This window comes from Takifugu flavidus, chromosome 2 (genome assembly GCF_003711565.1).
Source record: "Takifugu flavidus isolate HTHZ2018 chromosome 2, ASM371156v2, whole genome shotgun sequence".
NCBI classification, from domain to species: domain Eukaryota; kingdom Metazoa; phylum Chordata; class Actinopteri; order Tetraodontiformes; family Tetraodontidae; genus Takifugu; species Takifugu flavidus.
In genome coordinates, this window is record NC_079521.1 from 11632913 (window position 1) to 11749027 (window position 116115).

Sequence of the window (116115 nt, forward strand, 5' to 3'; positions counted from 1 at the left end):
TAATGGGACATCTTGAATCAGAAACATGAAAGCTATGATTCTTTATAGAATTCAGGGCTTTACACGCCGTCCTCTGCATGTGTTTCTTACTTTTTCACGTTACCTGATGAAAGATCCCGTCAGTCCTGAGGAAACCGCTGACCTGGACCTGAGGGTGGATGCCCTGGATGATCTTTTAGAGACGATGCATCCGATGCAAAGTGTGTATGTCCCAGGAGTGTGTGTCTCTGCGGGTGACGAGGTTAGAGACTATTAGATGTTTTTGGAGATGGTTGAACTCTGCGAAAAAAGCCGGAGGATATCGTCTGAAGCCTTTACTGCTGAGACAAACACATCCACTTTCGTAGAATAGAGAAGACACCGAGCCTGCAGGCGGCTGGCCAATAGTACGCAGCCAATCACACCTTGTTTTGGCTCTTCAACTGATTTGATAGATCTGGGCCCTAAGGAAATCTAAATCGAGGCTTTCCACACTACAATTATAGGGTTATAGGTCGCATCTGCTCTTTCCATGAGGCAAATTACAGGCCACAGCTAACAAAAACCATCATGATGGCTTCACAGATCCAGTCAGAAGAGCACAGGCAACCCTGAGGTCTATTTCTGCACTGCTGGTACTGGTTCCTCCGCTACCATCAGCATTATCTGCTGGCATTTTCATATGAGGGTGGTTTTGAGGTAACAGTCCTTTCATAGTTTTTTGTTTGTGGCTAAATAAAAAGGCAGCATGTTGATACGTTCAGCTCAAAACGAAGCCCTCCACGGGCCTGTTAACGCTGCCGTATGATGGCGAGTCCAGTGTTTGCTGTTGTTCTCTACAACCCCTGCTGCAGCAAGCGCCGTGCTCAAACCGCTCAGGAAGAAAACCGTATTTAAATGGTAACGCTTAAGTAACTTCTGCTTGTGGATCGGCAGCTTCTCCACCCCCACCTTCTCTGCTTGAATGAAGCCTGGCGATGCAGATTCCTACGCTGAAAGGCCTGTCAGGGCTTGAAGAGGACTGTTTAATTTATGTAAAGGAGTGTGGGCGCTCAGTCCAATCTTCAGCGGGGATGTTGAGAATTCGAAGGCCGAGGAAAAATAACATCCAAGTGAAAAGAAGGGAGGGGGGGACACACACACGAGAGCAGCAGCTGGCAACGAAGCGTTCGTGGCTGATTTACATGTTTCACAGCAAGACAGGCTGCAAGATTAGTCTGAGATGCAACAATTAAAAGAAAGAAAAAGAAAAGAAGTGTTTTTTATGGACCCCGCTGACGCAGACCCAAGGAAAGATTCATCCTCGTAAAACCATCGCCATATCGGCTCAGCTGAATCAGCAAAGAAAATCAGTCTCTCGTCTCTGTGCCTCCTGTAGTCTGATTAACCTCCCATTATGTCGCAGGGAAACTGGAGGAAGACTTTCAGGTGAAAACGACACCATTTAGGTGAATTTTCCATTAATGCTCGGATAGATTTAATACTCTGTTACCCCTGCGCTCTTATTAAATCAGGTCGGTCTGAGATAATGGATCTTTAAAATTCTACAAGCATCTCCGATAATCTCTTTCTGCTCTCCTCCCTTTCCTCCCGCTGGACTCGGCTGCCTCACACCGTATTTACTGCAGGATGATTCAACTTTGGGGAGCGAGAGAAAGAGCGTGTGAAAGAGGTTTCCAATAAATAACGTGTCTGTAATATTAACGAAGAGCCCGGGACCGCTGGATGAGGAGCCCCTCCGGCTGGAAAGTGCTGATTGTTTCAAAAAGAGAGCAGAGATATGGGAAACTAGAGTGATTCCTGTTCACAGGAAGTCAACGCGCTCCTGTTTCCTTTCTGGGTGAGAAGTTATCAAACACCAATCATCCACTCCGAAAAGCGACCAACGTGTAGCTACCGTATTGCATTTAATGTGGGTGTTGATTGATGAGGATGGCACAATAGAAGGCTGGCATCATCCAGGAAGCACGCTGGTTTAGCAATGCAAAGCTTGATTTCAATCCCAGCGCAGGTTTAGTCCTTTTCTGCCTCGTGTGCGGTCCGGTCGTGCGTATAGCTGTGCGTTCGATGATTGCACTGCATAGCTGCGCGGCTGGAAATAATAAGGAACAAAGATCATTTCACAAACGCGTGTCTCGAGGGCTCCATTTCCCCACACAGCTTTGCGTTAGTCTTTTTTTCAGCACGCAGGAAATCGGGAGCTTATTTGTTGTCCGAATTAGTAGCTTCCAAAAGACTTTCTTCTGAGCCGCCGCTAAATGAGGACTAGGACTGGCTGCCAGCTACGATTGGGCAGACCGAAGATAAAACAGTCTCCAGGCGGGAACGTTTTGCAGAGACCTCCTGTAACATAATAATAATGTGAAATTGAACTAGATTTGCTCAGCCAAGGTCACCCCTGAGTCACACGGCAAGGAACTTTAGTTTATCTTCAAAATGCCTAAGAGCTGTATTTTTTGATGCTCGCATAAATACGTGTGCCCTGCCCACAATGGTCTTATCACAGATTTAACATCTGCCTTCAACGCTGGATTTCTCTGCCTGTCATTCCCAACCTCATGCCTTCGAGTTAAAAGGCTCAATCACGGGAGAGATGGGCCTCCGAGCGAATGTTGTGTGCAGCAGTGTGTGATATAAACACCCACTTTCTGCCCGGCAGCATAATTTTCCTTTCAAAAAACAGAAAAGCACTCAACTCTTGTTGTCAGTGTTGCCAGATGAGGCCTCCGCATATGAGAACTGGCAGATATGATCATGACACCTTGGCAGCCTGGTGAGCTCAGATGGTCCGTGATGGCTGCCCTGGAGTTGATAATGACTTTCTGAACTTTCTGTCTGAGACGCTTTGAAGCCAAAACCACAAATAGTTTCTCTTGGTTTGCAGGGATCAGGTTTATCTGCGTGGGAGTCTGATGTCAAGTTAGTTTGGTGCAACATCTGTGAAATTTACAGTGACTTCAGGCAGATCTGACAAGGTAACTCAGACACTCCGCTTCCATGATGCACACTGTTTCTGTGCCGCACTCTGTCAAAGGAAGGACGTTATCTCCTAGCACAGATTAGCAGAAGAGAAGTGAAGTCTTTTTTTCTTTAAAAAAGTTCTATCATTCCATTAATTCAGCTGTTAAAGCTACTTTTGAGTCACAATGACCTTCATAGAAGGATGTTTTAAAATATATCCCTCTTTGGGAAATATACAGAATCATACTTGCTGTTTAGAAAATCATTAGAAAATAACTTGTTACCAAGAGAGAATGTTTTTTTTTCCCCATCTAACAAAGCATCGTTCTAGCAGTCATGAAAAATATCAAGAGACATCAGATGACGAGAGCCACTGTGCCTTTGGTGAATACCTCATTTGCAGTATCGCTCCAGTAGCAACAGAAAGCAGTGGCTCCAAGCCACAGAGCCACAGAGGAGCCTCCATAAACTGTGTTTGCTGGACAGTAATCTAGTTGGGATCTGTGATTGGATCCCCTCTACCTGTGTACACAAGGGCAACACCGTTGCGTGGGTCTGTGTTCTTCTATTCCTGTACGTTTGGTGTTGCAAGTATCAGTGTTACACTGTAGACCTCTGCAAAGCCAATATTAGCGCAGAAGTTCACAGGCTTTAGTTGACTGCATTGTTTCCTGGTGAGTGTTTAAGGCTGTTATGAGCCAGAGTTCCTGTTCTGCTCCTGGATACAGATGTATTGTAGTGTGCCAGTTTACTCTCCTATCTCGTAAATGAATGGATTGTGCTCTCGTTGTTTACAGGAAACTCATTTTCTGAACCTCAGCGCCATCAAGCAAATTCAAATTCATTTCCATATCTTACTTTTATACTTGAAGAACCGTAATAACCACTGTCTCACTAAACATTCACTCAAAGATTGGTTGTCGCTGTCAAGCACGAGAAAAGGTACCGGCACCGCAAAGATCTCAAACGCATTTATAAAATAAAGAGGAGCTGGCAGATGTTGCGGCCAGACAACTGGCCAATGAGTTTCTGCTTTATGTGCATTTATTGACCTATTTTCTAAAGTGGTTTTCAGGGATGATGCACATATTTTGCATATTTCACCACTGTGGAGTTCATAACTCCAATGTTCAATGCGGTACCAGATGGCAATGCTGAATTAGCATTTTTACTATCATTGTTAAAATATTAGTATTAAAGACATTTTTCTGAAATTATAAATGTTTGCTCTCTCTCATAGTTTCTGACCTATATTACAGTTATCGGTGCAAACACCCCATTATAAATTATATATTTTTTGGCATAGCCTGTGAATGCAAAGCGATGTCTCAAGATTTCTGTGATAAACAATAAAAATGCAATCTCTTTTTTTCTGTTTCTGTGATACCTCCAAGGGTTTGAGGTCTTTTTCAAGGGGTCTTTTTTTCAAGTAATCCTTTTGTTTGTAATTAAAATGTCTTCAAACCGGGTAAAACAATGATTAAAGTGTAATTTAGCACATATTTGGGTACTAAACCAGAGCCCTCTTGTCCTTGGAAAGAACTGAAAAGTTCACTATGTCGTGGTCCTAATGTGTCGATTTTACAACGGCGGTAAAACAGCATTAATATTTCACCATTAAAGATGTAACCTGGACCTACAGGAGGACGTTTCACTTTATAGGCTGTGAGCGTTCTGACTCTTTTCATGCATCAGGATGCGGCAAATGCTTCTGACCCCCCTGTTTTGGCTTCCTGGGGACTGTACCAGGGCTGAGCCAACGTCATGAAAGCAAAAGGTCCAGATTAGCTCTGACACATTGATGGGTCTCAGGTGAAAGGCAACAATCTCGTGCTTGTGTTCCAGAATCTTTGCCACCTGCACGCGCTGTCTGTCCGGATCCCGTCAATCCCTCAACGCTTTCATCGCGTCGCTCTGCTGCATCCTTTTATGCCGTTTCCGTGCCTTTTTCATCTGAGAGCTGCTGCCCGTGTTCTGATCCGCTGCCCAGTGATGCCCGGCTGGTTTTCCAGCCCTGTCAAACATGATTTGTTTTTGAGGCTTTAAAAAAAAGTGAAACTGAAATTTAGTGACTTTATTTGACCGGTTCAGCCTGGGCGCCCGCGCCTGCCTCTTCGATATTCTGACGCCGCCGGGGCAGCTTGGACCGACGCTCGGGCCATAATTGATCCCGCCGTATAGGACTGGTGTCCAACCCAGATGTGCTGACGTCAGCCATGTCAACACCTGTTATATTCCTGTTTTCCCACTGCAGAGATACGCTACGGTGAGGCGGTCGTGAGACGGTCGCGATTTCCCTCCTTTATTCAGGCGTGATTGCAGCAGCTTCTGCACCTGATTTTCACACCTTCCTGAAAATAGTAATGAAATGCAAATGAGCCGGCGCCGTAGAGCCACGTGGGGAAACAACACAAATCTATATCATGGCGGATAGATGTGGAGCACGTTTGTAAGTAAAATAAATGCAGATTTTATTGTCCCTTCCTCATTTTCAGGACACTCGGGGACCCAGAGATTGCATATGCATGCGCACATTATGTGCTATAGGAATATTCCTATTGTGGTAATAATATCTGATTTCAGGAGGGGGAATCATAAAGCACGCCCTGCAAGTTTGTATTAGTGAGCTTCTGCAGTGCAACAAGGCTGTTTTAAAACTAACTAGAACACTAGAGCCCAGACGTCCACCAAGCAGGTCATTTGTTGGTGATCATTGGAAGATTATCCTTTATCGACATCTTTTCAAAACTTTTTGTTATCCTGTTAACCCACAAAGTCCGGCTGACATGCAACCTCCTCAGCGGAGGTGATAAATTACTGATTAAACATAAAATGCCCCCCCCCCCCCCCTTTTTTTTATAACAGCAAATCATAAAAGAGCAGGGAACATTTTTCAAAATCCTTTCAAGGCAAAACATTAGAGAACGTGAAATAAGAGCTGTTTGGCAGTAGGTTAAAATCAGAGGAAGAATCAATACATTGATCTTCAAAGATTAAAGAAATACAGCGCCGTCTATAATGGATATAACATTGCCAGGATCACCTCTGCTTGCTTTGAAGGCCTGCGGGGAGGGGAGGTTGTCTCCGTGATATGTGGGGATCAGGGGTGAGTTTATTCTCGGTCTGCACCGCTACAACCTCTGTGTTTTCAAACGAGAGCCTCGTACTGCCCGCGGTGCTGAAGGAGTCTGAATAAAACCACAGTGCAGCACTAATCTGGCTATTCAGGCTGCACCTGCAAGAGAATGACATCCCTGGATTATCAGGGATTATCGGACAATTAACGACATCATCTCCGACTATCGATGTGAAATAATGCCTTCGAACAGGAACGTGTGGATATTAACTTCTTAAAATGATGTAAATGTAAAAAATAAAAAAAAAGATCTGCTCCACTTTAGAATCCATATTTATTAGTTTAAGATCCTTTGATCGTGATGATGATCCTGTAGTGTTCCTGCCCTACATCCTGTAATTATCTTCAGAATATTTATATCCACCCCCTGGTGGTAGGCTGCAGTATGGTCAGGCAACATCCAAACAAACATTATTTATTTATCTAAAAAAACATTTCTGAATAAACAAACCCTACGCACGTCCCAGCTAAATCACACTAAAGGCCACATCCACGATACCGTTTCCATCATCCATCTTTACTCTCTGACAGTCATATCCATATCCTCCCCTCGTCTCTGTGGAAATTCGTAATTCTACACCCCATAAATTCTCAATTTAGCTGTAAAGTCAAATAGGGGCTGTAATTTCATATTAGCATCCTCTGTCGACAGAGTCGCTTCCCCCGACGGGTCAGGAGCATTTTTGTGAAGGCTTAGCCTGGTTTCACTTCCAGACATCCGCACCAGACAGGCCAATTTAGACGAGCGTTCGCTCGGCCTGTTTGTCAAGGCTCATAGCCACAATCTTTTTTCGATCCAGGGAACAAATTCTCTTGGCAACAATTCAACAGATACCACGGACCTAGGTAGAGGTGTGTTAAATCCCATTTTGACAGGATATTTACAGGGCATAAATGCAAAGTAGGTCCATTTCAGTCACACTGTAAAACTTTGAAACTCGTATCATCATTAAAGCAATCAAAAACACATTTCTCTCTCCATTTTTTCCTTTTCAAAACCCCTGCAGAGAACGTGGCTGTAGTTGAGTCCTTGATTCATTCTGCATTAGTCAGGACAGACAAACGTGATGCACTGGTTGCTATGGAAATAAAGACATTCTTACAAAACACAGCACATTTCTGCTTCTCCAGCTTGATCGGATGCACTATTTGAGTGAATCCATTATATAGATGGAGAGAACCATCTAGGAGAACTGAGTGTGTGGTCAAAATCCCCAAGTTGTTTATGTGTTACATGAAAAGGAACGAAAAAGCCCCCCACCCATAAAAACACACACTTATCATTCATGTTCAAGGAGTTTCAGAGAGTAAATATTATTCAGTTAAACAGTGTGAATGGATGCCAAAGATTTAGGCTCTTTTTGCTTTGCTGGAAGACAAAAGAGAAAGAATAAAAACAGTCCATGTCGAGGATGTTTTGACATTTGCGGAGCCGACCCTGAATCCTGTCTGGATGCTGGCTCGATGCATTTTGTTTGTTTTCTGGATTGTTGGGGTTCTTTTCTCCTGAGGCTGGATTTGTGTCAGGAAGACAAACCAGAGTCAGGTTCTGCTCGGAGTCACGCTCAGGGCGGTCAGACAGGTGAGGCTGCACACAGAACCACCCCAGATGCTGCAGTGGATTTTGACATTAATTATGAGACGCCCCGCAGGATTGATGGCAAAAAAACAAACAGGTCAATCAAAAGTTCCTGGAGATGGAGCTGGTCCAGCGTGTCCAGCAGGGTGTGATGCACAAACAGCTCCGCCGAGGAGCAGCTGGGTGCTGATGAAGATGAATAACTGGGCATCTGCAGCTGACTGCGCAGCATAGGGTTCCCGAGCGGAGGCGGCACATCTGGACTGTTCCATTACGTCTCTCATGGCGGGGGGGTGGGGTCTGACTGATTAACTGGTTAACACAGTTATTGATATTGATTGGATTTCAATATCAGTGTAAATTTGAGGAATCGTTAATTCCATTTACAGTTGAATTGTGTTGGGAAATATTACGCAAAATATTACTTGCTCATTATTATTTAACGGATTTACTTATTACTAATTACCACATGCGAGTCATTTCCTCACTGCCTTGTTAAATTGAAAACATTATTAAGTCTGACTGATGATTCCGAAACTGAGGCGAGTTTATAATTAGCAGAGCTCGTTTCAGTGGTTTCGCGGCGTACCTGTGGGACACCCGAACAATTCCTCTGATGCTTGTGCCCACTCGCCCAAAATGCCTCCATCCCCCCCACATTTTGTCAGAATTTGTCCTTTGCTAGGCCAGGGGGCAGCATGAAGCTGACCCTCGCACGGCTGATTTGCCGACCTCAGCGAGATGAGGTCCACTGACAGTGAAAGTGATGCATGGGCGCAAACGGTGCATTTGCCCTCGGTGTCACCTGCACATCAGCCACCGCAGTTATTTTTGGCAGCAACAGTGAGTTGCAGCAAATCTGGGAGCACGGAGGTTGCCACTGACAATGTGGAAATACCAAGAACAGTGATGTCTTTCTGCAACTCATTATGCTTCTTTTTAATGTAGCGTAGAATGGAAGGGACAAATGTTGATAGAAATGCTCAATTTGGAACTTAAACACCTGGAGGTGTCTCCACACTCTTTGGGAGGATGGCTGCGGCGCGTCCTCAGACCGGTTCCTGCTCCAGTTGGGAGTCGCAGTGGTGGGTGAGCTGGACTGGTGATGTGAACAAAGCGTTCATTCCTCTGGTGAAAAGCGTCGGCAGAAGGACCGGAGAGGCTGACAGCGAGTCTTACATCGTCCCCGGATTCAGTAATGGGAAACTGTCACCAAATGACAGTCGGTGGAGAGTTGCTACTTTTATTGAGCTCAGCTCTGTATCATAAAGGTTCTTCTTGTGATTACAGACAGTTATTGCCACAGTTATTGATTGAGCATTATCTATTGTTGATGTCTCCTGTTTGACTGATATTCTACCTGCTGCGTGCGAGACAACTAGTGCCTTTCTGGTTTTTAGATTTGGAAATGCATTCATGCGACACCTGCAAACCGCCCAAATTAGCACCGAGCAGCTTTTTCTAGCGAGGCAGACATTTGCCCCCAGAAGTGAGGCAGCGTTTGACTTTCCCCAGGTTGACAGAATTAATTAATGTCGCTTCAGTTGTTCCACCTTGATTCCAAACACATCTTCGTTCATCCATCTTCCAGCTGAACATCACGTCCAGCCAGCTTTTAATTTAGTTCAGCTGAGAGGCATGTAATTAATTTGCCATAAGCAGTAATGAGTTTCATTGTAATGTAGCATGTAATCGCCACATGTCTATAGAAACATTACTCCAGAGTTTCTAGACATACCTGAACTCATAGATATCAGATCAGCAGTCTCCACTTTGAAGTCCCTCAAAAGCATTCTTTTCCACATCTTTCTTGATCTGAGAATAACGTGATATGGGAAGGGAGAAAGGGAGGAAACAAGGTGTGATGGCTGTGATGACAGAGTGGAAGCGGAGGAGGGAGACTCGTCTTCTGCACTGCAGGCCCAAGATAACCCTGAGTGTCCTCTGTGCAGCGGGCTGTGGCAGATTTTAATCAGCTTCTGGTGTCAGTATCATCCTGTGGACGTGCGCCGTGGAGGCTGTGGGACCAGGATGCGGCACCAGTGTTACAGTGGCTCCTTTTAATGGTAAAACAATATTGGAGATTAATTATCAATATATGGACCTGCAGGGCGATGCGGGGGCTCAACTCGAGCGCTGCGGTCTGGTTTTGGAACCTGCAACTGTTGCCGCAGTCGTTTGTTGCTGCCACGGCTGGTTTGGGGCAGTTTTGGCTGGGAGGGAATTTTCCTTCCAGTCTCCAAATGATGAATAGAGGCTGCCCGTTTCCGATGTTTCTGAAATGAGAGTATCCACAGGAACACAAAGCATCTTGGATTGTGCATGTTTCACCACAGCTGGGAGCTCTCCTGGTCCTGTTTTCCTTTCAGGGCTTCCTCCTGCGGGCAGTGGGTGACTGCCTTTCTTCTTTCACAGCCTTTTCTAAATATTCTGATTCTTTGTTGTTGTGTTTTTCACCTGAAGGTTTTATTGACTCAATTTGCTTTGACCTTAGACCACATCGACACTGAAGCGGATGTGAAATCTGCAGCCGTGTTCCTGATCCGAGGTGCATCCGTTATGTCTCCGCCTGTCTCTTCTCTTCGATTGTCTGAATTGCGGCAGCGGTGCAGCAAAAGTTGCACAGCAAGGCGAGGAGCGGGATTTTAAAGCTATGCTGGGATTATTCCTGGGAAAGATCTTTGGTTTTTTTTACAAACATACATCCTATCTGCCAGGTAACGACTGATCGTGATGGACGATTCTAAGGGCTGTCATGACCCCCGCAGGTTTTCTTTGTTGTCAGACGCAGGAGGCCCATGATAGGCTCTCACAGGGCAAATTGGTCTGTGACGAAAGGCCACATAAAGTGCCCCAACCCTGACACAATGCCCCGGGGAAGGGCTCAGAGCCTTTGCGTTTGGGATCTGGCCGAGCTCAATTCATTAGAAACACTTATTATTTAATTATTAATGATAAAGTAACGATGAGGTGAGAGCAGCCGATCCTTGCTGTCAACATTAGATCCAATTAAATTTAGAGCTGATTAAAACAAGCGAAGCCTCCACAAGGGTGTTGAGATTTACCTTTTTACATTCCCATTACCTTCAGTGGCCCACTTGGAGACAGTTCGATGTTGTGTACTTTATGATCAACGGAGTTGTGCACCATCAAGTCTCCGCCAACCACGCTGCTCTCCCTACATGCTGTTTTTGCAGCTGCTCTGCAGACACTTTTTTCCCATTTCATCTCCGTTGCCTTTGTTATAACAATGCCTGCCTTCAAACAGGCTGAATATTTTTATACTAACAAACAAAAAACGTGTCATCTCCCTGAAGTTTTCCACCGGCGGCAGCTTGGCTGGACTGATTATGGGAACTACGAGGACGACAGACGCCTCGCCTGAAGCCGGCTATTGTTATAAATTGTCCCTGCAAAGCACAATGTATTCATTTGATGGTCGATTCCGGTGGCTGATTACGTTGGTGTGAATGCAGACACACCGGATGATAATGCTGGTAATGAACAGGGAGTATGCTGGGACGTGCACATTCAGTGCAGCCCACCAGCATATGGCGTGAGATTTCCGCTGACCTTGATTTGAGGCTGCCTGCCTCCCATGCATAATTAGTACCTGTTAATTTCCGAACCCCTGCTCTCTCATCTGAAGTCAAATGCCAAGAGAGAAGTGCCAAATGCTTAACCAGCCCTCCCCATGCTTCAGCAGACTGATGAGCAGTGGGGCGGTATAGTAAACGGCAAGTATTGCTGACCTGCTAGCAGGCTGGCAGCTGTCCCGCTGACTCACTTAGCTGATCAATAGCTAATTCCTTTAAATAATCAAGAGGCCTCAGCAAAAGGAATGTGGTGGGAGGTGTGATAATTGATTATTCTTGCTCTACACTTTCCCCGATGAGTTCACTCTACGCAATACTCGGTCCACATTTTTCACCGAGCTGCTCACAAGATGCTGAGCTATGCTCCTTCCATGCATCACATTTGGTTAGGGACAAAATGAGGTTATAATTCTCCGTTGCTAAAACATTAAGTGTGCAGGAAATCTTGGGGGAATACAGCCCAGGCTGACACTCACTGCACAGAGAACTGCATCCCTCTATTTTCTCCAACGATTCAATTGTTCATTATTATTACGCATTACGGCAGATGACTAAGAGGTCGCCTGTTCCAAAACCGGTCTCTGGTGTATGAGGGTAAACACAGATGGCTAAAGCCTCAACATAAACGATTTGCACTGTTGTGAGGTGTGATTTGCTCACTTTGGCAATTAACCATGGGCGTGTCTGGGGTGGGACCGACAGTAAAGCTGTCAGACCGGGATAAAAGTGAGACAAACACTAGTCTCGTGTATATTCGACAGAAGATTCAAGTCTAACAAGATTAAAGATTTAGTTATTCTGCCTGGAAACTGCCTGGAAATTACAATATTTTTCAAGGATGCTTTTAGTCTGAGGCAAGAAACAAAAACAAAAAAAGGCCGAGCTTTAAAACCACTGACAAAAGACTAAAACATGGCTACTGTCAAAGACATTTTTGGTTTATTTTGCAGAGAAAACAATTTTGCTTCAAGGTAAAAAGACTGAAAAAAAAGAGCAGATGCTCAGATGATAAAAACAGGCCTCAGCTGTGCCGGTTGAGCGGGAAGATGAAGAGGTACCAGAGGCGTGTTTTTTGCTTGCCTTGCAGTTCTTGCAGTGTGTGTGTGTGTGTGTGTGTGTGTGTGCGTGCGTGCGTGCGTGCGTGCGTGCGTGCGTGCGTGCGTGCGTGCGTGCGTGCGTGTGTGTGTGCAGGAATAAAGTGGAAAAGGCAGAAAAGTAACATTTTACCTTTGAGGAGACCCTTTGACTGACACAAACCATCTCTTGTTTTATTTCATCTTCTGCAGCTTCTATATCCTCTGAGGCCCACAAACATCATCAGGAGATCAAGATGGAGGAAAAAAGAATCAAAGTTTGAACAAGAGCGAGAGCAGTAGCTGAATTCAGGCTAGCTGCTGGCTGCTTTGGACACATTTGCTCTGTTTGAATTCATTTTCATTGACTCGGTGATGACAGGAATGAGGGTCAATTAACACAGATTACAATATTATTCTGCCTCCTTTCAAATCCTATTTTTTGAACCATGAGACCTGCAAAGGCACTGTGGTGGTACCAGGATCGGTCTCCTAGCACGGGCAATCAAAGGCTTTCTAAAATACGTTGCTTTTATCGTTGCTTGCAGCAACTGTCGCCACAGGTGAATGACTCTTTCAGAGGGTTAAAGGACAAACTCAGAGGGACGGTTCCACTGAATTTTACACTCAACCCTCTGATGAGGGATTACTACCAACACCCATAACAGCCAAGGGCTACTTTCTTAGGCCACAGTGGGTTTCATGTTGGGAGGTCCGATTACAGTTTTACAGGCTTGAATCTGTCACTGCTCTTCTGCTCTCGTGCTGAGGTGGAAAATTCCGCTCACTCTGCCACACCCTTCCTTCTCACTCATCTGATCAGCCTTCATCATTTTCACCTGTTGCTCCCTCTTAGGCCTGTTTAAGCCATTGCTGTACAGTTATGCCTTGCCAGACTTTGATGGATCAGATTTACTGTTTTTGACCCTGCCTGCCTTGGACTCCTCTTCTCTGTTGATGCCCTGGTAAACCTGACAACCCCCTGTCCCCGTTCAAGAGGTTTTGCCTTGTGTCTGTTTGGACTTTGCCCTCTTGTGGTCTTGTGGTGTTTTTTGCAAGCCAAAGAGGTTTGTGATTCCTTTCGTGCTGTTACCTGCAGGTTTTTAATAAAGCCGTTTATTAAAACTGTCAGGATCTGCTGTGTTTCAAGTGGATCCTACCACACCTGTGTCCGAATCTGAATCATGAGATCAAAACAGGCCAAAGGTTTCAAGAGCTCGCCTGAGACGGAGCAAGAACAGAAGCGTGTGTAGTGTTTTTAACATACATAGGTTCATGTTCAGGGAAATGACTGCTTAGCCGCCTCTGATCTGGATCTCCTCTCTGTTCAGGTCTTTTCCACTTTATAGCAGAGTCCAGGATCCTTGATCTGCCTTGGGTGACGATGCACCAACTAAGTAAGGGATGTGACACTGCGGCAGCACCCCACCGTAAAACGGCGTTGCTTACAACAAATAAAGAAATGTGTCTACACACAACAAAGAAGAGTGTGACATGGAAGGAGTTCTGATACATGCTGAAATGATTCCTAAACTAGGCACTAAATCACCCTTTACAATCGATGCTGTGGGTGTGAGGCTTCCTCCACTTGTACCATATGCTACACAAACAAAGGAAACCCAAAAGTGGGAGGATGCGGACTGGAACTCTTCACAACTGTTGACAGTGGAAACACTGATAAACTTGTGCCATAACTGTAACAAATCACACCGCCAGGTGGTTACGTGGCTTCCCTGGTGAAACCCTGCTTAGCTCTACCCCTGGCAGAACAAAAGGCCAGCTGGACGAACTGGTGCAGCTCATCTGTTAGCTGAGGGAGGCTTAGCTCGACGGGCAAGCTGGCCTATCCGATCTGCGGATGCGCTACATTTCTCTTATATTTTGTAGACCTGGATGCAGAGTTATTTACAGTCTGCTGTGTGTGGTAGAAACTGTGGGAACCTAGCCAACGATGGCAAAGTATTGTGGGAACGACGCGGAGGTCGCTCTTGATTTAGCTGTGTCTGCTACCTCGCTGGCTAACTTGTTTATTGATTGTTATGGCGTACCTTAAAGGCCAACTGGTGCAAACAACAAAGCAAGACAATCCAATTTGCCATCTAGTGTGACTCCAAACATAATCCTAGCGAAAACTGCTTTACAAACAGAAAGTTGTGTAAGTTCTTCACACCAACTTAGCGAGAAGTGGCATCCAATTTAATTAGGAGTACTCTTGCTGCATTGTTGCTTGACAGCTAATAAACCAGGGCTATTTTATTAAAGTTGTGCTCTTGGTCGTGTGGTTGATCACAAGGGGAATCGGGAGTTGCAGCTGTAAATGTGCCCTCCAAACTCCAGCTCTCCTCCCACTTTGAATCCACTGGATTCTGGATGTCCAAAAGAATATGGTCACACAAGTGGTCCGGACCACATCGGAACATGTTTTTCTATCAACCTAGACCACAATTTTTTAATTAACTTTAGTTAACTATTTTCTAGCAGGATGAAGATAACAGATGTAATCACAACAAAGTAGACACACAAATATTGATAAATCTTAAGAAAGGTTTCCAGTATATTCCTGATTTACCAGCTTCTACTGGTAAATTGACATTCCCAAGACTCCATCCACAGAACACATCAGTCCTCGGCAGCTCCACAGCCCCCCTGTTAAACATCATATTGATTTTAATATTCTGCCTCTCACCTTTAAGGCTCTTCATAAGCTCTTCATAAGCTTGTGCTTCTATACCTTTCAAATGCTGCAGATCATGCTCTTTTCCTCAGCTGCCACCCCTAAACCATTTCCTGCTCCTGAGCCCTCAGTCTTTGTTGCCCGCTTTATTAAATCTGCCATGACAGCTCTGATCCCCTTTAAACACCTTTCAACAAAATGTTGAAAAAGAAAATGAGAGAGAACTATCACCAGTAGATCATGCATAATATCATAATTTATATGAATTTTCTCGAGGTTTTGTCCCCATAACTGTCATGAAAAACCCAGAATTCTCCATATTGGTGAGTCTTACTGGGGTTTCCTTTAATCAAGCAGCTTTACTGCTGAGCTGGAACGCCTCCAACAGGTTTGCCCTCGTTTAAATACTCAGAGCTGTTACCACCAACTGCTTAACATTTCGCCCGTGAAGACTTTTTCCTTTAAAAACACATTCAAACTAATCTCTAATTAATCCCCTTGCTTTTCTTAATGAGTCTTCCGTTTCCCGACTTTGCTGCCTTCTTTAACATCCCTATTTGTGGTTTTTGCGGGGGGGGAATAATTGAAGGAATTTGAAGGCGTGATAAATAAATGTTGCCACCAAATCGAATTTCCTGAAAAAGCACATCTGGAACTGGTGGAGTCATGAGCAACCACCCAATCTGCACCCTAACCCGTTTCTGTTCTTCCCGCCGCTCCATTAGCACAAATGATTTCCTCCTGAGTGTTCTTGGCAGGTGGCGCGCAGTAAAACCAAGACTGTCGTTGAAGAAAATCCAAGCGGTAACGACGGGAATATGGCAGATTTGGACCCTCGGTACAAACAAACTGTCAACAAAACAGATGACGCAGCTCGAGCTGTTGGATGGACTACAATATTCTTGCATTTATGTGATGGAAGAGGGAGTTTTAGTCGTAGCTGCATTCGTTAGCCGCTTTAGCGTAAGGTTAAAGGAAGCGGCCACACGGGGGCGCTCCGCTGGGGCTCATTTCTAATCATTGTGTCACTTTGGAATTGGAAGCAGGTCCAAAGAGATACTGATTCTGATTTGCTGATATATGATGACTAGAAGAACTGGAGCAGCTGCCTGGTGAACATTGTGTTTCGTTATCCTTCCAAACTCCACATGAGTCCTGTCACTGGTTTTTAATCTAAAAGAAATGTTTCATAACTCTGGGCAGGTTGTCCTTTTGCCTCTTCCGCCACCTGACCTTTCCCACCGCCTTCCCCTGATCAGCTCAGTCGCTCCCGTCCACCAGAGCCCACTCTGGGTGATCACTTTAATTGAGCACATTCTTCTCCTGTCTATGTGAGGGCGCCTGAGCTTTTAAATCTTTCCCAGACAGTTTTTGGTTCAATCTGCCAGTTTGCTCCAGAATTTATTCCCAGAAACAGCAAATCTCTCATCTACCAAGCATATTTTGTTATGTGAATACACAAATACTGAAAAACATAAAAAAAAACAGGCACATTGTTAAGTTTTAGACACGCACGAATCTGTTTGTTCTAGCTTATAACTTCTATTTCAGATTGTTGAAAGCAATTTTCACCTTCTATATCCAACGAAAAGTGTTTTTCCATCGATTATATATGGCCGCCTCTCTGCGTACGAATGGATTTGGCGCGTGAATTGCAGACTTTTTCCATCTCTGTGGATAATTAATGTGGCCTGTTTACGTTCAAGCAGGAAAAAAAGAGAGAGGAGAAAATAGCTGTCTGATGACGCAGGTCTCAACAGCAAAATACACGTTTATACTCTTGTTTGACCAAAAAGCTGACGGAGAATCACTCTTGTCTCTTCAGATCTATTTTTTAACTGTAGTTGGCCATTTTAGAATACATTTGAAAATCTTTGCGATTTAATCTTTTTTTATATCATCTTCTCTTCATGGTTCCTCTGGGAAATTGGAATTATTGCTTCTTAACCATTTTTCTGGGGGTTGCACATTTGCCTCACCGCATAAAGGGACGTGACCTTGACCAGCCCAGGGTGTGTTCCTGCCTGTCACCCAGTGGCTGCTGGGAGACACTCCAGCATTTCCTAACTGGAGCCAAGCACCATTTCATCTTAGAAGGATGGTTGGAGTTAACCCATCATCAACAGACCGTCATGAAAATATCACGAGGCAGAAACATGGTTTTCGTGGCCCCAGTGTCGTCAGGAGGCCCGCTGGAGTCCCGTGGCTGCACTGGCTGATTGATTTCCCCCCACCAACATCTATTTACAGCTTCATCCCGCTCGGCCTCGGAATGATCGGGAATTGCATCTTGGTGGTCCAATCATAATCCCACCATCACAGACTCTGAGGCACATTCTCGGGAAAGGTTTAAGGCTGTCAAAATGTCAGCGTGATTGAAGGCTCAATTTGAGCACTTTATAGCCACTCACCAGGAGCCCGCTGCTCTGCAGACTTTGCCTAAGGATATTACCCATAGTTCATAACACTGGCAAGTTGGATATAGAAGGAGAAAAAATGGTCAAATACATCAGAAAGTGCCTTACATTAGGAAAATGTGCATAATAGAAGTAAAAACATATGAAATCAGAAGGACGGCCAACTTTCGCAGTTGTTTTTCCTAAAATAAGCTTTTATTTCCTTTATTGCAAGACTTATGCAGTTAAAAGATGATAATTTGAGCTTTTATTTCATTACGATAAGATGGAACATAAACATTGATGTGTCCTGGTGGGCTGTTCCATTGGGGGAGAATACTTCCAGGGTCCCTGCACACATCAGCATAGTGAGATAGAGCTCATCTACTGCACGCTGGGTTGGCACAGCGCCCCCTACCAGACAGCAGTGAATTGAAACAGAAAGTCATACTTTATGGAATGAAAACCAATAAGTTTCATGTCACCACGGCCGTCATTTTGCCTTTTTTCAGGTCTTTTTGTATCCCCCACCCCCTAGCTCTCGTCTCACACTTTGGTTGCACTAAAGTCATGCGAGGAATAAAGATGAGCTCAAACACAAAACCCAGAACAACACACAAGTCTTGCTTTTCTTAAAGAAGGGACTCTTTGTTCCCGCCTATCGACAGGTTTTTCAGTTCAGTTCACAGAGGTACTAGAGGTGACCCCATTCCCATCACTCGTTTTAGACATTCCTGCTTAAAGGCAGCTGAAACTGAGCCCAGTGTCCGGGTTCCGCTAAGCTGCTAACAGCCCTGAGCACCTTGTCTAACACCAGCCTCAGCCAGCCTTTCACCTCACAACTGAGGGGAGGAAAAAAAACCTATCCCATTATGTGAAACATGGTGCAACGTCTCCTGAAAGCCAGTGGAACTAATGCAATGATGTTCAAGCAGACCTCTTATCATCTGTGCGCCTCACTGATAAGTCTTTAAAATAAGGTTCTACATCTTTTTACTAAAGGAGAAGTGAACTTGTCACTGTGTCATAATGCAAGAGTTAGCTGGTCTCTCTCTCCCTCTCTCTCTCTCTCTCTCTCTCTCTCTCTCTCTCTTTTTCCTTTTCTCTCTCTCTCTGACTCTTGGCTCACTTCCTGTCAAAGTCTGGACTAAGTCTGAATAATGCAACGTTACATCCATTTATAGCTGGATATAAAGGCTTTAAAACAAACTCCAGCTCTTACAAGTGGACTTTTCTGAGATGCACAATCTTTTTGACATCAAAGAATATTTCGGTTGTTCTGGTATTAACTTTCACTTCTGCTTTTGTCCCCTTTTAGCAAAGCGTGGGGTCAGATTGAAGTCACAGACAGTGGAAAAACAACAAGTTTTGTTTGTCTAAATTAATGTGTCAGTATGTGATGGATTAAAGCTGGTTGGGTCCAGGGCTGCAGTGACCATTGAACTGAGTTTTCTTTTGAATCAGCACACTTTTGACCTCCCGAAGAGTTTGGGTCGACTGTGGCTACAAGGTTCCCTCCTGCTACATGGATATTTCTGATAAATAAAAAAAGCCTTTTAATGAATCAAAACGAGGGGTTTTATTCTTCATTACTGGAATTGCTTTAGGGGAAAAAGACAATTAAGAGACAATTAATAATCCGAGCATGTTAGCCTGACAGATGATTCTGGCTACTGTAACACTGTGTTTATAGCACCAGGGAAGTTTTCTGTTTAGTTTCAAAAGAACTCTCCCTTCAAAAGCTTGTATGTCAGTGATTTACATAAAAAAAGTAAAAACTCCTGACAACTAAACCAGGCCGTGGAACAAAGCGGCGTCATGTTGTTTTGGGTTACACGGATCAGTGTCTTTAAATTATTCCAAAAATGCTGACATTTCCAGTGAACATTCAGCAGTTCTTCTAAAATGTTAGCTCAATTAGTGCACAGGCCCTGAACGCGACAGGCGGCGTGACGCTGCGTTAGATCTCTGTGTTACCTCTCGTGTTTGCTAGCAAACACACATGGAGCTCAGGAAAAGCTCTCATTCACCTTTGACCCCAAGTGACAGAATGACAACATGAACAATACTAATGATTAGAACAATAATAGATTAGATTCCATTCATTCATCACGGTCCCACTGCTTGTTTTATCTCGTGTGACCTTTGACCCCCTTAACCTTGTGTTTATTTGCTTATCAACACTCTCATTCATTCTTTTCAACCAGATTGAGTTGTGATCTCACTGTTTTCATTTTCAGGGTTTGCGAAGTTGTTTTAACCTTGTGTGTGTTCCCGTCACCCCCCCGACTCTCCCCTTTGCACTCTCTGCCCCCAGGATAATGTGCTGCACCTGTGGAAATTCACATGGCACTGATGGGGGGGTTGGTGGCGTAAAGTGCCAGTGAAAGTCAGACTGTCCTGTGGCTGCACCGGCGCCCCGCAGCGCGAGACATCAACACGCTCCGAACCCCGGAGTTCCGCTGGATGTCTCGCTGTTGCCACCGTTGAGAATGAAAGCCTGCCAGGTTTACTCGTGACTCATCCGGATTCCTCGCCCATCTATGCAAACCCTCCTCCCCTGTCTCATTGGTAAATTTGGAGCCCTTTGCTACTTATTTATCTTTTCCGGGAAGGGTGTCATCAGAGGAATGCTCCGACCTTTCGGATCCACTGGGGCAACCCGACTGCGGCAGCAGCCACTGTAGCCAGGGTCCCTGGCAGACTGTAGCCTTTCACACACACACACACTCACACACAGTAACGTATAAGCTGTATCACGGCAGTGACAGAGACAGAATGTTAACCTGCTGTTTGCCCTCATTTCTCACCCTGTCTGTCAAATCTTATTGAGCAGGCTTTTAAATACACCCCGGGAATCTCTTTAATGTCACAACAGTGTGAGCTGCAGGTGTACATTTAACATGCAAAACAATGCTTTCAGCCCCCATATGACACACACAAATACACACCCACACACACAAGCAGCTAAGCAAATTTAGCACACTTCTGGGAATATTATAACAACTCCATCAATTCCTTGTGGGTTTAGCCTAAATTAGCTTTACCTAACTAAGTCTCACTCTGTTATTCTGCACTGGTGCGAAGTTGGCACCGTGAGTTAATTGGGTTTTTTTTGTTTTGTTTTGTTTTTCTCCACAAACTTTGAACCTTTAGCTGAGTCACCGACAACCTTTGTTCAATCAGAAGTTCTGGGTCTGTTGAAAACAGCAATATTTCGTTGGACCAGGTCACATGTTTTTACATGTTGCTGCATGATCTGGCACCATATTTTCCTAACTTTCATGAGTAATGTGCTGCCTTTTGTCTGCTTTTTGGGAGTTTGCTTCCATGATGAGGTTAATCTTCCTCAGGATAATCCAGAACAAGGCTCTAGCTGTAGGCCGCTGACATGCGCCCCTGTTACCTCTGCCAAGAGGTTTGAATATTTATTTCAACAATGCATTAAAATTTGATTATCAGATTGGAATCTGTGCCTGTTTCAACTTAGTAAAAGCAGATTTTGTCAAACTGCTGTTTTCAAAAAGTACTGTATTAATAAAGCTGATGTAGATTATGTTGACTTACAGCCAAAACACAGTGAAGCAGTTTTTATTCATTCAATATTTTCTTTATTCAATAGAAGTCATTTGTTGCTTTTATTTTTAGCTGCAGTAATGGACAGAACCAAGTGTGTATATTAATATCAGCCTTTTTACTTTCAACAACTAGATTTTTGGAGCCCAACCTCATTTTACTGTGGATATACATTCTGTTACCATGGTAATCACTGAAATTAGTCGAACCTCTACACAAACAGGAGCTAGCAAACGCCTGAATGTCCTGGAATTTCTTCTGGATGGTCTCCTGCTGATGGTCTGGACGTCGCTGGCTTTACTTTGCAAAGGAAAACGAGCCTAAATGTTTGAACTGTCCCTGTAACTCTGGCCCGTATCGTCACTCTTTCATCCCATCTGTTTTAAGCGATAATTCAGTTCTGTGTGAATAATAGCTGCAAGCTCGCTGCTCGTCTCTGCCGAGCTCAACCCGATCGTGATGATCTTCAAACCCAGAGTGGAGCAGAAGGAGGCCGTAATGTGAATTACAGACGGGACCTCAGGGCCCACTGATCATTGTGGTCCAGACGGCTCCTGCTGATGGATCGTTCCCCATCGGTCTTCATCCTCTTCTCTTTATAATCTTCCACCTCTTCCTCACCACAACTGCTGCAGCTCTCAGCGGGAGCGTCGTTTTTGCCGTTACAGGCAACCGCATTCGTACCGCTTCAGGAAGGCGCCGGTGTTCGCTCTGTTCTGCCTTCCAGCAACATTTGTCTCTGCACGTTAATCAGGCGAGTTTGGCAACAGAGGTTGAGAGAGGAGCCGCCGCGTGTCGCTGCTCCCAAACGACCCACCGAGCAATTCATCAAACCCCGGAATATCAGGTCTATCGCGGCGCACGTCATTGATTTATTATACATATTTCTGCACATATCACCATGACTGAGAATAAAGATCAAACAAATATGTGAGGGAGAGTTATTACCCGTCAGTCTATCCAGGAGATTTAAGTCAATTTGAATTCTCCACACTTTTTAAAGCAGGAAATAGAAAATGTTTCCCCCCCACCACACATGTCAAAGTGAGATAACACACTTTCTGGACATATTTGTGGAGACAGAATTTAAACTTCAAGTCTGCCTGGGTCATTCCCCATGGCAGTGTCTGACTGACAACCGAGGGATCAGTGTTGCGAGGAGAAGCGCTGTCATCTTCCATCCTCCAAGTTGGCGCCGTGGCAGATCTTTTTTTTTAAGTCGCGCTCTGGGCCGGGGCGCTGACACGCCGGCAGAAAGGCAGGAAATCTGCCCAATGGTTGTAATTGCGTAATGCCGTTGTTGCTCGGCAACTGTGAAGTTTTAAAAAAAATCGGCTGATATCTCGGAACATTTTATAGCCAGCGTTTGATTACACCAGGCGGCGTGTTTGCGTGTACCGATAAATCTCACCACCGTCGCCGCGACAGCAAACGTCCTTGTCCGACATTGCCTGAAGAAACGAATGTCTGTCTCCGCTCTGGCAGGTGGAGATCTGCCCCCTTTCCCCAATCGACTCAATTCACAGATCAAACGATCGACCGCCAAGCTAGCTAGCGGCAAACTAGTAGCAGGTTAATCTGAGAAGGGGACACCTCAGTTCCCTTTCACCTGAGAACTTACTCCGTCGTTTGACATCCTGATGTTTGGAGAATGTTTGAGTCCAGCTGAGGTGTTGGCATGCAGGAGTCCTTCAAAGTGTGCGCAGTTTACACTTCTGCACTACATTTATGTGCCCAAACTTACCTACCAACTCATATATGTCACTTTGAATAAATATACACAGGAAGGAAGGAAGGAAGGAAGGAAGGAAGAAACATCTAAGCCCTTTATTCACTCAGGTTATTCACTATATACAGTGTGTGTTAGGGAAAATTATAATATTTTCTGTTGTCTTATCAAATCAATCACTGTGAAAAATCGCTCTTTTGCATCCATGGAAATTTAGGCCGGGATCTTGCGGAGGATCCAGAGGCAGAATGAAGAAGGGGCCCATTAAAATGCTCGGGAAGTTTGAAGAACGTGCTCAGGGTCCTCACCTGTGATCTGGCCCTGTGTTAGCTGCACAGCAGGAGCCACAGCTTGGCCACAAGCGGAACCACAGCTGATGAGATTAGATTCAGGTTTGTAGGTCAGAAGAACCTGTCTGAAATTCAATTCAGGTCAGAAGAAACACATCGCAACAAAATAATCCACATTACCTTCAAGGGGCTTTCAAATGAATATTTTCGCAAGGAAACAAAAATCAATTTCCTTGAACCTCACCTGGTGATTTCTCTCCTTTGAGGCTGAAAAATGCGGAATTAGTTATGTAAATTTAAGCTTTCCAGCTGGAAGCCTGAGAGTTCCTTTCACTCGGCCTCAGACGCGGTCATGTGACATTCATCAAGCTCGCTGGGGCACAGTGGAACGATGCTGACACGGATGACATCCAGCCGCGTCTTGCAGATGCTTCGGCAGCGAGCGTGCGTGTCGTCACCCTGCTGAGAGTTGTGCTGAGTCTTGGTTTCAAGGTTTTCCACGTCCTTCAGCAAACCTCGCTAAAATGAGCCATTACATCTGTCTCCAATTGGGCCGTGACTCGCCCCCGTGTTTACACATTTTCCTTCACCTCCTCCGTGCTTCTTCTTACCTCCTCTGCTGGCTTATTCGAGAAAAAAGACATTCGGGATAACGTGGGATCTTCGCTTGCGAGGAATCACATCTCAGATTACATGTGAGGTAAATTGGCTGTCAGGTGGACAAATCTATGTGTCAATACTTCGCTGCAACATGTGTTTTTCTTTGCCCCTGATAATGCAAATGTCATTCTTTTACCCCAAGGAAATCCAGCTGTAATCACGCCATCTGCATCAGTTGTGTGTACACACCTCCGAGCTGCTCCGTGTTTGACCCTTTACACTTCGAGCTTTTTTTTACGTGTGACAATGTACAACGCAATCCCTTGTTTTTGCAGACTACAACAGGCTAGAAATGACATACGCCCCCTGGACTCTGAGATGAAATAGGAAATTGGTTTTAGGGCTGATCATTTCTGATTCTTTTATTCTTCCACAGACAAATGCAAGAAGCCAGAATCGATTATGGAACTCCGCACATGTGGGCATTAACACAAAATGAATCACTGAGTGCATTTATACAGCACTTTTGCACTTTTTAAAATCTCTCTCTCTCTCTCTGTATGTGTGTGTGTGTGTGTGTGTGTGCGTGTGTGTGTGTGTGTGTGTGTGTGTGTGTGTGTGTGTGTGTGTGTGTGTGTGTGTGTGTGTGTGTGTGTGTGTGTAAATATATATACTACTGACAGAGACCAACATATAAACACTAATCAACTGGGTCTCCTGGTGAACTAAGCATTGTGACGCTGAAGAACCAACATCAGTAGCAATCTGACACATCGACTTTCTCATTACAGGAGTAGCTGCTGGACGACTGCTGACTGGGCCACAGTGAAAATGAAACTTAGTGTTCTAAAGGGGGTAAGGCTCCAGCGGTGGGCCGCGGCAAGGGTGGGGTGATGCTGAGCTTTTGTGTCAAAGAGTGATTTGTGGTTTTATAAAGCGTAATGAGTTTGTATTGGCTCGTCGCTCGTGACAGAAAACAAAGTGCCGCTTTCATCCTTTGCTTTGTGCCTTCGAGGTAGCTGCCGAGCACACGCGCCTCACTCACGGCCACTCCAACAAGTCTTTCGTCCTCCAGATGCATTTTCGGAATTGAGGCATCCGTCAACGTGACGCGCTGGGATCGATTTCTGGGTCACAGGAAGGAGAACGGGGGAAATGAGGAGACAGAAAATAGTGAAATAAGTAGAGTCTCTTGTCTCGCCCATCTGTCCTCCCTCGCAGATTGTCACTCAATCTGATAGATTCTACATCAGTAAAGGCCACCGAAGGACTAGTCAAATGTCCAGAGCCTTCAGAACTCTCCACAGGACAGAGTCCTTCACATGGAGGACTGTCGCCGGTTTATTCTTAGGACATCTGCAATACCCATAACACCGTGCTCCTCTTGTTCCAACAGGGGGACAGTCATGAGGGAATTAATTGGCAATTTGACAGGGTTTCTTTAGTCTAGCAGATATCAGAACTTAAATGAGAATAATATCTGTTTAAACAGAATGAGTAAATTAATATCGTGGCTCCGTTTCAGTTTTCGCCACATTGCCTATATTTGCATCATGTTTGGGGTGAACTTCTACACAGGAGGTAATGAACATTAAAAAAAAGGGAAAGATCCATTAGCTTTTTGTACCATCTTCATGGAATCCTTTATGACGACATCAGTAATTCCCCTTGTTTGTCACTTCTAAACCTTTAGGACCCACTACGCTGCTCTCTGGCAACACGGCTTTTTACTGAAAGACTCTTTGACTCTTGTTTTGGGGTTTCTGAACCCCCCCCCACACACACCACACACAACACACTCACACACACACACATGCACACACACCAACCCCCGTGAATTCTGCAGGAGAAATCATACCGTTCAAAGCCCTGTTGACGGTCCAACTGTTGTCAGGGGTCATCTGTTAACAGGCTGAGGCTGCAGTTATAACAAAAGGACAATTAAGTAGGTTAAAGCCATTTCCACAGCCTCATCTGACAGAGAATGAGTTCAACTGTAGGTAAAACTTGGCTGCTGACACAGCCTCCATGCAGCAGCCATTCAATTTTCTTTGAATTAATTTCCCACAGAAGACTAAATTAACCTGCTGGTAACCCCCCCGCTATAATATGGAATATATGAATTCAGGTAATTGATTTTGGCAGCACACCAAACAGCCACATCCTGAACAGGAAGTCATCAAATGCATGGAAACATTTGCGAGAGGTTTGTTTATTGAAAGGCGATGGCTCTCGGTACGTTTACTGCGCATGGACGCAGTGACCTCTTCACTCCTATAACACTTCGGCACCTTCCTCCTCTCCCTCACCCTTTTTTATGAAAATGATGAAACGGAAACGATGGCCTGCCCCGTCTGCTGCCACAGCGCATAAACATTTTATTTTGTGCCTGTTTGGGCACATATGAATCACAATGAAGGTGCATATAAGCGTCACTGCAGCCAGAAATCAAAGAGGCCTTTTCTATCTGTACATTTAAAAGTGTTTTATGTCGCAGAGAAAGTAGAAACATTTTAGAAATCTACAAAATATTGCAGTGGTCGTAGAGGAAAAAGAGATTAGCTTGTCCTTGTCCATTCAGTCAGATCAAACATTAAAGAATCACCATCAAAAAGAAGTTAAGGTTTGTGTAAATCTTTAAATAACTCTAAAAAGCAATCAGGGCGTTTTGTTGATGTGCTGCCGCCCAAACCAAACACGCATTTGCCTTTCTGAACATTAAATCCTGTGAACACATCAGCAGCCGCCCGCCTCCACCCCCCCTCCCCAGAGTAAAACCTCTTTGGCTGTGTCATCCGCTTCTCCTCCTCATCTGAGCTGATCCTACGTGAGTGCGCTCTGTGGTTTCTATTAAAAACTGTAGCAAACATCCGTTCTAGAAACAGGCGTCACAATCCTGCAGAACCCTCATTAGGAAAGTTGAATCGTTTGATTCCCTTTGGCAACATACACAAAGTTAATTTTGGCTGCTCGCCGTGGATTTTACACGCCCCCCCTCAGCGATTGCACTATAGAGGATTTTCACCTACCTCTTGTTTTGGGCAGCCATATTGGAGGCACTCGGATGTAAACACTGCGATGGATCAATGTCCAAAACCACAGAAAAGCTCTTTAAATTGTGTTATGGATGCAAAGGTATACGGGGAAGGAGTTGGTTCGCAAGAAAGGGCCTGAAATTCTGAAAAGTTACAGTTTGTTTGTGGTACAGATCCATGTGAGTTGGCTCCCTCGTCTCGGATCCTTCCATCCCAATATTGCCAACTACCTGGTGTTGCTGCCAAGCCCACACACCACTGAAGACCTTAAATCTTACACAAGATTGGAGGCCTATAAATGATGTGTAGATGGGTAAAGCAGATTTTGCAAATGGCAAAGTAAGTCGTGCTGTAACCTCTTTAATCAACCTAATCTTAACTGTAAGATATCATCACAACACCCAAGGTGTAGCGAAGAGCCACTGCTGTTGATGTTTCACTTACCTGACAAGAAAAGGGCTGAACAAATTCGGATGTCCACATTTTTGTCTCGTAGCTCCTGCTCTACCTTTGTTAACCACAAGCGCTTCTCTTCCTCTGAAAGCGTTTGGCATCATTCTCCGGGATTTGTAAAAAATTGGCAGTGTGTGAGACTGTTTTTCAGGCTCTGACCGATCAGTGCAGCCAAAAAGACGGCAATAATTCATCATTTTTCATGGAAACCTTTGGGTTTCTCCATCAGCGTGTGCTTTGTTTACCTCACCGAGAATCTCCAATATGGTGACTGCCAGATTGGTGAGGAGATGATAACGCGCCACAAAAACCCACTATTTGAATGAAATAAACAGATTTTCCACTGTAAAACACATTTGCATCAACCCATTTGTACCTTCAGCCCACAACTGTCACCGCAAGGAGGTTCTATTTACAAAGAGCAGCACTTTATCTACGGTTTGATCGATGAAAATTATTAACAGGAGGGTCTGGCACGGCTGTCAGTAGCGCCCTGGGATGTTGGACATCTGGATGTCGTCCCCCTGGAGTCCTCGATTGTAATAGGCCACCTGACCAAAATCCATAGGTCCGCTGTTGTCCAATCGCAGAACTAAGGAAAACGGGGGGAAAAAATGTGTAAACATTCTTCAGCATCTCTGCAACAATGAACAACTTTTTAAACGCTTGTGAGGGTTTGCAGAAACGCGATGAAAATTCTTTATTCATCGACACAAATGAAACTAAATTCAACCAACCTTCAGTAGCGGTTACTGTCTTCACATTACTCCCAGTTATAATTGACATCAAAGCAGCATTTCTACTGTTTTTAATCATCATTTTAACAATTATCCCTCTTACTAAAGACAGACAGGCAGGCAGGCAGGCAGGCAGACAGACAGACAGACAGACAGGCAGACAGACAGACAGACAGGCAGGCAGACAGCAGGCAGCAGGCAGGCAGGCAGACAGACAGACAGACAGGCAGGCAGGCAGGCAGGCAGGCAGGCAGGCAGACAGGCAGACAGGCAGGCAGGCAGGCAGACAGGCAGGCAGGCAGGCAGGCAGGCAGACAGACAGGCAGACAGGCAGACAGGCAGGCAGGCAGGCAGACAGGCAGGCAGGCAGGCAGGCAGGCAGACAGACAGGCAGGCGGGCAGACAGGCAGGCAGGCAGGCAGGCAGACAGACAGGCAGACAGGCAGGCAGGCAGGCAGGCAGGCAGACAGACAGGCAGGCGGGCAGGCAGCAGGCAGCAGGCAGGCAGGCAGACAGACAGACAGACAGGCAGGCAGGCAGGCAGACAGACAGACAGGCAGGCGGGCAGACAGGCAGACAGGCAGGCAGGCAGGCAGAGAGAGAGGCAGACAGGCAGCAGGCAGGCAGGCAGGCAGGCAGAGGAGGCAGGCAGACAGAACAGACAGACAGACAGACAGACAGAGATCACATGCCTGGATCTGTGGGGACCTCCACCAGTTTCCTGTGGGAGAACCCTTTCCTCCGCTTGTTCCTCAGGATGACGTAGACCACCAGTCCGAAACAGCCCACGGCGATGGCCGTTACCAGTATGGCCGACCATTGTGTGTGTCTTTTGTTCCTTTGGACATCAGAGTCCAGACCTAGAAGTGATGCAAGGGGCCACACATAGAGAGGAAAAATATTTAAAAACAGCTGCTTTCACTGGCGGTTAGATCTGAACATATTTAGGGATTTGCGTTTCCAATGGCAACAATGAGGATATACAGCGCATCTCAATTAGTGTCATTTGCACTGCGGTGAATAATCCTGGAATACATTTAAATATTTTGAGGCCACTAACCGGGTGAGGGGACCTCATGAGCCAGGGAACATTACTTCTTCACACTTCCATCAGGCAGCTAATTGGGAATGCTGGTGCGAAGCGGAGTCCACGTGTTTTAAAACAGGGGCCATCCTCGGTATAACATCCACCAGACAATGAAGGGTAATTAAAGCTAAAGAGCTTCTTTCCTCTCTTCTAATTTGCCCATTTGTGCTTGAGACGTTGGTACGGGAAACAACAGGCAGCCGCAGAGCATTTTCCAATATCCTCCGGCAAAATAATACTACATTTGTTTTTTTATCAGGACAAACATAAATAATTCAACGGGCGTGTTATCTACAAATGGCTCAATTTACCCACTTCCTGGGATCAATTTACCCCTTACCTGAGGCGAGTTGATCCAAAACACTCTTCAGTTCTCACATCAAATTCCGATTTTTCTTTTGTTCTTTTTTTGGGGGGAGGGGGTACTTTTTCTTTGAAACTGTATCATCCAGTATGAGTGAAAGTTTTCCCAAGCTCCCCCAGTCGTGAACTTGTCCTCTGCTCATCTGTGCATGAGTATGCATGGTTGGAGCTAACATATGGCGATGGTGCCACACCTGTGCACGGGGCTTATTTTACACAATGTTGAGGTGCAAACCAAGAACCAGATGGAAGATGTGGTTTAGATAGCCGGCAGCAAGATGAGGCCTGATCTTATTTGTGTGAAAAGAAGCACTGTGTGGTTACAGGTGTCATATTAGAAGGCTTCGTCTTAGCACTTTATTTGTGAAGGCTAAAGAGATTACACCGGAGCGATTGTCCAGAATCTACCAGAGCTTGGAGCAAGTCATGTTTGATAATGCCGGCCTGCAGCCTGACCAAATTAAGTTCCAGGAACAACCCAGTAGCCTCCAGCTAGATTTATCCCACACGATCCCACATGAAGTGATCCATAAGGGTCCATGGGGTGACATAAATAGCATCATCAAACATGTCTAACCCTGTGCAGACGCTGAGAGTAGACTTCTGAATATTTTCAGGCACGGAGATGCAGCACCTTATACATAATCTTCTTCATTAAAGGTTTCCATTGTCTTGGTGTTCATGATTTTCTCCTTTAACTTTACACAGATTGCATTCTTGCAATCTATTAGAATTCATTATAGTTGGCTTTTTCTTCTGCTGTTTTTCTTTCTTTTTCTTTGTATATCAAATAAAGCTCACTTTACTGTAAAATGAGAATGAAAATTTGTATTTTCCAATTTCTTGGCATGCTGACATGACATGGACATTGCGAGCACATTAGCATGTTGACATTTGCCATGCCTAAAGGCATTCTAATACAGATATTCCCAAATCAACATTATATTCTTTTTACATTTTAAAACTAGTTTCCATGGTAACTACGGCATTTCACTGAAACTGATGCCCTTTGTGTCATCACTCACATAATGATGAACTCAAATGAAGTCAGTTAGCATCTAATTTCCTCAAGCAGATTCTTTCCTTTTTCAAATACTTATTTCTTCTTTTTGCTGGTAGTGGTCCTCAGGGCTCTGAGTCCATTCCCTTTCAATTTGCTTCCTTCAGGTTATATAAGACCGAATCTAACAGCTGGAAATTGAGCGCAGTTAGCATTAATGGTTGGTTAGCAGTGAAGTTTGGCTGTTAAATGCTGGGTGATAATATACAGCAGGACACAGTTATTCTTTTTCTGTTTTTACAAATGTTTTTTTCCTTCATGATTTCATTAAACTCTGACTTCAGTAATTGATTAGGCCTCTACAAGGGATCCTGGGGTCTGCTACAGATGCACTCACGTGACCCCATTTCTGTCGGTATCACTGACCTGCTCTGTCTTTAACCTCCTTCAGTCCACACAACAATCCACTTGGATCTTCTGTTCAGGCACTGCTGGATTTCCCTCTGACTCAATTAAAAACTAAAAGAACGTGGAATGATGCCGTCTGCTCTCTGCCTTCAAGTCCTTTTCCTCCATTCTAACCTTGTCTAGAACTTTAGGACTTTGCTCTGTAAGGCATTAAATAAGCTTCACTTATTTATCCACCTGTTCCAAGAGGTTTTAAGACTGAATATTTGTATTTACTGATGTCAGAAAAGGCTTCCGAGGTTTGTGTTTTCAGCTCAACTGCACTTTGCATGTTTGGGGTCCACGCTGGGCTTGTCAGTGTGAACCGTTGTTGTTTTTGTGTTACCCTCAGTTTCTCACAGTGTATTTTCATATCCTCTCAGTGTCACAGCCTCCCGCCATATCTGCTCCGGCGATCCGTTTAATTTCAAACCAACCGGGCAAAACCTGCATAAAGGCCCGCCTGCATCTTGGGGGGAAGGGGCAGGAGCACCGTGTTTTAATATACGCAGCAGGAATTTAGGTATCGTGTTTCAGTTAGTTTGTGGGTTGTGTCCTGAACTTAAAACTGGAGTCGTCTGAAGTCCTGGTACCAGTGCTTAAAACTGCAGTGATCTGGATCAATGACACTGCACACGCGCACGCACACACACACACACACACACACAAAATACTGCTTTGAGATCAGCATTCAGACCTTTGACTTTGGCTTCAGCCATGTTGCATGTGATGCCACAAACTCTGCACGCTACATTTTCAGCGGTCCACAGAAATGATCTTTCAGTTCTGGATGATGTTCCTTATGAGTCTTGAGACCATATACACACATGGACACGTGTGTCCTTTAAAATCATTTACAAAAATCGACGTGTCATAGCAAAGGACCCCAACACACGTGTCAGTGAAGTAATATTGTTTTTCATTCTTCCAAAATATCTAAAATTCAATCCTATACTTGTCATTTCAGTGCAAGTTTGGCAGGTTTGTAGTTCATTGTAGGGGGGAGAAAGCTTTCTTTATATCAATACTGGCCATCACCAAAAACTTGTCTCACGACCCAGAAAAGTTCCAAGTATCATTGACCCGAGTTCCTCTCTGAGGATTCCTTTTAGACAAAGTCTCATTGTCCCGCTGAAAGGATGTGAAACGCACCCTTTTACTTGTGCTGGCAACATTGAGAGCACCTGAAACTCAATCCAACCTTTTCCTTTGAAAGAACAAGCATTTGTCCTCTCGGGGTGGGAAATAGATGCAGGCAAATGTGGGACAGGGGCAGTGTGAATGGACTGAGGAATGATCATGAACGCTTTAGCGCGTCTTTTCTCAGGATTTTCTTATATTGAATCACAAATGGTTTTGGGGGGTGGGTGGTATCTGTTCTAAGGTGATATCAAATAGCTGACAGGTGAAAAGGAGACCTACCTCTTTCTGAGCTACTTCCTGTTCCTGTCTTGTTGGCCACCTCAGGTGTGTCTTGGACAGGAGAAATGGTCGTTTTGAGGCTCATTTCTGAGCTCATAGATGGCTGGAAGCTTGTTGCAGGCACAGACGTGGTGCTTGTCTGGCTGACCTTGGTTGTTCTTGTGTCAGTCGGTTCTGTCAGGTTAATCAAGCGTGTGTCCTCTGTTGGTGTTGTTGCAGTTTCCTGAGTGGCGTTGCCCTCTGGAGCCAAGGTTGTCAGAGAATTGTTTTGATTGATGTCTGACAGGCGGGTCGAGTTCTCGGCAGTCGGAAACATGGTAGAGTTTGAGAGAAGAGAAGTGGCCGTGGAGTTCTTAGTTTCTTTCTCAACGTCTGTAACGTTTGTGGAATCCAGAGTGGTTGCAGAAACATTGACATCTAGAAACGGATCTTGTGTGGCCAGATTTGGATCTCCAGGAAGCTCAGGGGTGGTGACCACATTCAGATCCTCCTGTTCTTCATCAGCATCTTTAATCCTCTCTTCTTCATTTAGTATGGGCATGGAGCCAGACGTGATGCCGCCACTGTAATCATGACTGGAGTCAAGAGTCGGGTCAAATCCCTGATCCGGTTCCGTCCCCGCTGATGGAATCCCCACGGCTTGATGTCCTGTCCTGTTTCTGACCAGGTCACGGAGCCAACTTTTATCAATCGTCCGTCCCGGAGAGTCGGTGGATTGCTGGAGTGATACTGACTGGAAGGCGTGGGCCAACAAAAGGAGACCAGCCGTGACCTTGAAAAACAGTTCCATCGAAGAGGCTCGGATCTAAAACATGGAAAATGTGGGGAAAGAGCTGTTAAAGCCAGTTTTCATGGTTCAGAATTCCCTAAGATCGCTTAATTAATAGTTCAGTCTAGATCAAGCTACAGCACAACAGAACTCTGAATTTTGTGCATTTGAAATAGACTGAGTACAGTAATTAGAACAAAATCAACAGTTGGTAACACCGCTGCCTCCACCACTCATTAGTTCAAGCTCTGGGGCCCATCAGTGGGCTGTGAAGTGTTATTATTGTTAATTGCTTTCCTCGCAGTTGTCTAATGGTGACATTATAGCACAGTTATGCTTGCAAGTTATTAAATGTCTAAATTAATGTGAGGTTGTTGACATAATTTGTTAAATAGTTTAACTTTACGAGCCCCAAAAATCAATTGGTAGTATCAGTCAGTCTCAAACGCCCGACCGGCCTCTCCACTTTAATCGTGCTTTTAGGCAGCTTGGCAGCAAAGTTTTGGTTTTCGTCTGCACGGAACGTAGCTGTGCTCACCATCGAGAATCCAGGACAATAAATAAGTAAAGAAATAAAGCGAGCGAAAATTTCAACTGTTGTGTTCCGCATTAAATTCAAACTGACCACCCAAAACGACCTCGAGTGAAAATAAAAAATGCCCAACATCATTAATGCGACACTGCTGGCTTCAAGCCGGTCGTTAAATTTCAATGTGGTCAGACATGGCTGTGCACTTCTGAGCTGCTAGTTCTCCCCTCGGCTGCATGGCTGCAGTCCTCTGCTTCTTCCCTTCAGGGAGCAGGCTGACAGACTGACAAGGCGAAAGCATCCGCATGAGGAGTTTAAACACGTAAATCGGGAGTTTGGGCATTTCTGTCACAGCAAATTAGCATACGCTAATACGCCATATGCTACCTTAAAAATCAACTGTCTTATCACTGAAAGGAGCGTCCATCTCTTTAAATCAATCCCAGTTTTTATCTTTTTTTAAATGGCAAGTGTGATTTATTCTGCAGGGACCATAAATCGTCCCAACAAAGTGAGCGGAGTGACCGTCCGTCACAGTGGAGCATGCAAAGCAGATTTATTTTCTTTCAGAGATTTAAATTTGCAGCTCTGCGCGGCTTTGTTTTTTTCTTCTTTGGGAACAATGGTGCTGGGATTTGTTCCCATTTGCACCAGGAAAGATGAACAAAGTTTTCTGGTGTCTGTACAGGATATTCTGAAGTATTATAACTGTTTTTATTATGCACCCTCTGACGGTTCCTCCAACCCCATTACAGATGTCTTTTCCTCATATTATTGCAAATTCCACTTGTGCTGCTTGTTCTATATTAAGAATTATTGGCTCATCAGTCAGTCGGGATATTTGTTGTCGGACACATTCTGAAGTGATTCATATTAAACAGGTATAACAGGCTGGTTTCAATGGGCAAGCCTCAAAAATATGTCAGGTGACAAACAGTTTGTTTGTTCTGTGCGACTTAGGAATTCCCCTGTGAAAACAGCAATATCTCTGGTCTTTTCACCTTATTCTCATGTGTTGATGGTGGAATTGCAATTGCTGTTGCTGTAACTTTGTCACTGGTGTCAAAAAAACAGAGGTCATGAAACAGGTGAGAATCGCAGCCGCCAAAGATGTCATCTGATCTGGCAATCACGCAGTTTGAGTTATCACTTCCTGTTCATACATCTGACACCATCATCGCTCTCATCATTTACACCGGAATCAGCACAAAGAGGTATATGTAAACAAAAACCTTCCCATTTTAACAGAAATTGTCCCAGAGTCAACAAATTATAATGCATCCATAGAGGAGGTACATAATAACAAATGTATTTCACATAAAATCAACTCCATTCATCTTAAAAGTCTAAAAAGTTGCTGAAGACAGCTAGCAAGCGAGTCATTTTCCCGGTGGTTCTTACCGTGTCTGTGCTCGGTATCTGATGAGAACCTCTGAGAAAAAATTTAAAAAAGAATCTCTGAGGTGAGCTGTAAACACCAGAGAGTGAAGTGATCAGAGGTGCTCAAGGAGTCGGGAGTCAGGAGTCGAGGGAGGAGGGCCCGATGGAGCGTCATTCAAGGAACAACCTGCTCAACCTGCTCCTGCACCTGCTGGCTATGAAACACGCCCTGATCCACATGCACCCTGTGAGAGACAGGGACAGGGCAGGGGTCCAGCACAGGGGCCCTGGGATCAACCCGCTTCATGTTTCTGTGTAAATAAAAGGATCCATTTTGGTTGCCAGGTGAGACCTGTGAATTCCCCCAAGTGGGCGGGCACTTACTGAAGGCTGCTGTAGTCATAGCAACGGGAAGGAGGCTGGCCAGCTCGGATTTCATGCGCCTTTGTCTCCAGTGTGACGTCCACATTTGACAACCCGGTGTTGCTGCGTGTCAAACAGGAATGGATTTCTGTTGAAATGTGAAAATGAAAGCAGCTAAATTCACACGAGCGGCAGCAGAAGAGACGACCTCAGCTCTTGGGTTTTGAAGGAGTCCTTGGACCCGCTTCGGAGAGTCGGATCGGCCGAAGCAACCGATCGTCTTGGTTCTCTTTTGTTGACCGGCAGTGAGAGGAGCAGACTCCAGGGAGAGAAAAAACGGCAAATCAGGTTGAAATTGTTTGATTAGTGAAGTTACACTTCAGCAAGTTACAATTCTCAATCCAGAAATGAAGGTTTACCACTGAGGGGAAGCTCAAAATAACCTTCAGGAGTCTGATTGAATCCCATTGATTTGGCTGCTCTACTGTTCAATTCAATTTAACTTTATTTATACAGCATCTGCAGCACAAACAAACAATCATGAGCAAAAGAAGTGGAACAACAGGCAAACATTGACAGAGGCAAGAGGTCTGAAATACAGTGAAACTCATTTAAGATAAATTATTAACATTCATTGCATTTTCTGACCGAGACCTGAATGAAAATAGCACAGAAAAGAATAACGATGCCTGAATGCAGAGACACTGTATGTGTGATACTCTTTTAAAGTGTAAACACAGCAATTATTAGAACTTGAATGGCGTGCAAATACATATACATCCATTTTAAAAATATGCATATCCCATTATAGCTTTCTTCTCCCGCCCCCCCCACCCCCCCCCCCCCCCCCCCCCCCCCACCTTCCAAGTTGCCCAGCAACCCTTTCTGCACAGAGCCTAACAGGAACAACAAAAATGGTGGCATACAATGTACAGAACAATGACAGAGCAATGCACAAACATGGTTTGAATGAAAGAATCTCTGGGATCATTATTGCATATTATCTGCTAACAAAGGGGCTCCAGAACCAATTGAAAGGAACATACATTTGGGGGTTCATTACAATTACATGAGATTTATAATTGAATAAAACATCATCTACAGAAACAATGTAAACACATGCATGGTTGCATAGATTTCAGTGGAACAACTTCACATCATATGGGAGGATAAATAATAGGACCAGAAAGGAGTAAAGGGAAACCAATTTAGCGATATTAAAACCATTGATCTGTGGAGTAGAAGGTGACAATAATATGAACTGTTATCAGCTGTAATCCATCACATTAGTAGTGCAAAGGCTGTCTTTGTTTCTTCAAACGTCACAGCTAATTTCTAAATAAATCCACATGTGTGGCTGTCGAAGAGGGGGATTTTGATTAGATTCACACACCAGACCTCTAATTATGATGATGGTTTTAAGATAGCAGATATTACAGCCCAATTATACAAGTCTCACTTTGAGTATTGAATCTATGAATTCCTGATGAAAGCAGAACTTTTCTGTTTATCAGTCAGAACCCAACATAAATTTGGTTAAAATTAGGTTTATTTGGTTGTTTACAGCAGATTATCAGGTTCAAGCTCAGCCACATCTACAGGTTACAATAATGACTTTGATCCATCATTTAAGTATGTTTATGACCTAGATACTGTCCCTCAAACATACGATATATATATAATACGTGTTCAACTTTGACTCAAATCAATAAAAAAGATATTTTTTATAATCTCAATTTCTAAGTTAGAACTTTAAAAATCAAATAAACAAGCAAACAAAAGCACAAAAACACATCCAGAAGTGGTGCTCAACTGTCTTCTGCCAAATACAACAAAAATACGGGATTTTATTGAAATATAAAATGAATTCAAACATGAATAGGCTCCATTCTGCACCTGTGCATTTAAATCTGGCCCAAATTTAACAGTTCTCCATTTGAAGAAGCGATCTCTTGACTTCCAGTGTAGAGATTCAGTTTCAAAACGGTTCAAAGCATCTGGAACAGTGTTTCAAGGCCAGTCTACTCACCTGTACATCATACCTGTGTGAAGATGATGACAGACGTTTTAGGTGGGCACAATCCTCTTAAACTGTTTATACAGTGCATTTCATAACCAAAACCAAAACTGAAGAGTGAATTCTGAGATTCTTAAAGTCTGTATTTTGTTTTCAGACCGACGTTAATTTTCAGATAGTGGCCAAAATGCTTTTGTTTAGCAGTCAAGCCCATACATTTCTGCTGAGAACCCAGAGATTTGTAATTTACGAGCAATCTGTCCTCAGCAGAGCACAAAGGGAGAGCCGGGATGTGAGCACAGACGGGTCCTTTCAGACGTTCGCTGGGGCTACTTTGCTTTTACAACGGGGATAATTTGGGAAATGGCTGCAGAAATAGTTCCGTAACAGCCCAAATGTCACAGTGGAGCGCTCTTTCAGGCGTAATTGTATCTTAGGTTCGTTTAGCCTGATTACACGAAGACAGACATCGGGTCACGGCGGGAATGTTTGTCTGCTCCTGCTGGAAACATCAAACAGGCTGATGCAGACACAGCGTTTCCAATTTCCATTTCAATTTCACAGTGATAATTCAGAATTAAAAATCTCACAATGGTCTACTTCCTTCCTCCATATAAGTTCTTCCAAATACTGAATAAACACCAGATTTGAAGAGCCTTTTGTCTGGGTTAAAGATTGGCGGTGGAGTGTTTTTGCAAATCTTCTGAGGGCAATAATGACAAACGCGAGGCTACTTCTGCACTCCATCATGAACAAGTCGCATCCTTTTGGGGTTGTCGGGGGCTTTTAAAGGTCTACGGTGCCAGGGGCAGGCGCGGTCTTGCACAGGATCAGCCTCCAGGCCATCTGTATTTCATCGCCTGCTAGCGGGCTTTGAACAGCAGCTACCCTGAATCTCTTTCAGAGGACGCCTGATAAAAGAACACCAGTTGGACTGGAGCGGTGTCCTACCTGTTTCCATGATCAGGGAGCTGGAAGTGGCTCTTCTTTTGTTTGGGGCTTGTGTTGTATTGCGTTGTGAGTGAATGCTGGATGGGTCTGGGTCAGAGCCCCGGACTCTCTGTCCCCTCAGTCGTTCTTGAATGGCGTTTGTGGTAAAAAATGATACATTATCATGCTGGTTTGGCCAGATTTCTATGGGCGGCGTGCAACTGCTTTTTGCAACACTCCTGTACAGAAGGCAAAAAAGCTGTTGAAACAGATGAACCCAACCCAATCTGGCTCTAGCTTCGAAAATTCAATATAATCGTGTTTGTAGAAAAAAAACAAAGAAATTAATTTATGTCACCACTATAGTGTCACCGTTTGTCACTCACTTACAAGAAATGTAACAAAGATGTTCTGGTTTATGTAATTTTGATGTGTCACAATGACAGAACCCCCCTGGAAACATGATGGATTCTCACAGGGTGCCTGACCCTTACCGCATCCACGTGCACATCAACCATTTCCACAAACCGCCTCCATTGATGCCATATTTCAAACGCAGTGACAGAGGACTATCGCGCATGTTTTCCGTCCTTTGTTCTGGGTATAAATCTTGTGTCTGCAGGCAGCTGCGCGGACCTGATGGCATGAGAATAATCTGGTTTATTAATGGAGGCTTAGAGCCCCGGTTACACGGTGTCAAAGGTGCGTGTAAACAGCTTAATGTGGGCAACAGCAAGGTTGTTTTCGACACAGGGACAAAGGACAAGTTGGTATGAACGCTGGTTAAACAAGCTAATAACACAACCCATCCGCTGGTGTAAACACCTCGCTTTAATTGTGTTTGGACTGTTTTGTTATTGCTTGTCTGTGTTTGCTTATCTGAATTAGATCCCCGTCAAAGCTCGATGACGAATCCGGCGCCATCTCCGGTCAGATGAGGAGCATTCGCTCCCATTTTCTTCCCTCTTATCTCAGTTTGCCCACACCAACCCTTTATGCACAAAGGTAAAATAGGCATTTTAAAAACCTAAAATATTGCATTGACATCAGTATTCAGACGCTTTACTCTGTGCTTATTTAAAGCAGCTTTGGCAGCAGTTACAGCCTCCAATCATCTCGATTATGTGGGATTCGGGGATGTGCTGCCGGAATTCTCTGTTGATCTTCTCGGGCTCTGTTGGGTTAGATGGGAACCGTTGGTGGGGGGCCATTTTCTGGTCTCTCCAGAGATGCGTGGCTGGGGTCAGGTCAGGACTGTGGCTGGTCCGTTCAAGGACTTTCAGCTTATGGGCGGTGCCTGGTTTACACTAATAGGTGAAATTCATGGTTTTAGTGTTGATGTGCTGATGATTAAGTGTTCTCGCCCCTGTTTGACTTTAGCGACGTTAGCATTCATTTGCCGCGGATGATGCGTTTCCTTTTAAAGGTGATTATTCAAGCAATGCTTCCAAAAAGACAATTTGAGTAACCAGAGATGTTTGTGTTCATGCAGTTTGCTATTTGCAAAGATTGATTTTTGTCTTTGTTAGACTCTGATTTACATCAAGAACCTATTTGGCTGGGAAAAAGAAAAGCCATCACACTGCCAACACCATGCACACAACTGATACCACTATACAGAACAATGAGCATATACAAACGCGGCGTGTCTTTATCTTGTCGGCTAATATAACTCACAACACCTCTTTACAGTCTGTAAAAAATAACATGTCTCTTACTGCTGTTTGTTTATGCTCCCTTTTCTGCTGGGACAGTGATAAATGTGCACCATCACGCACGGCAGCTTCAGATTATTGTGCCAAGCAGCAGTTTTTAAAAGCTGCACCCGTCTGGAGAATCCTGCCACACTGACTGATGGTCGTAAACACTTTTTTGAAGCAGCGTTCAAAAGGGGGAAACCAACAAGTTATGACAGTTAAAAGGATATTTCACTGAGCCGTCACTGTCCAAAATGCTAAATCAACCAGAGATGGACAACAAGTTGTTCTCTCACTCCGGTTGATAAGAAAGGAACATTTAAGCAGAGCGCCATGGGTACAAATATTTTTATATTAGTACGTTCAGAATTGAAAGGTTGATTCCATTGAGCTGAAAAATGGAAAGTCAGCATTTTCATAGTTATACTTAACAGTGGTTAGTTTAATTACTTTAAGAGAACACTATATCTGTTAGAATGAATTGAACAGTGGTTGGTGTGTTCAACAAGGGAGGGAAGGGACTTTGTGTGCTTTTACTTTGAAAAAATGGAAATAAAAAAGAAGTAAATATATTTAGTGTGGCAGAAAATCAAAGTCAGCTGTCTCATTTGATCAATTGAGCCGGTAATTTAAGCTAAAGGCCAATGCAGGCTGATAAAACACAACCTTGTAACGCCATCAAATTAAATATTTGGGCAATGGAGCCAGGTGAGGTTTCACATTTATACTCCTTTGCACGGAAATGTCAGATTAATTACTTCCCATTTACCTGATGACGTGTGATGCTAATTAAAGGACACATGAATAATGGAAGATGTTGCCTGTGCAACGCCACCCTGGAATAAACAAATGGCCGAGTCTTCCTGCAGACAACCGTGAGGACCAACGTTTAATCACGCTCGGAAACCGGAGACCGATTGAGCGTTTCAGGGGGGAAGGAAAACACAACTTTGTGATACACAGTCGATTTCTTTCTTTCTCTTTTTTTAGCTCTACATTTTTATTTATTTATTTGCCCACTTGTTGTTTTCGCATTCGGCGCGGAGGCTGCGGTGCTGGTGCCTTTTCTCCCACAAGATGTCAGCAGTAACCAACGTCTTCATCGTTGAATGGGAGCCACTGGAGTACAAAAACGACTTTTCCGCGGGTCAGTGAAGGTGAAGACTGACCGGAAACTCACACATTAATATTGCCTCATTAGGATGGGTTTGTGCTTCACTTTATCTCAGGAAGAGTTTCTTTTTTAATAAAAATAATAATTTAAAAAAATCATTTCGGACAACACGTTCCCATAATAAAGTTGATAAATATTCTACCTTCTTGGAGAATATAAATTTGAATAATATTCAAAGTAAAATAGTCATTTTTATCTCTGAGACTTTTGTATAAAATGTGTACAACGATATTTGTTTCAAACAAGCTTAGTAATTAAAACGATCTCTTCTCAATCAGTGTAATAATCAAGCAAATGAATAAATAAGTATTTTAAAAGAATATGGAGAATGCTATTTCCAATAACAGCAAACACACACCAAAGACATAAAATTACACATTCAACGAATCAATGGTGAAGACAGTAAGGACCAAATTATTCTGTGTTTATTGATAGGAAGATATCTAGGAAAAGTTTACAGACCTGTTTTTGGAGTCAGCAGTTTTAATCCTCTGCTCGGCATCTGCTGGTGTTCACACACGGTGAGATAAACTTGAACACATGTGGAGACGCTCCAAAGCTAAAGAAAATCTTTGATCAAAACGCTGCAGGACTCTAGCTGTTGTGTCTGTATAAAACAAAACAACAAGATTAACTTTGGCCCAGTCTGGTGCTTCTTGATGCCACATGGATCTTCATTGTCAGTATTTAGGCTGTGAGCGCTCTATGACGCAAGTTTGTCTGGTGTAGAAAGATAAATGTGCCCTCTTTCATCACCTGGTAATAATGTTTTCTCTGTGTGCAGCTGTCCTGGTCTTTACATGAATCTTTAAATGGATCCCAGATCATTAGAGTGTATTCAGTTTCCCCCTCGGCGACCGCAGAATTCCATAAGCTGATCCAACAGCCCGGCAGACATGAAGGAAGGTGGAACAGGGTGTTCCTGTCTGATGTAAACAGCAGTAAAAATGACAAACCTGGATTTTATCTGGATAGTAATTGAGCTTTGCTGATGGGTTTCATTGAGAATTGCGGGAAAGAGGACAGATCACCCCAATTCTTTTTCACAGTTTCAAATAGCTTGTCCAGTGGCCGACAGCTGACTGTTCGCCCTCCAGCCACCTCGCTCATCTCCAGGACCCTGATTAGAAAGAAGCAGCGTTTGCCAGAAGGACGATACAGGGGCCTCTGAACCTGGATTGTTTGTGGATTTTCACACTCTTCACAGATGTTAGATGCGTAATAGAAACATCAACCTGCTGTAATGAGCTTTATCCTGGACAGGAATGCAGACAGGACCAGCTGCAGTCTGCAGAGAGCTTTTCCAGATTCCTGAAAACAAAGACATTTGCATATCTTTTGGTCACCGTTTGTCTGCGAGACACATTATTGGCTGCCTTTGCATTTGCAGAGACTCCTATGGCTTTTTTTGTTGCTGCGTTTCCAGTTAGACAGAAATGTTTTTCTGAGATGCACATTCCAGATAGAGAGGGCAAAAACTTTTACCTTTTACACAGCGTCAACTCCAACTTTTGTTTATCATCGTGTCAGAATGAAGCAGGATCAGGACAGACAGTGAAGGGGCAAATGCAGATTCTATGGTTTCGTAAATAGAAAAAGCTTTAAAAAGTATTGGATTACTCATAAAAACGACTGTGCTTGCTTTAGTTGGTCTTAAACTAGTAGTAGTGCAATATTTCAGAAACATTATAAAAGCAGCCTGTGGTTCTTTTAAATTTACAAGGTATTACAGAGAATCTGTCAGTGCAACAGGAGTTGGGATTAAAGGTGGCCAGATTTGTGCGGATCTGTAAACAAGAAACTGAGACAAGAAAAACTATAATTTATGAAAATGAATATTCCGAGCAGCCCTAACACACTCGTTAAATCATTCCCTGGCAGCATCGGCGTTGCTCTCCGGGGCCCTCTTTCCTTTTGTACCTGAGTGTTTTCTGACAGATGGAAGGAGTTGCACATTCAGCACCAGTACAGAACTGGAAAAGGCTTCCTGAGACCCAAAACCAGACACATAGAAGTTCCCGACCGTTGAAATCATTGACCACATCTTTTAGCTGCGCAGCATCAATAAAATGGCTTCTGACTCTGAAAAAGTTTTTACAGCCAAACTAAAAGAAGTTCTGCTCTTGGTTGTTCGTGGCAGCGAGAAACCTCCTTCCTTAAATGAAAACGTTCCCAAAAAAGTGACATGTGCTGTTTAGACGCTATTGTGTGAAACGGTATGAAGGGAGAGAAATGGGGCTCAATAAACTGCAATAGATATTCACTACGGCCGAGTGGCTGCAGAGTTTAGTGGGCTCACAGAAAACTATTAAAATGTTAAAAGCAGTACACCAGTGTTTTTGCCAAATATGGGGCAAATGGCTTGAAGAAAATGACTTTTCTATATGGCAACAGTTGACTACACACACATATTTTATGCTCCTTGGGATGGAAAAGTACTTTGACTGCATATATGCAGCCTGGCTACAATAGGAGTGCACAGCAAGATCCCGGAGTCTGGATTTCTAAACATCTTGATGTGATGCGCATGTGGATTTGCGCACGACAGTGGCTCCGTCTCAGTCTGGGAAAACATTCTCCTCTATTGCAAATCCATCCCTGCTTACGAGGTTACTTCCTGTTTATGCAGCTGATTGAGTAGCTATAAGTCCGCACACATCTGTGGCAGCATTCAGCACTCCCGGTGCTCCATAGACGCGCTGAGACCAGAGGACACAGAGCATCAACCAGCTGTTCAATACATCCATCTACTCAATTTGATTCAATTCCATTCAAGTCTGAATTTACTCAGCCCACAGGGAAATACTTTTCAAATGAAATACATGGCATGCCGGTGCAAAATCACAACCCAATAATGCAAAACAGAAGGGGAAACCTTACACTAATGACATCACCACACACGCGCGCTGGTGTGGTGATGCTGGAGATACTAAAGGTGTAAAGAACGTTCTGCTACAGGCTCCTGTTGCTGCCAGTAATGATGTTAAAAAAGTGTTTGCCTTCATTTCTGCCATTGCCGTCGCATTTTAAGGCTACTTTTGTAATCTTTGGGGCTAAAAACAAATGGAGGCCGGTAATCTGGATCTTCTCGGCAGCTCAAGCAGGTGGATGTATGGCTACTTTATATAGTATATATGTGGTCAATAACAGCTATTTAAGGTACAGACAGTAGAAAATGGTGGGGGTGATTCATAAAGAGAACTTCAGCGGTGAATCAACAGCAAAACCTTCTCTTAGTGTGCATCACATTTTTAATAAACTGCAGCCAATAATGTTTGCACATTAAACAGCCCCCCTGTCATCTACCCAACAGCTGCAGTAAATTTCAAAAAGGGCAAAAATCAATGCAGAAATGTCAGCACCCCGGTACCTTCAGCGTTCAGCCGCTCGGCTACAATAACAAACACTCAACGGGAAGAATCTAACAATCTAACCATCAGACGCAATATGATTTCCGCCATGTTTTTCAGCATCTTAATACTAATATGTGAGACAAGGCCCCTTGACAGAGGTAGAAATTAAACCAAATGAGAGGCAGCACTTCCTCCACACCGAGCACAAAAAATTAAGATGAAAGAGGAATTTTCTGCCTCGGTCAAAAACAATGGGGGCATTGACGGTGTTGTCCAGAGGCTGCCGGCAGCAGAGATGAGCCTGTTCCTTCAGTCTGGCACCAGAGACACTCGGGATACTGACAGAGCGCGCAGCAGCGCCATCCAAAGATTACCGCACCGTCTCCCCTCCCTGCCAGCCACCACACAAAACGCTTACAGCATGTGGAAAGCATGTGTGCACTGTGAGCTAAAATAAGTGACCGTGTGGCAGCGGTTCAACAGGCAATCAACGGACCCCATTGTGCCGCGTGTGAATGGGAGTTTTTGAAAACCCAATGTGCATACAGGGCATACATTTACACAGGACAAAGAGCTTTTAGCAGCAATTATGCTGCTCACACCTGGTGGATCACAGGGTCAGAGCTGTTTAAACAGCATCCAATCAGTTCAAAGTGACAATTAACCCTCCCCATGTTATTACGGGCTTGGACATTGATTAAAACCTTTGCATAAACCAAAAAATCCTCCCTGAGAATGTCTGACATTTCATCCCACCTGTTACCAATCAGCCAGTTTACAAGCCAGACGTTCTGAACAAGTGTTTCCTTCCCCGTTCCAACCTGCTTCAGGATTCAGAATAAACATTAATATGCCGATAAATATTTAGTGCATTGTCTGTGCACAGCCGCCATCTGCGTTCACGTCAGGGGGAATTAAGACATGGCTGCTGAGTTTAATTGAAGGGGGAGACAAAAGTGGGGGTAAAGCAAAACTGATGCCGGAGCCCTCTTTCATGTGTACATTCATTAGCCGGAGGTCTAAGTTTAAGCTGTGCGCCCACAACCTCATCTCCAGTGACCTTTACCTGGGGCTAATAACTGTTTCTGTGTAATTACATGGTGCAGACCTTTGCACATCACCAATAAAGACATCAACCTCATTAATGAGCAGATTCTTTTTGTCTCCCAGTTCTAACTTAACTCTCTCTTTTCTTCTCAGCACCAAAATAAAGAATCATTTGAAACATCCCAGCTCTTCTCCGTGCAAACAATCATGTATTAACATAGTAAAGTCTAACTCCTTGCTGCTTAAAAGTGTCCTGATTTCAAAATAAGACCGAATGTGCTGTTAAAACACAGATCAAGGGACATTGTGCAAAAGACAGCTGTAATCTTAAGATGTCATTTGGGCTGCGTAAAGACAAAAAACATTCTCAGTGAGAAGTAAGAAACAATGAACCGAAGATTTCTTCCCGTAGCCATCATTTTCTGTCTTAAACTGAGCTGCGAACCAGGTCTTAAAGCAATTTCCAGTGAAGCACAAACACCTTCTTGTTTAGCCCTTCCGTTGTTGTGAATGATGTCGTCTCCCCGGCGAATACAACATCGCTGCAGCCAACAAAATGCAGAATAATTCTGAAAGGCATCTCCAGAACCAGGCTGAGTGTTCAGCACCTGTTGACCCGCTGACTCCACAACAGCGGCTGTGAAGGATGTCAGACAGAATCTGTCAGAGTGGGGCTTCGGTTGCATCAACAGGACGAGGAGCTCTGAGAGGTAAAGAACCCTGCACAGATGGAGATGATAAATTGAGTCAGATGCTAACGCTCTGCTGTTATTCAGACAACAACTTAGCGTGGCAAACACAGTTTCTAACGTTCTCTGAGTTCCAGTTCCAAATGTAGCTGCTGGACACATAAAAATGGGCACAAACTGTCCATAAAATAACAATTATGGTGATACACTGTTGCAGCAGTGTCTTCCTCATCTACTAATGACCAACATTTTCAAAACAACCCACTAACTCTGTTATTTATTTTCAGATTCACACTGTTTCTCTGCGTTCAGGCATCATTAGGATATCTGCAGTGGTTGCTATGGAAACACGCACTGTGTGCTAATGAATAAAACCCGAACACAAACTGCAGGTACTATGAAAAATACAGATGCTTCCTATTCAGAGATGCTGGGCAGAGTGGGTTTCATGCCCCGTGCCTGCCTGGTTCATGGATCTGCAGAGTGGAAAAAGGTCAAAAGTGAGATCATCACTGAATTTCAGCCACTTACAGAGGTTTGAACCTGGTTTGTACAGTAAATTTGAATGCCAGGCCCCAGTAACACTCATTTGGCTCAAACTCGGTCTTCTTAAGCTCTGGATCTTTTCCTGTCAGGGATTTACGCTCCGCCATGGATTCGCGTATGAAGAAAGTAATCTCCCTTTGTGTCCAAGTGATTCTGTGGTTCGCGTCAGTTATCATAAACGCGCCGCCAGGCCGATTCTCTGCGGCTAACTGAATCATTTCTCAGATGTTCCACATCCTATTCCATTCCTTTTGTGTGTTTGTTGAGGTCTCTGACTCTGCGTGGTGACAAATGCCCAGTTTGTGCCTTGGACCAACCGTGTGTGTAACAATGTGGTTGTGTTCATTGTGAATCACCACCGCATCTCCCCTGGATCCTCACAGCACAACCGCGATGAGGTTTGTTTGGTCTCCTGAAAAAAATGAGCTCATGTGTCCAAGACTCTTGAAACTATTTGCCCAAGATTAGACAAGATGAGATAATACTAGTGTCCGGTTTCTTTTTCAACTCCCCCATTTTTCTTTCAATTTGGGATGAACATGTTCAGTGCAGGGCTGGTAATAGGGGAAAGATTGGTATATTGATTTTTTAAATATATCCCATTTCATATGCTATACACTATATTTCTTATTTTTTTGTTTTAACATCCAGATGAGCTGTGGCTGTGTTCTCTGCAGGTTCACGGTAATATTAGTGTGTTATTACACTGCACTGAATGTTTTTATGGATCTGGACTTTAATACCACTGTGCATCTCTCTTTAATAATGCTGGGCAGTCAAACAGAATGTGTTAGGGGGTGGGAGGAGACATTAAACACGGGTCGCACAGCCCTGGAGTGGACACACACACACACTCATTGCGGGGTGGTGGCACACACTGCACACATGCGGGAGTGGGTGGTATTCCTCAGAAATCCAGTGTGTGTGGGCGAGAAAGGGATGAAAAACGTTGCTCTGCCATCAGCTCTCGTTTTGCATCTTACCACCTACTTGTGCCGCGCAACTGACATTTCCCAACTTCTGACCTTTGCAACCTGCCGGAGACACAGAAAATGTCAGATCTCGAGTTTGTGGGGCTGGTGACAAGAATATTAACATTGTAACATGGAAATAACTGCAGAATCTCTGCTGTTTTCCACCCCCTGACATAAATAGAAAATCCTGCTTTACGGTGGGACGTTGCAGAGCTTTGAGAGATTCTTCCAATTTGCTCAAACATTCACCTGTTCAGGATAATGCTGTTGTAAGTGGTAGCTGTTTTTACAGGAAAGAGGATATTTTTAGTCCCCTGACAGACTAATAATACAATTTTTAAAATAATCACAATAATCTTCTTTTGGCTCCTGAGACTTGTTTCTGTGTGCCGGCATCATGAAAAACGTAGTGAAACAGAACAAGCTGGCTGTGTGGTGCGTTTATTTTTTTCAAATTCCCAGTGCTGCAACTGAGGATGTGCTTTATTTACGCACCCTGAGTTCAAATAATGTAGCAGCCCTGAAGTCATTATCTAATGATAATGAGATGCCACCACTGAATACATATTCAACATATTAGCATGCTCCCATTAAAACACTCCAGATGTTATAGGCCATGTCTTTCAAACAGAAAGTCACCTCTTGTGCAGCTTACTATTCCCTTCAGTGTAGACCCTATACGATCATTAGCATTTTAATTCATTCGTGGAAACAAATGTGTTTGTAATCCTTCATCTCTGAGTTCTTTCTGCAGTGAGCGCTCCAGCACACGCATTCTTGAGCAGCGTGCTGCAGGATGTCAGGAACTATGACAGCAAGCAGTATTATCCAACAAATCAACTTTATTAAAATGACATGAGGCATCTGGGCTTTCGTCTCCGAGGTACGACCAATCGTGCTGCAAAATTTCCACCAACCTCCCCCGGTCTTCAGCAGTCGTGATGTCTCAGGTTGGTTGGGTTGTTGAAATCCCAGCAGGACAAAAACCGGGAGGTCTCTGATCACGCTGAGGAAGATGAGTGGTGCTGATCTGCTTTCAACTGATTAAAGACGTCTCCAGGAAAAGGTCTGTGTGGTTTTAACTCAGGGCTGACAGCTCTAACTGAACCTCATTGGAAAAAATTAAAGTGACTTATTTATGCTGAAGTAACATAAAGAAGAAACTATTATCCTTTCTTAATTAATTACAGAGTGATACTGGTTTTTTGGGGGAGGGTTTTTTGCTTTCCATTAAAACTAATCCAATGCTAAAGCTGTGCCATGGATTTTGACATAATGAAAAATGCAAATTAATAAATGAATTCTGTAATTGGAGATGTAATTGCAACCAGATTATTTGCAGACCACAGTTATTATTTTTGCAGTTTGATTATTCAAAGCAAGAAGCCATGAAAACATAAGCAAAACAAAACAAAACTTGAACCGATGCCAGTTTCTGGATTTGCGAACAAAAAGATGAGCTCATTGCATAAATGAGGCCTTCAAACTCCCCATATTTAAGGACAAAAAAAAGAAATTGTAGTCAATTTTCCTGTCAAAAATGGAGAAGGTTGATCACGCCGACACAGGAGTAACCTCGTTTTAAGAATAAAGCTGCCAACCAAAACAATGTGATGAGCTTGTATAAAGGTCACGATTCCACAAAAAAGAGATAAAAACTTTGAAAACGAAGTCTGCCATTATAAGTGAGAAATGAATGAATGAAAAATACTCAAAACGGCAGCGCATTTAAGCTACATCTAGTGAACTGCAAGTGGGCTTATCACAGCCACAGTAGTTGCAGCTAATGCAGCTAACAGCAGATAACTGAAGCTAACAGAATGAAGATACAGGCAGCTATTGGAAGCTAATTGTAGCCAAATAAATAAACAAATTATAGCAGAATTAAGCTCATGAAGGTCACAATCCTCCATGCCTTGACATGTACTCAGGGGGTTATTGTACAAGAGCTGATAAATCTGGAAATACTGATAATTTTATGAACCAATATGGGGTCTTTGCTGGGACTATTTCTGCTTTAGAGCCTCCCACATGGAGCCTGGGTCTGCTCTCAGGTTTGTGCTACCCTCACCACAGCTGCCAGTTTCTTCCTGCTAATTCAAGATGGTAAAAATTTATTGCGTCAACCAGAAGTGACTTTATTTTCCCCTTTTACGAGGTTTCAAAGGAAAGTTCTTCATGGCCAGTCTCAAACAGGTCACAGTGAACCTGATGATTGCGCAACAGGGGAAATAACAGAAAAAGAACAGTCCAGGACCAAATCTGTGCCTGTGACCATGTCTTCTGCTCTCTGAGCAGCTGAGGTATGGTTTTGTCTTCTCCCATTGGAATTGTGATGCAGTTTTAAAATGACTAACGCCAACAATTAAAATAACTCCTACTTTGAACAGCTCCTTTGTACTTTTCTTTTCCAGTATTGCACTTCAGGTTGGCCGACCTTTACTTTTGGACTCAGCGTTATTCAGCCATTTGTCCTAAAGAATGTCCCCTGTTGTTGAACAAAACTCATTTATTTCACATTTGGGACCAGTTGTGATGACCCGAATCACTGATCAGAGTGGTGTTGCTGGAAGACGCCCTGATCATTAGTTGAGCCATTTATGGTGACACTTATTGTTAAGATGAAGATGGCATCAGTCTTGACGATTGTCCTGTCTTGCAATCCTTGTCTCGCTGGACTCAAGGGCCACCTTTTACACCCTGGATCGCATTTTATTTTAATATGTACGCAATTTAGCCTCAGATTGGTTTAGTTCAGGCCTGCCAGATAGAATCATGTCCGTAAGGCGTGTCAGTTCTGAAATCACGCCCTCCATCATGTGGGGTTCCACAAGGATCAATTTTAGGGCCCCTGCTTTTCTCCCTCTATCTGCTTCCTCTGCACTCCATTCTAAGAACGCATGGTATAGCCTTCCACTGCTATGCTGGTGACAGCCACATATATCTGCTGCCAATGAAAAAGGATTCCTTTTCTTTCATGTTTGGCCCCAGTTGCTCCTGTGAGTCCTTCTCCGATCCACTTGGCCCCTTTTACCACTTTTTCCACCTATGACAATAAGGTGAAGGCCATTCTCTCACAGTTGGTGATGCAGTAATCCATAATTTTATTACATCTTTGCAACATCTTTACAACTTCCTGTGCATTATTCAAGATTCAAGATTTTGTTTTTAAATGGCTAAAAGGTTTGGCTCTGCACAACCTTTCTGAGCTGCTTCCTCCACGCCGATCCTGGAGGTGCCAAAATCTAAGCAGAAGCTCAGAGGGGATGGAGCCTTCTCAATTTCTGCTCCTAAATCTCAAATTTCCATCACATGTTAGACAGGCACCTTCCCATTTTTAAAATTCATCTTAAAACTCAGCTTTACACCCTTTTTAATATTCTTTATTAAAAAGGGTATTATTGATATTATTATTAACATTATTGTTTACTGTTAGATTTAAAAGGGGGAAAATCCAGTTCATTAGAAATGGCTTAAATAGATCTAATTTCACAAAAACTTCATTATGTCCAAAATGTTTATAAAACCTTATATTAAATAATTGGAAGCAAATGAAAAATTTACAGACTGGAAGTGGATTTTACATCCCAAAGTCTGTCCCTCTCCATGTTTCTGGGCACTTCATAAAACATAATGCAGTATTTATATCATAGTTGGCCTCAAACAGCAGCCAGCCACTGTTGTAAAGGTCTCCCAAAAACCACTGGCAGGCATCCTGTGACCCAGCATATCCAGTCAATTTACAACAGTGGCAGTGACATCTCACACTTGGAAAGGGTTTTGTGTGCAGTGAGCTCAAGCGTAGAGTAATTCACTGTCATTCATCATGGGTAATTCATTCACTGTGGAATTTCTTCTCCTTTTTTAAGACAAGGCCAAAAACATGGGAACAAATATTATAAATGCACAATACTTTTATGAAAGACTTGAAATAAATTCCATCCCTTTAAAAGAAGAGCGCACGTGTTATCTGGTTACAGACTAACGCTAACGCTAATCCTTTGCCTCCGACAGGAGAAACCACAACATCTGGGGAAATCCTGTGATAGTAAAGGAAATCAAACATTTCAGAGGTATGAACTTTATAGTCCACATAACTTGGTTTTAGAAGTTTACAGTCAGGAGTTATGGATCCTTTTTTCAAGATTCTTATAAAACTGATTAAGAGAGTCACTTTTCTCATTTTCTGTTAATTTTATGCCAATCATGTATACTGTATAAATATGTGGATTGATATCACAGTAACCTGGCTACACATTTCTATTTTTTATCATTTTCCAAACTGTCCCAACATTCCAGAATCAAGGTCATGAGCCACGCGTGTATTAAGGGTCCGCTTTGATGTTTCTCTTTGATGTGTATGAGTAATTTCTGCTCCAGGATGTTTGTTGCAGGATTAACTGCTAACCCCTTTTTGGGATAAGGACTTAATTGTCCCAACTTAAGATGTAATATGATGCCAGGAAAGCCTTGAAATATTTATTTTAATGATTAGGGAGGAAAAACCTGAGGGGTAAATATTTAATCCAAATCTGTCCAGTTGTCACAGAATAATACCAGTGAATCACCAGATCAAAGGTTATATAGGTAAGGAAATTCTGATCACATTTTTATTTGACATCTTTGAAAGAACGCCAGGCTTTTGATGGCTTCTGCCGTACATTCTTCCACCTTCTTGTCTGCTTCCAATCATGGTCGTCTTGCTCATGGCCACTGCAGCCTCCAGCTGCTGCTCTCCAGAGTTGCTCACATCCTTTGACTCACTGTGTAAAACAGAGTCCGCCTTGTACAGTCTGCCCCCGAGTCCAGGCATACATGTGTGTGATTGGCCAATTGGAAATAAGGAACGGTTTACCACGGAAACCGACTTGTGAACTTGTCATCATGCCAAAAAAAAAAAGGATTTAGGTCAGCATTTGTTTCATCATCTGTTTGTGGAGGCAAAATCAAATTCAGTCCAGTTTAATCTTTTTTCAGGGAAAACGAACAGTTATGTTTGCTACGCCCTCATTTCAATTGGCAGAAATAAGACACCCCCAGATTATATGCTATGGAGCAAAGCCATTTCACATCATTTAGATTCCCTTTGGGAGCTTTCTACCCCTCCTTCGCCTTGAACAAACAATTACATATTGCTTTCTTGGACAGTTATAAACAACACACACCGTACACAGGTTTTAATAATTAAAGGGTCTTAATTCTGAATTCCACTCAATGGAAGCAGGATCACTGGACTTCCTAGAGGTAGATTATGGTAGAACACTGGAGTTTCTACAGTTTCTATTCACAAAAACCTCCAAAAGTACCAGAAAAGTTGTTTAAGTAAGTGATTTGAGCTATAAAGTCACACTGGGGTATAAAGACAATAGCAGCTTAGGCTTCCTGCTTTGGGCCTGTAAGAGTCCACAAAAGGAACGTAGAAATGGAAAACGCTATTTAGATGTGATGCAGTGGTCTGCAGAGAAAGACACAATGATGGTGATAGAAGCAATTTGAGGAGGAATTCCGATGAGTTATTCCCTGACGCTTCAAGCATCAGTCTTCAAAAAAGTCATCAGCCAACAGCCGAGCAACATCTGTAGCATTAGCTTATTTGCAAAATAAGAACTGGACTGGTTGACACTAATGTTTGCAAGCGCCATCAACCACTCACCGAACAAAGTCTGAGGTAGTCGCATTGTGACGACAAACAAAAAATAAAAGATAAAATGATTGAGCATCCAAATGCACTTAAATCAATGGATCATGCAATGTTTCCCATTTAAGAATAATCAGCTCATTTCAGGCAAAACTGGATAAGCACGTTCATTCTATATAGGTCTGCAGCCGACCCCCACCATGGCAGAGTTGAGGCAGACGCCTGTAAGCTCCAAACTCAAAAATATGCTTAAACAGAAGTGTTATTCTGCAGGTCATGCCTGTGTGGCCACTGTTTCTCACTTTTTAAACCGTCTATGCCAGCTTGCCACGGTTACGTGACTTCGCACAAACTTGAGCCTTCTTGGTGAGGGTGAGGTTGGGGAGCTTGGCCCCGCTGGCAGTTTCCTCAGGACTGAATGCAGCCTTTTAAGTGACGGAGGGGCTGTAATTTGAGAGTAGCAGAGGTAGACTATTATTAGGCAAAAAGCCGGAGCGGCACTTCAGACATCCAGATGTTGCGTTTGAGGCACCAAGTAAAGTCGGGAGTGGAAGCGTCTCCGCGCTAGAACAGACGTGTTTTTTTTTAACGCTTTGCCACATTTAACAGCAGTAATGGAGGTGGTCCAACTCGATTAAAGGAAGCCCGGTGGTCTTTATAAACATTTTATGCCACTTGAATCTGAACAAAGAGGATACTGCGGAGGACGCGAACTTTTCAAAACAACGTGAACTGAACTGCGCAGTTGGAGGGTTTAAACATGACTGAAATGTGGAATTAAGTAGTCCGTCCGCCTGACACTTTCCGAGAATTAAATATTTCCTGTTTCTTAGTTTATTGTGGGACCACCATGGCTTTGCTACACTTGCTGTTGTGCGTCGGGATTCTTTCGACGTGTGGAGCTTATTACAGCGGACCGCTGCAACCGGAGATGTCTAACGGCACTTTTCATCATTATTTCGTGCCGGATGGCGACTACGAAGAAAATGACGACCCGGAGAAATGTCAGATGCTTTTCAAAGTGAACGACGAGCGAAGGTGCGGTCTCGACGAGGATCAGGACGCCGTCATACGTGACGATTTCACTATCATCAGGAGGCAGATAGAGGACTCGGCCAGGGTGCTGGAGGGCATCGGGAAAAGCATCTCGTACGACCTGGACGGAGAGGACAGCTACGGGAAGTATCTGCGGAGGGAGACGGCTCAGATCAGCGAGGCGTTCACAAACTCGGAGAAGTCGCTGCTGGAGCTGGAGGTGAAATTCAAACAGAGTCAGGAGAGCGAGCTGAAGGAGGAGCACCGGCTCAGCGACGACTTTCTGACCATGGTCGTGCAGACGCGGGACGTCCTGAAGGAGACGGTGGACATCTCTCTGGGACTGAAGGACAAACATGAGCTGCTGTCTCTGATCATCCGCAGCCACGGCACGAGACTGAGCAGGCTGAAGAACGAGTACATGAAATTCTGAAAACAAATCTTGTCCCTGAACGTTTCACCTTGACATGTTTCGTTTAATTTTCTCGCCTAGTGACGGGCAGCAGTTCTGGGCAATTATATCAGGGAACATACACACACATACACGCACGCGCGCACAAACACACACACACACACATCTTAAAATAGGCAATGCTTTAGAGCAGCAGGGGTCAGGGGGTCCCCAGTAGTAGCGGGTCAAAGGTGTATGGAGCCACAGGACAGTTAGACAAAAGTTTAATATCATTATCATTATAACTGCTCTACAACTAAGGCTGTACACCAGTAAAATGGATTGAAAATGTGTGTCTCCACTCCCATGCACGCATCTCACTTCTTCACACCGATGATGTAATTCCTTTTAGATCTCCCAGTAATCCAACATCAATAGATCACTTTGTCAGGGTTATTTGGTTTGATTTATTAGACTTTATCTATTATATACAATAAATACCAAATAGATTGTCTCTCTTTAGAGGGTAGTGAATCTTAGGATCTCTTGATCTTACAATCGAATAAATGCCAGATTTATATCGCCTCCTAGAATCTAAATGAACCTGATTCGAGCATTTACTCTTAATTAATCAGTCATTTACCGTCCCTATCAGTGTGTGTGTGTGTGTGTGTGTGTGTGTGTGTGTGTGTATCATCTTTCCCGACAGCTGTTTGTAAAGGAGTTTGGCATATCCGACTGCTTATGTGTGTAATTCAGTTCTGGGGTGAGTTACTGGAAAATTCTGGAGAAGCATTCATTAAACGATGATGACGCTGACAGGATGGACCTCATGCGACGTCTGGTTGAACACTGAAGTTGAACAGCGGTTTCACTTTCCCAGACAGTCCAGATGAATGTTCCAGATGATGGTGAGAATATCAAATGATGTTTACATCTCGACACATATCTTGAGCTCTTTTTTTTTGTGCAGGCCATCACACTTTGCACAATTCTTTGCTGTTGTGGCACTGAAGATTGTGGCATTGTTCAGGCCTTATCTGTGCTCACTTGCACAGCAAATATAATCTTGGAAAATGTAAAGTATGTTATATGGGTTCAGTCAATACTGTGAGCACTATTATCTTTAATACACACCAATCTGTAATGTGTATTCAATGTTTATAAAAATGATGTAACAGGGCAGCATATATCCACCACACCCTTTAAGATATCAAGTGAGATTTAACCACCTTTGACTCAAGACTGCTGGCAGCAAGTGAGACCGTCAAACTTTAATAGATGGGACAACGTTCATAATGGATCCCGTTGTCTTCTCAAATAAAGACATTGTCTTTGTAAATATACGAACGTTGTTGTAAGATCGGGTTTTTGTCAAATTTACAAGGCATTCCTCTGAGAGTGTCTGGTTTTAAGAGACGCATTTTGGGTTACAGGTCTTTCATCAAGTAGCTACAGATATGATGAAAATGTTCCAGATGTTGCTACAGTGAGAAAAATGCTGGAGGTCCATAAATTTCAGCAGACCTTGACACTCATCAGGCCTGTGCACTGCCACGTGCTTTAAGATTACAGACTTCCTCTCCATGTTTGCTTTACAAGCTTGTGGGCTCTTCTGTTAATTACACACAGCCTGTGCCCCCCCCCCCCCCCCCCCAGCAGTTAAAGGGACAAAGATGGCTGTTGGTATTTATTAGCAGTACACATGTAAGGATGTCGACTTGCGTCTTGCACTTGGCAGTACAAACCATGTTCATGACGATGGGATATTCTGGTAATCTTTGGCATTTGTAAACTGTGAACAAATTTAATGTGATCAAAACATCATAACTTTGTCTCGAAAGTTTCCAGAGGCTGTAAAACTGCAAGGCACACTCAGCTGTGGTGTTTTATGGCCAAGCACAGTCAGTAAATAGTTCCCTTGTTTTAAATCCTGCTGATATATTGACAAGGAGGCATCGGGAGACCAGTCAACCTTTAACCTACTTACAATATAGATTAACTCAGTTAACTACAGTTATTCATTAATCTTGTAACAGGATGTTTTAAATACAAAAATATTCTTAATGCAAGTGAGATATGTAGTAATATTGTACTTGTATGAGTGACGGGATGTGATCCTCCATCAACACTTGCAAGAGCAACTCCTGGTCAGCATGACGATCATGGACTGTGCAGCAAAGGTCATTTCACACAATTCATCAATCCCGAGTCTGCAAATAGGTGTAAATGCAGAGGGGAATCTTTGTTGTGAGACATTGAAAGCTTTTTGTATCGTGAAATAAAGACAAGAAAAAACAAGTGTTCAGAAATTTAGTCTCAAGCTGATGTTTTTATTACATTTTTTAAAGAATTACGAGTGTCGCAGATGCGGAATCTCTCTGACCAAACAGATCACCAACTAGTCATTAAAAGTCTCTTTAAAAAGTACATTCATTTAAAACAGCCCCCACTTTATCTGATGAAACATCACACTAAACACTAAAATCATGAATATATTTGGAATAAGCTTCCCCTCTGCATAGTTTAGTATTCTATGTACTGGCAATCCATTATTCCACCTTGTGGTATCGTTTAGCTTCAACATTTGTATTTTTATACACAGAACAAATCCTAATCATTGACATTTAGCTGTGAACTATAGTCTCCATATGTTTAGATAGTTCTGTATGGTTTAGAACGAATAAATAAACCATAAACGCAACCATTTGTTGTTGCTGCGGTGGCGTCCAGCTGGCCACGCCCCTTTGACCCGCTGGAGCTGTCGGCTTGTTTTGTAGTCATGTCAGCTCGAAGCTTCCGTTAAATAAACTGTAAGTATTTGCCACCCGTCCTGCTTTAACACACTTTAATTCCGTTGTTTGCACTGCTTGTGTTTGTGGGTATTTCGTGCAATACTAGTGCGCAGCTAACGACGTGTGCGTGATTAATGAAGTGGCGCTAGCTAACAGCAGCGCGAGCTAAGCTGCTTTGCTAAAGCTTAATGCTAAAACCACTACGTGTTTTGATTTTGGATTAATTGAAAAACTACCATTTAGAACCGAATCATTGAGTTCTGATGTTGGCATACAACCAGGAGTTAAAATTCTTTGGGATTTCCAGACTCTAAAAAGAAAAAGTTATGTTCATCTTATGTTTTCAGCTTGGTTTTATTTTTCTTCTTCCCCAGTTTCAACCTATTTTTTCTCATTCAAAACTTTTCTTCAGTTGTAACAAATGACAGACGTGGACTGATTAGTGAGCGCGTGGCAATGGAGCCCGATCCTTAATCATGCAACCTTCACGGAGCGTGGGTCTTATGGACATATTCATGGCCTCACTGTCAGGATGACAGCAAAAAAAACCGACTTTAGTGGCAAAGTTTGCAGTTGTTTCTAAACTGTCGTGGCGCCAATCGCAATATTTGTTCAACGCACTATGGCAGAATGTAAGTTTGACACCCAAATTGTCGGTTTTGGCGTTGCTTTGTCAACACCGTCAGTCTATTAATCTAAAATGCCATTTGGCCGACGTTCCCTGAAGGCTACATGATTAAGGGACCGTCTGAGACTTCACTGACATGAACCTGAAAAAAATATATGTATTTAAAAAATAAATCTGCAAATGAAACTACGAGATGGTAAACTGTAAAAACAAAATTTTCAATTTTGAATCTGCAAATCCCGATCTTGATTGGGCTCCTTACAAAGAATAGGCTAAAGCTGACAGGTGCCCTCTCCATGGCGGCCTCCTGTGCTTCCTCGTGGGGTTAAGAGTCAGGGTTTCATGCTTAACAGTGCACTAACACAGTAACATCACTCGATCCACATGCTTGCGTCCATGCAGCCTCCTCCCCCACACTGTCGCCATCCTTGTCATATCCTCCTCTCCTTCCTATGTGATGATTCTTTTAGCTTCAACTGGTTCAAAACTCTGCTGCATTTTTAATATTAGAACCTCCACAAAGCCTCCCCAGCATGCTGAGCATAGACTCATCCTTGACCTCTCCTCTTCATACCTGTCTGACCTGCTTTACTGCCATCTGCCGAAAGATGAACTTTATCTCTATTACTGAATTACTGGCAGGTCTGTAAACAACATCAGCGCGACTCATTCATCTACTAACAAAGAAAATTGGTTGGTGTTTCTTCATAAAGGAAAAGCTTCTACTGCAACATCTCTATGAGCTCTGGCACTTATTTGCCTGCCTTCTGGCTTATATTCTTAGACGCTAAATGTTCATTAATGTTATTTTATGCTTGGCACCAGTGTCTTATTGATCATTTCGTGCTGCATATTTATTGATTAGTTAGTGAATGTGGGTTGTAGCAGCAGACACATCAGACAAGCTTCCTGATTTACCGACTGTCAGACTTTCTCCGGGCTATCTTTGTTTGGAAGACCGTGGCACCACATGTCTGCTCACGTGGTACGCCCTGTGACGTGGAGCCAGGACCAAAGGGATCATCGTGTGTCACCACGATGGTTATCTTTGGTGGGGCGGTCCAAAAATTGCAGAGGAGCAGCTAGAATCAACACTTTTTGTCAGTACAATTGTACCATTACATCGAGTTAGTAAACTCATCCCCCCACATGTTTGTCACTTCCAGGTTTTTAAACGTGACACGTTGAATATCTCATTATATTTGGACTCAACTCTTAGTACTATTTTGCTTTGGAAATTACAGTGAGAGTGGTGACAGTTATTTGTTGCAGAGAGCTAACTCAGCAGGTGTCCAGTTTGGTCCCAGCACAGTATCGTCCATCTGGGTGAAGCCTTGTGGCTGTTTTGGGTGGCGGCTATGCCAACACAATGTCTCTCTGCAGGCCAGGTTCAGGTTATACTTGAAACTGGGCTGCAGTAAGACTTTGATTAGTAGACATAAATGCTAAAAACGTGCTTTACTCTTTCTTTTTTCTCAGGTGCAAAGCACCAACTCGTCCTCATCGAGTGAACCAAAAATGTGGACACGTGTTTTTTCACGTCTCGCCTCTCCGGCCGTGCAGAGGAGTGCGTGTGCCTCCCGGCCTCGAAGGACACCCCGTGGGCCAGAATGGGCCCAGGCTCCGCTGCCTTCCCCTCTGCCATCGCTGCATCTCCGTGAACAGCAGAGCCTGAGCTCAGTCTCCCACCCTCAGGTTCAGCACCTAGTGAGATCTGTCCGGGCTCTGAATGAGGAGAGGATGGTGGAGGTGGAGTGGGAGGATGGAGGCTGCAGTTTGTACCCCTTCACCTGGCTCAGAGACAACTGTCAGTGTCCACTGTGTACCCTGGACTCGGCTCAGGCGCGGAAGCTGTTGTTGTCCAACGTTGATATCAACACCGGGGTTGATGCCGTCGAGCTCACCAGCGATGGCCACGTAAGCTGAAGATGATTTAGTGGTTTATGTCAACTGGGAGTAGATGGTGAAGGTAACAATATCTGTTAAATTACAAGTTAATGACGGCGTTCCTCAGCTTAACACGTTCCATTCAGTTCATCATCTCTTGAATGACAGTCCATTGTCTAACCTTTTAAATTCCCTTTTGTGTGATTGATTTGACAAGTAAAAGAAGTAAATTTTCCAGTGTTTGGTGAATATCCCGTGAAGGTAAACCTGTTTTGTAAGGATCAGTATTTTACAACCACAGACTGCAAAATCAATTAGATGCTGCATTGGCCTGATTCCTGCACAAATATGAACATGCAGATGGTAGCGAAATCACATCTGAGAAGGAGAAAATAGCTCGTGCTTTACCCAGCAAAGAGCATTTGGAAGCTTTAACTTTGAGTAAAATATTATTCTTTTTAAAATAACCTGTATTAAACACATTATTGCCAGTATATAGACATGCTTGGCACTTTAAGCAAGGATCTTTAAGGATTGTATTTAAGGATTTTTCCTCTCCACAGGTGTCCGCTGTGTGGCCGGAGAAGCACACCAGCGTCTTTCAGGCAGACTGGCTGAAGAGACGCTGTTTCTCTGCAGCTGCCAGACGGGCCCTACAGGAAGAGTTTTTCCTCAATGGTACGTCTCACTCTCGCAGTTTCTGTTATCATGAATGGATACGCATATGCAAAAACACAGCCTGGAAATCTTTATCTGGATGTTTTGTGACTCGGTATCGCTTGTTTTTGTTATATTATCGACACATGCGGTGAAATGCAGCAGACCCCTCTTCTGATATGGCTGCACAAATAAGTTCTTGCGCCAGAGCGGATGAGATTTTAAAAACGTCTTGAGACGGAAGACTACTACTGATTGGACTGCGGGCGTCTGAAGCGATTCATTAATTTCTCATTGATTACCCCGAGGATGATGTAACCATCAAAGTGATTTATGGGGGACCATTAATCTCCACGCAGATGTCAATGAATGACCGAAATGGATGAAATGGCTTCATGAATTGCAGCAAAGCTGTTTGTTGTTTAAAACCCACTGCAATAAATGGACAATAAAGGACCAGCAGAGCAACTCTGATGGGAAGATGACACAGTTTATGAGTTGTTGCTGCAATGAAAACAATTCAAAAACTGATGGGAAGAGAAATAAGAACTGAAAAGTCACCTTCGACATAGACTATAGCCTCAGATGCCATCACCAGTTCAAGATGGGGGTGCCCAGCATCCCAGAACATTCATTTTAGTACATTAGCTTTCATTGGAGGTGCCTTGAATGTTTTAATTGGCTCTCTTGAGTGTGTTTTTGATTGATATTTAATCATTTTCAGTTTGTGGAGGCAAAAGAGTACTTTAAAAATGAGCTTTATAGGCAGATTTCTGTCAATTTCTGTTGTTGTTTTTCTAAACAATAGAAGGTGAAGGAACTCTCCACATTGTTGTTATGGTTTACAGTTTATTGTAGAGCCAGGGACAAGCAGAAGAAGGTAGCTGTCTGTCTCAGAGTGGGGGGTGGCCTACCCTGCCCTTGGCTTGTGTACACATTCGTGGTCCTGTTGGACCCACCGGTCTGTGCGGCTCCTGTTCTGCTCCAGACTCATTAAGGTTATGTGTCTGTGTGCTGAAGAACCCCTCCATTCATGTTGAAGGGTAAACAGATCCTCCTCAGAAGAGTTTACAGGCATGCAGTCATTTCTTTCCAGGACTAACACTCACACACATGCTTGATTGTTTCCTAGTGGGTGCCAGTCTGTAAATCTTTGCATCATGACTACTGGAACGGGCCACGATGATGCCGTAACACTGTAAACCTCTCTGAGGGTTGTATTTTGTTCATATCCTCCCTCTTTCCTTCAGTATGACATTAAATCACTCAAGCACGGTCCACAGTTTAAATTTCTGTTTCCTTTCTGCTGCTGCAAAACCAGATTTACAGGTCCGAGTCCGCCTGTTAAAGTGTTCCCAGCAGTGAAAGTCAGAGCAGACGGGACACCGTGAGGTCAATATGAAAATGTGAGCTCTGGGGATATTATTTACCCTGTAACATACCTTCAGCTTTAATGTCCCTGCTAATGTTTTTTTCTTCTGTTTGCCGTTTCCATGGAGTTGAACAACCGCAGTATGCAAGTCTGCAGGAGCTATTACTGGATGAGGCATGGAGCTCAAACACGTATTCGCAATGATCGTAGCTTAGACATGTTGGTAATAACACTTCAGAAAATGGCAGTAAAAGGAGGACAAATTCATTTATACAGAAAGGAAAAAGTAAAATGTTGGTTCTATGGTTCTTTCACCATTAGATATGGAAGATTTTCTACTGGTCAAGACAAACACCAGATGGTACACAGAATCAGGAAATGGACCCCCTCCTGTCAATAAGCCTGCAGACATCCCCCCCCCCCAGAATCCACCACATGGAAAACCTGCTTGTTGTGAAAGTGCAGCCCCCCCCCATTTTATACCTATTTGTAACAAGGAATTCAAATTTCACCACAGCTATTCCATTAGTTTGTTGGTTTTCCTCATGTGTAATCAACGCAAATGTTGTGCAGCAGTGCGGACAGCGAGGAAGCCAGTTCATGAGCTGGAGACACGTAATTACTCAGCAAGCGTTGGAACTCAGATGAGCAGATTAATTTAAGAGGTGCAGCAGGTAGAGCTTGACCAGGTCAATTCTGGGTCAAACTCTGACTCAGGATTTCTTTATTCTTATCGATCTCTCAGGCACTTGACCACCTGATGGTCAAGCCATGTCCGTAGCCGACGGTCTCCCTAACATTCAGAATGGCCGTGAGGGATTTAAAGGTGGAGCTGGGTTCAGGTTTTAGATGTGTCTTTAGGTGGTTTTTGCACACAGCAGCTAGAGGCCAGCTGAAGTAGTTCCCCACATACTAATTGTCCCTTAGGGCCAGTTTTCTCATTACATTTGCACTGCCGGTAGGAAGTGAAGTAGCCACGGTGACCATTAGTGCTGTATTTTATGTTTGAAAGCCAGCTGTCATAGTTTCTGAATTTTCAATGACTTAAAAAGAAAAAGATTATCCTTCCAGAATTAATGTTAATTCAGGCTAAACGATGATGATGAAAATACATGTATGTGGAGCCAGTGACGATGTCTTCAACTTTATTGGTCCAAAACTTTAGTGGTGTTCTTTATTAGGCTGAAGCCCTGGTGCGACCGAACAATAAAGGTGTCCTGGCACCTGCCCCTACTGCACTGAGCAAGGTACCGAACCCCCAGATGCTCCCATAAGTCCCTGTGATGAGCTGGCCTCTAGTGGGGTGCCCTGCCTTCACCCTTGTGCAGCTGGGATAGGCTCCAGCGCCCTGCATGTGACCCTGGAGGGGACACAGCAGTCGAGAAAAGAAACAAAACACTGCTGGAGGTCTGACAGATTTTATGATGACTCAGTTGTTGAGGCCTTTAAACTCTCACTTGCAAAACTTTGTAACAGAAATGCAGAAATGTGGTTTAAAAGAATGTTTAAGGAGCTGTGTCGTGTCGTTGTAGGATCAGTCCTAGGCTTTAGATCAGTCCTAAGTCTCAGCACCTTTTGGGTCGTCTGTCTCCTGCTACCTGTCAGCCAGCATCTTTAATACCTGCCAGATGCGCTCCACCATTAAACCCATGTCGTCATTGTGGGCCTCTCATTTTGTGCCCGTCATGTCTCATTAGTCGCGGTCGGAATAATGACTAATTCAGTGTGACTGCTCTTCATTAATGGATGGTAAATATGTTCAACAGCTTGTGTGAAGTCTAAAACGACTCCTCCTGTTGTCTGTCTCCTACCCTCTGTGCATGGAGGATGAGCAGCCAGGACAGGCCTAAGATCACCAAAACCTCCCAGTGGACGGTGTGTTTAACTCAAAATGATCACTCCCATTGTCAGAAGAGGGTGCTTTAGGAAGGAAACAAAGCATCCTGTGATATTTTAGAGCACAAGATCCTCCATACTGATGAAGTCTTTGCTGTCTTTCTGTCTGGAGGTGACCACAAATAGACAGATTTGCTGGTTTAGCTGGTTCATATGCAGATAGTTTAACAGTTGACAGATGTGATGGGTCCATTTATGCTCTGTCAAATGTTCTGTCTTCATGAGCGTGTTCAACTTCTGATTCTAATTAGATATTTTTGGACCTTTTTATTATTTTAACCAAGCAGCTGATTTATAATAATTTTACATCTTGTTACTGATACTTTGTCGCCATCTGGTCTGAGTTGAACCTTCTGTGTCATCACTCAGCATTCAAATACGAGGCTCCTGGAAACGGCAGCACAAGTCCAGCCATGGAAAATCTCGTGTTTTTCCAAAGGCTTCAATCACTTCACATGCTATTTTACAGCCCCAAGCAGACACATGCGCATGCTTCCTTCCATGCTCGGGTACATGCTGTGTTATCTACCCAAGAGGAATGTGAGGATTCCAAAAATGTAAACTGAGGCGTAAGAGTTTCCGTGTTTGCTAATCCAGACTTTCCTCATTTTAGCTCCTGTGATATAATATACGGCACTCACTAACTTGGGTTTCTGGTAAAGTATTCACATTCAGACAGACGGGACAGTTTTTAATCTCTCCTCAGAGACAATCTGGACTTGATTGAGCAGAGTGTTCTTGTCTTGTTTTGCTGTATTTCTTCAATTCCCTCATTAATCGTTCAAGCTGTGTCTTCGTCACATCGGTCTATATGTAAATGACTGCAGAGGCTGGTACAGATACTGATGTTGGATTAGTGTATGAAGGCAATATTTCTTTGGTTAAGTTGTGTTAGTTTAAATAATGAAGGGAGGCATGGGGGTTTTTCTGCATATTTTTCACACTTTTTGTGCATTTCATTTATTTATTTTTCCTGAATTTTATTTATTTTATTATTTTACGAGTGCAATAAACACTTGGCGTGTTAGATTTGAAAATATCGTAAAAGGGCAGAAATGAGGCCTAAATGTGCATTTTGCTGCCAGGATTCAGGGACCTTCTTAAAGTGGTGCTTCCAGAAAAGCTTCTGTGCTCTTTCTTGAATGAAATAATGAAATTCGTGTTTGTGAGCAGCAACTGAACCACTTCAATGCCTCACTGAGTCAGTAAGTAAAGAAAGGAAAGGTTGTTGCAACAGTTTTGTTTGATAGTTTTCTATAATCTCTCATAAGTAAATAGAAGCTTTAGATGCCACAGCGCTGTTTCTGGTGGACGAGACACTCCAAGTGGAGAAGAACGTTTCCATCCTCTTATTAATGCCTAGTTTCTATTCATCGATGGTTGTATCAATGCCGACATATTACTGCTATTAAATTAGGATTGAGATACGGCAGTGGGATTCAGTTTCATTCAGACAACACTGTTGCCCCGAGCCTGCTGAAGTGAGCTGATCTGAGCTCTGTGATAAACTTTATCCCCCTCAAAACAAGTCTCTGTGGGCGACTGCAGAGGTTCGCGACGGAGCTTCCTCGGCGGCAACAGTGGCAGAGACGATGGCGCCTCCTGGCCGGTGGGAGGAGAGACCAGCTGCCCACAGATCTGGGTCCCCTCTTCTGGAAGGGTCACTGCAGCTTCCCACCGTCCAGAGGGAAGATCCCAATAGCAGCCGATCAGAATGGTGCTTTTCCTTGTTATGTAACTCAGGTTACATCATGGAATCATCATTCCTTATTCTGAAGATTCAGCAGCCACACCTTGAATCCTCTGTAGGATGATTGGGTGTAGCATGGTGGGCTCTGTGGTGCTGCAGATACAGATGTTTGTGCAGGGCTGCAAACTCTCACGGCCTCTGTTTCTGCAGAGCATCACGATGTTACAGCGGCCTTTCACACACCAAATGTCACCGCCTCGCTTTATCTCAGTAGACATTTACCTATGTGAAATAATTAGCATATGAATTATTCAGTAATGAGTAAAAATACTCTTCATGGTTCACAGTGACCTTTACTTAGAATCACCAATATGTAATTAAAACCAGATATTACAAGGTCTGCTGTTGCACTGTAATAACAGATGCCTTCAGAGGCGGCTCGTACATTTCTGCTTGGGGATCCAAAGCTTTATCTTTCTCCCACTTAAGGGTTCAGGGTATTGATGACATGAGTGACGGGCACCTTTTTCCTCTCCCATACTGCACTGCAGCATGTTCTAGAGTCTAGACGGTGGTTCAGCCAGGTTAGTCTGAAAGTATGATTAAAAACAAAGATGGTGCTGCTGATGGTCCCAGACTCAGGTGAGACGTCGTCATTGTCTGGCGACGTGCAGACACTTAGAAGGGTCAAAAACACGCCCTACAACGGTTCCCTGTTTGTTCTGAAATGGATTAGCATTCCCCTGAAGCCCGAAACGCCGCGTCAGGTGCTCGTTACATGATGCGAAGCCTGATTTGAATTTTTGTCTGACCTCCCTCCCGCTGCGTGAACCGACGTGGCGGCGGGCGCAGGCGGCATTTAAATGAGTGTGGGAGCGAGCCAGGAGGAGCCGCGGCAACATGGCGTGTTTTCACGAGACTCGCAGAGCGAGTTTCACAAGAGCGGTTGTTACTTTCCAACTTGACCTTTGCCCCAATTATTCCTCCCCAGCCTCTGCCCCCCCCCCCCCCCCCCCCCCACCTTGACAAGTATTAACAAGCAGCAGGTCTCTGACCCGTGTGAACCGGACGACCAGAAGCGGATTTCTTTTTTTTCTTTTTTTTTTTTGCGACAACAGCCTGGAGGGCGGCCCGCCAGTCGTAACGACCGCGCCCCCCCCCAGACTGACATTTCTGCACCTCGTTGGTCGTTGAACAGTGGTCCGCCGCGACCGTAAATCTTTACGGCCTTGAGAAGGAACAGTCACGTTGTCTTTTAATGTTCCCAAAGCCGATAAATCACAGACGAGGCCGAGCGAGCTGCGCCGCCTGTCCACCTCCCGCGGGCTTCAGCTGTGTCGTCCGCTTGTGATGCAGCCATTTTGCAGATAAGATCGTCCTTTTTGCCACATTAAAGCAGGCAGATGGGGTATAAACACGCGGCTGTTATTATATGTAGTGTCAGCATCACTGTGACTGGGTGTAGAGTCCCACCGCAGCAGGAAGGTCTCGCTCCTTTACGCACTTTGGGTGGAGCAGCCTGTCGCTGATGGAGCCAGGCCGTCATGGATGGGTGGGAGTCGCTCTCCTGCAGGAGTGTCAGCTAAGCCCCTTTCTCCCACCAAGGGGACTCCCCAGGACAGAACTGGACAAAAGGAGGGTCCGCAAAATATCAGCCAGGTGCCCAGCCTCCCCGGCTGAACCCTCTTCCTGCTCCTGCAGCAAATGCACTTAGCAGCTGTTTCTGCGGAGGTCGCTGGAGAGGGGCCGCGTGGAAAAAGGAACCGAGCCAGCTGGGTGGAGGGCTGTGGGAGGACTTTTTCCACTTGTCAGTCTGACAGACCCATGTTTCTTTTTTCCCCCTCTCATTCACTTATTCATCTTTAAGTAAGCAATTCATTTTCATTCTGGCACAAGAGGCTAATCAAGAGACAGTATCCTGTTCACAACTTAGCAGACAGCAATGTTTTGGTCTGCTTTTCCAGCTTCTAAACCTCAATACTCCTAAATTAAAGCCTATATGCTACTGTAAATGGGTCTCCACCTCCTTTTCTCTCATCCCAGAGCGGGTTTATTGGGATGCAACCCTTCAGATGCCCACGGCCGACTTCCACGAGGTCCTCCACGATGATAAGGCGGCGCTGGCCTGGCTGCTGGCGCTGCGTCGCGTCGGCATCGTCTACCTCAGGGGGGCTCCTGCAGAAGAGGGGCAGGTGGCCAGACTGGTGGAGAGGATCGGCTATCTGCGGCTGACCTTCTACGGGTAAGACGCTGCAGCGATCATCCGTCTGGCTCCGGTCACACTCAGTCAAGCCACCTTTTAATCACCCAGCTCACCCACTAAATCCAGAACTGGTGATTTTTCTATTTATCGTATGTTTGCTGGAGCAAACAGAGCAAAGGGAACATTCACGGGCTTTTAGGTATTCCTTTTCCAGAGAGTAAAAAAAGCTGTCAGAAGGGAAATGATCTTGGTTTCCTGTTTCTAAAACATCAATGCTCAGTAAAAAAAATGAAATTGTCCACCAGTCAGACCTCTGTGGCTTTTAATTCATTTGGGTTCCATGGAAACAGTCTGGAGGCCCCCTCATCACTTTGACTTACAGCTGCGCCGACTGTTTGAGGACAGAGACCAGGAAAAACAACCTTCCAGCATTCCAGCTTTTCAAAGCCAGCAGAATTACCTGGTGCACTCAGTCAGAACAGAGGTTTGGAGCGTAAAGCGTCTCCACTGCCAGCAGTTGAGCTCATGCTGGAAGTGACGAGACTGCAGCTGAAGCTGACCGGCCGCCCTCAGAGAAACACGCTTGTTTTTACAAGCCGGACATCCAGACGGAGCAGGGAAGATCACTTCAGCTCATTAGCGCTCCTGCTGCATCTCAATGAACGTCATCCTTCCCGGGCTGCCCGTTTTGTCCTCAGGGAGCCTCACAAACCTCAGCTCATCTGTCCCCGCCCCCACAGCAGCACAGATTAATTGTTGCTGCTTCTCCTCGAAAACTAAAGTAAAAATAATTGATTTTTAACTTTATTAAAGGTCTTATCTTTGCCCTCAGGCACACGTGGCACGTCAAGGACAAGCCCATGGCAAACAATGTGGCCTACACGTCAGGAATGCTGATCGTGCACACCGACTACCCCGCCTTACACTTCGCTCCAGGAGTAAGTAAAGGTGGATGCGATGAACTGCATCGTCTGCTGCGTCGGTCAGAATGAAAAGGTGCACGTGCGCTGCCACAGGTGCAGTTCCTGCACTGCATCTCACAGGCCGCGGAGGGAGGAGAGAGCCAGGTCGTGGATGGTTTCCACATGGCCGAGCAGCTGAGGAAAGAAGACCCCGAGGCCTTCAGGATCCTCACCTCCACCCTTGTGGACTTCACCGACACCGGGGAGGACTACTGTGACTTCATGCTGCAGTCCAAGAAATGCATCATCGAGTAAGAGGACGCAGGCGCACACATATCTACTGCCAGTCTGAGTGTGTGAGTGTGTGTGTGTGTGTGTGTGTGAGAGAGTGTGTTCAGGATTTGAAAGGCAACACTGCCCTCTGTTGTTCAGTGATGGTGTTCAAATATCAAACATGATGGTGTTTTTACACTGAAACTCTTCCTTCTCCTGTGAGCAGCGTTGATTTGGAAGGTCGAGTGAAGGGCATCAACTACAACAACGCCACCAGAGACTCGGTGCTGGACCTGCCCCTAGACCAGGTCCAGCCCTTCTACAGAGCTCTGAGGACATACGTGGACATCATGACCCGGCCAGAGAACATGGTCACCTACCGGATGGAGTCTGGTGAGCGCACAGCACACGTCAAGGTTACGGTGACGGCATCCTCCTAAATCACGTGACCCTCTCTTAGTCTCAGCGGCATCAAGCGACAGCGATTCATGACGGAGCTACTTGGTAAACAAGGTTCAGGTTAACCAGCATCCATCCTGAGGACGTGTCCTTGAACACGTTACGGGTTCAGCGTCTTACAAACATGTCCCATATTAGCTGAGGTCAATCAATCACCCTAACGGTCTTTTTTTCTCTCTCCTGAAACATTAAAATCCTGATTTGTGGGTTTAATGTGATTTCAGGTGACCTGGTGACCTTTGACAACAGCCGTTTGCTGCATGGGAGAAAGAGCTACGTCAGCAATCCGGACAGGGTGCGTCACCTGGAGGGCGTCTACCTGGACTGGGACGAAGTCATGTCACGCCTTCGAATACTCCGCAAGTCGGTCCACGGCAACGCGTGAGGGCGCAATGAAACGTACGGAAGCACCTGACACCATCACACACCCCCTCGAGTTTATTAGATATCAGGAAAAACTGCAATAACGCAGTTAAACATTGCCATGTTGAAGTTTAATGTATGTCTGCTTTCGTTTTACTGTTGACAGCTGAACAGCGCATGAACACAGCAAGAATATATAAATGTTGATATTTTTAAAGTGGTTTTTAAATTTCTGTTAGAGAAAGTGCCAAATTAGGATTAGAAATTAAACTGCAATTAACTAAAGATCTATATTTATGCCACATTATTGGCTGTTTAATTGGAAAAAGTAAAGATTAATGATAACTGTATGTACCAAAACAAGTGTTGGGGAACAGACCCGTGGTCTCTAAGCCAGGCCGGACCCCCCCGCCCCCCGATCATTGGACTGATCATTAAATATCACAGAATCCACCACTATAGTTTCCAACGTGTTTGGGTTTAAAACCAGAAACGTATATGCAATATTTATCTGGTGAGATTACGTTAAACATACGCCAAGTTAAAAACTGAAAACTTTAAGTTTTGAAATTACAATTATTGCTCCTTTAATATCGCCGTGACTGTAGAGTTTGTTTATGGTGCAGCCCAAGGAGTGCAGAATTAGCCATGTTCTTAATGAACCCAAAAGACTCATTAATATCAACGCTGAATATTTTTGGGAGTTGGAGTGGGGCTTTTTTAGTTTTAGCTATTTTAGGAGGATATCTGAGTGCAGGTGACTATTACTGTGCATAATTATTAGGCAACTTAACAAAAAACAAATATATACCTGTCACGGAGTGAGCCGTGCCACTTACGCACACACTTCATACGCACACACAAACATTTCATTTCCATTCTGTTCTGTCTTGGGTTACTCGGTTTAAGCATTTCATACAAACCACTTTTTACCATAGCTCACCAGCAGGACATACTTCCTCGTTTGGGGAAACCGAAGGACTGGTCCATGATTGTATATATGGAGGGGTTTCGCGGGGTGCTACGGCACAATCTATTTTAGCGGGGGTGTTTTATTGGGGTAAATTGAACATGTATTTTACTGTGCACTGGGGGGTTGTTGGTGGTGGAAATTTGTTTTGGAAGTTTTACGCATCTTTTTGTATTTTCTTTTCGGTTGTAATTTTGTGTTTGTAAATGTATTAGTGAGCGTAATAATTTTGATAATTGGTTTCACCTGTGGGAGGGGCTACAGGTATAAAAGCCCTGTAGTAGGCCCAAGACGGGGCTTCTTGTTGGTTATTGAGTTGGTTGGTCATTGTTTTGGAGGAAAAGAAATTGTTGGAAAAAAGTTAAAGTGGTGGTGTGTAAGAGTGTGCAGGGTCTGTATGTATTGTATGGATTTAGCCTGGCATCTTCTGACGCTGCTTTATTTTTGGTAAATTAAAATACATTTTTGGAGGAAAGAATCTCCCATCTCCCTCTGTCTCCTCCACCGCCGTTCATCCTTGCGACAATACCCATTTCAATTATTTATTTTCACCAGGGAAACCAATATAACAGCTCAACATTCACAAATATACATTTCTGACATTCAAAAACAAATCAGTGACCAATATAGCCACCTTTCTGTGCAAGGACACTCAAAGCCGGCCGTCCATGGATTCTGTCGGTGTTTTGATCTGTTCCCGATCAACATGCCTGCAGCAGCAACCACAGCCTCCCAGACCCTGTTTCCCCTCCTTGTAAATCTCACAGTGGATGAGGGACCACAGGTTCTCTGTGGGGTTCAGAGCAGGTGAACAAGGCCATGTCATTAGTTTTTCTTCTTTTAGGCCCTTTCTTGTGGAGGACTTGGATGCGTGTGATGGAACATTGTCCTGCATTAAAAAAAATCATGTTTTTCTTGAAGGATGCAGACTTCTTCCTGTACCACTGCTTGAAGGTGTCTTCCAGAAACTGGCAGTAGGACTGGGAGTTGAGCTTGACTCCATCCTCAACCCGAAAAGGCCCCACAAGCTCATCTTTGATGATACCAGCCCATACCAGTACCCCAGTACCAGTACCCCAGTACCAGTACCCCACCTCCATCTTGCTGGTGTCTGAGTCGGACTGGAGCTGTCTGCCCTTTGCTGATCCAGCCACGGCCCATCAAGACTCCCTCTCATTTCATCAGTCCATAAAACCTTAGAAAAATCAGTCTTGAGATATTTCTTGGCCCAGTCTTGACGTTTCAGCTTGTGTCTTGTTCAGTGGTGGTGGTTTTCCAGCCTTTCTTACCTTGGCCATGTCTGAGTATTGCTCACTTGTGCTTTTGGGCACTCCGGTGATGTTGCAGCTCTGAAATATGGCAAAACTGGTGACATCTTGGCAGCTGCACGCTTGACTTTTCTCTGTTCATGGTGCAAGATATCTCACTATTTTTGACTTTTCGGAGCCTGTCAAGTCCCTCTTCTGACCCATTTTGCCAAAGGAAAGGAAGTTGCACACCTGATATAGGGCGTTGATGTCATTAGACCCCTTCTCCTTACAGAGATGCACATCACCTGATATGCTTAATGGGTAGTGGGCTTTCCAGCCTAACAGCCTGGAGTAAGACAACGTGCATAAAGAGGATGATGTGGTCAAAATACTCATTTGCCTAATAATTCTGCACTCCCTCCCTTCAGCGTAGCACTTAAATCACTTAGAAATGTAGTTTAATGCTAAACTTAATGAAGACGCTGCCGAGTGTCAAGAGTCGCACTATCCAAGGGTTATAACCAAGCAATGATTTCACACTTGATCACTTTGTAATTTACTAACATTTATTTAAGCCGCTGTTACCTTTACGTCAGTCTTCTGCCTACGCAGATTATGACCTCATCACAGAAACGGCCTTAATCTCGCTAAAAGCCACAAATCGTACAATTTAAGATTGAATGTATTTATATCTAAATTAAGTTTATACAAAACCATCAAAAAAGTCCTGTGTTTGCATTTTCATCTCAACATTCAAATGTTTCATGAAAGTCAATGTGAATGTCCAAATACTGTAACTATAGTTGACCGTACGTCTGCCTCTGCCAGCCAATGCAATAAACCCTTAAAGCTCTGATGTCGTCACACTTTTTTCACAATAAAGGACAAATCACACTCCACCTCACTCGCGACAACTTTATTATATTGCCAAAGCTGTACATATTCTATAAATATTTATTCAAACTCCTCATTTCATTTTCTCTTGTTACAGCAGCTGATGAACACAATGACAGAATAAACAATCCAGTTTTATTTAAAAAAAAAAAAAAGTGAAACAGCCGACAGGTCCAGTCTCACTCCAACATTTCATAAACTGACCTGCATCTTAATTATGTACAAACCTGTAGAATCAACAACACTTGATGGAGCTGCGTGGATATATTGCTGATCTGAGATACTACTGAACACACACCAACACGCACATCAACAGTAAATGGGTCAGTGATAGGACCAGAGTTAACAATTTTATTCTTAAAGACAAACATCAGACCTGAAACTCACAAAACCAGACGAGCACAAACCATCCGAGTCCATCTGAGGCTCATTTATGCTTTTGTGTCTTGTCTGTCGCGAGGATGCCGCGTCTCTGTGTCACTGGGGGAAGTGAAGGGCAGCGGCGCTGCGCCCTTGTATCAAAGGTGGCATGAAATGAACGTGTTTCCTCAACTAGTCTCACAGGTAAACAACTAAAGCAGACCAAGGAGTGCAGAGTGGATGGAAGCAGACCGAGAACAGCGCCCTCTGGCGGAGGCAGCGGTCAACATCCAAGCCAAGGTCAGGTCCACACAGTGATGAAGGCAGTGATGTTTGTCAAGGGAATAGAGCATAAATAAGCCTAGACTGCAACCACAGGCCAGGAAGCTGCTGCGGCGGCGGCGGCCAACGATGGCCAAGCAGGCGTGCAACAGTTGACGTCGCACCAGGAGGAAGAGGAGAAGCGAGTTTTAGTCGGAGGATTTGTCTCCTTTTTAAATTCATCTGAATCTGACCGTGTTTGTTGTTTCGTTCACGCCATTTAAAGATGAGCCGGGTTCCCCTGAATCCCACTCGGGAGTCGTCCTGACTAATTCCTGTTATTAGCAGCTGTTTTATTCTGTTGCTTTAGCCTGCCGCTAATTCCATTTTATTTATTCAGCAGCTGCGAGGGTCTGATGTTAATGTGGCTCTGTAATTTAGCTTCACCTCTGTGAAAACACCCCTGGAGACCTCACCGGCTGGAGGGGGGGGGGGCTGTAGGTTTGCAGCGCTGCAGCTGTTTTCTGGTCCTGCGAGTTTCAAAATTTCCAAACAACCCGAATGGTGAGACAGACTCCGCTCGTTAGGAACTGTACAAAAAAAAGTTGGTCCTTACATTCGTCACCCTGTAGGCCAGTTCACTAGAGATAAGCTGGCAATGGCTAACTACTCATGTATTGCACATCTAGCAAACATTTGTAACATTTTTCCAGAGAAATGTACAGCAAATATGTGTACTGGCATATATTAAATAAATACTATATATAGAAATATATATAATATTTATTTCAAGTCCTCATTAACATGCAATGGATACCAACAGGACCACAAACGAGAAGTTTTACAGCAGAACTAGAACAATGACTTCAGGCCGGGGGGGGGGGGGGGGGTGATATAGAGAACACTCACATTATTGTAGGGTTCCAAACACTTAAGAAGCATCTACATGCGGTGCTCTGGTGCAGTTTCACCACAGAAAGTTCTGCACTATGGGGGGGGGGGGGGGGGGCGTCCAGAACCAACCTTGGACTGACTGGAACTTTACAGGAACCACAGCATGATCACAGGATCGCTCACAAGGGAGGGAGGAGGGGGGGTAGTTGCTGACCAAGGCCGTGCACGGGACCTGCGTGCACTGTGTGGCCTCTGGGGTGTCCCTCACCTCCCAATCTGCCACGCCAGCTGGGAACATGAGAAGACGGGAGGGAGGACAGGTTCCCAGGCAAACACTTAGCTATAGGACGACAGCGGGGGTGGGGGGGGGGGGAATTACGCAACATCCAGGCAAACACGTCAACACGTCGAGGTTGAAAAAAGTACAAACAGGAGGAAGCAGACGGCCGTGTGCTTAGAGTAAATTAGGGATTGTCAGAGGGTTCTGGTGGTCCTGTCGCTGTTTCAAGTAGAGAGGCACACTGGGATTGTGGGGGGGGGGGGCAGGAAGGGTTAAGACTAGCTGGGAAGGGGTCTCGGCGACAGGGTCTTGGGTTTTCCTTCAGCCTCCTTCCCCTTCACCGCCGCCACATAGGAGAAAAGGCAAAGGACGGAGTAACAGATCTGATGTGCCTGCAGGAGGGAGAAGACAGGGTGAAGAGGAGGCGGAGGACCTACGGTGGCTGTCGGGGGACAACATTAATCAACTGGAACCTTTTGGATTACAGACAAATTCTGGTAAGTGACACCCGTTTGTCCTTCCAGGACAGAGCAACAGGACTGTTGCCGTGGAGACAGGCCTATTGTACATGTTGGCTACGTTTAAAAAAAATGAGCTTTTGAACCTTAAAAATCTCATTTGCATTAAAAAAAAACAAAAAAAACAAGTTGTGTCCTGTGAAAAGGTGATCTGTAAGCTGTAGACTCCGGGGGTAGGGTGGGGGGACTCACCATGGGGGTCTTGTACTTGTGGATCACCACTTCTTTAGTTTCAGGAACTATGCCGGTGCGAGAGACAAGACAAATAATTCAAAGGCAGCAGGAACAGAAGTGAGTAACTGTTGAGAACGTCAGGGAACAAAAGGATGAACTTTGAAAGTAAAGAGGAAATGAGGCGAGGGCAGAAGGTGTCCTGGAGAACACGGGGGTGTGGGGGGGGGCACGCTAGTTTAGGCCCCAGCTTTGCTGCTGTGGTTTCTTAGGCTGGTGATGAAACATTCATAGCCCACAGAATGGACAAAGGCACAAATGTTTTGCATCAAAAGGGGATTTTAAATGAAAAATAAGCAACAGAAAAGGGACCCAGGGACCCCCCCCCAGCCTGACCCCCCTCCAAACCCAGTGAAGTGAACCTTAAAGCACAGAAGAGCAGCTGTCCGCGGGACACCTTGACTTTTCATTAGTAACTGTGAACCCGTAGCAGGAGATGAAGGGATGGACAGATGTGAACCCACCCAAAGAAATAAACAAAAACAAACAGCGCCACCAAACATCTCCGCTTCCCAACATACAGACCCCCCCCCCCCCCCTCCCCACCCACCCGATACCAATGAGATGAGATGTTCTCTGAAATGAAAGTGGAGGAGGAAGCAGAGGGGGGAAATAATGATGGTGGCAGGGAAAAAGTGAATGAAAGAATGAATGAAAGGGTGATAGTATCAAAAATAAGAGGAGCGGTAAAACCAGTCTGAATAAGAAAGGTGGCAACACTTTACCTGCTGGAGAATGAAGGTTTTCATAGTGGCAAAGATGAGGGCAACATTACAAAAGCAGCACAGAGACACGGCAGTAACCCAGCCCGGCTCTCTACCAGCTCATCCTCTAAGCCCCCACCAGCTCTGCCCTGCCTAGGTCTGGCGGCTAATTAGCTAGATGACAGATACCTGAAGTTTACTCGTCCCCCTAAAGGTGCGACTACTACAGACTGACCTGCTGGAACTCTCCAGGCCAGTAGGTGGTGCTAGTCCCCAGACGTTCACAACAGGAAGCTCCCTTGTAAAGTAAAACTGTTGCTACAAAGATCATTTTATTCCTGCCTCTACCAGAAAACAGTGCAGCTGAATAACTCATTCTAGTCGTTTCTGCCGACGGCTCCTCGCTCGCTCCCTCCCTAAATGGCTCCTTTCACAACCCTCTGGATCCTCCTGCCGAGGCGTCTCCTGCTCTCCAAACCCCCACGTGAAAACACTGGTGTGATCACAGACAGACAGCGGAGCCGTTACTCCTCCAGGAGAGCCATTATCCAATTTAGTGAGTACTTATTAGCTCCCGCAGACGCTGTAGCCGTGAAGCTGAGTTACTGCCGCGCCGAGTACAGGCCTAGAATCAATGGATGGTGTAATTACCAAATTCCTCCAGGACAAAGACTCCCTTCACTGTATTGCACTTTTTAATGTGACTCAGCTCTATGAAAACCTAAAAACAAACAAAAAAACAAACAAAACAAGACAGAACATTATTAACTCAACAACACTGGATGAAAAGTAAACACCTCATATTAAAAAAAAAATACTTATTTACCACGTTAAACTTTTTATTCAGTATGAAAGTTAACAAAAAGCTAGGTGTGGAATGCAAGCTATTAGCGCTACGAAAAGAAAAGAGAAGCACGCTATGAGAAGTTTCCATGATCCAACGCATACATGGGCGACAGGTAATGAAGAGGAATACATTTAATCTGCTCAGAGCTGGAATCAGTGAAATGTATCCAAAATGGAGGGGGGGGGGGTCTAATCTCTGGATGCAGACAGCAGGATTAGGTCAATTAACAAGTTCAAGTGCCCATATGATGCATACATGGAAGTTCCATATAAAAATGTAGACAAGGACACAAAATTAGGTTTGCCAGACAGCTACAGAGGTGGAAAGAAAGGATAGAGAAAAGAAAACCCAATAAGATGTAATTGCTAAGAAGCAAACACAGCAGAGGTTGTGTACCTTCCGCTCCTTGCAGGGGGAGAGAGCATGGGAGAGAAATGGTTTGGATTATTATCGGACACAAGAGCACAAACACTCAACGACACTCCGAGAGGGCCGCCGCTTACGAGAGCCCACTCGACCGGGAATCGGGCCCAAAGCCAATACGAGTCCATCACGACCCCCTCCCCCAAGAACGAAAAAAAAGAAAAGAAACGGGAAGTAAATAGAGAAAAACAACAGGGCTGTATTCACCTTTGTTTTCCTGGACTTTAACCCCCCTCAGAGCCCTCCATGCCTCCTCCTCCAGCAACGAGGGCAGGCACCAACACCGACAGAACTGACCCCAGGGCAGCAACTGACGGACGGACCGGAGAGCCGTCCAGATTTCTAAAGTCCACGCCTGAACTCATCATAACCTGCAGAACCCCCCCCCCCATCTGAGACCCCCCCGAGTGCTCACGCAGAGCTGGTCTTCACTCATCATCCCAGACACCTCTGCTACTGCCGGAGCTTCTGCTGCTTAATGACACCAAATGTCACTTTAAGGGTTCAGCTGTCGGCTGCAGGACAACGTGATCAGGCGCGTGTGTGTGTGTGTGTGTGTGTGTGTGTGTGTGTGGGGGGGGGGGCCTGCAGTGCAGGCGTGGTGCATGTGCACAGACGCGTCCAGCTGAGCTCTCTGGTGATTGACATTTTCCAGAGTCTGCTGGTTCCTTTGTCATGAACCAGGTCGCTGACGCAGGTTGCCGCGGCAACCGACCCGGGAGAGAGAATGCCGTTCATGCAGCTAAAGTTTGCCTCCGCGTGACATCGCGACCACAAATCTGATTCCTGCTGACTGAGCTGCCGGCACCCCCTCCAGCACTGACTTAATTTCAACAGTAAATCCAGAGCTGCTGCTCAGGATTGATGGAGACGTCCCAGGAGCAGGAGCAACACTGGATCTGACAACTGCAGCCACAAACACGCCTTCAGTCATCTGCACTAGGAGGAACCCAGAGGAATCAGGAATCTATCGGGTACGTTTCTGAGAAGCCTTCCACCATTCAGCCTCCATCAGATGAACATTACATTTACATCTGTACCCAGTAAAGCTCTGAAAACTAAAAAAAGGTACGCGAGCCGTTGCTAGCTGCAGGGTGCTTGAACTAAACTGCAGAACGTCTACCAACAACCCCCCCCCCCCCCCCGAGTTTACCTGCACGGATGTGAAAACACATGGTGATGTTAAAGGGTCCAAACGTAAAGGTTGCTATTAAATAGCCAATTATTAATGAAAAGTCTTTCTTCTATGTGATCTGTTTACACACACACACACACAGTTCAGCTCCTCCCACACAGCAAATGAACGATGAGGTCGGCGCACCACAGATGTCAACAGGATCTTGTGTGTAAGAATGCCTTCATATATAAAGTGCATGCATTTAAAACACACACACACACACAGAACCAAAGGCGGAGGGGGGAGAAAAGCAAATCCAAAATAGCAAACGCAGACACAGGAAGTCTTCCTCTAAGGGACAGAAATCTGAGAGGTCTAATGTCTGATAAACATCTAACATGTCACCACAGATTTGTTGGAAAGACAGTAGAGGAAGAGGTCATGAGGTGAAAGGAAACGAGGCAAATATGAGCGATGGGCAGAAAAGTGATGAGGGTGAGATGGACCGGAGCAACCGGGAGTGATTTCGGTTCATCGTTTCCATGCCCTGATGTGCGACGGCCAGTTCCTGCTGTGGGACCAGCGTCTTACCTGGCTGTGCATGAATTTCAGGTTGATTCCCTCCAGCGTGACCTGCAGCAGCCCACCTTCGCCAGTTTTCATGTCCTGGACGGGAAACTCTCCACCTAATTCTGGACCTGAAGGAGAGCAGAGTCAACACAGCGGAGGCAGCAGCGCACCCACGTCCCCTGTGACCTCTGACCTCTCCACATACCTGGTTTGATGCTCTGCTGCCTGGCTGCAGCCCTCTCCATACTGTCTTTGACACAGTAGTAGAGTTCACGACACTAGAGCGGGAGAGAACACGTCGGTGTGGAATCATTGTTTCCGGCAGCAACAACGAGGTGCACTTCCTGACCTTTTTGGTATAGAACTTGTTGAGCTGCGTCTCCTGGCCGTTGCGCCTCCACAGACACAACACCTTGGTCTTGGGGCAGTAGGTCATGTTGATGAGCTTCTCGTACCACCAGCGCTCGTAGACCGTGCCGATGTTGCTGCGCAGGACTATGCAGTCGTCGCACACCTGAGAGGGGATTTTTCACATTCAGAAACCGGAGCGAGTGAATCATTCAGCAGGACGGGGAGAGAGCCGGCGCACCTCCATGAAGAAGATGTCGCCTGTGGTGTCCGTGCCGGCGTGCACAACAAACGTTTGCTTCTTGATGTGACGGCTCCCGCTGGGCCTGATGGGAAGCTCGCGGCCGTTCTGGAAACGCAGCGAACAATTAGAAATGAGGAACGCAGGCTGAACGCGGCGAATTCCCGGGGGGAGAAACAGTCACCATGTCGGCCAGTTTGTCCAGAATCTCATTGATCTCTTGGCTGTACGTGAGGCCGATGTGGGACTTCCCCATCAGACGCCTCACTTTCTTCCTGATGTCATTTTTGTTCAACTAAACAACAACAAAAACAAAAGGTCAGACGTACGTTCCCTGTCCAGAAGCGTGCAGGGGGCACGGAAAGTATTCCCACCCTAAATAAGGGCCGACAGCTCGTGGTGCTTAGCAGAGCAAAAACGGGATGCAGGAGGTCAAAAGACCTGCCTGAAGAGCTCAGAGAGTGAGGGGGAGCAGGATTACGGCTCTGCTAAGGCACACGAGACCCTCCTGAAGGACTCCCAGGACGGGAGGAACCTCTGGTGAAAACCTTCCGTGCACCGCTGCACGTTTCAGCATCCTGATGGTTAGAAGTGATCATGCAACCGTACTTTCATCATCAACATGTAAGCAATCATGTTGTGCAGCAAGGTGGCCAGGAGCCTGTCTTCATCGTCCTCCAGACGCTTGCGGTCGTGGTCTCCCAACGACAGGTATCTGTGCCGAAGGAGGAGGAGGAGGATTACAGAGGTGCTGCTTTATCTTTGGGGAACACAAACACACCATCTGACACTCGGCCTGCACCTCTCGATCATCTCCTGTGGGCCCTGGTCCATCCCCATCCCCTCCCGCTCCAACATCACTGCGTCCAGGAAGGCGTCCTCCCAGAACTGCAGCTGGTCCCACAGCGTGGAACGTTCTTTACCTGAAGACAGGGAACGTGGACGTGCAGTGTTGGGACTCATTCAGCTACATTAGACCGTCCACACTATGAGCATCACGCAAACAAAAAAGGTTCAACTTGATTTGTCTCAACTGAGAAGGAGAACTCAAAGACAATCTATCACAGAGACGTTCTGGTTTTCCCATTCCGAGAGGAAGAAACGTGACCAAATTTCCCAAAGCTCCGTCAGGCCGAACAGGAGACCCATAGATAGTTTATATAAAAAACAGACACTCGCAGGCACACAGACAGAGAAAAGGGCAAAAGCATGAAAATTAGCCCTACTTAGAGAAAAGGTTTCCATGGCAGCATCCTCTAGTTGATCCCAAACGGAGCTCTTATCCCGACCTGGAAGATGTTCCCAAGAGGAGCAGCAGGAAGCAGCGAGAGCAGCGGGGGGTTAGGTGAAAAGGGGAGTGGGATTAATGGCAAACACCAGAAGAGCCGCAGGAGCCTCACAACAAGCAGGTAAACGAGCAAAGTTCTGGTCCAAATGATGACTTTCCACTCACAGAATCACATACTGAAGGTCTGCTTAATAACCCTGATTGGATATTCTGTAACATTCATATTTTCCTGACTTATTTATCTTTCCACCTATATGTGCGTTTCTATTAACTCCGGAAGCTCGTGTAAATTTGTTGGTTAAAATCAAACAATGGACCACAGGAAGTCACATCAGGAGGTGACCTTGTCTTTTATCTTGCACTTGTTAATTTCAGTTAAAAGAAGTCCCATTTGACTTCCATCTTTAGCGTAGAGTTTGCCATTTTTACATTAAGAGATTGAGCAACAAAGAATTAGCATAGAAAGAGTGCTGGTTAGGCTGAAAGCCTTTTCTCTGATAAAGATTCTCTTAGAGATCAGAACGCACCCAACAGGCCCTCGCAGAGGTAAATCCTCATGCTGATGTCCTCCAGGGGCTGTGCAGGCTGACCCTTGGCCAGGGTGTGTGAGTGATCTTTGATGCCTGGCTTCCGGGTGTGAGTCTTCCCCTGTGGACAGAAGGAGGAAATATGACCGACACCCTCGTCAGACGGGTCCTCAGCACCGTCCAGAGTCCAGCTCTTACAAACACTGTGCTGGTGGCTGGATTGGTTTCAATCTCGCTGTCAGACAGCGTCCCTCTGGACTGATTTAAATGTGGAGCGATTCTTCCGGCGGGCCCGTCTCCTGCCGTGCTGCTCAGGTCACTGTCAGCGCCCAGGGTCTCTCCGGAACTATTGCTTATCTGGGTAAAGAGAACCGTTTAGAGTCAGCACCTGAACAAACGCGGGTGCGGACTGAAGACAAGGTGAGGACTGCACCACCGCAAACATCACAACGATGCGAGTTGGCTGTGCCCTACCACTGTGCTGGCCTCTGAGTCTTGGCTGGTGCTTCTCGTCAGGGCGGGCGGCTCGGAGCTCGTTATCGACTCCGTGTCGCTTTTCTGAAGACCCAAAAGAAAATGAAAAGAAAACGTTAAAAAGTAAAAAATACACCCTTTCTGGGGGGGAGGGGGGTACCAGTGTAAAAAACTGACAACAACCTGGGATCCAGAGGTGACGCTGAGGCCACTATCAGCACTGATCTGCGATTTCTTCTCCTCTGCATCTGCCACCAGGGGGCGCTGCTGCTTGGCTCCCTCAGAACCTGCAGGACAGACACCCGTGAGCAGCTCTATCGAGTCGGTCTGTGTCACCTTAGGGAGAGTTGACTCGCTTCAAGCAAAACACAGCAAAACAGTGATGCAACGTCCACCTAAAGTGCCAAAGCCTTGATAGAGACACTTCACTAGACTAGAGACACAGCAAAGCAGAGTAAGAGTAGAACACTAGCTTTTCATCAGTGAGGTCATCTGAAGCAGGTCAAATCTCACTTATACGAGACTAAGTGTGATGCAGCTAGTCCAACAAAATAAAGCTCTGCAGACAACGCAGAGTTATACACTAATAAACAGATAATAGGGTTTTTCAAGACCAGGCAGAGAAGTTAGAGGAGGGCCAAGCAGAGCGTGCCATCAAACTGGGGGAGGATTGAAATAAAAACAAAACTGCAAGAGAGCAACATGAAGAGTCAAGTCAATGCTGCACATCTGGCCCAAAAGCCAGCAGACAGACACAGGCAGTTAGGCATGCACACAGTAAAACAGACACTTTCTGCTTCGAGGGGGGGGGTTAAACTTTGGTAGTAAACACCTTAACAGACAAGAAGAGATCCTGACACTTTGTGCGCCCTTAGTGGTAAAAGAACGTTGCAGCAGCAACATAATACTGAGTGTAGAATCACAAAGATACAGTAGGCAGCGAGGCAGAGGGATTGGTTTTCTCTGGAACTGGACAGGCTGTTCAGGAACGACAACATGAGCCCCGTAAAGTTCCCTTTTTGGTGAAACATGGACCCAAACGGACTGTCTTCTGGTCCAGGTTTATTCTCATCTGTCCTCACAGGACATCAAAACCCAGGTCATGGCAGTAAAACCTGCTCACAGGCTCCAAGTAAATAAATGGACCTCAAAATTGACCAGAATTATCATGTTTAAAAAAAAAAAAAAAACCTTATTTAGCAGTGTCATGTTGAGAAAACACAAAACTGGACAAATCAGGGTTTTCCTCTACTGAAATGACCCCAAAACATCATCTGTAAAAATGAACACATCATGTTTTTGTGCTTTCTTTTGAGAGCATTTCTATTTTCCTATTCATGCAATAAGATATCGAGGAGGGAGATTCTGATCCTTGTCTTTTTTTTTCTTTGGTGTGTGAAAAGTCTTACTCTGTGGTTTTTCCATAGCTTTTTGATTATCCTGGTGCTTGCTCCACAATTCTACCCAAGATGCATTGCAAGCAAGGAGAGAAAGACAGAGAGAGAGTCAAAGAGCTGGTTGAAAAGGCATGTATGGCGGATGAGCATTAAACCAAAACCAAAACAAAATAAGCATTGAAATCTGTCAATAAACGGTGTTTTGTAAAGTCGGCGCGTAGCTGGGCTTCGGAATGTCGACAAGCTGGATCCGGTGTGTACGGGAGCTACTTGGATAACCTTACAACACACCCAATGAGCGTGGCCCAAAGTCCTGGAGAGCCACACAGAACATCAGAAGGTTTGGCTCTGACCATTTGTCTGGCTTTCCAGAGCAAAGGTGAGACAGAGGGTGATGGCTGGGTCAGAAAAAAGGAGCATGGGATGGGCTGTGAGAGGCTGACTAGCCAGATTGTGAGATGGAGCAAGTTGCAGAAGCTGGGATGCAAGTCTCAAAGCATTCTGTAGAATTGAGGGTGCAACTTCTAACAAGAGAGGGGAGCAGGTAGGTGGGGTGTCAGGGTGGTTAACTGAGAGGGTCCCCCGTATACAGACCCAGGACAATGCTCAGAGTCGTGGAGGACTGGCTGAGACAGCCGCTGCTTTGGTAACCAATAGGAAGAGGTGTTTTGGATTCTTCCCTGGGACTGTTTACAGGGGAGCGGCGCTTCCACCCTCCATGCTGAGAGCGAAGGGAGCTGCCATTTACTACAGCGCGTCTGGAAGAAAAACCTGCAGTACCAATGCGGATCCTGTGGTTTCCCTCGTCCACTACTGCAGATTTATTATCGGAAGACCAAGAGAGAGACATGCATTCAAGGTGCTGAGAAGCGGACAAACACACTCCAGAGGGAAGGCAGACGCACACAGATGTTTCAGGACAGGGACACAGACAGACACAGTCCAGCCTGGAACACAGGAACAGATTCCAGACACTTTTTTGGGCCTGCCTGCTCAAATCGGGAATCAGTTTTCTAATCGAATCGCCGTTTGGAACGTATAGAAATAATCGTGATCGCGTGGTAGAATGACAATTATCTTTGATTAGGTACAAAAGTGATCAGCATCACTGCTACGGACCAAAGTGTATGGAATACTGCAACACCTGTTAGACTCAGTTGGGGACATGAAGGGGGACTTGTATTGAGACGGCCGGAGGACTCATATCAGAGGGCTGATGAGCTTGTAGGAAACAGGTGGAGGGTCTCACAGTGCACATGCAACCGCTGCTGGAGTGAAGTACACACCAATCGAGGCAATAAAGTTCTCCTCGTTAAGACTCCGGGTATCAAAATGGCGGGCTCCTCTGCCCGTGGTGTGGTGCGGCAGCTGGAGATGGGGCACATTCAGAAAGCCCTGAGGTCTGCTGGTCTCCGCTCGAGCCGAAGGACTCTCTTTGCTGCCCGGGCTGCCGACACTGTCTGTGGGGCTTCGCTTGCGTTTTTCTGGGTCTGAGTGACCGAAATGAAGGGGCCAAAGACAGAATTACAGAGCAAGAAAATATGAGAAGGGTTAAACTGGAATAGCCGACGTGCTTTACAGCGTTAGCGAAGGTTTTAGTTAAATCAACATGTAGCGTCAAGTTAATTTGGGGGGAAAAAAGGCAGAAATTGATTAAAATATTAGTAGCAAAAGCACTCTATTATAACTAATCTGCACGAATCAGACAATCCAGAGATTATGGTTTAATATATGCGATATACCTTTGGTTTGGTAATGCGTGCGCGCTATTTCCAGTAAGCTGAAGACGCTGGCCATTCCTCCAAGACCTGCGTTAGTGTACGAGTGCTCCAGACTGGAAACGGTGCACTTCAAGATGTCCAGCATGCCTTTGTACACTTTTCTGCTCACCTCCTGAAAGCCAAAAGTGTTCAGCTGTTATTCTGACACAGACGTGCAGGCAGTGATGAAGCGTTCCAAACGTTCCAAAATGGTCTCACCACATCACGAATGATCTCTTGTCTGGCGTCTTCCTCTGTGTGGACGGCTCTGTTCAGCTTACTGAGGACAAACAGACGGAGCTGCTCGTTCTCCAACAGGCGGCGCACTTTCTTCATGTTGAGCCAGCCGACTCCCTGCCCATCCAGAACACTCTGCACCACCTCCTTCAGGAACTGCTGGTTCTCGCTGAAACCAGCACAGGTTCTGTCTTTAGTCCCACTTCCTGGGCACTTCAGGACCTTTCACACCCACATAAACGTGTCCCTCCGATCCCAAGTCTAACCTCGTATTGTTGACTCTTCCCTGAGGAGATGGCGACTCTCTTTTCACTGTAGGACTGTGCTTGATCACGGAGGACTTCTGATCCACCAGTGCTCGAGGTGCACGTGCACCTGGAAGGGAACATTTTTTAACAACATTCCTCGACACCGCACAAGATCACATAAACCAACTGTAAACTGCAATGTCCAGAGGGGCCCTCAAAGGTAATCAACTGTAAACGTAGCAGTCTAAACCTGCGCTGCATCTTCCAAACGATGTTAAAAGGTAGCATGTCAAGTACAAAACAATGTTTCTGAGAGCAGGACAGACACAACAGGATTCTACTGAAGGTTGTCTAGCGCTACACAGGCTAGCTGCAAGGAGTGCTACAGTCCATTATCAAAACAAGGGAGTTGGAGGACAAATCAAACGGGGACACGCAGGAATCTGAAGGGCACCCAGGGCGGTGGCATCACACTTCAGCAGCAGCAGCAGCAGCAGCGGAGGCACGAGGTCAGATGGAGGACGGTGAGCACAGCAGTGACATCAGTGAAGTCATGCATGAGTGAAAATAAGAGGAGGTGCGGATGAGCTGTGAGGGGACGCTGGTCTGAATCTTGATATGTTCCTGGGAAGGTGCAGGAGGCTCAGCAACCCTAAGATCCACTAGATTACATAAGATAGGAGGTTGGCCTTATGATCAAAGCCCCTTGGCTTTGGAAGATCAAAAGGTTAAAGGCTCTCCGGAATCTGGAACATCGCCAAAATGTAATCAGCTGTCCATTAAAAACTTTCGACTTTGTTAATAGCCAGATTAACGGCGGCTGTCACAACCTCCTCGGCGGAGGTAATGAAGCTAATCCAGATAAATGCCTCCAGCCGCAAATATAATGCAACATGATGCAGATGCAATATCTGCGCTCGATACAATGGAAGATGTAAAATAACCCTTCAGTATTAATAAAAACTGAATGACTCATCCAAATGATTCTAATAAATTTCCACGGCTCTACTTTGCGAGGTGGAAATTCATCTCAAATAAAAGACAGATGATCAAAGTCTACTTATTTCCAGATTCTCTTTCTAAAACATGAAAAGATGGAGGCGGAACTGCTTCTGAAGACAAGATAAAAAGCTTTTGTGAGCGGACAGTCTTAACAAGAGGATGCTCCATTTTTCACTCCTGCTGCCGTGTGATGGGACAAAATTCTTGTGTTTCGTACGCCAACATTTGCTTGACAGAACAATTGTTATTTTATTTATCCTTGCTCATCTTAAGGATTTATTCTAAAACAGCGTCTGCGACATAAACATCCCTCAGAAATATCTGCACCCTCATACGTGATGCAAACAGCCGCGATGGTGGCACACCAGGCGTGTTCTTCCCGCCTCCTGAATGACTCAACCTCCACCAGAAAACAAAGCGTTTTCACCAGTTCGCTTTAAAAAGCCCTAATTTTCCAGTAAGGCATTGTTCGTTATGTACAGCACAATTATCAGCGTGATTGATCCCAGCCCCCTCTGTCTTCTGTGGGAGGACGGAAGAGAAGAAAAACAGCAGCTCCGACCGTTTTCGGTGCCTCCAATGTCGAGCTTCATGTTCAGCGCCGTGCACGACAGTTGCATAACGGATTGCTTCCCTTTTTTCTGCAATTACTGAGTTAGGGCCCTTTTTTCTGGTTTTGAAGCTGATTTTGAAGCAATTTGAGTTAGGAGGATCATCACGAATGGAAAGGCCACTGGACCTGTTGATGACACTGTGACTGAAATGAAGGCAGACAGAGGGAATGCTGGGAGATGTAGTTGACTGGCTTGGAGAAGCATGCAGCTCACTCGATAAACGGGCAGAACCCACCTTCTCCGCTCCCCGGGCCGGCCTCTGTAATTATCTCCATTAGAGAATTTAGCCCAAATACTGCACACAAAACCCAGAATTAGTGCCGGAAAAATAGACAGAGAGGGACACCGGCCCAGACATCACCAGTCTGAACATCAACCCAAAACACAATGTAAACAGACTCAACACGGTGTTTCGAAATCAAAAAGGAAGACGGAAAAGAAAGATGAGGATATGATCTGATGGCTGCATCAACCCTCAAAATGAGTTTTCACCATATTAATGAGTCAACATATGAAAAATGAATGCAGAGACTACGGAACAGATAATCATTACACACTCAATACTCAAATCTCATTACTATTGACCGTCATTACTATTTTGTTGAAGAAAAATAGGACCGTAAAGGGGAGGAAAAAGCACAACAGTAAGATCCACAGAGAAAGCAAGCAAGCCAGGCAAGAAACGTAAAGGTCAGGGGGCAGGAAACCAACCCCATTCACTCAGAATGGAGCGTTCTCATTCAAAGGCTGAAACAAAACCAGAATAAATCAACTACAATATACAGTTACAAGACTGAGCATCTCTCCTCTGGCAGTGTGGCTGTACAGATGCCACAGCAGAGACTAGACTAACCACACAAAGATCCAGGAGAGGAGGGGAGGCAGACACGTTTGAATTTAAGCCTATGTCGAGAAACAGGGTGCGAGACTGGTGAAGGTCACGTCAAGGGTAAAGTAAGTACCAGGCCAGGGGGCTAAAACTATCACACCAGACATAACATACCCACGTTGTCAGGTGGATCTGAACGACAAAGACAAAACACATGGTCACCAAAGGAACACGGTGTTTTCTATGGCAGCTATTCCACATGGAGTGGAGCTATTGAGTTAGATTTCCATGCGTCACCTGTTTCCTCTCAGATAAAGTGAAAATCCTCAACAGAATTCAAAAAGACAATGCACGACCGACTATTTCATTTTGAATTCCATGTTCAAGCCTTGTTTGTGCCTCGTTTAATTGAGCTTTGCTCAGTGCATAGTTAGGCCTCCAGTATATGAACATATGCTGCCACGATGGTTACACTCATTTTGGTGTGTTTAGGCTTCTGTCTGCGTGGAACTGCAGGGTAAACACTTCCTCACTAATATCATGGGGACTAGAAAAGTCCTGAAGTCTGTTTTGACTGGATTTTCATCCTAATCTTGAGAGAAAAACATCGATATACCCCCAGTTTTCTCCTGTATAATAGTGCCATATCTTTTCTGGCAAGCCGTTGGGAAAATAAGTCAAGCTACAAAAACAGCTTTACCAACCTGCTTGCTCCACTTCCTCCTCAATATCAACAGTGAAGTATTCTTTAAGCCCCCAAAAATAACCAAGAAAAAAGGCAGACGGTGGTGAACTGATTAACCATGAGTTGGCTCACGGGGTTAGCAAATCAGGCTGCAAGTCCTGTACGATGAACTAGAATAGGTTGATTATAGGACCTATATTAACTGAGAATTAGATTATGTAAAAAGTGCTTCAATCGAAAACATGGAAAATAAATTCCTTAAAAAAAATGACAAATTCAATAATGCACTGCTTAATATGTTTGAATCGACATTGAGCAACAAGGAAATCCAAAAACACAGGCCGATTCCATTGGTGGGACGTCGCTCCTACCTTTCAGACTGGGGAAAGGCGTCGCTTTGTCTCTCGCCGCCTTGTTGGGAAGTGCAAGATTGGACAGACTGAAACTGGTGCCGTGGTTCTTATAGAGATTGCCTGTTAGTTGTAGCAAACGTATGAGTAAAATCAGCATTGTCCACACAGCAGCTGAGCCTCATGCTATTTTCTTTGGCTTTAATTATCTGAAGTCGTATTTTCTTACTTGCAAAAGACATCAGTCCTCCAAACCCATCGTTGCTGCTGTTGGAAATGGTGGAGTTTGGCGAACTGTTGCGGGAGTCTCCCTCCCCGTCAGATTCTCCGGGAAGCCTCAGGCTACTTGGTCTTAACGGACGTTGTGCCCTTTTAAAAACACAAGAAAACACATAAGCAACACTCAAATCACGCATTAGAGACACAGACGCATGCAGCCTGTACTGTAAGTGCTGGAAAGGCAGCTCAATCACAGCCAAGAATTGGCCTTCACCAGGAGTGGGAGTATTGATTCAACATGCTGGGTTTGGTCGGTATTTAAGTTGAAGGACAAGAATGATGTAATTCAGAGAGTCAACACACTTGTTGTCGCTGAGATTCTGGTTAAACCGCGGCGTGTACGTCTCCACTTGCTCCTCCGCATCTGGGTCATCCTCTGAGGGGAAGCCGTACTGAGGCTCAAAGTATGGGTTGTCATACTCTTGCTTTTTACCAGCTGGCTCCACCAGGCCAGCATCAGCAGGAGGTCTGAGGAACGGCTGACTGCACAGAGCAGGTACAGGGTTCTGCAGAGCAGCACTGGCCGACGCTTCCATCTCAGGTGCTTCCAACTCCTGTGAAAATACCAACACGTCATTTTGAAGCCTTATGATTTGCCACAGGTGAGCGCTCGGTTCGCCGGAGGGCCACACACATGGTTGACTCCCTGGATGATTGTGCTGGGACTTGAGCTCGCTGTTGTGCTGGAGCTTGAGCGGAGGGGCTGTCCATCAGAGGGCTCGCCGGTTCCCTCTTCACTGGGGGGACCATCACACCCGTGATTGACCTCCCTGAAGTCTTGAAATTCAACCTCGCTAGCGTCTCCCAGTGCAGCATGGGTAGGCGGGTCCAAGCCTAAAACAGCAGGGTGGAATGTTAGACGGATTTAAATGGAATATTTTTGCTCAACTGGCACTTTTCACTCCCCCTCAGCTTACTGGTTGTGTCTCCATGAATGTCTCCTTGGATCATCTCACTAACAAGGTCTCCGAGGGAGGAATACGAAGAGCTGGAGTCGTCATATGCGTCGCTGTCACTCCCGCTGCAATAAATAAACAAATTCTATCATCCACAGGCCTCAATTGACACAACACACCAAGAACTAACTGGTAATTTGTCACCTGTCTGTGGGGTCCGACTCATTTCCATCATCCTCCAAAGGACCAGCCATGGCTTCAACCAACTGGGAGCTTCCATCGTACACTCTGTAGACCACTGGTTGTAACTGGTGAGCATACCACTTGGGCTTGTCTCCAATCAGTGATGGGTCGTACACGTCTGAAAAATGCAGGATAAAAGTTCACCATTTACTGCACACAGGAAGTGGATTTTTCTCTGTAAATATGACCTACTGTTGTGTATCCTCTGAAAAGCAAGGTTGGAAGGATTTAGAGCCCATTCTCCAAAGAATTCCACAGCCTGGGTGTGAGAGAGTTTGTCTGCAAAGCTGGAGCGCCTTGGCCGAGAAGCAAGAAATGATGATGATCGGAACGCCACCACGGGTCGGGGAAAGAGACGCAACGTGCGAGTGTGCATCTGAAACCCTTGGAGAACATTTGAGGAGTTGAAGAATCGAACCATGGCAACCCTGGACAAGAGAGGGGAAAAAAGCTAAAGATTTCCACTGATGCAGACTGAATTTGTCCTACAGAAAAGACCTAAAGAACCATTACACTGTAATAATTTATAGTCTAATTACATTAAGATGCTGCCTAGAATGCTTTTTACGCTCAGACTGATTTGCCTGATAAGAGATTTGTGTTGTCAGGATTCTAATTTATCACTTTGTGAAGTACACCAGACCTGACTGGGGGAACTAGCACAGAAACAGTCAATACAGGCGATTATAGAAGGCGACATTTATGGCTTGCCTGGTGGCCACATCCACTGAATCAACATCGTTGCCATAAATTAGAGGATTGAACTCTGTAGAGGAGGGTGAAGCTTTGTCACGTCCTGGCGGCAACAGAGGCAGCTCCTGACCTTCCTGGAACTTCTCCAAGTTCAGAATTGGCTGCGTGTTCATGCTCATACTGGCCAAAGCCTAGAAGAATGAAATGACAAGTTATAGGAGGAGCGGTGGAATAAGACGGGGTGGAAAAGTTAAAGGACCACTCCCACCGTTGGCATCAACATATTGTTTTGTACACACACCCGAGTACACTCAGGTTGGGACACATCTCTACAGTCATTATGGTCTCCAGCAAGACTTTCGTGATTCATTTAAGCAGCTGATTCAATTTTGTTCTCATTAGGTGCCGGGTTGAAGTGTTTTTGCATGTTGATGCCAGTGATGGGTGCATCCTTTCCGAGAGGAGGGCACAGGGGAATAAGTCGCTATGCATGATTTGCTTTGCGGGATCTTCTGCAGACTCAAGTATCAGTGTTTAGCTTAGCATAATGGAACATTTAGTTTCTGCATCAGAGTGAATGTTGATGTCGTCAACCAGCTCATCACATCTTCTTTGTTAGGAGGACACTCACTGATGCCAAGACAGATGCGCGCACATTCAGTCATGCTGAAGCCAGAGCTAAGCGGTGTCTCAAACACTGGCCCGCAACGCGAGGGAGGCGCTGTTATGCATTTGATTCAAGTCTTAAAGAGTGAGAAACAAGTAGTGACAAGCAAAATATGTGGGAGAGATTATTTTTCCGTGCAGGGGCATTACACATTCCACAGGAGGAGAAACGATAACCTTATTTTCAGATGAGAAGATCTGCTTTTGGGTGATCACGGTCAACCTGACCAGACACTGGGGAGGGGATAAGAATAAGAAAAAAATGGGAGGACAATCACATGATGGCCTGGGATGATTCAGTGATGGTCATTGGAATAGTACATGACAGAAGGTTCGCCGTCATGACCTTTTCCTTTTCTTATCTTTATCTCCTTTCAAAAAGAGGTTTCCATTTTGTCTTCATCACTGAACACTCTGCTGACGCAAATACATTTAATATAACACTATGATGCTATTTCTATTTTAAGAATGTCATTCGCAATAATGCAATTTACTCAAGAAAGGAGATAAGCAAGATAAGTTTGCATTTTGCACTGACAAAATGGCGGATGCCTGCAGTGCAACAGATTCAGGAAAACTAAATCAGAATGAAAGAGACAGATGAGGACAGATGTGTTTACACTGTTTTCATCGAAACATGTGGCAAAGTAATTATGTGGCAAAAACAAGACATCGCCTACAGAATTACAAATGAACCCCATTCATGGTGACGACTGGAACATTCCAGAGGGCACCATGGAGTGGTGAGGCAGATCTGTTCAAGGCAATTGCACAGTAACAACCACCAACTAAAGGAGAGTTTAACATCTACAGATTTAAAGCACACAACTTACTGAAGGAGTGCAAAAATATACCGGTAATCGGACCAACAGAGACTCACAGGAAGCATTCTGCATTGGCATCGCAGTCTTCAAACAATCAGCCAATCATTTACTGTGACAGCCTCTCTAAACAGACATCACTTATGTTTCCAAGTCGACAACTGTTAATCTGAGGCTCGGCACACTCCCACACACCAGCACCTCGCTCGCACATCCTTACAGGGAGCTGCTAAACACACAACCACACCGAGGACTGGCTCTGATTCACACTGAGCAAAACTAAATGTGCGTACGCAAACGTCTCAATCCAGTTATTTACAGCTGATTTATCACTTCAGTTAATATTGTCTGTGCTTCCACATTAAGAATAAAGAGCTAAGGTGCATTTTTAAATGAATGGTTTCGTACAAGGAGTGTCTTTTACTGTGATCATATAACCAGTAGTATTCTAATGTGGAAGTACAAAAAGAAGAGGGGCATCTATGAATCAGAACCAGGTGGGTTAGAGAACTGGGTCAGGGGACAGCTCGGTGACTAACGGTTAATTCTAAAGGGGTTCTTGTTATCGGGGTCCTAGGGTGTCATTTTTACCTCCAAGAGCTAGAGCATGCAACGAAAAAGGGGAAAAAAAGAACACATGTCCATGTTAGTCCACGACAGGTTCCAATTCAGATGCTCTCACACTGGGTCTAGAATACATACTGGTGAGGAACGAAGTCCCTACTCTTCATACTGAAAGAGAATTTCATAGTCATGTAGGAGTGTTAAATTAACATTCCTGGACACATAAGAAGTTGGCTCCAGACCAGTACAATGCTGCAGAAATGTCATGCCAATGTTCAAATGTACCAGTTGTCCCTCTCGCTGCCAAGGTACAAAACAAAATGACTCAGCTCGATCGGACACCAACACAGTCGAGAGTGACTGGACTAATCGCGCACAGTACCTGCTTTAGATGCTTCTTCAGCTCCATTGCTTCAGGTTCTGGAAGAGGTGGAAGAATCTCGGCATTAGTGGGCGCGATGACCTGTAGGGAGAAAAGGATAATGGAGATAGGAACTGTTACATCTAAAAAAAGCAACAGGAAAAAAGAATATTTGGATGTAGTGACCTTGCTGCTGTCCAGGTCCACAAGCCACACGTCGTCTGGTATTTTGAACTCGGCTTTGTAGAGGAAGAAACTGGCCGGGACACCGATAATGTAGGGAGTGGGGGCCAGAAGCAACTGTGGCAGGAAACAAATTCCAGTTAGGCAAAAATGTACAGCTAGGACGAACAGCTTCTGCAGTGGTGGTGCGTTAATCACCTGTTCAGCAGAGGCCATGCAGGTTGGCAGTAAGGGGATGACAGGGAACATGTACTCCAGAGGGTAGATCATGGCAACAAAAGCCATGACACTCATGGATAAAGCATTGTAGTCTCTGGACTGAAGAATGACCTGATAACAAGACAAAGGTTTTGTGTAACCATCCAGTTTATTTATGGCTGCTAATTACCGATCACAATCCCCATCCTCCAGGGAGCAAAATAAAAAATGGCATCCACAAAAGCCCAACACGGCTTTACATAACTTTTTTTCTGATGTTTCCTTTGACAAGTATTCCACTATTCTTTACCTTGTGCTCTAGAAGGACACAACTGAGAACCTGAAGACAGGCGTCCACGCCCAGCAGCTCCAGTGGAAGGTGCAACGGGAAGTCAACCAAACAGAACCGGGAGTTTTCTGGCAGGGCAAAGGTGAGCGCCCGCTTGAGTTCATGGGGCAGGACTTCCACATCCACACGCCTCTGGCCTGCCACTGGTACAGGCGACCGCAGCAGCCTGTACATCCAGGACTCAATCTCCCGCAAGTCGGCTAGCAGCTGGCTTCCTTTCTCCTCCACCGACAGAGCCCCGGTGAACACACGCCACATGGTGTCCCTGAGGAAAAACAGAATGTAATGTTTACTGTCGTCATCCTTAATTATGTTGATCTCAACAACCAATATGACTTAATTATTTTTTTCCTCCCTTATATGGTAGAAAAAGGGGAAAAACCTGCCATTGATGGTGAATAAACAAACTAAGCACATATCTTAATTGGAGGGTGAGGTATCAGCAGGCATCTGAAATGTGCCTGTGCTGGTGATGCAGCTTCCAGATATAGAACTGTGACAAATTACAACTTGTCAGAGAAAAATTCTCCTCCCAAAGTGCCCCAGGGTGGATTCTTTGGTGTCTGTCCTCACACTGTTGCTCTGCTGTGGCTTACTGGCCTTTTTAAGAGCTTCATGTAGCACTGAGGACTGTCACATCTGCTAAAAGGCTCGTTGTCCACCTCACGTTATCTTTTTAGTATTGATAAAATCAGAAATGCTTCCCCCTCATCGATTCATTCAACAGTCACTTCCACATTAAAATTAGGTTTAGGGTTTAATCTAATAACTCCTGTGATGCACAAATGAGAAAACACAAGAGGCTCTTAAGTAGTATTGTATTGACAAGAAAAGCCTCCACTCTGAGACAATCATAAAACCCTTTCTAGTCTATTTAATCTGTGTGTGTGTGTGTGTGTGTGTGTGTGTGTGTGTGTGTGTGTGTGTGTGTGTGTCAAAGGCAGAGATAAATCATTAGCCCACTGGAGCTCTCCCACCAACTGCAGCTGCTGTCCAAAGGCAGTCTGAGACCTCAATCTGTCAGTACCTCACTTGCAGCCATTACACACAGGCTGCTCCATTTCTCTGTCAAAGACCCAGCACATTTCAACCAGACCGCTAAGCCTCAGCTCGAGTGGTCTTAGAAGGTCTCCTCGCTGCCACAGTGCTCAGCATATTAGTGTCAAGACAGGAGATTAACCGTGCATTAGGCATTCCTGCATGTACCGGTAGCTGTGAGAATGACTGAGGCACTGGTTCCATATAGATCTCAATGTCAATTAAAAGTCAAACGCAATCGACACTTCCAGGTTGATTTGTGATTATTGTCCAAATAATCAATTCAGCTGGTGACACTGACGAAGCACCCGCTTAAATAGAAATAGTTCAGTAGAAAAACTGGATATTTTAGCTGCTGTTTTTATTCCTGAGGTGGTGTGAGAGCATAATGCTAGCTGTGAAAACAAAGCTAAGCTCCAGATGGCCTGCAAAACTGCACGGAGACACAGACAAAGGCCCCCGTGTTCATTTTACAACACAAACAGAAGCAGATGGGCGTGCAGCAAGAAGTGCAGCGAGACTCACAGGAAACATCACAGGGGCCTGACAAGATGGCATAAAATGATGGTGTTTTGCTGTTATTTTACATCAGCATCATAAATACAAGTCACGTCGTTATTTCAATGAATGCAAATGAGGTGTGCAAAGATTTACAAGTCCACGACACTTAGCTCGGAGGCTGGAACACTAATTTCCAAATCCCAATAGACTTTCGGAATAATTGATATGTAGGGAACAAAAAGAACGCTTGCATGGAAGTAAATATTGTGGATTAATTTAAATTGTATTACCTTAATAACATGGGATTTGGGTTTCCATGGTGCCCATCAGTGTGCTATTAAGTCATTTTAGCATCATTTGCAAGTGCCACACAAACAACCGGAGTGTGATATAAACTTTAACATGGGACTTTCTGCCTTACCGTTGGGTGGCCCGAGGTAGCCCAGCCCTCTGGGTTAACCTCTGGCTGCAGCAATCCACCAGCCTCTTGAGAATATATAAACACTCCCTGAAGGTAGAGAAAAAGGGGTAATGGCTAAGGATGCACAATGAGGTCAGTGTGCTGTAGCGGTTCCGGGCGGCCATCTTAGCAGTGCTTCTTCTGTGCTGCGGGGACTTGCCAGCATTTTGCTCGCCGCCCAACTGTCCGCCGCCCTCCTCTTCAGAGGTGGGTGGGGGTGCCACCTCAGCATTGTTAGGTGGAGACAATGCAGGAGGAGGCCCGCTGCCATCGGAGCCTTCGCTGGCCGTCTCCGCACCCCTGGCCGCCATGTCCGCGTGGGTGCTTTTGTCCCCGCGAGCGCGGTGGTGGCCGCGCTGAAAGGAGCGGTAGAAGTTGACGCAGATGCCATAGCGGGTGATTCCTGAGTCCTTGTCGGTCAGAGTGAAAACGAAGGAGGAGTCGTCCCGAAGGCTGACCCTCCGCTGCCGTATGCTCAGGCAGCCCTCAGGTTGGCAAAAGAACACCACATCCGGAGGAAGCGGGAAGTCGTGGTGGTCCTCAAGAGGGTACCGGCGGAGGAGCTGGGGGGTCTGGGCAAAGCTATCGCTGCTTGGTTGTCTGGAGAAGAGATGGACAAACGTATATGGACACCAGAGAACAACAGAACATCTGCATCATTCACGACCAGGCGGCAAACGCCCGTTTCAGCCGTTCAATGCTCGATTTGCGCTTGAAGATTGGAATTAACAGATTATCTGGACTCCTTCATTTGATCAACAACTTTATGAAAGCATTAATCCCCTTAACGCGACGTCTACTTCAGACCTGCTTATAAAGACATTTCCCATGCCTGAATAAAAGCTGATTACATTCTATTGTGGAAAACGGGCTGTCTTTTCCAGTTAGCCAGCCCTGTTTCCTCCAGTGTTGATCACCTTTTGACTTAAAGGACGCATTGGCTTTAGCTGAGATTTGATTTCAATGCAAATCTGACAATTTCCTCCTCAGTGCGTCAGTTCCGCCACAGCTGGATTTACCAAGCATACACTCATGAACTCCAGACTCTCTTACCTCGCTCCGACCACCACCAGGTAGTCCAGAAGGCGAGGGCACATTTTCTTTTTCTCCATTTTTATTGGACCAAATCCTGTCCGTCACGGCATTCAGTATCTACGCTCCCTCTTGAATTAGTGGTGGGTTCCCACGGCTTGGTTGGGGCTTCAAGTGTGCAGCTGAAACCTCCTTGTGATGATCATTGTGACGGTTTAGAAGCGCTTCACCTGGAAGAAACGATGGAAAAGATGGAACACTGTCGTTAATAACAAGCAACAAATGCCAGTTTTAAAAGGGTCTGGATGCCAGTTGTGCAGCCTGGTTTCCGTCAGGCAGCTGTGAACACTGTTGCGCTATCTCAGGCGTCGATAACGGCTGGATGAGGGCACCTTACTCCCTCTTGACTGATAACAGCAAGGACACAACAGAAAACCAATTAAGCAACCAAACATGCTAGAGAAAGATGCACAGGGTTCGGGTGCGCCGATGGGAAAACAGGAATTATTTACCAATGGCAAAATCCAATTTCCTTTTTATCGGCCAATTCATCACATATGACAGATGTGTAGCTGGACTGGAACACAACGATGTCCTGGAGAGGCAGCGTATTCATGTTCTTACCAATGAAGAAGAAGGACCAATGCAGACATGTCAAACATTATAAACCTTGTTCAACAGATAGTGAGGGACCGAAATGGAAGAACTGTTTTCTTAGAGACCTGCAGAATCTGGAGAAGCTCGACAATCGCTTCACTAGGTTTTAGTCACAGATATAATCAAAGGCGGCCTTTGGCAAACATGAGGAGGAGGATAAATGAAGCTCTGTTGGGAGAGGAGAACAATGTTGACACGTGTGCACGGCAGGCGAGCAGGCGTGCACGTACAACCGGACAAGTTTACAGCTCATCTGCCAGACCAACGTGTTCACTGCGGAGGCTCAGATCAAAGTCGATGGAAGTGGATCTGTCAGACGAGAGGGACTGAAGGGAAGTCTCCAGTGCATCGCTCTCCCGCTGCAGCGTCCTCCCAGCATGATGAATCCACGCCATTACAAAATGGCCGCTGTAGCAAGATGCTTCATTCTGCCGGAGGAGCCAGCACGTGCACGTGACTCAGGATTGAAACCAGAAGTCTCTGAAACACATTCTCCTCTCAGGCCCCATTTAAACACATCAGGCGTCCACATTTGTAGACTCAGCTGCAGTCGACGTGTCTCTAAAAACCACCGTGTGAGTCCTCAAGCCTTTGGTGGCTTGTGAAGGCTAATGTCATAGAGACAACAGTGAGGAGGCCGAAGACAGCCACAACAACAGGTCGTGGATATTCCCAACAACTCGAGTGGACCTCCACAGGTACCAAAAACAATAGAAGACATTTAAAGCACCTGAGCTGCCAACAATTAGCAGTCAATTTGTGACCCGGGTGTCCAGAAAAGGACGTAAAGAAAACAAACCAGACGAGCGACAGGACCTGTCCCGCGGAGACACCAGCCTTTGCTCCATCATCTCCAGAAGGCACGCCCTGGAACACAAACACGGACGCCTACACCTGCACCGATATGCAGATAAGTCTACCGTGTGATTTCCTCGGTGCCCCAGGGTGACTCGTGGAAAGACAACAGACCTTTGTGGCGCCCTCCTCGACCACAACACCCAACATCCTTCTCCATAGGTCGCATCGTGAGGTCTCCTATTAAGGCGGCTTCTGCATAATGAATGTTTTTCATTTACATGTTACACTCCCAAAACCATTTTGTAATTGGGTTGGTGGATTTTGTGCACATAATTGCATATTACACTCGGGTGACTCAGACGCTGCGTCCCGCGTGCACGACAACCCATTCAAAAGATGTAGGGCCCCCATTTAGAACGAAATAAAGAAGATTGCTCCATCCCTGCTGCATCAGTCACGGTGGCATGTTTGTCTTTTGTTTTGCAGGGAAGCGGTGAGGGCACATTTGTCTGAATTATAGAGGAATTATAGAGGGAATGAACGCGGCGACGAGAGCTTCCCATCGCTGGTCGACTGTCAGCAGAGCTGGAGGTCAGAGGTCCTGCATGTGGAAATAAGCTGGGAAACATGGAGACGCCCATCAAACCGAGCAGGGTGAGACTGACCCGCGGAGACGGTTGTGCATCAGGTCACAGCGAACACGTGCACGCGGGCTGGGAAAGAACATTTCACTGTCGCTGGGAGGCACGGATGGACGGGACGGACATTAGAGGAGAAAGCATCACTCGGAGGGGTTGTCAGCTATTCAAGGGCGGTTTGGTTGTTCAAGCACGGGGTCGGATCGTGATGGAAAATCTCAATGGGCATTTAATTCAAACAAAATGCATCATGCACTCATTGTCAATATGAAGCAATTAATCCTGCTGAATTAACCGCCACTGCTAATTAAACATGTATAGTTTAAGTTCCACCCTCTTTAAAAGAAACCCCGAAGGAGAGCCGAACAACGAGCAGGTCTGGGAGCATTATTGCCTCCTGGTGCAAAGCCAAAATGGTTAATTTATGAAGCGAGGGAGCTGAAAGCAGACCTGGCAGCAGAGAAACACAGCTCCAGCCTTATTTTTAGACCAGGACAGAGAGGTTGTTCACCTTAAGAGAGCATCTTTACCGAATGAGTTTAGCCATTTCTCCTTGAACAGAAAGACGATATGAAAATCATCACAATATGCCATCTTCACGGGGCAACAAATGAGCCTGCTCGACTCCTCTGCATGCGGCGTTCACTGGTTATATAAGTGCAGAGAGGAGATAAATATGATTCATCAGCGCCCATCACGGACAACATTTCCTGAAAATCGCAATAAACAGCGTGAAGTCATATTGGGCGTGCAGAAGAGGCCAATTCCACATCTACCACGTGGAATCACACCAGTGCTGGCATCAAGTTCAGCATGTTCTGCAAGTCCCCTGGGAAAACCAAGTTGCTGGTGCAACTCTGTTGCATACTGATGGTCTGCAGCTAGTTTTGACTGTTAAAAGCAGAGTTAGTGTAACTTCTACACATTTCTCCATCACACTTTGCCATCTACATAAAATGCAACATCAGGACCATCGACGTATATCCAACAACCCCATTAGATGGCTTATTTATATGCCATCTGTACAAGTCTTCTCAGTGGGCATTTAAACGTACATTTGATGCGTGAATCCTTACAGATTCCCACTCGTATATATGCCGTATATATGATGGGAAAGTGATTTCAAAAGGAAACACTGCTTCACGTTGCTTCGAATTACACATTAAAACGAGAGTACGCGGCGAATGCGAGGTGCGTGTGCGTGTCAGTAAGGAGGTGTAGGACATGTTAATACCTGCCTAGCTAGCTGGTACTGTATAGCCTAATGACGCCTTGATGTTTAGATGAAGCAAATAATGGCATGAGCCGTAGCCAACGCCTTCCTGACGCCGTGCGTGTAATAATACTACTAACTATTATTTTTGATGGTTTTGACAAGCCGCCAGGCCTTAATGGTCGCACACGTACACCCCAAAGGACGCATCCCCTCACCTAGACGGAGCTAGCAGCGATATGTTTCGTACGTCACGGCGGGATTAGCCAGTTAGCTTCCGTCCTTGTGTTAGCTGCTAAGAAGGTTGACGGAAATGCCAAATTAAAGTTATTATCTTCATGAAAACAAGCGCTGGCCGCGGCGCTTGATATTGCCCAGCAGACGGGATTAACGTGCCGAGTGTGTTAAAAATCCGCGCACACGCAATGAAAGAGAATCTTTTTACCTGACTACATTAGCCTATTAGCCGCTAAGGTCCAGGGCGCAGCCAGCTGCTGATGACGGCCCGGGTGGTGGTGCCCCCGTCGGTCACAGAGGGAGCGAGGCGGCGGTGTTTGTCTCCGTTCAGCCTTCTGTCATTCGCAGTAACGCAGACCACCGGAAACACTGGTGGGAGGAACCGTGAGTAGAAATGCGGCTGCTCCGCCCGAACGCCCCGTCGCTTTGGCGTGAAGTGTCAGCCTCCCCGCTCAGTGATCGAGTGGCTCGGTCAGCTGCAGCCTGCCTCCAGACACCCTCTTCATCATCATCATCATCATCATCATCATCATCATCATCATCCCCGCGCAGCTCGGAACCTCAGCCTGGACGATCGCTGCGGGTTGTGTAACTGGGCCGGTCCGGTCTTATTTGCCGCCCCCACCCTCAATGTACAGGTCGATTATCGCTTCAGATTCCATTTATAAACGCGTCATGAAGAGGCAAAACTAGCAAAAATGTCGTTTTTATTTGGACAACCGCCGCCTGTAAATGTGGCAACTGGCAAATATTCATTTCTGTGATGACCTGATTCAGTTTTAAAGTGGGGGGGGGGGGGGGGGGGGTAATTTTATTTTCTTAAAAACAAGCGACTTTGTCCTAATCTATCCATCCACCCACAGCTAAAATCACTGTCAAATGTAGCCTTTAATGTGTCTGTTGTGGCCCAGGGAGTGAAGTGTCGTCCATCGAAGCAGGAAACGAGTTATTAACCCCCCAAACTCATCAGCACTACAGCAGAGCTTTAATTTACACTGTACATAGAAAACAAAGCATCTTCTAGAGACGCCGGTATTAAAATAGGCTTGCTTCTCTTTACAGTTTCACCCGCAAACAGGAATCAAACGAGGTCGGTGACGTCAATTACAGTATATACAGCAGACGTGCACAGTATCAACAGGACATGGACACTGACAAGCGTTAATAGTGATCTGATAAATCTGGTGGATGACCCACGCCGACGTCCCAAAACCCAGAAAGCGCCAAACCAAAACCCCCCGAAAGCAGAGCCAATTTTATTGCAGATGGGACATTTTTGCATATGCAACGTTGTCAATAATGCTACATGCTCGGGTCACCGATCCGCTCCGTCTAACGCTGACGGAAAAGGTTAGAAAAATAGAATTACAACCAAACGCGTCTGTGGATTCAAAGCTCAGAGACTCTGAAGCCTTTCTGATCTGTAATAGGACACAACAGCATCTAATCTAGATTCTTAAGACACACACACACTCTCTCTCTCTCACACACACTCTCTCTCTCACACTCTCACTCTCTCACACACACTCTCTCTCTCTCTCTCTCACACACACACACACACACCACACACACACACACGTTTGTTTTGACTGGAGGGTGAGAGGAAGAGGCGCGCTCTGCTGGCCGCCGTTTCTGTACCTCTGAGAACACACAAGAAAAATCCCCTTTTGTTTGAAGCCTCCACAACAATGAGCCAAAGGTCTTTCAGGTCCGTGTGTTTACCGACGTTTGGCTTTATTCACTGGAGCTCAAGGTCACAGAAAGGTCGGTCTGTCCTCCCTCCCGAACACTGGGGCAGTACCACAAACGTCTCGGTACCGGTGAAAAGGTGTGAGCGGTTCAGTCACGTGGCTCCTGTAAATGAGGTCTACCTTCTTGTGCGTTAGTACGTGATTGTACAATCATGTGGATTTTAATGAGTCTATTCATTATTCATGTGAAAATAAATAACACAATTTACAAAAATTAAGGAGGATCTATAAAAGGCCCTTGATGAAAAGTGATTTGAAGGAATTTGACGAGCCTCCGATCTGAAAGTCCCCTTCACGCTACTTTACCTGAGTGGCTACGACAAACAGGCAGAGGTGGTCCTTCTGTCCTTCCCTACTGTCCAAACCGGCGCCGGTTCAACCCAAATAAGACCTTTTAGCAACAGTCTGAGCAACAACGTGGGTAGAGGTCTACGCAAATGTACGTGGTGGCCCAAAAGTCCCGGGATCTACTCATCATGTCAGCATCTACAGGAAAAAAAACCCCACGTTCACTGTTCTCGTTCTGGTGGACGCTCCTCGAAGGGCGCCGAGACTCTTCTCCCAGCGTCCGTCCTCCTGCTCCGGGGCCACGTCGGGCTACGGCCTCGTAAAAAAGTCACTCGTTCACGTCCCAGATCTCAGACAGCAGCGGCGGAAGCTTCTTGTCCTGGAGGCGGAGGGCGAAAACCTGCTCCGAGTGGACGCTGCTGAGCGTGCGCAGGCTCACCAGCTTCATCAGCATGCGGGGAAACATCAGGTGATCCTGAGGAGACATTTAAAGGGGAGTTTAACACGACCTCGGTGGGGGGGGGGGTCCTGCTCCTCCATTCCGACTCCTCGAGCGGCCACTTACGTTTGGTCTCTTTATCATGATGTAAGAGCGCAGGAGGTCAACGTACGGCTGCTGGAGCCGCTCCACCAGGTCGTGATCCTGCACGTTGGGACGATCTGAGCAAACAAATGTGGTTAATCTCTAATCTCAGAGGGCAGAATCACGCTGCAAACGTCTCTGAGTAGCGACGCGACCTGACCTGCGGAGAAGATATTAATGGCAATGAGGAGGGCGTATTCGGCCTCGTCCAGATGCAGATCGTTCATCCCTTTCGAGAACTCAAAGATCGGATTGATGAATTCGAACTGAAGCCCTGAGGACGAGAGGGACGCCGCTTTAAACCCGTGGCCGCGCCAGGTGGAGCGAGGGCACGCCACGAATGCAGAAACGCACCTGCTTTGGCAAAATCCTCCTTATTATAGCTGAAGTCTTTCAGGAAGGTGATGCTGTCGATGGAGGGATTGTACCGCCGGGACGTCTCCAGCAGCATGATCTGTGGAGGACAAACGTTGCGTCAAACACACAGAGCTGAGGCCGAGGCGCCTCTGCTGCGTCAGAACCTCGAACCTCGATGGTCGAAGTCTTCAGTAGAGCGATCTGATCCTCCCGCGTGAGCTCCAAGAAACCAGGAAGCTGCTTGGCAAAATCCACGATCTCCTGCACCGACATGATGGCCAGCTCGGTGAAGTGGGCGAACCGCTGCTGACGCACTTCTCGGTTCTGCAAGTCCTGACTCTGTGGCCACGGCTGCGGGGGGGGGGACGCAGAGAGGTGAGCGCTGGCAACACTGCCGGTGCGAAGGAGGTGGCGTTGCCGCGGCGACACTCACCGTCACTTTGGGCCGGTCGAGGAAAGACCTCTTGTTGCACTGCTTCTGCATGGCCACGAGCTTCTCGATCATTTCCTGCTGCTGCGGGTCCAGCGTGCCACTTCCTGCGGGGGGGTCGGGGCGACCTCCGTGGACGCGCGGGCGGTTTCCTCCTCCTGCTTCTTCATCTTCTTCAGCCTGATTTGCTCCTCAGAGAGCACACCTACAGGTGACAAGAGGGACGCGTCTCACAAGTGCTGACCACCCCCCCCCAGAGTCTCCAGGCCGTAACTCACAGTGCTCCAGCATGCCCGCCTCCCGGCACTTGCGCAGCCGACACTGCTGGCACTTGCGGCGCATGTACATGTCCATCTCACAGTGGCCGTTGTTCTTGCACGAGTACTGCGCACTTTTAATGACGCTGCGGCGAAAGAAGCCCTTGCAGCCTTCGCAGCTCAGGACGTTGTAGTGGAAGCCGGAGGCCTTGTCGCCGCACACGCTGCACACCTCGTTGCCGAGCATCTTGGGAGCAGGCCCCTTCTTCCTCTTCACCGGCTGCCCATCTGAGCGGCAAAACAGAGGACAGACCACGACACGCTCAGGAGTCAATTCGCCCAAACCTTCCCAGGCCAGTGTTGGACTCCGGCTTTGTTCGGCGGGCGAAATTAAAGGCAAAAGTCTCGACGCACGCGTGCAAACGTGACCAATCTCACGCCGTATCGCCCCTAAAGGCTGGTAGCTTTTCCCCGCTACAATTCCAAAGACAAGTGGGCCGTCACTCCGTCACGTCTCCGTAGAAGAGCGTGTTTGACCGAAGCATGACGGCGTCGTTAAAGCCATATTAACTACAGCGTCTGAATTTCCCTATTTTAAATATGCATCCCGACGGTCCGACGGGAGCGTCTACGTCATCGGCCAGCGTCCTCTCACCTGAGCCGGCAGATGTCTCGGCCGCAGCTGGATCCAGCTTGATTTCGCTGGGCTCCACGGGCAGAGCGGGGCCGTTTTGAGCGGGGCCGGGGAAGTCATCTGGCCGGGAGAGGTCGGTCAGTGCCAGCTTCAGCGGGGCGCTCCTGCTGCTCTCCTCAACCACGCAGTCCAGCTGCAGCTCAGAGGGCCCGTCGAACACCTTACTCTCATCTGAGCGAGGAAACGCAGGCGGGTTGAGAGGGGAACGTGCAACAGCGCGAGGCCGGGCTGCTCTTACCATGACCAACATCTCGGATATCAGTCACTGATAGCGTGGACATCTTCTGCACAGCAGCTTGTCATAACGAAACCAACGTGCACCTGCGGAACAAACCGGGCGAGTTAGCTTGTCTGTGGAGATCAAGTGCAAATCAAACGCATCTTCCGCCGGTGTGGCGGCGGCGTTCCTTCGGCGTTCCGTTTTATCCGCCTCATTTAAATGAGGGAGGGCGTGGACGCATTCAAAACTGCCCTGTGGTCAGATTTCACCAGTGTGATTGTGCCTTAAATGGGACATTCCACCTTCCTGAAACGGCTCAAACATGTGACGTCTAAATTGTGAATGTAGAAGAAAAGCAACAGGCTGCGAAAGCAGAAATGAAAGTTTGTCATCGGGTATAAAATTATTCTTTCCAGGAAACTGACTCAGCACATGCGTGTGGCTATTCTTAACCCCGGGGGAGTGGCAGCATCCGAAACCTAGCGATCTTTATTGGGGGATTCCGTCCGAGATTGGGGTTTAAATCGCTCTCAAAGCGTTTTCAACTGAATTTCACTTTCTGTTCGGAATGAAAGTTCTGAACCAAATGAGTGTTTGGACACAAAAGTGTTAAAAAAAGCAGCATATTTCTCTTTTTCTGCAAATATTTACACAGAGCGAAAGAGAAAAGGCAGTTTTCTACCCTGCACAGACCGGTGTTGTTGGCCTCTTCACTTCCAAACAAGGTTCTATTTTCTTAACTAGCAACCGTGGGTGTATTTGAACGTGATTATAAAACCACTACACACTTTGGAAACCTCAGTAAAGGGAGGTGACCCTGGTCAAAGCCGGAGATAACCAGATAATAAAAGAGAAGAGGGATGTAAGGCATTTTCCAGGCGCTGCTGATAAGCTCTACGTGTCACAATAAACCCATAAAAGCCTTTTGTGGTGGCGGAACAACGCTAACACCTTCAACCATGACGTAAAACTGAAGGCGGAACTTGTTGAACAAAGAGAGCGACTGTGACAACTTAGGGGAAAACCGCGTAATGGTCCTTTAGGGGGAACAAGACGCACGCCGGCGTAAACTGGCGCTGTGGTGCTGACCTTACCTCGGGAGTCGATGTCGTGTTTATCTCCCATCCATCTCCTCCACGTGAGTCCACGACCTTTCTGCTGATGGGGGGAGGAGGGGGCTGAAGCCCCTGGGGTGTACTGGGCAGAAGTTGACTCGGACCCTCGATATCAATGCCTCAAAGTCTTGAAGGGAGCGAGTAGAAGAGACGAGTCGCGCTCTGCAATGCCCAATGGGAGGACAGAGGAAAACAGGGAGGGAGGGAGGAAGAACAGAGGAGGTTACTAGAAGTCATCTGCGGGCGCTCCGATCCCTACATGTGGTTCTCCGGTCTTTTGGTTTCTTTCACACCTGAGGAAGCCTCCATCTTTCTCTAGTTTTTACAGCTGTGTTGTTTTTATCTTGCTCAAGTCGGGACTTTACTAACTCTTGTCAAGTCTGACAAAATCAACCAAAAGTGACAAAATCAATATGGCATTCCAACGCGTGAAGCACTGAACGTCGGGAATACGCTCCACCCAGAGGCAGAGATCCCAGCGGATCACCGGTGACGTTTCAAAAACAGTCTCAATTTGGCTGGTGACAAACGTGGGACCAACGTTCCCACCGACAGTCGCCAGTGTTCACTGGGAGGATTCACACACTTGGGCTGTAAAACCTGCCAATTCTCTTTGTGAGCTCATGTCATCCCCACCCGACCTCCACAGTCAAGTCCAATGTCCCCTTTGTCTTATCAGTCCGCCACCTTTGTCCATGTGCGCGTTTTTCACTGACTCCTGAATATTAAATGAAAGCGACAAGACAAAAAAAATATGAATAAAGCAGAGAACAAACACCAATTACGACCCATAGAAAGAACTCCATCGAGATATTTCACAGGATAATGCCCCTGTGGGACCGAACGTGCAGGTGCAGCCTGGGAGAAAGCTCTCTGTCCATGTCTTAAAGCTCTTGAGCAAACATCTGTACAGAACCAGTCAGCAAGTCTGAGTGGGAACTGTTGCTTTCTCAGGGAACCAGCGGATGCAACGCCCTGGGCAGCAGGAGAACTGGCCCCAGACTCAGCAGCAACGGGGGCCAAAGCAAGTCACATGCACACGCATCCATCTGAAAGGTTCCCAGCAACGCACCGATGGAAGAAGAAGTGCGATCAGTGACTTGCAGACCCACCCAGATGTTTTCACTTCTCAGAACAACTGGCTGCTGGGGGGGGGTGTTTCCGAGTTCATCGACCTGACAACACCGAGCAGGACTGAATTCAACAACAGGTGGATCAGCGAGCTCTTTAGAGAAACCAGATGCATTTCTAGAGACTGGTAATATTTAGAAAGTGTCAAAGTTAGCTGCTTAGTGCGATTAGCCTCGGTGCTAACTTGGTTCAGTTATCTCCCAACACTTTAGTTTGTGCTGTTAGTGGTGCGTCACAAGCACATTAGGGCAACCCATTAAAGTCGCAACTTTGAGAAATTCAACCTGTTTCGTGCCGACATTGATTGTGTCGCGCTTGATATTTATCGCCACTTCGCTAACATTAGCCAAGTTATTCCATCTTCACTCCCTTACTGTCAGAATGCAAACAAGTGTAATGTCAGTCAGCTACATACGACTCGTCAAATTTAACTAACGTGACAGATAGTGGTTTTAACACCTTGATCTTGAAGCAAATAGAAGACACTGTGGGGTAGCGGTAGGTGAGATTAGCTTCAAAGACAATCCAACCAAAGGCCAGTGTCGTTAATGCTAGCTTAACACCCCCGCACGCGAAACCAACTCCCTTTAAACTAGTTCAACTTAGCTCTCTCGGCTAACTTCACGCTACGGACACGCCAAAACTTAAACATCTGATTTGATTCACCTGCCGGAGACTTGTGAGGCTTTCGACTTCTCCCTAAACGGGGTAAAATCCCCTGTCAGCGAAGTGGCTGCTGCTGTCAGCAGCTGTGACAACGGAAGCTAGCGATGTTAGCTCTGTGTAGCCAGTGTAGGTTACATCATGTGACCAGTGGCCCCGGGAAGCTCGTGCTGCGGCTGGAACGCGAGATTTCGTCATGGTGAGGGTGAGAGGTAAAGAGTCAAACACTCCCCAACAAACACGCACAAAAAAACTGAAACGGCCCAAATCGAGACTGGGACATTATTTAGCACAATAGTTAAGATCTCAAGAGACAATTTTGCGAGCACTCTATATTAATAACAATTCGGGTAATACCTGAATTTAAAGCAACACAAAGTACGTCCATACATTTAAAATAATGGTTCAAATGTGATGCTACTTGCCAACACTGGAAAAAAGAAACCACTTTGCGATATTTGTGACAATTGTCCTTAGAAATAGATTACATTATGGTGGCTTTTTGGAAGTTCCACAAGAGGGCAGACTCGACCAAGGTAAAACAGGAAACGTAAACAGAACCAATCTTCACCATAGAAGAAGAAGCGGAGGGAGAAGGCGAAGAAGAAGAAGAAGCACATCATTGACTGTTGGTTGGATTTTCACATTTAAGGCAAAAAAAGGCACAATGCCTGTTATTTGTGCATCAGTCGATTGTAGCAACAGATTTGTAAAGGGGTCAGAAATAAGGTTTTATAGGTGAGTTTTTGCCGACAGGTCCAGTTTGGGCTGCAGCCAGTATTCCAACATCTTTACATTATGCTTTACATACATGCTTTACCTTTGACTTAGCTTTTATGAGCTAACCTACTGTAGCTGCAACCTTTTGGTTTCTAATATAATCAGTAATCTAAGAGCCAAATAAAACATTTTTTTCTCGAGGCAATAGCTTTTATTTGACCCATTTGTGCGCATTTAAATGTATTATGTTTATGTAAATATGTAAATGTATGTTTTGAATTGTATGTAACTATAGATCAAATGCATGTCCAGATTACAGCTGTCCAAACGCATCTATTTATTTAGTAGATATGCTTCTCAAGGTACATGAAGTAGCAGTTCATTGTGCTCAAAAGAAGGTTTCCATGTCTCTGAAGCGGCACAAGATTGGACACAACTTTGACATTAATGATATATTATCTGTGTCGTGATTGTCTTCTTGTGTTTTTCAGGTTCCCACTCAGTAAACCTCAGCTTGCGGCCAAATGGGTGCAGAGCCTGGGCATGAAAAACTTTGTTCCAACTGCCAACACCTGTCTCTGCTCAGAACACTTCCGGCCCGAATGCTTCAGGGATTACAACGGCAAACAGTTTCTGAGAGAGGATGCTGTACCCACTATACCATCACACGAAACAACAAAGGTGGGCTTTCCGACTGTATACACACAAACGTTTTCTGCAGCTCAGTAATCCCATCATCCTGTCATCTAAATAATGATTCAATGACTGTTGCACAGATTGCACTGCGGAAAAGGGTGGTGGTGCCGAAAGAGACAAACCTGGTGAATAAAACTGTAACGCAAGGAGAACAAGACCGATCCAAAGAGGCTGGAGTTGTGCGCCGAGACAAAAGAATCACCATAAGGGTCAGTTTTCTGTTTCTGACACTAGCATTGTGAGTTTTACTTTTAACTTCAGATGCCTCCCTGCAGCCATTTCACCTGGATAATGTGGAATGAAGCTGATTCCCCTTTACCTCGACGGCCCCTAATTGTATTCAATGACCTTTATGTCACTGAAGATCAATCATTAGGCTCCACTAAAACTTGTTATGTGCTCTGTCACAGGGTGGGCGAGGAGGGCGTGGAGGAAAACAGTTTTCAGACAGGTGAGGTGGTGTTTTCTGACTCTCATACAGTACTAACCTTTTTTTAATGTCTGTGACTCATGGAGCATCATAGAAAGCATTTGTCCCTTTTATTCCTGTCAGCTGTCACAGTAGACTTCAATAACCCCACAAGGTGCAGAAGCAACGTGCAAAAAGTGCAATAATAACAATAAAAATGGGAAGAAAATCTGGTTATTTTAAAAATGTACATACATTTTATATTTATTTTATACACTTCTTATATTTTTAAACAATCAGTGACCATATTGGTAGTTGAGGTTGAGACCAATATCATGAAGGAGGTTTATATAAAGCCCAACCTGCAAAGACTCTAAATCCAAAGTGTTTTCTGTCAGTGGGTATTTTCCCCTTGAGGCTTTCTGTGAGTGAGTGACGTTAATTAAACTTGAATGCAGATTTGATCACAGTAAAAGCAAACCAAACTGTTCCCCTTGAGTTATCTTTTATCGTATTAATCTTCGTTTCCAGATGGCTGGAAGCATTGTGGATTGATTGCAAATGGAAATTTATACACGAGAGCTGGTATTCTTCTGTGATCATTTTATCCTCTCAGATACAAACAAATCTCAAGCAGCCCCACTCTAATCACAGCCTTTAATCTGAGGGATATCAGCTTTAAAAGCAGCCAATGTCATGGCTGTCAAAGAAAGAGGGAAGTAAAAGATCCAAGAAAGATGAAACCAGGATGCAGCCAAAAGAGTCCTGGCAGAGGTGGAGTGTTTTAATCGAGGGATGTGTCTCGAATCTCCCCGTGCAGACAGATCCGGGTGTACGACAACAAAGGCAGGCTGCTCTCCAACAGCAAGGACCTGTGCGACTGTCTGGATGGGGACTGCATGGGCTGCTTCTACCCCTGCCCCGAGTGCGGCTCACGCAAGTGCGGCGTGGAGTGCCGCTGCGACAGGAAGTGGCTTTACGAGCAGGTGGAGGTGGAGGGTGGCGAGATCATCAGGAACAAGTATGCTGTTTAGTTGTGGACTGCTGGAGGGGTTTGGATGGGGTTCCTCTGGGAAAGGGTTGTGTTTGGCTGAGAGACACTATTGGACCAATTTGAAAATTCTCTTGAAAATGATGTGGGATTAGTTTATCTGGCTGTTGAAAATCTTGCTGTTGGTTTAAAAATAAGCTGTTTTTTTTATATTGTATATATATCATATGCAGTTGAGACTGTTCTGTCCAGAGGGAAGTTGATGCTGTCTTTTGTTTATAAAGATGAGACTAGTTTCTTACATCCATGGATAGGTCAACACTTTCAGACTAAGTGTAAATGAGACCTCATGGAGAATAATGTAAAGAGTGTTTGTTTCGTTGGAATAAAAATTATTTTATCTAAAGTTTGAGATGGTTTTTTTTTCACAAATATTCTGTCAATGTGAAGGAGCCTCTGGAGGCATTAGGTATCTACAAAAGGACTTTTAACTGGATTTTCAATTAAGGAAATGTTTCCCAGCACTGACTTCAGTGGCAATTTAAGAATAAAACAAGTTTAAAGTTGTGGATTAATGTCACTGGTCAGAGCAACTCTTGGCAGGAGAAGAAATCCCAAAGAATCGCAGCACACTCTTTGCTAAAAGTCATTAATTTCCTTTGTGGTTTGAGTGATATTAAAGATGCTTTTAGAGTTTAGTTAATGGGCCTGCATGAGTCATCACAATAATCCTCAGATTAATGGCCTTTTAAATGCAAGATGGCCCAGTAATCCTGCAGACTGGACACTGGAGGACTCCGATTCTCCCCTCAGCTCGTCCACTAACTGCAGCAGCAACGCTGCCGTGACAGAACATGAGCGTTGGCCATGAGCTCACCTGTAGGTCAAAGGTCAGGCAGTCTGGAGTTGTTTAGCCCCTCATAAATATTGTCTCATTGTTTGTTTTGGTTTGTTTTTTTTACCATCCATGCATATTCTCCCCATATAAATGAATCCTATTAACATTTATGGAGTCCAGACTGGTCATTAATCAAAGGAGTTTTCAGGGAAACTTTTCCCAGTGCTACAGTTTGCAGGAGATGTTCTAAAACAAATGGTGCCGCACCGTTTTCATTTGTCCTCTTATGGAGTTATTAGGAAACCAGATTATTCTGACCAGATCCCGAAGGCTAATAAACTAATGCAGCCGGCTGTTTGCTTCAAGCACCTCTGTGCTGTGAGGAACGGGGTCTCTCACTGGGCCAGTGGCATTACCGCACCATTTTAGTCTTTGTTAATGGGCTACATCATTTCATTTGCTAACACAAATCAGCCCAGTTGCTGTGGGAATGCTTAAATTACTGGTTTCCATGGAGGGCTGCAGCGGCTTTCTCACACATTTCTGTTTGGTCACATCACTTAAACTGCCAAAGTGGGTGACACAACAGATCGTACACCCCAACAAAACCATCCACAGCTCAGTAAAATCTCGGCGATGGAAATGTTTAGTTTAGTTCCACCACTCAGGAGCTTAAAAACCTCAAATCAAGGAAGAATTCTTCACCATCTCCTAATATTCGCTTCCTCATGAATATGAGTCCAGCGCAGCCCTGAAGGCAGCAGCTGGATGAGAAACCTGCTGCCGTTGAAGGACAGCAGTGGCCCCAACAGATGGAGTCCTGTCAGCCGTCAAAAAGGCTGAAAAACCATCTAGCCCAGGACAGGGAGGTTGAAAACGGCCGGTGACGAGGAGTGTGAGGCCGTGGGTGTCCACTCCAGGGCTGCGGTTAAACAGTTTCAATAAATACAGAGGTCAAATTACGTGCACAGTGTTTTGAACGATTTGAAGCCAGTGGAGAGAAATGTCTGGAGGCACCAGCTTTCTGACTGTAATGCATCAATTCTGACATATTGTATCGAAAATGTCAAACATGTTACAGTTTATGTTGCACCACAAAGGCCTGAAACCCGTTCACGATTTAAAGGTTAAATGAAGGTCCAAAAGAATCGGAGGGTTTTTTTACCCTATTTTGTTGAGTGAGGCAAATCTAACAAATATGTTGGTGTTTTGCTTGTGACCTGTTAGCTTTACAATGTTAGCAACGACGAGACGCTGATGTTTAGCTGCCATATCCCTCATGTTTACATCATCTCCCTGATCTCCTCCACCTCCGTCCGGCACATTTGTCACTCGTTATCTACTCCTTTTTCCTTCCAGGATGCTAATACAAACTTCTCTGTGAAGCCCCTTATACACCCTATAAACCTCATCAAGTTATAACACACAAATACTACGATTAAGCATCACTTTGCAATGTTAAATGTGAAGATGAACTACTTAATGGCTTTAGAATATCTCAGGTTCTTTAAACATAATCTCTAAAAACCGGAAAGCCAGGTGAGACCTCAGGTGAGATGACCTCCTGCCGACATTGTGCCAGAGTGGAAGTTTTTGCCGACTGAATGATTTTTGAATATAGAGGAGGCATCAGCTGGGCAGAGCGCCTCTATCAGCAGGTCCTGCCTCGGACAACACTTTTATTTTCATTTCCATCTGACAGAAAAGAGTCCGACCCTGCTGGTTTTCCTTCGCTGCATTAGAACTTGATCTCAATGTTGTGTTTCAGTCACCTCTTTGATTTTGGCCTCGACCAATCGTCCCTATGCCGCCCAAAACCGTTAGAAATAAGAGGCCTCTGGCTCCCAGGAGTTAAAAAAAAGACAGCCTTTGTAAATGAGAGACAAAAACCCACAAACCGATTGAGATCTCTTTAATGTAGTTGCAGAGCCGACACATAAATGCCGGCATTTCAAAAGGGCAGGCAGCCGGGCACGTCCCCATTGAAGCGACTGCAGTACGTGTTTCCTGAGTTGCACGCGGCGCACCTGCAGTTGGTGGCCACTGGGTAGCTGACCCCCACTGGACAGCCCTCAATGTGTTTCACCTCATAGGTCCAGTCGCCGTTACAGACCGTCTGCTCCGCCCAGTCATGATAGTCGATGTAGACAGGATCCTGTCAGCCACACCAAGAAACACAGACGGAAAAGGGTGAACGCGTGATGGACCATTTGCAGGACATCAATGTTAGCTGTGGAACGTCGGGGTGGGGATGGTCTGTTACCACGTGGTAGCACTGTCCTGCACAGATGGTGGTGTAGATGAGCTCGGTGAGGCCACAGCTCTCCACCGGGATGCTGATGTTCGTCGGGCGGCAGTCGAAGCTGCAGCCGTGCCCCACCCTCACCAGTGCCAGCACTGCTGCCATGACAACCAGCTGCATTCTCTGCTGGGTGCAGCACAGACGCCCACCACAAGAGGGGATGAGGCTCAGACACTTCAGACCGTGTAAAAAGAAGTCAGGATTGGTTAAACGGAGGCATTTTCTCTGAGATAACTCATCAATTATAGATTTATATGGGTTCTTTGGTTGAGGTGTGCTGATACACAATACCAAACACCATCAAGACTAGCGTGAACCACTGTCAAAATGGTTGGTAACGGCTCCACTACTGTCCTCTGTCCATTATAGTAAAATCATACAGCCAAAATCTCTACCTCTGTCCTTTCTGAAGAATCTGAGCAGGCAAAAAAATAAAATTCTGAGACATTTCCTCTGCAACAGTAAAGAGAACTTGTACCGTACCTGGAGAGCAACGAACCTGGGTTCTTCAGTCAGTCTGCGAATATTTACTGTCAACCTGAGGCTGGCTGATGCGCCACTTATATACAGCTGCCTGTCAATCCCGTTAAGCTCCTCAACCTCAGCCACGGTGCTGTTTTTCCCACTTATTTGGACCTGATATCGAATCCTCGCTCGTGGCCTTTGCTGTCACTCCTGAGGGGGCGTGCGATCTTATCGACAGGCCTCTTGTTTAGGCTACGTATGTGGAAGGCGTGCTTGTTTACATCAGCACCCACACAGAGATGGAAAACGCTGACAATTAACCGAACATGTTCCATCTTCATTACTTACTGTACCCCTGGTCCAGGTGATCATTCAGATACGAGGAAAGAGAAGCGTATTTATAGAGTGCTTCATGCTCGTGCACAGACTGTGTGTTTTTTCTGTCTTCATGAAAGTTAGCACTGCACCAAACTGGCCGGTCTATTGTGCCAGAAGAATATAATGAGTTGGGCAGAAGCCACGGTTCATCCATCTGCTGCTCTGTCTCTTCCTGAAGCCACTGGGGACTCTGGTCCTCCAGTGTCCTGCTGAACCGCCAACCTGCCTAACAAGGACTTTTACGGCGCTTCGCTCTCGTCCTCTAATGCGCTGCCTCCTTTCGAATACCTCAGCTGAAATACAGCGACCGCTGGCGTGCATTCTGTCCTTAGTGAACACAAGTTGCGGTTGCACAATCTCTTATTGAGGGGAGGACGCACCAGTAGACATTTTCTGACTCATTTCAACAACAGCTGGTGATTCCTTTTAATTTCAGTGCATCTTCATTAGAGTTGAGCTCATTAGAGCTGGAGCTGTGTGTGGTCCAGCATCGATGTGGAACTATTTAGACACCATATTAAAGGAGCATTAATGGTGACATCTGAAGGAGCAGCTTATTTGTCTTTCATGGTGCCATGGGAACCCCCCCAACCCCTCCAAAGGGAATCAAGGTGGATATGATGGACGGGTGATTTTCTGACTCATAACCCATAACGTCGAATAAAAAAGGTCATTTATGTGTAAAGGCTCAAGTGAGTTTTATGTGAAATGGCTGAGAGTTTTTACCGACACCATTGATTTGATTCATGGGTCATTGGAAGAGAGCACAAAAAATCAAGCTGTATATCCTGCCAGAGGAGACCCACTCAAACGCACCAGGGTGGCCTCTGAGGAGCTGCTGCGGTCCTGATTGCACATCCTAAAGTTCCCCTGTTATCCTGGAAGAAATAT

General features: G+C 45.4%; 7 protein-coding genes and 2 long non-coding RNA genes across 55 annotated transcripts; 4 read left to right on the forward strand and 5 right to left on the reverse strand.

Moving 5' to 3' along the window:
- Positions 1 to 22782: 22782 nt before the first annotated feature.
- On the reverse strand, positions 22783 to 24481 carry LOC130521633 (uncharacterized). The gene is made up of 2 exons (XR_008949395.1): positions 23234 to 24481; positions 22783 to 23114 (listed from the first exon to the last, which is right to left on the reverse strand). It is a non-coding gene; the product is annotated as an uncharacterized LOC130521633 (long non-coding RNA).
- Positions 24482 to 25932: 1451 nt separating this feature from the next.
- Positions 25933 to 35022, reverse strand: muc15 (mucin 15, cell surface associated). Of its 2 annotated transcripts, XM_057025345.1 has the most exons (5): positions 34833 to 35022; positions 34433 to 34487; positions 32134 to 32938; positions 28507 to 28674; positions 25933 to 27669 (listed from the first exon to the last, which is right to left on the reverse strand). In XM_057025345.1, exons 3-5 carry the CDS (start codon positions 32921 to 32923, stop codon positions 27560 to 27562), a joined length of 1068 nt encoding a protein of 355 aa, XP_056881325.1. In that variant the 5' UTR covers positions 32924 to 32938; positions 34433 to 34487; positions 34833 to 35022; the 3' UTR covers positions 25933 to 27559. The 2 variants fall into 2 exon arrangements, with proteins under 2 accessions (XP_056881325.1, XP_056881324.1); XM_057025344.1 differs by lacking the exon at positions 34433 to 34487 and having other exon boundaries at positions 34833 to 35019.
- An 18559-nt stretch (positions 35023 to 53581) lies between these two features.
- On the forward strand, positions 53582 to 56977 carry fibinb (fin bud initiation factor b). Its single transcript, XM_057025564.1, has one exon. It carries the CDS (start codon positions 54090 to 54092, stop codon positions 54705 to 54707), a length of 618 nt encoding a protein of 205 aa, XP_056881544.1. The 5' UTR covers positions 53582 to 54089; the 3' UTR covers positions 54708 to 56977.
- A 396-nt stretch (positions 56978 to 57373) lies between these two features.
- bbox1 (butyrobetaine (gamma), 2-oxoglutarate dioxygenase (gamma-butyrobetaine hydroxylase) 1) lies at positions 57374 to 72863 on the forward strand. Of its 3 annotated transcripts, none has more exons than XR_008949441.1 (9): positions 57374 to 57478; positions 59568 to 60005; positions 60539 to 60653; positions 67634 to 67832; positions 68626 to 68731; positions 68810 to 69006; positions 69195 to 69361; positions 69429 to 69570; positions 69652 to 69790. XR_008949441.1 is itself a non-coding variant. In XM_057025557.1 (9 exons), exons 2-8 carry the CDS (start codon positions 59607 to 59609, stop codon positions 69810 to 69812), a joined length of 1344 nt encoding a protein of 447 aa, XP_056881537.1. In that variant the 5' UTR covers positions 57374 to 57478; positions 59568 to 59606; the 3' UTR covers positions 69813 to 69826; positions 71682 to 72863. The 3 variants fall into 3 exon arrangements, 2 of the variants coding, with proteins under 2 accessions (XP_056881537.1, XP_056881538.1); XM_057025557.1 differs by lacking the exon at positions 69429 to 69570 and adding an exon at positions 71682 to 72863 and having other exon boundaries at positions 69652 to 69826; XM_057025558.1 differs by lacking the exon at positions 69429 to 69570 and adding an exon at positions 58599 to 58730 and having other exon boundaries at positions 57464 to 57478; positions 69652 to 70599.
- A 47-nt stretch (positions 72864 to 72910) lies between these two features.
- On the reverse strand, positions 72911 to 101485 carry madd (MAP-kinase activating death domain). Of its 39 annotated transcripts, none has more exons than XM_057025515.1 (38): positions 101145 to 101485; positions 97415 to 97623; positions 96323 to 96961; positions 94324 to 94627; positions 94014 to 94145; positions 93819 to 93932; positions 93654 to 93734; positions 92064 to 92120; positions 91239 to 91411; positions 90720 to 90955; positions 90489 to 90645; positions 90306 to 90409; positions 90023 to 90222; positions 89692 to 89942; positions 89339 to 89478; positions 89131 to 89232; positions 88249 to 88266; positions 87481 to 87540; positions 85648 to 85756; positions 85364 to 85550; positions 85127 to 85277; positions 84671 to 84874; positions 83397 to 83447; positions 82171 to 82274; positions 81991 to 82071; positions 81712 to 81870; positions 81514 to 81634; positions 80925 to 80987; positions 80501 to 80621; positions 80308 to 80413; positions 79883 to 79993; positions 79699 to 79806; positions 79459 to 79623; positions 79315 to 79387; positions 79131 to 79237; positions 76804 to 76873; positions 75410 to 75456; positions 72911 to 75091 (listed from the first exon to the last, which is right to left on the reverse strand). In XM_057025515.1, the coding sequence occupies exons 2-38, from the start codon at positions 97471 to 97473 to the stop codon at positions 74978 to 74980; spliced, it is 5079 nt and encodes a 1692-aa protein (XP_056881495.1). In that variant the 5' UTR covers positions 97474 to 97623; positions 101145 to 101485; the 3' UTR covers positions 72911 to 74977. The 39 variants fall into 39 exon arrangements, with proteins under 39 accessions (XP_056881495.1, XP_056881494.1, XP_056881496.1 ...); XM_057025514.1 differs by having other exon boundaries at positions 81988 to 82071; positions 101145 to 101484; XM_057025516.1 differs by lacking the exon at positions 88249 to 88266 and having other exon boundaries at positions 81988 to 82071; positions 101145 to 101484.
- On the forward strand, positions 75083 to 78657 carry LOC130521769 (uncharacterized). Its single transcript, XR_008949442.1, has 2 exons — positions 75083 to 75196; positions 77661 to 78657. It is a non-coding gene; the product is annotated as an uncharacterized LOC130521769 (long non-coding RNA).
- Positions 101486 to 101902: 417 nt separating the features above from the next.
- nr1h3 (nuclear receptor subfamily 1, group H, member 3) lies at positions 101903 to 108589 on the reverse strand. The gene is given in 13 exon segments (XM_057025556.1): positions 101903 to 102448; positions 102500 to 103450; positions 103541 to 103635; positions 103719 to 103832; positions 103913 to 104012; positions 104087 to 104266; positions 104349 to 104446; positions 104449 to 104550; positions 104624 to 104890; positions 105258 to 105467; positions 105535 to 105617; positions 106611 to 106793; positions 108429 to 108589. Coding segments are annotated over 10 exon segments (1356 nt in total). The 5' UTR covers positions 105578 to 105617; positions 106611 to 106793; positions 108429 to 108589; the 3' UTR covers positions 101903 to 102448; positions 102500 to 103303.
- On the forward strand, positions 108502 to 111647 carry arl14ep (ADP-ribosylation factor-like 14 effector protein). Of its 4 annotated transcripts, none has more exons than XM_057025563.1 (5): positions 108502 to 108637; positions 109637 to 109826; positions 109922 to 110050; positions 110252 to 110292; positions 111071 to 111647. In XM_057025563.1, exons 2-5 carry the CDS (start codon positions 109689 to 109691, stop codon positions 111282 to 111284), a joined length of 522 nt encoding a protein of 173 aa, XP_056881543.1. In that variant the 5' UTR covers positions 108502 to 108637; positions 109637 to 109688; the 3' UTR covers positions 111285 to 111647. The 4 variants fall into 4 exon arrangements, with proteins under 4 accessions (XP_056881543.1, XP_056881540.1, XP_056881542.1 ...); XM_057025560.1 differs by lacking the exon at positions 108502 to 108637 and adding an exon at positions 108907 to 109053; XM_057025562.1 differs by lacking the exon at positions 108502 to 108637 and adding an exon at positions 108968 to 109077.
- Positions 111648 to 113976: 2329 nt separating this feature from the next.
- On the reverse strand, positions 113977 to 115014 carry LOC130517226 (gonadotropin subunit beta-1-like). Of its 3 annotated transcripts, none has more exons than XM_057019008.1 (3): positions 114865 to 115014; positions 114343 to 114504; positions 113977 to 114234 (listed from the first exon to the last, which is right to left on the reverse strand). In XM_057019008.1, exons 2-3 carry the CDS (start codon positions 114499 to 114501, stop codon positions 114031 to 114033), a joined length of 363 nt encoding a protein of 120 aa, XP_056874988.1. In that variant the 5' UTR covers positions 114502 to 114504; positions 114865 to 115014; the 3' UTR covers positions 113977 to 114030. The 3 variants fall into 3 exon arrangements, with proteins under 3 accessions (XP_056874988.1, XP_056874979.1, XP_056874996.1); XM_057018999.1 differs by having other exon boundaries at positions 114343 to 114555; positions 114865 to 114997; XM_057019016.1 differs by having other exon boundaries at positions 114343 to 114507; positions 114865 to 114961.
- Between the last annotated feature and the right edge of the window lie 1101 nt (positions 115015 to 116115).

Excerpts from the sequence above, each read along its gene's own strand:
- fibinb (XM_057025564.1), top strand. The coding sequence starts at position 54,090 with ATGGCTTTGCTACACTTGCTGTTGTGCGTCGGGATTCTTTCGACGTGT.
- muc15 (XM_057025345.1), bottom strand. The coding sequence starts at position 32,923 with ATGGAACTGTTTTTCAAGGTCACGGCTGGTCTCCTTTTGTTGGCCCAC. Across the intron at positions 28,675-32,133 it reads AGGAAGTAGCTCAGAAAGAG|GTCTGGACTCTGATGTCCAA; the intron begins GTAGGTCTCCTT and ends CATCACTTCTAG. Across the intron at positions 27,670-28,506 it reads GGAGGTCCCCACAGATCCAG|TTCTGCGATTGGACAACAGC; the intron begins GCATGTGATCTC and ends CGTTTTCCTTAG.
- arl14ep (XM_057025559.1), top strand. The coding sequence starts at position 109,093 with ATGCCTGTTATTTGTGCATCAGTCGATTGTAGCAACAGATTTGTAAAG. Across the intron at positions 109,164-109,636 it reads TCAGAAATAAGGTTTTATAG|GTTCCCACTCAGTAAACCTC; the intron begins GTGAGTTTTTGC and ends TGTGTTTTTCAG. Across the intron at positions 109,827-109,921 it reads CATCACACGAAACAACAAAG|ATTGCACTGCGGAAAAGGGT; the intron begins GTGGGCTTTCCG and ends ACTGTTGCACAG.
- madd (XM_057025514.1), bottom strand. The coding sequence starts at position 97,473 with ATGGAGAAAAAGAAAATGTGCCCTCGCCTTCTGGACTACCTGGTGGTG. Across the intron at positions 79,238-79,314 it reads GCAGCAGAGCATCAAACCAG|GTCCAGAATTAGGTGGAGAG; the intron begins GTATGTGGAGAG and ends GCTCTCCTTCAG. Across the intron at positions 75,457-76,803 it reads CTTTGTCCTGGAGGAATTTG|TTCCTGAAACTAAAGAAGTG; the intron begins GTAATTACACCA and ends GCACCGGCATAG.
- bbox1 (XM_057025557.1), top strand. The coding sequence starts at position 59,607 with ATGTGGACACGTGTTTTTTCACGTCTCGCCTCTCCGGCCGTGCAGAGG. Across the intron at positions 60,006-60,538 it reads AGCTCACCAGCGATGGCCAC|GTGTCCGCTGTGTGGCCGGA; the intron begins GTAAGCTGAAGA and ends TCCTCTCCACAG. Across the intron at positions 69,362-69,651 it reads CACCTACCGGATGGAGTCTG|GTGACCTGGTGACCTTTGAC; the intron begins GTGAGCGCACAG and ends ATGTGATTTCAG.
- LOC130517226 (XM_057019008.1), bottom strand. The coding sequence starts at position 114,501 with ATGCAGCTGGTTGTCATGGCAGCAGTGCTGGCACTGGTGAGGGTGGGG. Across the intron at positions 114,235-114,342 it reads CAGGACAGTGCTACCACGTG|GATCCTGTCTACATCGACTA; the intron begins GTAACAGACCAT and ends TGTGGCTGACAG.